The 144,179-nt window shown below is 46.1% G+C and overlaps 2 pseudogenes; both read right to left on the bottom strand.

Moving 5' to 3' along the window:
- Positions 1–47,097: 47,097 nt before the first annotated feature.
- Positions 47,098–102,477, bottom strand: LOC140904800 (up-regulator of cell proliferation-like; annotated as a pseudogene).
- A 22,964-nt stretch (positions 102,478–125,441) lies between these two features.
- LOC140904799 (up-regulator of cell proliferation-like) lies at positions 125,442–133,826 on the bottom strand (annotated as a pseudogene).
- Between the last annotated feature and the right edge of the window lie 10,353 nt (positions 133,827–144,179).

Below are 144,179 nucleotides of genomic sequence, written 5' to 3'. Positions count from 1 at the left end.
GTAGCATATCCTGGATCTTCCATTCTATAGCAGTTTTAGCTTGAGGAGACACCCGGTAAGGTCGGGCTCTAATTGGGTGAGCATTACCTGTGTCAATGGAGTTGTATGCCCGTTCAGTCAGTCCTGGGTGGCTGAGAACGTCGGCGTGTAGCTAGTGCACAGCTCCTTGATTTGCTGTCGCTGCATATGCCCAAGGGTCATGGAGAGGTTTACCTTTTCCACACCACCAGCACTTTTTCCTTTGTAGTAGACACCTTTAGGCCACTCAGCGTTATCTCCTCCCTGGGCTGTAAACTGACAAATCTTTAATTCTTTGGAATAAAAGGGCTTTAGAGAATTAATATGGTACACCTTAGGCTTTCGGTTGGAGGTGGGGAATGCTATGAGAAAATTAACAGCTCCCAGGAGCTCTTGGACCATTAATGGCCCTTCCCACAACGCTTTTATTCTGTGGGCCTAGAGTGCCTTCAAGACCATGACCTGGTCCCCTACACTGAAGGAATGCTTTCTGGCATGTTTATCATACCAGGCTTTTGGCTCTTTTTGAGCATCCTGTAGGTTTTCTTTGGCAAGGGCTAAAGAGGTTTGGCAGGTGTTTTGCAGGTTAGTTACAAAGTTCAGAATGTTAGTTCCTGGAGAAGGTGTAAACCCCTCCCATTGCTGCTTTACCAACTGTAATGGCCCCTTAACCTTGTGGCCATATACAAGTTCAAATGGTGAAAACCCTAAACTGGGATGTGGTACAGCTTTTTAGTCAAAAAGCAACTGCTGCAACACTAGGTCCCAATTATTGGAGTGCTTATTTACAAATGTACATATTATGGCTTCCAAAGTTTCATTAAACTTCTCCACCAGGCCATTTGTTTGATGGTGGTAAGGAGTGGCAACCAAGTGGTTCACCCCATGAGCTTCCCAAAGGCATTCCATAGTTCCTGCCAGGAAATTAGTTCCTGCATCTGTAAGGATGTCGGAGGGCCAACTTACACTGGCAAAAATGTCTGCTAGTGCCTGGCACACACTTTTAGCCCTGGTGTTGCTTACAGCTACTGCTTCTGGCCATGGGGTGGCAAAATCCATGAAAGTCAGTATGTACTGCTTTCCTCTGGCTGTCTTTTTTGGAAAAGGAGCCAGAATATTTACAGCTACTTGCTGAAATGGAACCTCAATGATGGGGAGTGGCTGGAGAGGGGCTTTGACCTGGTCTTGGGGTTTTCCCACTCTGTGGCACACCTCACAAGGCCGGACATAGGTAGAAACATTCTTGCCCATTCCCTCCCAGTGGAACGACTTTCCCAAATGGTTTTTGGTTCTGTTCACCCCAGCATGGCCACTAGGATGATCATGGGCTAAGCTTAATAGCATTACCCGGTACTTAGTTGGAACTACCAACTGTCTCTGAGGATGCCAGTTTTCCTCGTATCCACCAGAAAGAGTTTGCTTGTATAAAAGTCCTTTTTTTACAACAAACCTGGATTGATTCGAAGAGCTGAGAGGCGGTGGGTTGTTCCGTGCCGCCGTCCAAGCTCTCTGGAGGCTTTGATCTGCTTTCTGTTCGGTCTGGAACTGTTCCCTTGATGCTGGAGACATCAATTCCTGATTGGATTGTGGACCTGGGCTTGGTCCCTCTGGAAGCGATGCAGGTGATGGGGCTGTTTTAGTTGACTGTGAACCGCTCTTGGCTGGTGCACTATGTTGGGGTTTAGGCTCTGGCTGAGCCTCTTGTGTGGGGTTATCTGCTGCTGCCAGTGCAGGTTGGGTGGGGCCCTCTGGTGTTGGGGTTGCAAGTACTGGATTCAGTGCTGGCAATGGGTCTGGTGCTGTTTTTTTTTGCCGGTTCCAGTTCTGGGACTGGCTCTGTCTGGGTCTCTGTGACTGGATTCACTACTGCTGTTGCAGACGTTTGTATGGGGTCTGGTTCCAATATCTTTGAGTGCGTCCTGGTAGAAGTCTCCGAAATAGAGCTAGGTGTGACAGCTTGCTTAGCCTGTCTGCGGGTGACCATTCCCAACTTCTTGGCTAGCTTCACATGATTGGCCAAGTCTTCCCTCAACAGCATGGGGATGGGATAATTATCATAGACTGCAAAAGTCCACGTTCCTGACAAGCCCTTGTAGCGAACAGACAACTTGTCTGTAAGCAAGTCAAAACAGTTGGCCTTGAAGGGTTGAATTGTCACTTGGACCTCTGGGTCAATTAAATTGGGGTCCACTAAGGAAGCCTGGATAGCCAATACTCCGGTGTCCCTCCATTTTGTGACCTTCTTCCTGCCCACACTCACAGTTTCCCTCCACTCTGAGGGTGTCTGGGAGGCGATCTGGGCCTGAGGACCTCTGGTGTGATTTCGGTGCAATGAACTATAATTTCCAGGGGTTCTTGGGGCAGTTGGGCTTGACATGTCCCGGCTTGTTACATTTAAAACTTTGCCCAGCTGACTGGTCACTGGGGCGAGGTGGGTTGCTGGAGAACGGTGTGGTGGGACAACAAGGTGTCTGGAGTGTTCCTTGGGGTGTAGTTGGGGCCTTGGGCTGCCCCGGGTAGTAGGATGTGGTCTGAGGGTGTCCCTTCTGGTATCCGCTCCAACTGTGACCAGGGTTGTTCCTCTCTCCTCCCTCCACCCGTTTTGTTCCGGTTTGCCCCGCCTCTCTGGCAGTCTGGGACTGCTTGTATAGATCAGCATAAAAAGCAAGACTTCCTGCTGAGTCCATTTTTTTATCCCATAAACACTGCTTTCTATCATCCTTGGACATATTCAGGAATTGCTCCTGTATTATCAAATCCCGTATTCCTCCAAAGCTAGTTACATGCTGTCCATTGAGCCATTTCTCAAACAGATCTGTTCTCTGGTTTACATAAGCCACATTACTTAGTCCAGGTCCTCTCTTAAGGGCTTTCACTTTTACTCTGTAAGTTTCAGGTGTAACTTGAAAGTGTTTTAAAACCAAACCCTTGGATTTATTATAGTTCGAAGCCTCCTCAATCACCATCTTATTGAATATGTCCAGAGCTCTTCCAGGCAATCTTGCGGCCGATCTGGTCATCTTGTGAGCTTCAGGGATTTGATGGAGTGTGCAAAGTCTCTCAAAGGTGAGAAAATATTCAGCAATATCACTGGATTCATTATACTGTGGACATAGTGTAATGGATTGTTGGGGAAGGATTTGTGGATTGTTGGGGAAGGATTGTTCGGGTTATTTGGTATATTCTGCCGAGCCTTTGCCTTCTCCATCTCCACTGTATGCTTCCTCTCTTTTTCCTTCTTCTCCTCTGCATGCTTCTTTTCTTTTTTCCTCTCCTCCATTTCTTTTTCCTTTGCCTCCATTTCTTTTTTTGCCTTCATTTTCTCTGCCTGAGTTCGACCCATCTTTTATGTTCCTTTTGTTTTTCCTCAGCCTCAAATCTGGCTAATTGCAGCTTCTGTTGAACATGGCATTCTGTCCTCCTAGCCTCTCTGTTTTTAACTCACTTTACACCCAAGAGTTAGAAATAAAGCAAAAAACCCAAAAACCCTGACTTGTAAAATTTTGCTGTGCTGTAACCCGATACCTTTTTTCTTTGATAGCTGTTCTCAGCCGACAGAAAACTCCTTTTGTTATGCCTGCTGCTCTGTCCCCCAGACAGAGAGACAAAATCTACAGCTGCAATCACCTTTTACAAAACCTTTTAAAATCCTGCTGTGCTTCTGGTCCAAAATGATCCCACCACTGCCACCATGTCAAGGTTCCTTCCCCACTCTGAACTTTAGGGTACAGATGTGGGGACCTGCATGAAAGACCCCCTAAGCTTGTTTTTACCAGTTTAGGTTAGAAACTTCCCCAAGGTACAAACTTTGCCTTGTCCTTGAACAGTATGCTGCCACCACCAAGCATTTTAAACAAAGAACAGGGAAAGAGACCACTTGGAGACATCTTCCCTCAAAATATCCCCCAAGGCTCTACACCCCCTTTCCTGCAAAGGCTTAATAATAATCCTCACCAATTGGTACAGGTGAACCGAGACCCAAGCCCTTGGTTCTTAAGAACAATGAAAAATTAGTTAGTTTTTTAAAAGAAGATTTTAATAAAAGTAAAGGTAAAAGAATTATCTCTGTAAAATCAGGATGGTAAATACCTTACAGGATCATCAGATTTATAACACAGAGAATCCCTCTAGGCAAAACCTTAAGATACAAAAAGACACAAAAACAGGAATATACATTCCCTCCAACACAGCTTATTTTACCAGCCATTAAACAAAAGCAAATCTAACACATTTGCTAGTTAGATTACTTACTAACTTAACAGGAGTTGGAAGGCTTGCATTTCTGATTTGTCCCCAGCAAAAGCATTACACAGACAGACAAAACCCTTGATTAGTCCCCCGCCCCCCTCCAGATTTGAAAGTATTTTGTTCCCTCATTGGTCATTTTGGGTCAGGTGCTAGCGAGGTTATCTTAGCTTCTTAACCCTTTAGAGGTGAAAGGGTTTTGCCTCTGGCCAGGAGGGATTTTATAGCACTGTATACACAAAGGTGGTTACCCTTCCCTTGATCTTTATGACACACCCTGTGCCCATTGGCTCACCAAGGCGCCAGGACTGAGCCACGGGAGCCCCACTGACACCAGTGGGAGTGGCCCAGCCACACTCCATGGCAGGAGATGCTGGGCAGAGTTGGGGGAACTCCAGCCTCCCCTGATAATGTTGGGTGGGGACTGATGGCCACGGGGCCCTGAGGCTGATGGGGCTGAGGTCATCTCTGGGAAGGGCAGGGTGGGGACCTTGATGCCATGGGGTTCCTTGTTGAGGATGGGGGACATTGAGCCATTTCTCTACCCTGCATTCTCACAGCAGTAGCATAAATGATGCTTTTCTCCTTCTCTCCCTGGTGCAGAGACCCTCAGTGCCCAGCTGGAGGAGGAGGAGGAGGAGGAGGATGATGTGTCCCCTGAACAAGACACCATCAGGGTCATCCAGCAGCACCTCCAGGGCAGAGTTGAGGTACAAAAATCTTCCAGCTGCACTGCCCCCAAGTCTGTCCTGCCCCTTGTTCCATCCCCACCCACATTCGGGGTCTTGTCCCAGAGAATCCATCACCCGCAATGGGGGGCACTTCTCCCCTGTTACCTGGCACCCCAAAGTGGGGGTGTTCATCTCATGCAGGCCAAGGTGTCCGCTCCCCGCAGACACTGCCCCAGTTACAACCCTAGTCTGTGCAGGGTGACACTGGTTTTGGGAAGAGGGGCGGCTTTCCCTGTCCAACTCCAGGGAGGTCCTGAGACCTGGAGCTTCTGTAGGTGGGGTGGGGAGGTCCCTACCTGACCATCTCTCTCTCTCTCTCCCACAACCCCATTCTTAGTGGGTGGAGGACAGGGCCAAACAGCTCCGCTTCCTCCACGCTGTCCCACGTCTGTGCTTGTCGGCACAGCAGCAGGGGTGGGACACTCTGGAGCCGCACTTCTCCAAAGCGGCCCTCGTGGAGAGCATTGCGGTGAGTGGGACCCCGTGCTCGGCTCCTGGGGTGAGGGAGCCCAACATGGGAGGAAGAGTTAGTGGGGCTGGAGGGGGAAGCAGAGGACAGGGCTTCCTGGGGATGAGGACTGGGGAGCAGGGAAAGAGGAAATTCTGACACTGATGGGGAACTGGCAGTGGGGAAACTGTAAGGCCGGAGGGGCAGCTGAGGCTGAGGGGAGGGAAGAATTGGGTGGGAGAGGAGGAAGGAAAGAGTAAGTTTGATGGATGGGAGGAATGGGGAGGCCAGCTGGTTGGGGGTGGGGGTGACACTTACTGTTTCTGCAGAGCACTTTGGCCTCCTCCCTGGGAAGCGCCTGTGGGTCTACAGGGCCTGAATCTCACATGCAATTTTATCTCCTTGGGGTCTCTCAGGAGCTGATTGAAGATCTGCCCATGGTGTCTGAGCCGAGTTCCATCGTCTCCAGCTCCATGGCCGCAGTTTGCAGCCTCAGGTACCAGGACCCTCCCATCCAGCTGCTCTAACCCTGGTGCAGATCCTCTCAGGCCTAGATTAACCCCAGCCGTGTCTGTTTGCATCCCCCAGCAGAGGAGTTGGGAACATCCCCTCTTTCCTGGCTGGGGGTGATTTCACTCCCATAACGTTACAGTGGCCATAGGGAGGGATCATTGCAGGGGAGGAGGGTCATGTGCATGACACTGCCAGCGCCACTCCGGTGCTGCCAAGAACAACACGGGCTCCTCTTTCCCTCCAGCAAACTGAAGCCACCACTTGCCCTGGAGCTGGAGTCACGCCTCCTGCGGGCTCTACAATACACCATTTTCACCATGGGCACGGGGCAGGACACCACCCACTTCCAGGTAGGTCATGATCCTACTTCTCTGTCCCAGGAGCAGGAGCGGCCTCTGGTCCCTGCCCCCTCGGTTTGATGGAGCTGCTGAGAATAGGGGAGGGGTGAGCAGAGCGGGGGGCAAGCCCGGGCAGGGCGTGTGGGGTGGGGGGGATGACACAAACTTGAAGGGAGGGCCCCTTCCCGCCAGTGAGGATTGCGTTACCCCTCTGTGGCTGATCCCAGCCTTCCCTCTTCTCCTCATTGTGTGCTCTGCTGCCTGGACTTTCCCAGGGATCCTACCTCCCACCCATTGCGGTTTGGCTTTTCCATATTCTGCTGGGTACCAGGCCCTGCGCAGAGAACTGCTAAGGGCAAGGATTGAAGAGCCAGCAGGCATCCAGCCATGAACTCTTTTTAAGTGTCCCTGCAGTGATGTGAATGGCAGAGGCCAGGATGTACCTTTTGGGTCTGGCCAGGGCTCCCCAGAGAACCCTCCTGGTCCCCTGAGAGGGGTAGCCCCATGTCCCATGACTGACGGGCGCTCCCTCTTCTTGCAGGCTGTCAAGGTTCCTTCCCCACTCTGAACTCTAGGGTACAGTTGTGGGGACCTGCATGAAAACCTCCTAAGCTTACTTTTACCAGCTGAGGTTAAAACTTCCCCAAGGTACAAATTATTTCACCCTTTGCCCTTGGATTTCCACTACCACCACCAAACTTTATCTGGGTTTACTGGGAAAACAAAGTTTGGACACGCCTTTCCACCCAAAATCCTCCCAACCCTTGCACCCCACTTCCTGGGGAAGGTTTGGTAAAAATCCTCACCAATGTGCATAGGTGACCACAGACCCAAGCCCTTGGATCTTAGAAGAATGAAAAAGTATTCAGTTTCCTTACAAGAAGACTTTTAATAGAAGTAAAAAGAAAAGAATTACCTCTGTAAAATCAGGATGGTAAATACCTTACAGGTTAATTAGATTCAAAACATAGAGAATCCCTCTAGGTAAAACCTTAAGTTACAAAAAAGACACACAGACAGGAATATTCTTTCTATTCAGCAAAGCTCTTTTCTCAGCCATTTCAAGAAATCATAATCTAACACCCACCTAGCTAGATTACTTACTAAGTTCTAAGACTCCATTCCTGTTCTGTCTCCGGCAAAAGCATCACACAGACAGACACAGACCCTTTGTTTTTCTCCCTCCTCCCAGCTTTTGAAAGTATCTTGTCTCCTCATTGGTCATTTTGGTCAGGTGCCAGAGAGGTTACCTTTAGCTTCTGAACCCTTTACAGGTGAGAGGATTTTTCCTCTGGCCAGGAGGGATTTTAAAGGGGTTTACCCTTGCCTTTATATTTATGACACAGGCTCTGCACAACACCTACTTAGAGAGCCTGGACACCATGCTCGGGGGCCTGCTGGCAGAGACCCCCACCACGGACAAGCTGCAGCACCTCTTGGAGGTGAGCAGAATGGGAGAGTCTGGGGGGGAATTTCCCATGAACCCCGTGGGAGGGCTGCAAAGAGGAGACTAGAAGAACCATGTTTCCATTGTGTCCTCCCATCTTGGACCCAGATGGCCACGCTTTCCCAGAGCCATCAGTGCAGTTGAATGCTGGGACCCTTCCGCCATCCGGGGTAGTGGTGGCGGGGAAGGGGCGGGGGCAGAGGGAAGGAGCTGGGACTGTCAGCCAGAGCTCTGCATGGTTCCATTGAGCACTAACAGTGAGCACCAGGCCTGGCTGGGGACTGACAGACTGAAACCCCTGTGCGATATGGGACACAGGCCTCTGAGAAAAGTTACTGGCTCCTTTCTAGGGAGACCCTGAGATACAGGAGAAGACTGAGGGAATCAGCTCTTCTGTCATAGAACGCGGCAGTTCCTGGAGTGATTGTCCCCACGGCCCGTCCATCCATCCTACCAAGGCCTGTGGAGCTGGGGTCTGGGGGCACAGGGCATGTGCCTCGATCCTGATGGGCTGTTGATGGATCAGGGGTTCAGAGCAAATAGACCAGCCCCAAGGCTGAGCTTTGTCCCAGGCTGGAGAGACAGTGACAGCTTGTGCCCAGCAAGATGTGGGCAGTGTCATGAACCCCCACATGAGGAGTCAGATATTCCACCCTGAGCACAAGTTCTCTGCCCCATGTGGAGCGGGAGAGGCTCATTTGTAGAGCATGTAAGCCTGCCGGCTGACTGTCCCCTGCCTTCTTCTCCCGCAGCACCTCCATTTCTGGCTCGACTCCAGAAACACCCAGGAGAGAGCTAGGGCCATACGGAGCAGCGCTGCCCTGCTCCGATTTGCCACCTCCCTCTCCGGATTTGACGTAAGTGACCTTTGACCCCAGCATCCTGCAGAGCCAGGGCTTGAGTCAAATTCCTCATCCCCTGGTTAAGTGGTCCCCCCTGGCTCCGTAAGGGACTGCGACATTCCATAGGCCACTGGCTGGCAGGGTCGTGCCTGGCCTCAGTGCCCTTGTTACTCTGGAGAAGCCTGGCAGCTAGTGCTCATAGAGGGCCCAGGCCGTGGGTCCCTTTGCTCCAAGCTCCCTTGGGGGCAGAGAGAAAGAGGGCTCTAGTTCCTCTCCCTCAGTGCCTCCTACAGATGGATGGGAGCAGAGCTCGAGCCCCGGGGAGCTGGGGAGCTGAAGGCAGAATGTTGATGGATTCCCCCCTTCTCCTCCTCCACCAGACCTCCTCCGATTTCCCCAAGGCGGGCAACTTTGTGCTGCGGCTGGGTCTCTACCTCTCTGACCCAGCCGATGACATCAGCCGGCAAGCCAGGGCTGGGATCTATTGGCTGCAGAGGCTCCTGCTGCAGAGGAGGGGTAAGAAACTCAGCTGGGCAATGGGACCCCATAGAAATGAGTCCCTTGGAGACTAGCTCCAGCTGGCCATTGGGACACCAATAGAACTAAGGCCTCTGCTCTTAGACCAACTGCAGGAGGGCAGAGGGACCCCAATGGAAAGAAGGCCCCTGTTTTGGGCCCCCCACTTACTGGCCAAGGGACCCTACAGAAAGAAGCTCCCTCCTCTGAGACTGACCCCAGCTTAGCTGATGACTCACACTCATCTCCCTAATTCAGGGAGAGAGGAAGGGGACGAAGATGCCAGGGAAATTGGCTGCTTTACCTCATAGCCTGGCTCTGTCCCCCAGTCCAGAGAAATCAGTCCCCCCAGGGGGCTGCCAGCTGGTGAGGGGACAGGAACGGACCTATTGAGACACATGGAGGGAAAGAGCCCATCATGAAGGCAGGGGCAGGGACCACAGGGGATGGACACAAAGCTTGTAGAGTGTCACCAGTTGGGTAGCTAGGGCCAGATCCTGAAGTCAGTGGCTGTGGGGCGTTTTCAGCATTAGCAGCCACCATTAACAGGCACCCATGCCCAGAGCACAAGGACCGTAAGGGTCACCTGATTACTGTGATGAATGAGACAAATCCCCCTTCAGGTACTAAAGCACCTGGTGGGGACCCTGCCAGTCCATTGGGCCGTGGATGCCATGAGAACCCCAGCCAGTGTTCACCCAGCAAAGGGAAGAGAAGGAAACAGGCATTAAAGCCAGATGCCAAACCTCCCCAATGGGTGTGTCTTTCTCCCCCAGGGCTGAACATCAGAGAGGAGAGCGATCTGTGGTGTCAGGACGGGCTCCAAGACACCGAGCGCCTGGCGTACAGAAACATGGCCAGGGTGGGGGAGGTAAGGACTCTCCGCCAGGGCATTGCAGTAGCTCAGGTGTGGAGCTGTCTCCCCCTGCAGTGAGTGTGTTCTGTAGGGGGAGGGATAGCTCAGTGGTTTGAGCATTGGCCTGCTAAACCTAGGGTTATGAGTTCAATCCTTGAGGGGGCCATTTAGGGACCTGGGACAAAAATCTGTTGGATGATTTAGTTGGGGATTGGTCCTGCTTTGAGCAGGGGGTTGGACTAGATGAACTCCTGAGGTCCCATCCAAACCTGATATTCTGTGATACTTATTTCCAGCAGACAGTGTTTGGCTGCAAGAGGCCGAGGAGCCTGGGCTGGACCCTTGCTAACGATCCAGGCTTGTGTGTGTTGCATGGATCCATGGTTACATGGCATAAAAGGGATCCTCTGGTGGGTTGAGTTAATGAAGGATTGTATCTCCAGGAATCTGGCTCTGCTCACTGTCTCCCTGGCTGACACCCTGGTGTCTGAGAGGTGAGCCCCTGGGTCAGTGAGTTGGGAAGCTCACACCAGCAATTGCTGGACCAGATCCTTGTTGGATTCCCTGCACCTCTGGAAGCACAGGCAGGGTGTGGGGTTTGCCGAGCACCAGGGCGAGCCAGGAAGCAGAACCTGCCCCTGCCCTGGGCCTTGTGTGAGGGACACTGAGCTCCTTTCCTGGGCTGAGTCACTGCAGCATATGTGATGCTCGTGGGATTGTTGGTGGGATGGGGAGCAGGAACAGAAGCAGATCGAAAAGGTCCCTAACCTCTAGCGGGTGAGCTGCAGAAAATAGCACTGCTGGGAGCAGTAGCGGGTCCTTTGTTGTCTTTGTGAGCTGGGTTCCAGACTGCGCCGACACGTTCCCAGCCTGTCATGGCACCTGTGGTGACTCCCGCTCCAGAAAGAGCTATTCCTCAGTGCCTGCAACCTCTTCCTGAAGGGGGCTCCTTGGTCCATGGGACCCCAAAAGTTGGCTGCACAAGGAGGACTCTTGTCCACCTTGTGAGATACTAGAGGGATTTGGAGCCTGGTTCTGGACAATTGACAAGGGCTCTGGTGCTGTTGGTTTTAGGTCTTTGGAGAGATCTTCACAGAAGGCCAGAAAAGATCTTTCCTCCAGGCAGCGCTTCTGGCCATACATGACCCCCAGCTCCGTGTCAGCCAGGCTGGGCTTGTGCTGACATATTCTATCCTGGGGGAAGCCGGCCAGCTGATCGGGAATGAGGTAACCAAAGAAGGATCAATTGGGGAGGGACACCCAGGGCCTTTCACCTCCAGGCCATTGACAGTCACTCCCATCCCATCCCCTTGCACTGACCCGGGCAGGTGCCATTGGTAGGTGTCAGCTTCTCCCCTGAGCAGCTCAAAGCAGAGCAGACCCAGCTTGGCTATTTCCTAACAGGTGTCACATCAACATGACACGCTGCTATTGCTCATGCTAGGGGCTGCCAACTCCCCCTGTGAGAGTTTCATACCCCTCCAGGCCTCAGGCTGGTTCCTAGGGCCCTAGTATTATGTTATCCCAGCCACCACCTGCTCTGGGAGAACTGGAGGAGTCAGTCAGCAGAGGCTGCTGAAGTGCCCCATTCCCCAGAGCTACTGTCCATGGCATCATCTTAATAACAGGGGGGGGGTCCCCTTGGGAAAGGTTTCCACCTCCTCTCACCCCACAGCACTGCTGTCCAGAGCCTTCCAGCCCCTCAGCTGGAGGGGGAGAGGGTGGATAAGGGGATTCTGGGGAGTGGAGCTTAATCCCTGGCTGGGTTGGGAGGTAGAATAGCTCTCACAGGGGGACTGAGAGGAAGGGGACAGGAGTTCATTCCACAGTGGTGGGAGTGGGGTTGGAGGTCACTCGAGAGGAGAAAAGAGTTCGTCTCGGAGGGTTGGGTGCGGGAATCTGTCCCTTGGATGTGGGGAGGGTTGGGGTGGAAATTTTGCTGGCTCCCAGTGCCGTTCATGCCCTTCATTGCCATGGGTGTCGGAGGCTCTGACCGATCCTTGTTCCCTTGCAGCAGGAGGACGTGACAGCAGCGATCATGGCGCACCTGTTCTACATCCGGTGCTTGCGCCAGGTGCCCAAAGCGCTGCAGGGGCTGTGCTCCGTGGGACAGCCTTGAAGGGCCCCCCCTTCCCATGCCCAGAAGCTCCCACTCCCTGCTGCAGGTACTGCTCTTTCCTGCTGGGCCTGGGGGAGAAGGGCTAGGGGGAGGGGCCATAAACCCCACAGCACTGAGAGAAACCCAGGCTGAGCATCTCGCTCTCACCACCCTGCCCCACCCTGACCCCTGGAGCTGGGGCCAGGCCAGATACGGTCCCTGCCCCCATGCCCAGAGGCCAGTTTCAGAAGCATCAGGCTTTCAGGGCCATGGGACTGGCCCAGAAATGGGAGCATCCGCAGAGCCAGGGTTTATCCTCAGTAATCATTGCATTCTGGGAGGGGTGGCCCGATGTGGAGCCCTCCCCTGTCGTCACTGCTCAGACCTCCCCATTGCCCATGTTACCCCGTCGCAGTGAATGTCTGACCATCCCCCACCTGGAGCCCAAGCCACACACATGGTATCTGAACCCTTCCCAGACAGGAATGAAACTCCCCCCTAACACCTTGGGGCAAGGAAGGATCCTCCCCATCTGGCAGGTGGGGACTGAGACACAGAAGAAGGGCTGCGATCCTGGTCACACACTCCTGGGGGTAGATCTGGGAACTGGAGTGGATCCCAGGCTAGTCCCTTTCCCCAAGAGGCAACTTCACTTTCTGCCCTTTATTCTCCCCTCCTGCTGGGGGGGCGGGTCTCTGAGTGTGAAATGAACCAGGAGGGGGATGGGGTCCTGGCACAATGCTTGGGTGGGAGCTCCCCTTGGCTTGGACCCCAGGGTCAGAGACATCTTTGTCATCTTGCTCTCCTTCTTTTATTCCTAGGAAGGGAGTCCCCCGATTAGGGGTCTCTAGGGATCCAGCTGGGCAGTGCCTAGGAGAACCTGTCAGTCATCCTGGTTCCCGCCTGCATGCACCACCCTGTCCTGCCCTGCCCTCCGGTTCTTCATTGTTGACTCTGCTTTGACCCTTGGCTCCGGTCTCTGATTATGACTTTGGCGTGACCCTTCTTGGCTCCAGATGTTGCCTGCCCACCTTGATTCCATATCTCCTTGCCCTTCTTTAGCCCCACTCCAGGCCCTCCACTGACCCGCTCCAGCATTGCCTTCTCCTCCTGATCTTCCCCAACCACTCGGACGTTGACTACCCGGCTTTGACCCTCGGCCTGTATCTGGACTCTGGCTTGACACTGACTTGGCTGATCTTTGCTCTCTGACTACCGGGCTATGACCTTTGGCATGGATTTAGACTCTGGCCCTGGTTCTGCTTCTGCTTTGTCGATGGACTCTGATCTCGGTTTTGACCCTGCTGTGTCCCTGGACCTTGATTCTAGGACCACTCTTAGCCTCGGCACAATCCTGCACCTTGCTGCGACCTGTGCTCCCACCCCTGGGCATCATTATCAGATGCAATACGTGACATTAGGTGGTGCAACTTTTTGGAGAAAAGCAGGATCTCCGCAAGTCAGTGGCCTGTATGCAACAGGGACACACCACACCAGGTGTGAACCAGGGCCTCACTACATGAGCCTGGCCCGATGATGTCCCTGCTGGAGCTGCACAATGGAAATGATTGAAAATGTCGGGGTTCCTTGAACCAGCCTCTGCCTCTGGACCTACTCCACCTTCTTGACTCGGACACCCGGCATCCCTGATCAATACCCGGATTACATGGATACCTTTGAAAGAAATGGGGACTTGTTGCCTCTGCACCAGGACTATGACTGCCCCCTTGACCTGCAACCTTGGTTGAAAGTTGCCTTCACCAGTATTTACACATTGGTGGAACCAGAATTAGTGGCTCTCCCTGCGTACAGGCTTGAAAACTGGTCCTAAGAGTTTATGAGCAAATTAGCGTTTCCCACGGGTGCCCAGGCCCTTTTGGGGAAGAAGAAATGTGGGACTCTACTATGTCTCTCTTTAGACAATCAGCCCCTGAAAAAAAGGATCATTTGGAACCATAACCCCCAGTTAGGAATCCCACAATTGTTTGCTCGCAGGAAATCTGCAAAGTTGTTCATCAAACTTCATCTGTGAGGATTTCCAATCTAACACTCATTTGGGCAGGGGACAAATGGAAGGCAGATTTCAATGCACACTATGGACATTTTAACTGTCAGACATGCCATTTGAGCTAACTAACGGTCCCCTGCCCTTGCAACACTTCATCAGTGATGTATTTGGGGCCATTGTGGATCTGCACAGTGTCATCTATTCAGGTGACAGACTTCTTTTTTTTGGAGAACCAAGAGCAGCATGCGCACCATACCTGAACCTGGAGAGGTTTCGGCAGCATGGTCTCAGCACAGAATTGGAAAAGCGTAACTCCGGCCAACTCTCCACAGAGTTTTTGGGCTACATCCTCTCCCCGGAAAATGTTACGATTGATCCAAATAAGGTGGAAGCCATTCATAGATGGGACACCCGCTTTACTGCCGCTTTACTGCTGCTTCGGCCCACGGTTCTCAGAGCCAATAACCCCCACGAGAGCTCTCCTCCACATAATGGCCACGTTTGTTTGGTCACCCAAGTTCCAAAAAGCCCACAAATAGCTCACAACTGCCTTCACTACTGCACCTATTTGGAGGCTCAGTGCTCATCCTGCAAATAGATGCATCTACTATGACCACCAGGGCCTGCTTCATTAGCTGGTGCCAGATGTGGGCTGAAATTCAGACTTAGCTTGACTGATGTGACTTCTGCGCTTTCAGCAAGGCACCACGCACCAAACTCCTTGGCATTTCAGGCCTCTGGAGACCCTGCCCTGGCCATGGGCAGTCATTGCCAGGAATTTTACCGAATCAAATGGCCACATGATGGAACTGACTCTCATAGATCACCTGACCACGATGGCGTGCTTCATCCTCTTCTGAACATGTACCGTCGATTGATAGGACAGATCAGTTCCAAATTTGCAAAGGCCATTGAAACCTTTATTTTGCTAAATGTAGATTTCCCACTGATTTCATGTCATGCTACAAATGACCTCTCCGAAATTCCCAGCTATCGACCTGGGTCAACAAATCCATCACCTGCAAGAAGAATGAAGGGAGCCCCTTCAGGACACTTGGAAGGAGTTCAGATACTGTATGGACTGCTGATGACAAGAGGGAAGCCATTTGCTGAAGGGAGGTACAAAGTCCCTGGCACTGACCAAATCCCTAAGCTCTGTCCATGGCAGCAGTTCCTGGCCCATCCCCTTTGCTGACCTTCTGATAACATCTTCCTCCCCTGGGTCTAGGGAGCAAACTCTGGGTCCCTTCCCTCACTCTGGCACAATCTGTGCCCAGAGTGTCTGAGTCCCTCACCGAAAATGGGTCTCTCCTCCCTTCTCCTCCCTGTGGGGCGGGGGAGACTTGTACCCCCATTTTAAGGACAGGGAATGAAGGTGAGGAAGTGACCTCTCCAAGGTCACACCGAGCAATGTCGGGGAGAGCTGGGAACTGACTGGGTTCTACAGGAGTGCCCTCCCCAGAGGGGCAGCTTCACTTTCTGCCCTTCCTCCTCTCCTTCCCTCTTGACCCGTCTTTGAAGGGGGCTCTGAATGGGAAATGAGCAAGGGTTTCCTCCCTGCTCTGTCTTCCAGGTTCTGGGATCTGTCCATGTCGCCAACAGCAATGCAGCCTGCAGCTGGCCCGGCTTGGGGAGCCATGGCCTCATCCTGTGAAATCGAGAAGTACTGGCTCTCAGGGATGCTTAGATGGAAAACCACACACCCCACCCGGAGGTAGGAGCCACCCATTCCCAGGTTGTCCTGAGGAGCCGCAATTCCTCCAGGAGCTGGGGAAGGGCACAGTGATCAGTTTATCAAAAGGTAGGGAAGGATCGTGTAAGAAGAAGGTCTAAGAGAGAAGGAGCATGAGCTACTCTCTGTATTTGGGCGTGGCAGGGATCAAGAGAAGGGACAGGGGCTGTTAGAGAGCAATGGTGAGGTACAAGGGGTGTCAGAGGTGGGGGCAAGGCCTGAAAAGTTCAGATACATTAGAACAATTGTGCCAGAGACTCACCGGTTGACGTGACTGAAAGCTCTGAACTTGGGTTGGCCAAAATCATCCTCCTCAGATGGGAACATCCCAAAAGTCTGTAGAAGCTTAGCCTCTGAGGTGAACGTTGTGGCCCCAACCTCTCTGCTCTGTACCTCACAGGATTCCCACTGGCTGTTCCAATCCAGGATGAAAATTATGCCACCGAAGTCTCACAGCACCTGGGCAGTGAAGTGGCCACTTAAACCCACTGTGATGCACAGACCTTGCCCTGGCTGTCTCCACAGGGCTGAATTTCACCCATTCAGAGTGTAAGGAAATAATTGGCTGAAGGCCTTTTTCTGGTCGGATGTGGTTCTAGGGGGAAAGAACCATGGAGATTTTTAACCCGTATTGCTCCCGGGACTGGTGCTGCAGTGATGCAGAGAAGTGCTGATGCACTGGATTTTTTTGGATCCCCCCCCCCACTATTAATCCATTCTCTTCCTCTCTTTTAACTGGTAGTCTAAGGGCACCCCATGCTTCATGTGGGTATTCTTGGGTGGGCAGATTGCATCAGACCTGCACCACAATAAATACTTGTGAACGACATATGCAGACACTAAAGTTCTGCAGCTTAATTCTCAGAAACTTTTCTCTTCAATGTAGAATCAGGATTTTGTTTTTAATTTATTTTTTGAAGGTGCTAAGCAGATGCTATCCTGTAATAAGAGGAAACAGAAGCAAAAACGGAAAGAATGTTACTTAAACCAATGAACAGATGCAGAGAGTGGAAACACAGGAAAGCAAACGAATGAATCCTGTGAGTAAATAACCTGGAAGCAAATGGGGGAGAAAACCTCATCTGGGTAATTGTGGTTCTTGGGATAAAGATCAGGTTCCTGGTGCGTAGCCTGGCTGAGATTCTGCCTTTTCCCTGGATCCCAGACCTGGGCTTCACATGTCATTCTCCTTATTTTATTCTTAGGGAAAAAGGATCCCCAAAGGAGGTGTGAGGATCTTCGACTAATGTCTGCAAGAAGCTTCAGCCACCTTTACAGGTAGAAGTCACTGTCTTTCCTACAACGCCACTAGTGCCCTTTCTGCTCTCCAGACCTGCTCCCTGCAGCAGGACAGAGACACCCCTTAACTCCCCGAGTCCTGATTTCCTGCCATTCAAGGGGCTGGGGGCTTGCATTGCCCCCACCCCCACCATCAGTTACTTTTCCGATGGGAATCTCCCTAGAGCAGGGGAGAAATCTGTTCTTCCCTTAGAACCAGTCTGCTCAGTAAATCAACCCACACTGACCTCATCTTGGCTGCTTTGTTTATCCATGATTAGTGGTGTTGCCGGCACCCAGCGCCGAGAGGCTGAACAACAGCTTGAGTTGGTTCGTTACCCGGTGTGCTGCACCCAATAATCACAACGGGGTGGAGAAACAGAAAAGTTTATTTGCAGCTGCAAAAAGGTACAGGGAGAATAAAATCTCAAATCCTGCACACAGAGCAGGAAGTTACACAGGCTTTTATACATTCTTTTTTCCAGCATACTTATCCAATAGCAAGCTGCCCCAAGTATCCATATAGCCAGCCAATCCAGTTCCCAGCTAGTTCCCTGATTTTCTGTATCATTTGTTAAACTATACATAAAGCTGCTTTATTTAGCATTGTTCTTCCATCTTTCCCCTGTTTGGCCTTGTTTAGTTGCAGGCAGTCTGACTCTGCAACATATTGTTGCAGATTCTTAGCATAACTGCTGTGTGTGCCTCCAGGCGGGGGGTGGGGGGGGGCAAGGACACTTGGGCCTAGTACGCAGAGCTGCTGCGAGTGCCTCCAGGCAGGAGGGGGGGCCAAGGACACCTGGGCCTAGTGCGAGGGGGTTTATCGACAGTCGTGGTCTTCCATCCCCTCGAGTTACCTAGTGGCCATGCCCCAGTGTCCCCAACAGTGGTATCTTTGGAAATTCCTTCGCGTGTGGGGGAGAGAGCTGGAGCGGGGGATACGGGAGCTCCAGCAGATTCCCCTGAAGAACACCACCCTGTCTTTCTCTGGTCAGGGTCAGACTAGCCGTCCATTGCAGAGGTGAAGACCAGATGGGAGCTGCTGGATTGACCTTGATATGCCATGTCCTTGTGTGGATGAAGGACCTACATCTCAGGGATGGCCAGCAGCAGATGTATCATGTGTCCAGGAATAGTCTGAACAACCTACACTGACAGGTAAGTAAAGTCGTGGCCACATGCAGTGGTGAGCTGGAGCCGGTTCGCATGAACCGGTTGTTACATTTTGAAGCCATTTTAGAACCAGTTGTTAACCCGCTTCCCTGCAGGGGGCGCTGAGGCTTTGATGGGCTCCGGCCGGGAAGTGATGTAATTCCTCCTCCGGCCGCCGGGGGCGCTGCACTGTGGGAGCCACGTGGGCTGCCGCCTGGCCCTGAGCATGAGCCCTGGGGCTGCTGCTGCTCCCCTGGCCCTGGGGCTCCCACTACTGCCTGCTGGGTCCCTGGCTGCTCTGCTGGGCCTGGGCTGCGTCCTGCTGCTCTCCCCGTGAGCACCCACCACCCTGCCTGCAGCCACCCCCTGCCGCACCCCCTGCCCGCAGCCAGCCCCTGTCTCCAGCCACCCCCTGCTGCTCCCACCCCCACATCCACTCGTGCCCTGCTGTTCCCAGGGCAGTAACCCTGCACACCTGCTTCAATGGGGGGGGGAGGGAGCAGCTGGGACCTACACATGTGCACACCCTAGGGTGACCAGACAGCAAGTGTGAAAAATCAGGACATGGGGTGGGGGGTAATAGGAGCCGGGGGGTAATAGGAGCCTATATAAGAAAGACCCCAAAATCAGGACTGTCCCTATAAAATCAGGACATCTGGTCACCCTAGCACACCCCCAGGGAGTGGCAGGGACCCACACATGTGAAACGGAGCTCATTTCTAGTACAGGCCCATCTTTTTAAAAAAGAACTTTAGGCAGGATTAATATACATCCATATTTTCCCAGACAGGTCAGGCTTTTTGGTTCTTAAATCACCGTCCAGGAATACAGACGTATGCTGATCCTGTTTGTACAAAAAATACATACTGGGGCACATCCCTTAAATCAGAACTTTTTATAGGGAACCGGTTGTTAAGATTTTGGCAGCTCATCACTGGCCACATGTAGACACCACAGGAATTGGGGGGATTGAACCAGGGTCCTTCAGCACAAGCTCCGCTCACTCATTGTCAACCAATCCAGCTCCACCCACTAGATCTCACCCCCTTTCACAGTCACAGAATCCAGGAGCCCTAAGTCTCAGATCCATGCCTCACATCACAAGGCCAAACCTCCTCCCAAAATGGGTGCTGTAGAAGGGACCATCTGCACAGACCCCTCTACATTACCCATCAGAGACTGCAGCCACGGGTGACCAGTGAATGAGCAGAGATCTCCCCTGTGGGAATCAGAGGGGATGCACATTTGGGGTTTCACAGGGAAGGCGTCTGGCAGCCATTAACAGAGTGACCCTGTGAAGAGATTTTCCATCTCTAACGAAGGGTTTCTGTTCCCCCAGATCTCAGCCGCTCAGCAGAATGCAGGAGAGCCGAGTGCTGATGGGCTAGAGGGGTCACAGGAGTCACCGTTCAGCAGCTGTGGTGTCTACAGTCAGCATGGGCCAAACCCTGTGCTCCAGGCTGTTTCTCTGGATTGCGAAGGGGAGTTTGGCTTGGGGAATCGGTTGCTGGTGCCTGTGTCCACAACTGGGATGTTTTCAGGTGGCTACTCAATGGTCCATGAAGCGCCATCCAAGCAAGTGGAGAGTGGACATTAAAGAGCGAGGCTGGGACCTCCGCAGAGCTGCTGCAGTCCAGCATCCACAGCCAGAAGAGAGACAATGGGAAAGGTACGGAGATGGCTGGCCACAGCAGCAGCCGCCATCTCATAAACCTCTGCTCATGCTCTACACAACAGAGGCAGGACAAAGAGCCACACAGTGAGAGCTTGGGTTGCAATGAGCAATACACGGTTTTTCAGTAGATTATGCTGCCCTGACAGTCTACTGCCTGTAATGTGCACATCCAGCCTCCCAGGCTGACCTCAGTGGGAGTTAGGTGCTCTGTGCCCACAGGACACGGCTGGCCTTACTAGGAGGTGAACTGAGGTGGCCGCCTCAGGTGCCAGACTGTGGGGGGCGCCACTAGGACCCAGAGTGTAGAAAACTGTGTCTGCTGCTGGTGCATGTGGATTCTCTCTGCTCGAGATGCACAGAGAGGGTGGAGTGCTGTGCTGGAGGAAGGAGGGCACAAGAGACATAACAGGCAGGCAGGAGAAAAGGTGAGAGAGAATCACAGAAAGCAGCAGGAGCTGCAGGGAGAGAGAGGAGGAGGAGCCTCTTATGTACCTCTCTAGCATCCCCAGGAGCCTGGACTGATTAACCCCAGCTTCTCAGGGAGCTTCCTGTTTCCTGCTGCTTCCCTGAACCCACGTGAGGAGAACAGGAAGTCAGCTGAGGTAGTAGGAGCCAGTTAGGCCCTTAAGACGCTGATTTCTTCCCTCACTCAGGCCCTGCTACCAGCCTGCTTATTTGTCCCCTTCAACTGAGTGTTGAGAGCCACTATAGCTGGCACAGAACAGCAGTCATGAGTGAAAGAAGAAAACGTCCCTCTGAGGCAGCATTCAGAAAAAGAGAAATGCTTCTTTTGCTTTCTTTATCTAAGCAGGAAGGAGCTCTCCTGAGATACGTAGACACAAATGTTCACAGTGAGCCTTCCAGCCCCAGTGAGGATGTGAGTGGTGAGGAGATACCTGATCTTCCAGTTCATCAGAGTGCAGGTGACCTGGCAGCTACTGCAGCGTCCCTATCTGCATCTCCAATGGATGTAACCATGCACGTTCCTGAAGAAAAGTGTAGATCAGAGAAGAGTGTGGTGGAGGCGCAAGAAACTGCTGCTGCTGAGTTGAATTCCTTGAGTCTAGATGATCTAGGACTGTGGACCCACTTGAGCAGTAGCCTGAGGGACTTCCTTGTACTGCACGGGCCACAGCAAGTGAAAAACTTCATGTTCCCCAAAGACAATGAAAATAGTAGTTCCCATCCAACACATTACTGGCATGAAATCCCCAATGGTGAGAAAGTGGAGAGGCCACGGCTTATGTATTCAAAAATCGAGAATACTGCATTCTAATGTTCCAGCCTCTTGGGGCTCTACAGAAACAAAGGACTGGAGAAATCTGGCATGCCATGAGAAGGCAGCAAATCACCAGAGAGCATTCCATAGGTGGAAAGAGCTTGAGATGAGACTAAGGTTAAAGGCCTCCATAGATGATCAGCCTCAAGAGAAGATTGCATCAGAGTCTCTTTCCTGGCAAAATGTTCGGAAAAGGCTCCTTGCCATTGTGAGAATGCTTGCTACCCAAAACCTAGCACTGCGTGGCATGTCAGATCAGCTGTATGTGCCAAACAATGAAAACTTCCTTAAAATTGTGGAGCTGATGGCTGAGTTTGGTGCTGTACTCCAGGAGCTTCTAAGAAGTGTCATCACCCAAGAAATGTACACACACTACTACCTTGGAAAACCATTCAAAACGGGATCATTCAGTTACTGGCAACAAAAGTCAAATGGATGATTGTGGGAGATCTTAAGTCAGCAAGATATTACCCTTTTATTCTGGACTGCACACCTGACATCAGCCATACGAACACATGCCTTTAATGGTGAGTGTTGTGTGCAGGCCACAGAATCTCACCCACCCACTCCTAAAATAAACCTCTCACCTGCATCTGAGCCATTGAAGTCCTCAAATCATAGTTTAAAGACTTCAAGGTGCAGAGAATCCTCCAGCAAGTGACCCGTGCCCTATGCTGCAGAGGAAGGCAAAAGAACCCCAGGGCTTCTGCCAGTCTGCGCTGGGGGAAAATTCCTTCCTGACCCCAAATATGGCAATCAGCTGAACCCTGAGCATGTGGGCAAGATTCACCAGCCAGATACTACAGAGAATTCTTTTCTGGGTAACTCAGATCCCATTCCATCCAACATCCTGTCCCAGGCCACTAGGCCCCATCTACCACAAATAGTCAAAGATCAATTAATTGCCAAAATCATGTTAACCCATCATACTATCTCCTCCATAAATTTATCAAGCTTAATCTTGAAACCAGCTAGGTCTTTTGCCCCCACTGCTTCCCTTGGAAGGCTGTTCCAGAACTTCACTCCTCTGATGGTACTCTCCTCTAATTTCAAGTCTAAACTTCCTGTGGAAGTAACAAAAAGGGATTTAAGTTCAGCCATCTTAGTTCTGTTGAAAAGAAAGCAAAAGTCAGGCTAACTCTAATGCAAAACTTGTAAAGGCAAAACTGGTAAGCGTATAAAAATTGCAAAGCAAAGCTGGTTTTAACCTTGCCTTACAATAACAATAAAATGTAATTGTTTAACATTTTTGCTACAAATAAAATATAAACAAGTATAAACAAAACAAAGCTTTATTATTACATAAATAATAAAAAGGTATAAATACTTGCTTTACATTTTTTATACTTTAAAAATTTGCGTAAGGACACTCTGTCCAAATGGACATCTTCCTTCTTGCAATTGCCCAAAAATAAAACTGTCTCTAACTTGTTGCATCCAAACTAAAAGTAAGAACTTGTTTTCTTCCACAATTTGGTGCCGTGACTCGGATAACGATGCCCGGCTAAAACAGCAGCAACTACTACAAACCTTTCCCCTTCAAAGCCCAAAGCACCAAACAAAAGGTAAAAAAAAACCTATAAAAATCGATACTGGGGTATCAAAAAAAAATCCTAACCATGGGACTGTCTGTCCCTTTGGGCTCGCGCCATGCAAACTTATTTATTATGCAACAAGGCCAAATGCAAAGTGGTGCTGAAAAACTTTTTTCCGCACCCCCAATATGAGGTTGAGGTCAAACCTAATCAAAGCTAAAAATTTTTGCTGCCTCAATAAGGGTGTATTACGTCCAAACATAAAACATTAAGGTTATAGATTAAAAAAATGCATCTAAATATAAAAGTAAATAAAATAAAAGTAAATAATAAATGTGTAAAAAGTAAGTGCTGTTATCAAGGTCTGGGACTTAAGCTAACCTCAGGCACACCAGGGCCCTCACTCTCTAAGTAAAAAAGTTCTAAACATAAGGGGGGAGGGGTCAGCCAAACCTCATGACCCAGCAAACAGTGCAAAAAAGTAAAAGCCCTTCCTACTTATAAGCTGCTACCACGCAAACCCTTTCCCTAAAGTATGTAAAAATCTTTTTAGCTTTTAAGCAGCTAACACAGCAAACAAAATAAACTGGGGAAACTATTTTATAAGCCGCTAAGTGAACAAAATACTCCCTTGTGTAATTAAAAGTTTTACATAATAATCCCTCTAAACAATTCCCACTAAAAGGTACCTTCAATTTAAATAAAATCATACACATTAAAAAAAAAAGCTACAAAAACCTCCATAAGTCTCAAGTGCAAAAGCCAAAAAACTCCCTCCCCAAATTAAAAACTCAAGTACAAAATGTAAAAACTAAATGTAATGCAACCAAATGCCTCCCTACCCAAACTATATTGTTAACCCTCTCAGCTCTTTCATATCCCCAATTAGTTAAAGCTAAATGAAAAAAAAAAAAAAATAAAGGGGGGGGGGAGGGTTAATTTAAAAGTCAGTTTGGCCTAAAAATAAAAAAAGCTGCCCTGCATTCAAAAATCAAAAAACAGAGACCAAGCCAAGTAGAAAAAAACTGCTTTCACACCCAGCTGGCTGTAAAAAAAATATAAACACACATAAAACAAAAAGCAAATAAGTTGCAAAACTAAAATTACATTTGCAAAGATTGGCTGCCCGGTAAAACCCAACAGTCTGCCTTTGCAACCCTAAAGCCAGAATGGTTTGAAAACGCTAAAAAGGCCACAAACAGCCCGTGTAAACTAAAATACCAAGCAAAGATCCCTAAAAGGAACGCCCCAAAAAACCCAGGGCATAAAAATCCCTCCGAAAAGGAAAAGCAAGTTTCAAAATTTTGCAGCGTACCTCTAAACAATCTATACACAAAACAACCTACCATCCACCTCTCTCTCTCTATCTCTCTCTCCTACCCCCAGGGCTGGCTAGCCCAGGCAGCGTGTGTACATGTATAAAAGTGGGTCAAGGTTTAAGTATTAACATTTTTTCTTCCTTTAAGTAACGTAAAAGCAGTTCCTACACTCACCACTGTGTTAGTTTATTAATAAAGATTTAAAATTCAGTCACATGGTGGGTGCTCTTCATCTCCGCCCCTGCGATCCTGTGGTCTTAGCCTAATTAACTAAGGCACAGGCAAATTGGTAACAAAAAATCTGAGACAGTTGAAGAAAAAATTGCAAAGGGAAAAAGCCCTGAACAGTGCACCCCATCTATCTGTTTTATCCTTGTTATTTTACGCTTGCTTTGTTTGGCACTGTTGGTATTATAGGTTAAAAATTGCATAATTAAAAATAAGCCCCACTCTCCATTGTAGTATGCCTAAAAACCAAAAAAAAAAAAAAAAAAAAGTTTAGCATTCTGCTCTCCACCCCGGGCTGCAAACAAAGGGTGCAGGTGAGTCTACCCCAAGTCATAGCAAAACTAAGCAATAAAAAAAAATTAAAAAAATATGTGTACCCAACAGCTCAAGAAAATGAAGCAACTAAAAGCATAAATCACTATCCAAGCAGAAACTCAAACCTCCACCCCAAACAAGTTGCAAGCCTTAAAACTAAACTTCCAGGCAAAAAAAGCGGAATGCACACTCCTGAAGCCCTGGCTAAGCAAGTACCAGCCTTTCAGGAACATGTGAAAATGTAACCATGTGGGCTCAGCATATGCCGCAATGGCTGTGTGTCTGCCGTAAAAAAACATGAAACAGTGACAACGCCAATTGGCCATGCATTCTGCCCAGGTGGCCAGCCTCACACGCCACCACCCGGGTAGCCCTTGGAAATAAAAATGTTTCCAAAAAATAACCCAAAGGGGTGGGGGCTAGTTCAAAAGCCCACCCTCCTTGCTAAAGTGGTAATAAAACAAGGCTTGTACCCATAAAAAGGAACGGTTCCGCAAAAAAAGCAAAATCGGGCCCAAGCAAGCAACACAACATTTTTTTTTCAAGTTAAAAACTTTAAAAGCATAGCTAATTACAAGCATCAAAAATTTAAATCCCTAGAACAATTAATTAACTTAGATTTTACTATTTTAAGTGTCATTTTAAAAAATAAGTAATTTAAAAAAACTAAAGTTAACTCTATAATTGTTAAAAAAATTAAGCAGATAAATTTTACAAAATGCTGGAAAAAAAAAGAAATTCTTGGTTTTTTTGCAGCCAGTCGGAAAAAAAAGGGGCCCTTTTCCAAAAAAAGGTCTGCAAATAAATCCAGGCAAAAAAATGATTTAATTAAAATCATTTGGCCATAAACATTTTAGTCAAATGAGCTAAAAATACATAAGGGGTTTTATTAAAACCTAACTGCCCCAAGAAAAAAACGGGGGCTTAAAATGGGTCCAAGCAGCCGTAAAATCTGCAGAACACGGCCAGGCATTAATAAAATGTGTTAGGTCTCTGTATTCACAGGTAAGAAAAGTCCTGCTCCAAGAAACCTCAACCAATCTGCTATTGGTTAAAAAACAGGTAACTGGGTCTATGTACAGGTCCATCAACACAAAACTGCTCTGGCCCCACGCTAAAAAGGCCCTTAGCAAGTCCTGCTAACTACCAACACTGCTGTAAAGTGTCAAGAGCTCACTGCCTGAACCCATGCTTCTTTCTGCAAAAAAGTCCCTCGGCCTCAAAATAACTCCACTTCAACTACTAATCAGCCGCTCCCTCCTTCTCGTATTGCTTTTCCTCCTTCTGGACAGCAAAACTAACAAACAAACAAACAAATTGAAGTGCTAGTAACCGCTCACATGTCCAGTAATGAAATTACCACACAGCCAGCATTTGCCAAAAAAACCCAGACCACTGCAGGGTAACGTGCTGGTCACTTCTCCCCTGCATGGTACTAAACCACAACTGCTTCAAGCAAAAAAACCCGCTCTCTCTGCTAAAACTGCCAACGTCCAAAAATTCCTAACTACAAAAAATATTAAAAACTAACCCTGGTAAAAAAACAAAAAATTATACACTGGCCAAAAAAGCCTTGTAAAACCCATGCTTAACAAAGTGGTATTAATTAAATGTGGGGCTTTATTCAACAGGCTGTGCCCTATGTTTTTAAATAAGTATCTTCAGCATATATTGTCCTTTCTGATTGGCTGTTAAATAACAACTACCAGAAACGCCTTGTTTCCACTGCCCCCGCCATTTTCTCCACTATACTATCCCCCTGTAACACATCCAAGTACAGACAATACCATATAGTCTAATAACACCCAATAGCCAAGGCCTTCCCACTTTAGTAATTTATTTAAATATTGTTTAAAAATATTTTTAACGTTCAAAATATCCCATATAAGCAAACAATTAAGTAATACAAACCGGTCAGTAAAAGTAAAGGTATATCACATGACTACAAATAAGCCTAAAAAATTTAAAATGTAAATTAGTGGGTTTTATAATGGGGTTAATATAATGGCCATTCCAGGGGTCTGTAGTATATATATATATATATAAAAAATGGGTCCTTATTGATTTTGGTGACCCAATTAGAAAATAATTAAATTCATATTTAAAAAAGGTGTGTTCTGCCACCAAAAAATTACCTGTACTAAAATAGTCCCAGTAATTAATAACCTAATCTGTACCATATTGCAATATACCCCTTCCTATGCTATTCATGTCAATGCTTCTTAAAGGTACATAAAAATTTTAAACAAATGTGGTACCGTATTTATTGAAAAAAAAGTTTTAAAATACTAATTTACAGTAATTTATGTTACATTAAAAAATGTAAAATTTGTTTGGCCCTATCTCATTTCAGGTCAATTTTATATATCCAAACGGCTCCAAGGGGGCTGCTGTTCTGTTGGCACAACAAAGGCCGTGGGTCTCCTCTAGAAAAAGGAAATCTGGTAAAACACCTATAAAATGGTGCCAGGAGTGCAGCAGCAATTTAAAACATTTCAAGGCCAACAGCATAATAAAAAATTAAAACAGCTAAAAAAGGCCACTGGTCTTATTACTAAAGGACAGTTAACCCAGGTACAGGCTAAAGTTGGTAAATTACATGTTATCTCCACCCTTAGTTCAAGGACCCAAAAGCGGTTAACAAAAATGGTATTAAATATCACTAAGGCAAAAAAAAAAAAATGCAGTAAAATCTGGCATGTTCAAACATGCAGAATTTCCCAGATAACCAGCTAACGGCCATTCAAAGTAACCTTAAGCATCAGGCTTGGTCCACTGCCCTTACTAGTGCTTCAAAAGTGCCATCTGATCTGTGGCCGTAAAAACAAACTTAAATGTTTTCAGGGTAAAGTTTCAGGCACTCGCAGTGCTCCTTCCAAGCCTACGGGCCGGTTAAAGGGGTGTGGGCTCCCACATACCAAATCCTGCCAGGTCCATAAAAAAATGCAGGTAAAGTTAAATAATTCACTGTAATATTTAAAAAATTAAACCACCTTGTATGCCTAGCCAATTTGTTGTCAGTGCTCCTAAAATAACACCTAATGTTTAAATAAAAATAAAAAATTAATAAACACTTTGGCCTTTAAAGCCCCCACAGCTTCAGTGCGTACAAAAGCTAAATCCAAAAAAAGTCGTCACTGTTTATAACAATGGTTGTTAAAAAGGTAGCAAACAGAAAACGACCCGAACAAAACACCTAATTTCCAGTTAGTAACAGCCGTGTAAATGTTGAGGCCACCACTTTGTAAAATATACATTTTAATCTCATCACTGCTGCCAACAATTCCATTATTGGCCTGCAAATAAAGTCCTACAATTAAATCTTAGGTTTCAAATACCTTTGAATTAAACTACCTTCATACCAAACCAATTCCAAAACCTACACTCACTCCTACCAAAGGTTCAAAAAATCTCTAAATTACAAGGTCAAATTTATGTACTTCAAGTTATATTGTATTTATGTACTTCATTGATGTACATATATATTTATGTACTTCAAAGTATATTATATTATACTTCAAATTATATATTCAATTAAAAACCATGCATTCCACAATTTATAAAGTGTCTATCATAATGTAATGTGTTATGTAACTAAGGCTATAAATCAACCCCAGCAGATTGTTACAATAAAAACAGTAATGTTTATATTGTTTTTGTGTAGTTTAAAAATATGTTGTTGTAAAAAATGTAATAACAAAAATACCTTTCATGTTCAAACAGGTTTCAGAGGAACAGCCGTGTTAGTCTGTATTCGCAAAAAGAAAAGGAGGACTTGTGGCACCTTAGTTAGTCTCTAAGGTGCCACAAGTCCTCCTTTTCTTCATGTTCAAACAGCGTGCTTTGTTGTTATATCCAGTCACAGTTGATAAGGCTAACCATTTAATCTAAAATCAAAAATACAAAATCTAATAAAAATAAAAAATTTAAAATGGTAGTTGTGCTAAAAAATGCACAAAAGGCGGGGGGGGGTGTAAAAACAAAATTAAAAAACATTAAATGTCGGCCTCTCAGTTGATTTAAAAACAAAGCAACAGTCAGGCTAATGCAGAACCATAATAACACAAAATTTGTAAAGGCAGACCTGCTTAAGCGTATAAAAAACTGCAAACAAAGCTGTTTAACCTTGCCTTAAAATAAAAATAAAATGTAATTGTTAGCAAAAAATTTTAAAAACAAATAAAATATCAAAAAAGTATAAACAAAGACACCATCTTATATAATCAAAGGGTATAAATACTGCTTTATATTGTTTATACTTTAAAAAACTACTAAGGCAAAGGTATTCTTCATCCATTGCATTTCTTCCCTTGCAATTGCTTAAAAATAAACTCTTTTTGGCTTGTTGCATTCAAACTAATATATTATGTGTATATATTTATTTTCTTCCACAGTACTAAACCACAATTGCTCCAAAACAAACAAACAAACAAACAAAGCCGCTCACTCTGCTAAAACCGCCAAAGTCCAAAAATTCCTAACTACAAAGGACATTAAAAACTGGCCCTGGTAAACAAGGCGAAGCGTTATACACTGGCAAAAAAAAAAACCCTTGTAAAATCCATGCTTAATAGTGTGGTATTAATTGGGTTTGGGGGTTTATTCCAAGGCTGCGCCCTGTGTTTTTCAATAAGTACCTTCAGCATGTATTGCCCTCCCTACTTCGCTTTCAAATAACAAATACCAAAGGTGCCTTGTTGCCACTGCCCCTGCCATTCCCTCCATGATACTTCTACCCCCGTAACACATCCAAATACAAACAACACCATATATTCTAATAAAACCCAATGGCCAAGGCCTTCACATTTTAATAATGTAATTAAATATTGTTTAAAAAATTAGGTTAAAGGTTCAAAATATCCTATCTAAGAAAACAATTAAATAAAAAACAAACTAGTCCATAAAAAGAAAAGTATACAATATCACTACAAATAAGCCTCAAAAATCTAAAATTAAAATTCGTGGATTTTATAGCGGGGTTAATATAAAAGCCATCTTAGGGGTCTATAATATGTCATAAAAAAGGTCCTTATTGGTTTTGGTTGCCCAATTAGTAAATAATCAAATTCATATTTAAAAAAGGGTGTGTTCTGCCACCAAAAATTTACCTGTACTAAAATAGTCCCAGTAATTAATAACCTAATCTGTACCATATTGCAAAATACCCCTCCTATGCTATTCATGTCAATGCTTCTTAAAAGTATTTTAAATTATATAAACAACAAATGTGGTATGGTACTTTACTAAAAGAAATGTGTTAAAGTAAGAGTAATTAATGCTATATTAAAAACTATAAAATTTACTCTTCCCCTATTTAGCTTTCAGGTCACGTATATCTATCCCAACTGCTCCAAAAAAGCTGCCATTCGGTTAGCAGAGCAAAGCGCCCGTGTCTCCTCTAAAAAAATATTTGGTCAAACACCTGTCAAGTGGGGCCAATAGTGCAGCAGCAATTGAAAACATTTATAAAAGCCAACAACATAATAAAAAATCAGGGCAGCTAAAAAAGGCCACTAGTCTTATGACTGAAGCACAGTTAACCCAAGTACAAGCCGAAATGGATAAATTACATGTTATCTCCGCCCTTAGGTTAATAACCCAAAAGCTATTAATAAAAATGGTATTAAATATCACTAAGGCAAAAAAAATTGCAATAAAATCTGGCATGTTCCAAATTTCCTAAATAACCAGCTAGCGGCCATTCACAGTGACTTTAAGCACCAGGCCTGGCCCACTGCCCTTACTCGTGCTTCAAAAGTGCCATCTGATCTGTGGCCGTAAAAACAAACTTAAACGTTTTAAGGGTAAAGTTGCAGGCACTCGCAGTGCTCCTGCCAAGCCTACGGGCCGGTGAAAGGGGTGTGGGCTCCCACATACCAAATCCTGCCGGGTCCGTAAAAACAATGCATAGAACATGAAACAATTCACGGTAATATTAAAAAAATTAATTCCCCTGGTATGCCGAGCCAATTTGTTGTCAGTGCTCCTAAAATAACACCCAATGTTTACATAAAAATAAAAAGCCAATAAACATTTTTGGCCTTTAAAGCCCCCACAGCCTCAGTGCGTACAAAAGCTAAAGCCAAAAAAAATTTGTCACTGTTTCTAACAGCGTTTGTTAAAAAAGTAGAAAACAAACACCGACCCTAACAAAACACCGGCTCTTCCAAGCTAGTTACAGCTGTGTAAACGTTAAGGTCACCATTTGCAAAACATACATTTTAATTTCACCATTGCTGCAAAAAATCCTTATCTATTGGCCTGCAAATAAAATCCTATAATTAAATCTTAGGCTTCAAATACCCTTTCATTAAACCACCTTAATACCCGAACAATTCCAAAACCTACACTCACTCCTACCAAAGGTTCAAAAACTCTCTAAATTACAAGGCCAAATCTATGTGCTTCAAAATATATATCAAATTAAAAAACATGCCTTTCATACCATCTATAAAGCATTTATCTTATGGACTAATTATAATATATTGTGCTATGCAACTAAGGCTACAAAATAACTCCAGCATATTATTACACTAAACACATTAATGTTTGTATTGTTTTTGTTTAATTAAAAAATATGTTATTGTTGTTATAAAAAACAGAATAACAAAAATACTTTTCATGTTCATACTAATTATGCATTATCGTTACATCCAACCAAAAGTTATGGAGCCGATCCTTTTAATCTAATATCAAAAATACAAGGTCTAATAACAATAAAAGTTTAAAAATGATGGTTGGGCTAAAAGCACTGAAGAGGGGAGTGTGAAAGTAAAAAAGGGCATTTAAGTGCAGCCATCTTAGTTCTGTTTAAAAAAAAAAAAAAAAAAGCAAAAGTCAGGGTAACTCTAACCCCTAAGAATTCAAAACTTCTAAAGTCAAAACTGGTGTAAGCGTACAAAAATTGCAAAGCAAAAACCTTGCCTTAAAAGAACAATAAAATGTAATTGTAGCAAAAACATGTTAAAAACAAATACAATATAAAAAATGTATAGACAAAGCAGATTTTTATGTAATAAAAAGGTATAAATACTTGCTTTACATTGTTTATACTTTAAAAATTTGCATAAAAACAGACACCCTGTCCAAACGGCTGTCTTCCTTCTTGCAATTGCCTAAAAATAAAACTGTCTGTAACTTGTTGCATGCAAACTAAAAGTAAGAACTTGTCTTCTTCCACAGTATCCATTTGTTCTTGTGTCCACATTGGTACTGAGCTTAAAGAATTCCTCTCCCTCCATGGTATTTATCCCTCCGATGTATTTACAGAGAGCAATCACATGTTCCCTCAGCCTTCTTTTGGTTAGGCTAAAGCAGCCAAGCTCCTTGAGTCTCCTTTCATAAGACAGGTTTTCCATTTCTCGGATCATCCTAGTAGCTCTTCTCTGTACCTGTTCCTGTATCCTTCTTAAACATGGGAGATCAGAACTGCACACAGTCTTCCAGATGAGGTCTCACCAGTGCCTTGTAGAACGGTACTAACACCTCCTTATCTCTACTGGAAATACCTCACCTGATGCATGCCAAAACCGCATTAGCTTTCTTCACGGCCATATCACATTGGTGGCTCATAGTCATCCTGCGGTCAACCAATCCTCCAAGGGCCTTCTCCTCCTCTGTTACTTCCAATTGATGCATCTCCAGCTTATAACTAAAATTCTTGTTATTAATCCCTAAATGCATGACCTTACACTTCTCACTATTAATTTTCATCCTATGACTATTACTCCAGTTTACAAGGTCATTCAGGTCTTCCTGTATGATATCCCGGTCCTTCTCTGAATTGGCAATACCTCCCAGCTTTGTGTCATACACAAACATTATTAGCATATACTCACTTTTTGTGCCGAGGTCAGTAATAAAAAGATTAAATAAGATTGGCCCCAAAACCGATCCCTGAGGAACTCCACTGGTAACCTCCCTCCAGCCTGACAGTTCACCTTTCAGTAGGACCCTCTGTAATAATTTGTATTCTTGAACTAATAATTCCCCATGTGGCACCGTAACAAACGCCTTACTGAAATCTAGCTAAATTAGATCCACTGTGTTTCCTTTGTCTAAAAAATCTGTTACTGTCTCAAGGAAGGAGATCAGGTTGGTCTGGCACCATCTAACTTTTGTTAAACCATGTTGTATTTTGTCCCATTTACCATTGACCTCAATGTCCTTAACTACTTTCTCCTTCAAAATTTTTTCTATACTACAGATGTCAAACTAACAGGCCTGTAGTTACCCGGATCACTTGTTTTCCTTTCTTAAAAATAGGAACTATGTTAGCAATTCTCCAGTCATGTGGTACAACCCTTGCGTTTACAAATTCATTAAACATTCTTGCTCATGGGCTTGCAAGTTCATGTGCCAATTCCTTTAATATTCTTGGATGAAGATTATCTGGGCCCCCCATTTAGTCCCATTCAGCTGTACAAGTTTGGCTTCTATCTCGGATATGGTAATCTCTACCTCCATAGCCTCATTCCCATTTGTCATGCTACCATTACCCTAAGATCCTCATTAGCCTCATTAAAGACAAAGGCAAAGTACTTGTTTAGCTATTGGGCCATGCCTAGATATTCTATGATTCTATGATTATCCTTAACTTCCATTCAGTCCTCAGTGTTTAACTGTCCCACTTCTTCTTTCTTTGTTTTCTTCTTATTTATATGGCTATAGCACCTTTTACTATTTGTTTTAATTCCCTTTGCAAGCTCCAACTCTACATGGCTTTTAGCCTTTCTCACTTTATCCCGACATGTTCTAACCTCAATAAGGTAGCTTTCCTTGCTGATCCCTCCCATCTTCCACACCCTGTATACTTTCTGCTTTGTCCTAATCACCTCTCTGAGATGCTTGCTTATCCAGCTTGGTCTACAAGTCCTGCCTATGAATTTTTTCCCCTTTCTTGGGATGCAGGCTTCTGACAGCTTCTGCAACTTTGACTTGCAGGAATCCCAGGCCTCCTCTGCCTTTAGATCCATAAGTTCTTCAGTCCAATCCACTTCCCTAACTAATGTCCTTCATTTTTTTAAAGTTAGCCCTTTTGAAATCAAAAACCCTACTCACAGATCTCTTTTTTGTTATCCTTCCCTTCAGGTTAAGGTGAATTAGCTCATGATCACTGGAACCAAGGGTGTCCCCTACAACCATTTCTTCTAGGAGGTTCTCACAACTTACCAAAACCAAATCTAAAATGACATCCCCAGTTGTTGGTTCAGCAACTACTTGATGAAGGAATTCATCAGCTATCGCATCTATTAAAATCTGAGCCCTATTATTATTATTACTAGCACTTGTCCTCCAGTCTATATCTGGGAAGTTAAAGTCTCCCATGAGCTCACAGTTCCCATGAGTATTTACTTCATTAAAAACATTAAAGAGGGCAACAGTGGAAGAAAACATGAGTTTTTCATTGTGTCCCCCACCGCTTGGGTCACCACCACTGCTGCCTCTGTGTCTGCCTTTGCCTTCTCACCTCAGTCCTTCTCCTCCAGCAGAACTCCCCCTCAACCTCCCCTGTCTCCAGCTCTGGTGGCTGGCTCCTCTGCCGCTGCAGCCACCTACACTCCTTCCGGCCAGATGAGGGATTTCAAAACGTTCTGAAGAGTGCGCAGAAATGGGTAGAGGAGCTTCACACTGAAGCTATTTCCCCACCCATTCAAGAATACAAGAGTCACCAAAGAAGACGACATTTTGTATATGAGGCACGGGAGAATCTCATAAGAGACCCCAAACAACAATTCAAAGCTGAATTCTTTAACCGGGTGCTAGACTGTGCGATACAATCAGTTGCAGAATGTTTCATGCAGCTCAAGGATCACAGCAGCATATTTGGGATGTTGTAGGATGTTCCCAAACTCCTCACTGTACCTGAAGAAGACCTAAACCAGCAATGCAGGGCACTAGAGACCCTGTTGACACATGATGACATGTGCGATATTGATGCAAGTGATATAGGTGATGAACTGAAAGCCCTTTTCAGATACATTCAACAGGATCAACTCCAAAGGCTGTTCTGGAATATGCATGCACAAATAAGATGACCACCATCTTTCCAAATTATTTTGTTGCTCTGTGCATACTTCTAACACTTCCTGTAACAGCTGCCAGTGGAGAACACAGCTTCTCCAAGCTGAAATTAGTAAAAACACATCTATGCTCCACAATGACCCAGGAGAGGCTAGTCAGCCTTGCAACCATCTCAATAGAGTATGAGTTGGCCCAGACTGTGGACCTTCAGGAAGCAGAAGCAGTTCAAATCTCTGCAACCAAGAAGGCACGGAAGCACCACTTTGATTATTCAAACATCAAAATGCCAGTGTTAACTTTCAAATGCCTGAACAGCATATGTAACTTTTCTTGTCTGCATAATAAAGTGTACTGACAATTTTTGAACAAGGCATTTAAAGTTGTTAGTTCTCCTTTATTGGGGTAGGTAGCAGAGCAGTACCATGGGCGGAGTAGAACAGAAAGTAGGCAGAATTGAGACCTTTCAAAGTTTTGGCCCAAGCAAGGGGGCATGGGGTGTCATTTGAGCTCCCCGCCTGATAGGGTGACCAGACAGCAAATGTGAAAAATCAGGAGAGGGGGTGGGGGGTAATAGGAACCCATATAAGAAAAAGACCCAAAAGTCGGCACTGGCCCTATAAAGTTGGGACATCTGGTCACCCTAATGCCTGAGGTGCCAAAATGTTGTGGGCCGGCCCTGCCGGCAGGTGCAGTGTATTGAATAAAACAAACACATACAAAACAGGATGTGATTGAAGAGAATTAGTCATTAAATTACTTATTTCTTTTCTGTTTATCTTGATGGAGGTATTAAATCAGGAATCACAGACTCTGCAAGCCCCAAAGCCCCAAAGGGAGAAAGGTGGCATAAATCCCGAGTTGGAATTAGACTTTCAACAAACCAGAGAGCCGGAGGAGACAGACCTTCCCCAAGACAATGTCCTCTTATCGCCCTTTGTTCTGTAGTGGCAGTGAACATGGTTAGAAGAGATTGGCACTGCCAGGTGTGAATGGGGCTTGTGAGAGTGAAGTATTTTCATTGTATTCTGCAGATAATATTGCTCAGATTCAAAAGGAGATGCCGAGTTAACTCAAGCTACACCTTATGCATTGCCCTAACTCGACTCCTGTCCACATAGAAAAACCCTAAAGATGTGCTGCTTATAACTCAAGTGAGCTGGCCCCTCGGGGCACAGGCTAAAGCCTAAGTTAGCACAACTCACCAGCTAACATGATCTTTCTGTAGTATGGATGCAAGCTAGCTGCACTTGAGTGCTTCTAATTCGCCAATGCCTTCCCACTCTTCCCCCTGTGTCCCAAGAAAGGACAGACAAGTTCTCCCACCATCCACTGGGGAAGAATCCATACAGTGGCTCAGCTCACTGCTGTGCAAAGAGCCTTAGGATGAGCTCCTAAAAGTCTGAGTGCCCCACCTGAGTGAGTGCAGTGCCAGTCTGGACACAGCAGGACCTTTGTTTATTCACAGTGTGGCTCTTCTCATGTGAGAGAGGCTGATTCAAGCCCAGTAATTGAGTGTAGAAAACTCAAGTTAACTCTGCAGTGAAGACAAAGCCTCAGCTCTTTCGGCTGACAGGGATCTATTCTACCACAGTGGTTCTCAACTGGGGGGGTCTGTGGCCCTGTGGGTGACGGGTGTCACAAGCAGGCTTAAGAAGATCTGCCCAAATAAACCAGAGAGCATGGCTGGCCTTAGACTCGGAGGCTTCTCTATCAAGCCTTAAAACCCACAGATTGTGTTAATCACTCCTATTTATGGACCAGGCGATTCCACAGGCTACTGCCCACTACCTCCAACTGTAACACAAACTTTAACTGTGACATCAGCAACATTAACATGAGCTTTCTAGAAACGTGAAGATACATGATCTATTCTTTTTGTGTGGGGGAAGTATGAATTCAGAGTTAAGGTTTTGTGTTGCAGTTCAAGCTAAAGGCATTTTTTTGTGTGTACTGTATTTCTTTATAGGGTTGCCTCTCGGTCCAAGTGCTTAGCAGTATTTGGGGCCTCTCCAGGTTGTTTCCATTAAGAGGAGAAATTGATTATAAATGTCCCATATTTCTTGGTACAATCTTGTTTACTTAAGAAGAAGGTGCACACAGTTCTGTTTCCCTGAACACAGTAGAAATGCAAACTTGCTTATAGCCAGTCCTGCGCCCTAACAAAGGGCTTTTTCTTGGCTTCCTCCACAGCCACATTACCAAGGCTTCTCTGGGTTTCTGCTGGCTTCCTTATTCCTTTCGATAGTTATCTGCAACATAAATCCATTCCCCAGCCCCTGCATTTTTGCAATCAGTCCTAGGGTTCTCCTCAGCCTGCTTGTCTCACCTACTACTCAGGCCTTGCCATGCTGGTCCATGCCTTGGGTGGTGGGTTCTGTTGTTTTTGCTCCCACTAAACCATGGGGTATTTAATTGCTCCCATATTTAGCCTAACTGAAAGGGTGCGTTGTCCACACCTGAACTTCAAAGGTGGCTATCAATGGACGGGATATATTTGACCTCCTTGTAGGAGGTGGAAAGAAGAAGAAACTGCAGTCGTAGGTGGGGAGGGAGAAAGAGCACAGATCCTAGCTCAGCTGCAAAGGCCTCCTTTGCCTTTCACAAAGATCATCAGTGCTGGGATCCCCAGTGATTGAACTAAGGATCTCTTGTACCATGGGCCAATCATCAGGGAGAGAACTCCTGACTAAGGATGCATGACATTAATGGGGGGGGGGACATTTACAGAGGTTATAGCTGCCCCCACCATTCCTTCTCTCCCATGTTCCTCCCAGATATTCCTGCTCCCCCAGTCCTTCCATAGCATAGGCCAGAAGGGCCTCTCCTTGCCCCCCAGTAACCTCCCTTTGCAGCTGGGGAAGTGTCCCATCAGCACTGGCCCCTCAGAGCAGGACATCCTTTCCCGCAAGCCGCAGGAGAAGCTCTCGGAGAGCAGAACTGGCACCTGAGCTCTGGAAACCGCTTCAGGGACAAGTTTCCTCTCTCTCAATTTGACAAGGGGCAGGAAGAAGAGGCATAAATCCCTGGAGCTGTGTCGAGAGCTGGAGGAAAGGACTGTGTGTCCATGGCTGAAGGTGGGAGGGGAATGGATGGAGATGTGGTTCTCTGCTCTCTCACACGGAACGTGTCAGCCAGCACAGCTGAGCCATCGTGGGGTTCTGTTAATTTTCTGCTGTTAGATGCCTGCCCTAAATTACTGTCTCCCATCTGAATGAAGGCAAAGCAAGAGGGGCACTGTGCCCTCACCCTTGTCTGGACTTAGGGGATGTCTTCACCACCAAGCGTGGCAACGCTTTAATGTGGCTGTGTAGTCGCAGCACCAGCGCTGGGAAAGAGCTCTCCCAGTACTGTAAAAAAACCCACCCTGACCAGGGGAGTAGCTGCCAGTGCTGGGAGCATTTCCCCACCCCCGTGTCCCACCCAGCTACCAAGTGGCGGGAACTTTTACCAGCAGCGGAGGGTGGGGAACCCTGGTGGGCCAGCTTATATTCCATCTTAGTTCTGTTGAAGACTTGCCACTTTTAGGTCTGTAATCGAGTGACCAGAGAGATTGAAGTGTTCTCCAACCAGTTTTTGAATGTTATAATTCTTAACATCTGATTTGTGTCCATTTATTCTTTTACCTAGAGACTGTCCAGTTTGGCCAATGTACATGGCAGAGGGGCATTGCTGGCACATATCACATTGGTAGATGTGCAGATAAACGAGCCTCTGATAGTGTGGCTGATGTGATTAGGCCCTATGATGGTGTCCCCTGAATAGATATGTGGACACAGTTGGCAACGGGCTTTGTTGCAAGGATAGGTTCCTGGGTTAGTGGTTCTGTGGTGTGGTGTGTGGTTGCTGGTGAGTATTTGCCTCAGGTTGGGGGGCTGTCTGTAGGCAAGGACTGGCCTGTCTCCCAAGATTTGTGAGAGTGATAGGTCGTCCCTCAGGATAGGTTGTAGATCCTTTCTGATGCGTTGGAGAGGTTTTAGTTGGGGGCTGAAGATGATGGCTAGTGGCGTTCTGTTATTTCCTCATTGGGCCTGTCCTGTAGTAGGTGAATTCTGGGTACTCTTCTGTCTCTGTCAATTTGTTTCTTCGCTTCAGCAGGTGGGTATTGTAGTTGTAAGAATGCTTGATAGAGATCTTGTAGGTGTTTGTCCCTGTCTGAGGGGTTGGAGCAAATGCAGTTGTATCGTAGAGCTTGGCTATAGACAATGGATCGTGTGGTATGGTCTGGGTGAAAGCTGGAGGCATGTAGGTAGGAGCGGTCAGTAGGTTTCCGGTATAGGGTGGTGTTTATGTGACCATCGCTTATTAGCACCGTAGTGTCCAGGAAGTGGATCTCTTGTGTGGACTGGTCCAGGCTGAGGTTGATGGTGGGATGGAAATTGTTGAAATCATGGTGGAATTCCTCAAGGGCTACTTTCCCATGGGTCCAGATGATGAAGATGTCATCAATATAGCGCAAGTAGAGTAGGGGCAATAGGGGACGAGAGCTGAGGAAGCATTGTTCTAAGTCAGCCATAAAAATGTTTGCATACTGAGGGGCCATGCGGGTACCCATAGCAGTGCCGCTGATCTGAAGGTATACATTGTCCCCAAATGTGAAATAGTTATGGGTGAGGACAAAGTCACAAAGTTCAGCCACCAGGTTGGCCGTGACATTATTGGGGATAATGTTCCTGACAGCTTGTAGTCCATCTTTGTGTGGAATGTTGGTGTTGAGGGCTTCTACATCCATAGTGGCCAGGATGGTGTTATCAGGAAGATCACCGATGGATTGTAGTTTCCTCAGGAAGTCAGTGGTGTCTCGAAGATAGCTGGGAGTGCTGGTAGCGTAGGGCCTGAGGAGGGAGTCTACATAGCCAGACAATCCTGCTGTCAGGGTGCCAATGACTCAGATGATGGGGCATCCAGGATTTCCAGGTTTATGGATCTTGGGTAGCAAATAGAATAGCCCTGGTCGGAGTTCCAGGGGTGTGTCTATGCGGATTTGTTCTTGTGCTTATTCAGGGAGTTTCTTGAGCAAATGGTGTAGTTTCTTTTGGTAACTCTCAGTGGGATCAGAGGGTAATGGCTCGTAGAAAGTGGTGTTGGAGAGCTGCCGGGCAGCCTCTTGTTCATATGCTGACCTATTCATGATGACAACAGCACCTCCTTTGTCAGCCTTTTTGACTATGCTGTCAGAGTTGTTTCTGAGGCTGTGGATGGCATTGTGTTCTGCACAGCTGAGGTTATGGGGCAAGTGATGCTGCTTTTCAACAATTTCAGCCCATGCACGTCAGCGGAAGCACTCTATGTAGAAGTCCAGTCTCTTGTTTCGACCTTCAGGAGGAGTCCACCTAGAATCCTTCTTTTTGTAGTGTTGGTAGGAAGGTCTCTGTGGATTAGTATGTTGTTCAGAGGTGTGTTGGAAATATTCCTTGAGTCGGAGACGTTGAAAATAGGATTCTAGGTCACCGCAGAACTGTATGATGTTCGTGGGGGTGGAGGGGCAGAAGGAGAGGCCCCGAGATAGGACAGAGTCTTCTGCTGGGCTAAGAGTATAATTGGATAGATTAACAATATTGCTGGGTGGGTTAAGGGAACCATTGCTGTGGCCCCTTGTGGCATGTAGTAGTTTAGATAGTTTAGTGTCCTTTTTCTTTTGTAGAGAAGCAAAGTGTGTGTTGTAAATGGCTTGTCTAGTTTTTGTAAATTCCAGCCACGAGGAAGTTTGTGTGGAGGGTTGTTTTTTTATGCGAGTATCCAGTTCTGAGAGCTCATTCTTAATCTTTCCCTGTTTGCTGTAGAGGATGTTGATCAGGTGCTTCCGCAGTTTCTTTGAGAGCGTGTGGCACAAGCTGTCCGCATAGTCTGTGTGGTATGTAGATTGTAATGGATTTTTTACCTTCAGTCCTTTTGGTATGATGTCCATCTGTCTGCATTTGGAAAGGAAGATGATGCCTGTCTGTATCTGTATGAGTTTTTTCATGAATTTCCGATCTTCCAGTTTTGGACAGTTAAGATAGCGACCCTCATGTCTGTGATTGCGTGACCAGAGAGATGGAAGTGTTCTCCGACTGGTTTATGAATGTTATAATTCTTGACATCTGATTTGTGTCCATTTATTCTTTTACGTAGAGACTGTCCGGTTTGGCCAATGTACATGGCAGAGGGGCATTGCTGGCACATGATGGCATATATCACATTGGTGGATGTGCAGGTGAACGAGCCTCTGATAGTGTGGCTGATGTGATTAGGCCCTTTGATGGTGTTCCCTGAATAGATATGTGGTAGATTGCGTGACCAGAGATCAGATATCACCATCGGCCCTTTACATGCTCCTCCTCCCACTGTCCTGTCCCTGCTTTGCCCCTTCACCCCCACAAGTCCTGCTGCTCCTCCATATCACCACCACCACCCCCCCGCACACACACACACAGCAGGACATATCCCACTCCCAGCGCTGTGCGGAGAACCAGCTCCTGTTTGGAGCCCTGCACTTATTAACAGTCTGGCCGGCAGACTCCTTCCTTCCCCCACTGCCTCTGGCTGGGCCAGCACCCTGGGAAAGCCCAAGACCCTCCGGCCCGGGACACTGGCCAGGAGGAGCCGAGCCCTGCGTGTGTCAAAGCCCTGTGCAATCCATGCATGGGGAAGCCGCTAAGCTCTGGACTGGGGTGGGAAACAATTTCCAGCCTGTTCCCAACCTGACCCTGCAGGCTTCACAGCAGCCCCCGGACAGGGGTTTAGTGCCCTCTTTGCCCTGCGGTCCAGCCCCCAAGGAGCGTGGGGCTGCTCTGTCCCCTAGGCACCCTCCCCTGCTGAGCTACCTCTCTGGCCGGGTTCTCTGAAGCCTCTGCAATCAGGTTACCTGGGCCCTGGTGCACAGTGCATTCTTAAGGCTTAACCCCTTCCTTCCCACGCTGTAGCCGGGGGGGACAGAAGGCATCTAGGTTATGTTGGTGGCCAGCAGAAGCATGGAGTCTTAGCTGCTTTATGATACTGTGTGGGCAGGAAGGGACAAGCTGCTTCCAGCCACGGTGGGGGTGGGGGGAACAAGATGAGAATAGCTCTGCAAAGACGAGGGCCAGGTCATCATTTCCTCTCTACTCCTCCCCTGTGGCTGGAAGCAGCTCCTATCCCTTCCCTCCTGCACAGTGCCAATAGGCTGCTGGTGGCCACATGCCACATTTTGGTATAAGCCCTGGCAGAAATGGGGGGAGGCATGTGACCCTGCGTGCCCCCATCCATGTGTTGCCTTGGTAAGATGTGGCACCAGGTACCAGGAGAGGCAGGTCTGACCCGGGGGCCCAGCAAGGCATGGAGGGCAAAGAGCACCAGGCAGGGAAAGGGTCGAGTCCGTCAGTCACACACACATACACCCGTGTGAGAGAGGTGTATGGGCGTGTGTGTGCGTCACCTCACCCTGCAGGCGTGGGAAGGTGTGTGTGGGGGGGTGTCACACACCCCTAAATGTGAACCCTAAAGCCTTAAAGATAAGAAGATAAATAAAAAGAATCCAACTAGGCAGTATTTCTTTTTAATGGAGGCTCAGTCAACTTGATGCTAATTTGAATGTTTGTACTGCATAGTTCTGACTGATTGCCAGTGAACTCACGAGTAATTTTACGAGGTGTTCATATCCAGCATAGGGAAATATGGTCACCCTAATTATAAAACACACCACCATGTTGGGCTCTCTGCCCTATTTTCTGACAGTCTGCCCTGAGATTGGCACTCACAGTTGTGAGCCACTCCAGACAGCATGAAATTAGGAGAACCTGGTATAGGGGGAAGGGGGCACATAGCACCCCTAGCATGGAGGGAAGTTGGGAATGGGGGGCAGACAGAGCTCCTGGCCTGAGAGTGAAGGGAGGCCCTGGTTTAGAGGGAGGGAGTAATAGGGGGCACACAGAGCTCCTGGTGGGGGGAAGATTAGGGAACTCCGGTATGGAGGGAGTGAAGAAGAATGCGTGGGGGGGTAGGGGAATGGGAGCACATTCAGAACCCCTGCTATTGGGGGAGGAATGGGGGGAGTGAGGAATGGGGTACACAAAGCCCCTGGTATGGGGGGAATGGGAGTCACACAGAGCTGCTGTCATTGGAGGGGGAAACGGGGGGTAGTATGGGAGGAGGAGGGACTTTGGGGGGCACAGAGAGCCCCTGAAATAGAGGGGCATGGGAGCGTGGCATGCAGGAAGCTTGTGCGAGGGATGTGAGGGAATGGAGGGATGTGAGGATCCTCTGGGGTGTGAAATAAGTTCACCCGACAGTAGCAACTTAGTGTGTGACCCCCTTCGACACATACACTAAACCCAGAACATAAAGTTTGCAACATCAGCCTTATCCACAGGCCTGTGTCAGGGTACTGATATGGCAGGATGTAAGAGGCTGCACAGGGTGACTGTTGAAAAAAATGAGAAAACTGAATGAGATGATGGGGCTGGCTGCCTAGACAGGGAAAGGTACTTGGACAGAGCAGTGCTGGGGAAGGTCAGGGGGAGCTAGGGTAGCTCTGGCCTGACCAACTCCCAGGCTGAGGGCCTGATACAGGGCCTGGAGGAGGTATTAGGGCTGCAGAGGGGCAGCCAGGGGAGGAAGAGGCAGCAGATCCACCCCCTTACTGATGATGAGTGGCCAGTTCAGACTGCAGTTTGCCCCTGAGGGAAGGGGGCTAGGTGAAGAACGGCAGTGGGTCACTGAGGCGAGTGGTGGGATTAGGGGTAGCCAGTTCCCTGGAGGGGCAGCACCCAGAGAGTGGGGCACCGCCAGAGGGCGGTACCCCAGGAAAGTGCACCATGGTCTGGGAGGGATGCAGGGCCTAATGTGGTGGAGCTTGGAAAAGGGCAGGTAATTGTGGGCAAGACACCACCTGCAGAGGATGCTCCTGAGTGGCGAGAGCTAATGCCCTAGCCTGGCCAGCCTCGTATCTACCTCACAGTCTGTGTGAGAATCTAAAGAGATCCCCTCCCCCAACGAAGCGTCTGTGTTATGCAGTGGACGCTTATGGTAAGTCAGACATTTCAATAAGTATTCTGGGGAGAGCCGCTGGCCGGTGTCCCTCTGGGTTGACAGAAAATTGGCAGAAGAGAAGAAGTCACATCCCTAAAGAGCGCACATCATCCCCCTCTCCTGTGACCCTTGGCACCATCACAGGCTCTATTTGTATCCAGTCGTGAACCAAGAAGAAACTGAAAGGGTTTGAGCTCAGGTTCAGACTGTCCTTCATCAGAGAGCATGACTCGCAGGGCAAGAGCAGCTGCTTCGGGACACCGATATCTTTCTGCTCTCCTCCAGCTCCCAGGGACGTGCTCCCAGCCAGGAAGCTGGTATGGCAGGGCCAGGTCACTACTGAGCTGTGACTGAGAAAGGCCAAGAAACAAAACAGATCATAGCTAGAGACATAAAGGGTGACAAGAAAACATTCTACAACTACGTTAGAAGCAAGAGGAAGATCAAGGACAGGGTAGGCCCATTACTCAATGAAGAGGAAAAAAACAATAACAGAAAATGTGGAAATGGCAGCGGTGCTTAATGACTTCTTTGTTTCAGTGTTCAAGAAGAGGGTTAGTGGTAATTGGACATCTAGTATACTGAATGCCAGTGAAAGTGAGGTGGGATCCGAGGATAAAATAGGAAAAGAACAAGTAAAAAATTATTTAGACCAATTAGATGTCTTCAGGTCACCAGGGCCTGATGAAATGCATCCTAGAATACTCAAGAAGCTGACTGAGGAGATATCTGAGCCATAAGTGATTATCTTTGAAAAGTCATGGAAAACGGGAGAGATTTCAGAAGACTTGAAAAGGGCATCTATAAAAAGGGAAATAAGGACAACCTGGGGAAATACAGACCAGTCAGCTTAACTTCTGTACCTGGAAAGATAATGGAGCAAATAATTAAGCTCTAAATTTGCAAACATCTGGAAGATAATAAGGTGATAAGTAATAGTCAGCATGGATTTGTCAAGAACAAATCCTGTCAAACCAACCTGATAGCTTTCTTTGACAGGGTAACGAGCCTTGTGGATGGGGAGAAGCTGTAGATGTGGTATATGTTGACGGTAGTAAGGCTTTTGATGCAGTCTCACCTGACCTTCCCATAAACAAACTAGGGAAAGACAACTTAGATGGAGCTACTATAAGATGCGTGCAAAACTGGTGGAAAACCATTTCCAGAGAGTAGCTATCAATGGCTAACTTCCTGTCAGGGTGGTTAAGCACTGAAATAAATTGCCTGTGGGGTTCCGGAATCTCCATCAGTGGAGATTTTTTAGAGTAGGTTAAACAAACACCTGTCTGGGATGATCTAGATAATGCTTAGTCATGCCATGAGTGCAGGGGACTGGATTAGATCAGTGGTTCTCAGCCGGGGGTCAGTGAGCCCTTTCAGGGGGGCCGCAGAGCCCCACGGCTGAAACCTGGAGCCCCAGTGCTGAAGCCTGGGGGCCCCCCTTCCTCCTAAGCCAGGAGCAGTGCAGGTCTGAAGCCAGTGGGCCCCCTGCCCTAGTTAGGAGCAGCGCGGGGCTGAAGCCTGTGGTGCCCTCCCCATGCCCCCCAAGCCGTGAGTGTCGCAGCCAGAAGCTAGGTGAGGCTGAAGCTGGCAGGGTCCCCACATCCCCTCCAAGCCAGGAGCAACGCGGCGCTCGAGCCAGCAAACCTCCCCTCCCCCACAAGCCAGGAGCAGCAGGGAGGCTGAAGCCGGGAGTCCCAGTGCCTTGCCCCTGAAGCTGGGCATTGCACTGGAAGCCCCCCTGCATGCATACAGCCCATAGCTACCCCCTGCCCATACACAGCCCTTAGCTATTCCCTTCCTGCACCGTGAGCTACTCCCCTCATTTCACACAGCCCCTAAATAACCTCCTGCCCGCACCTGAGCGGTTTTCAAACTTTTTGAACTGAGTCCCCCCTTTCAGTTATATTTTTGGTTGCATCCCCCCAGAGCCCAGACTAGCTGGGTGACCTCCTGAGTGAGACAGGGGGTGGAGATGGCACATCCTTCCTGCACCCTGCTGTGTGGAGCTGGAATGAGCCCTGCCAGGCCTTCCTCCCCCCAACCCCCCCAAAAATAGAAGTAAAACTATGCCTATGCCCAAGTGTGTCCCCCTGGCCTGGAGCCCATGTTTCCCCGCTGCTGGGCGCTGTTGTTTTTATAGGATGTTGAATGGGGCCTCAGCAAGAAAAAGGTTGAGAACCCCTGGATTTGATGATCTCTCAAGGTCCCTTCCAGTCCTATGATTCTATGTGGAAAGGAAAAATTTCTGGAGGCCGATCAGAGTGCAGTAATGCAACACCTCGTTCACACTGACGCTGGGGCGTTTCAGCCGAGACGCACCAAGCGTTATGCTTCTGGTGGAGGTGGATTAGCAGGGGCACTCCCGCTACAAAGTCCAGGTGCTCTACGTGCCTTGCCAGTGTGGATGCATCGTGAGTTAGGGTGCCTGGGGCTGTTTTAATGCACTCTAACTCACAAGTGTAGCCAAGTCCTTAGTGATTTTCAGCTATTAGGCTGGGCAGAAATGCTGTCCTGCCACAAGTAATTGTCAGCTCTTTTGAGCACTTAAAATAACAAAAGGCCCTATCTTCTGAACAGTGGGGAGAAACAGGTTAAACCTGACCAGGGACCCTTAGGGAGAGTTCACTCCTCCTGGCAGAGATACCTCTCCTCACCCCTCTTACCTTCACAGGAGTCAGGCATTCGAGCACCTGGCTTAATGAGTCCTTTCAGCTGTGGGTGACCCCTCATTTGAGACAGGTTAAGCACAGTTCTGCTCCCCTTTACTCATACAATAAATACAACAACACTGACAACAGCATTTCACTACCCCTTCATTCAGTACTAAAGTGATTTGTAACCCAACACAAGTCAATATTGATCACTTTGAGCAACACCTCTATATCTGATGGATATCTAGGCAGAGTAGGTGAGTTCATGTAAATACAATTTCCTCCTAAAGTCTCTCCCGCTAACAGCTAGCTGTCATGGGAGAACTCATTCGGACCCTGTTTACATAGTTACGTTAGGAAGAAGCTTCTCCTCTAAAAACGTTTCTATACAATTTCCATTAGATGGTTTCTTGCACCTCCCACTGAGACATTTTGTAATGGCCACTGTCAGAGACAGGATGGATCACTGGTTTGATCCAGTACAGCAGGGAGATGAGATACCGAGCTAGATGGCCTTTAGGTCTGATCCAATACAGCAAGGATGTGGGATACTAGGCTATATGGGTGATTGGTCTGATCCAGTACTGCAGAGAGGTGGGGATACCAGGCTAGATGGGCTGTTATTCTGGTTCAGCAAGGACACAGGGATACACGGACTATCAGTTTGCTTTGGTATGGCTGTTCCTGTGCAGCAGCCTTGCACTAACTGGAAGATGTGACCTGCAATTGATTTTTTGTTTTTAGTTTTCAATTTAAAAAATGGTACAGGCTGTCAGATTTGTTCATATTCCGTTTTTTTTTTTAATTAAGGGTTTTGTTTTGTTGAAGTGTATCCTATTTAAAGAGACTCTTGGCATGTCTATTATTTCATGTAAAATGCTTCCTTTAGGCTCTTCAGCGCCTGCTCTTTCATTATATTTTTCCAGTCTCCTGGAAGTTCTGCTGCTTTAGCACCATACGCTCTAGCTAACTGGTCATTGAATGATTTGAAAACAAATTTCCGGAAATCAGAAGCATCAATGCTGGGATCAGGCTGAATGCGCCAGTCTGGGTAGTAATGGCGGTAATCTTTGTAGGGATGAAATTTCCCATCTGCGGCTGCAGTTCGGAATTCACGATTGGAAACCACATCAGAGGAGCATATGGAATGCTCAAGCTTTTGTGAATCACAATCCCTGAAGTTCCCTAACCCTTTGGGTCGATGGACAGATACAAAATGCTCTTTATGGTCAGTGCCTCCTGCTTCACAGGGGGCTTCACAGAACGGACACTGCTTCCCACAGCCAAACACTCGCTTGAAGATCTCATCCTGGGGTTTCACTGGCAGGCTGGAGAGTTTGGTCTCAAGTTCCAAATGATTAAACTGGGTTAAGATTTGTTGTTCCAGCTCCAGAAGGAAGATTTCAATGTTACCAGAAAGCTGCTCAATTTTTGCTGTGGTTTTAAACTGTACTCCAACTAAGCTATTGCTGGAAATGGCCAGGTCCTGCTGCAGCTCTTTGCAAAAGCTGTCTAAAAAGGCAGAAACTGTGTTATTGTTTTTATTTATGGAGTTTTTCAGAACTCCCTTGATTTTATTTATTATTCCGGATAGAATCCCTTTCTCCAAATCTCTCAAACTTGCCTTCCCTCCATAGTGGTCTATCAGACATCTCTGTATCCAGGATTTGACAAACTCTTCATAGTTACTTATGTATTTCACATAGTTGCCAAAGTTCATCTCTTCCAGCAGCTTCTTTAGCAAAAAGAACTGAAAGAAGCTTCGGCTGGCGTATTCAAGGGCCTGTTCACTGCTGAGAATATTGTCAACTATTTCTAGTCCGAGCCTTTTGTTGACATAACCCACCAGGGCAGGTTTGAGACACTGATCACAGAAATTCCTCACCCTTGTTTGGCTCTCTTTCTTTTCCAAATAGAGATCAGTAAATATGGAGAAATAATGAGGTTTCAGCTTCTCCAGACGTTGCTGAGGATCGTTTTCTTTGATAAAATCTTCATGCATCTTCTGAAATGCCCAAGCTGCTTCCCCCAAACGTGACGCTTCAGGTCAACTTCAAACAAAGGAGAAGTGTGAAGTTTCTCAATCTCCTCCTCTTTTAACCTCTCATTAACCATATGCAGCAGTTCTCCACAATAGGTTTCATCATAGTCTGTTTTGGATTTAACTTTTTCTTCAATGTATTTCTTGCATTCAGTCATTAAAGATAGAGCAAGCTCTTCAGTTTTACAGTAACATTCCTGTGAGAAGTATTCTACAACTGCTCTGGTCCATTTTAGGTTTAAGTATTCCTTCTTCATTGTGAAAGACTTCATTCTATAATCCAGCAGGCTTTTTGCATGTTGCAGTATCTGTCTGACAGCACCCGCTCTGTGCTTCAGATCCTTTCTCAGCTGGAGATCCATATCTTGAACAACTTGACATTTCTGTAAAGTACAGAGCGTTAACTCTGACAAGGTTTCTCGTCACATCGTTTCAAATTCTTTCTTCAGTTTCTCATGGTCGAGTTTATCTTCTCTGTTTCGGCATTCAGCCAAGAGTCTGGCAACTTCCCCTTCAATTTTCTGCTTGTACCCAGACTGGATATTGTCTATCTTGCGCTGTCCTCTTCGTATTCGAATTGCTTCCTCACAGTTACTGGTTGAATAATTTTCAAGTTCTCTTTTGAGGCTATTCGTGCTCCTTTTGAAATCTTCTCTGTACTTTTCTATCAGGTTCAAATTTGGAGCTTCACCTTTCAAATACTGTTCTAAGTTATTCAAGAGCTTCTGTTCTCCCTGCTGTAGTTTCCCTTGTGCTTCCATTTTTAAGCTGTGAAAGAGATCACCCTCTAGTGTCTCTGGCAGCTGATTCTAGATAAAAGTTTCTTTTTCAGATATCCAGAGATACATCTCCTTGCGGAAACCCCATTGCCATTCAGAATACTTCACAGACAGCAGGTTATAGGCTTCAGCTACAAGGCTGTTTCTAAAGCTAAAGATGAAGTTCTCATGTTTCACTGACTTCCACAAGCTCTTCAACCATACAATAAAATCAGGAATATCCTTTCCAGCTCTTTTCCATGAACGGTTCTCTATGAATTCAAACAGGTATTTCTTTAGCTTTCACACCCTCTCACTGTATCCAGTGTTTACGGGAGCCATGGGAGGGACTTCATGCCACAAGCCAGGTATGTACCAATTGTGTTTTTCTGGGTCATACTCCATAATATCAGAAAATGTCATTTCCCTGCTTTGCTTTTCCATCCTTGCTGCAGCTTTGGTCATTTCATTCAGCTGCTCCAGGAGGTGTTTCCTGTCCCTCATATTTTGAACATGAGCAGACACATCACTGACGTTCTGGTGCACAAACTGGCAGTTTGGCTGTTTTCCTATTTCCTCCATTCTGAGAAATGCCTGGACCACAATTTGCAGAACATCCTTCATTTCTGTGGCATTCTCCATGGCCATGTTAACGATGGTGACGTCACTCAGTCCAATCACCAGGGTGGCCAGCTCATTGTCATGTTGATAACTGTCTTCCAGTGCTGTTAGTTCAGGGGCCTTCAGACCTTCAGTGTCTATCACCAGGATGAAATCACAGCCAAGCGGCTCCTGAACAGCTTCTGTAACTTTAATGAGCGTCATGAAGGCTCCTCGCGCACTTCGACCGCTACTCACTGCAAACTGCAGGCCGAACATGGTGTTGAGAGGATGGATTTCCCAGTGCTCTGCACTCTCAGCACTGTTATAACCACCATTCTGGATCTATCCCCTAGCCTGATATGGAGATGAGTTAGAACCTCTACTACCAAGTTCATGGGGATATTGGAGGCATCTCCATCGGTCAGCTAAACAGGAAACCCTTCCAGCATCAGGTCAGCTGCTATGCATGGGAGACGGGTGAAATGTCTTTGGCTTTCTTCCATTTTCCCTTCTTTAACCATTGAGCATTCAGCTTCATAGAACTGCCCCAACTCACGCATGAAATACTCCACCCCCAAGGAACTATCAGATATTAATTCATCTAATTCCTCCAGCTGTTTTTGGTCCACTCCTGGAGTTTCACATTTCTCTTTATAGTCCGCCCGCATTTTAGAAAGATTCGCCTCGCAATATTATCCAGGATAAATTTCATCCATTTCAGAAAGTAATGTTTCTCCACTGGCTTCAGCTGTACTATTCCCTTGATGAACTTAGTCAAACCATTAGTACGGTCACACTGATTCTGCTGTCTGCGTATCTCTAACCATTTCTGTTTCAGCGCAGATTTATAGTCTTCAATGGCCATGACCCCTTGCCTTTTCATTCGGCACATCTCTTCTTCCACTTTAGCCAAGTTTTTCCATAGGTCTCCTTGCAGGCTCAACATTTCCCTTTTGTATTTTGCCCCATCTCTTATTTCTGCAGTGATTTCTTCAGTATATTTGCTCACACATTGACATGCCTGACAGTCCTCATTCACCAGGATTCCTAGGTCAGGTGCCGTCACAGCCATGGCTTCCAAACTCACTGTCTTCAGAGATGAATTCACTATGGTTCCTATGGTGGACTGCACCTTTTTCACAAATCCTGCATTATTCATGGTACGATCTTTCACCAGTAGCTGTGATTTGCTCAGCTTCAACACTGAGGACAGCTTATTAAGGAATCCCAGAGTTTCTTTGGGTTTCTTATTCTTGTAGTTGAGGATGAAGTAATATTTAGAGCTGGATTCTTTCCAAGATGATATCAGTGCCTATTCTCTCTCACCGATGCTCTCGGTAACTATGAACACTGCGGAGGAGACCTCTGTTCAAAAGCTAAACTGTAGCCAGTGGGACTCAATGTCTCCACGCAGATTTGTAACTGCAATGGGTTCTGGGAAAAGATCAGAATTTTCCATCCCCCCAGGGAAATACCAGGCAATCTCAACCAGCCCATCTGCGATTTTCCGAAGGAAGTTCCCAGACTCCATGTCCCGCACTGATAAAGAAATCGTGGTGCTGCTGGGAGGGGCTGAGAACCTCATTGAGGAGGTGGGACTTGGAGAAGCTGCAGCTCCCCATCCACACAAAAGAAATGGTTGGCATTGACGTGAGCATCAAGCTCTCCTCTCTGAACCCTCTGTTCTCTGCCAGGGAGTGCGGCCTCCACTTCCGCACAATGTCCCTCATGGCCCACAGTATTAGGGTGCACTTGGGGGTGTCAAGGGTGAGTAGCAGCAGAGGAAAGGCAAACTGGCACATGGACATTTTGGACAGGATCTCCTGCTTTAGGAAGCTGTCTGAGCAAAGCAGAACAGCACAGAGAACATCAAGAGGTTGCAGAGAAATTTTCATCTCAGTGTCACTAAAACAGAAAGTGCCATCAATATGCAGCTTCTCCTCATAATCACCCATTTCTTCTGCAGGAGCCTTGTGCCCAATGCTTGTATTTCTGGCCGTCCCATTCAGAGCCATGACCTTCCTCAGGAAATGCCAAGGTAAATCATCTAATGCCTCTGGAATCTTGTTCTTGATGCTTTCTGGGCAAATCTCCAGGACATCCCTCAGCCTGATCTTGATGCTTCTGTGCTTCTCCAGGTTTAATCTGGACAGAACATCTTGAAATGCTTTACTTCTTTCTGCAGAAGGAAGTTAAAACAAACCAAAATTTCAGAGTAGAAAATGGTGACTTTATATACAGTTTACTCATTCCATAGACAGCCTGATGTTTGTAATTTAAAGAAAAGCAGTACCCAGTAAGTAACAGATGACTTATACATCCTGGGTTCAATTCTTCTCTTACTTATATTGATATAACAAAAATGAAGCCAATGGGATTACTTCTATACAAATAAAACATAGTTCTGGCCCACTTTGAACTCCGCTAATGTGAGGTTGGTTTGCATTTTTTGATCCCAATCCTTATCCTCAGTGCAGTGCAGAGTCCACTTTAAAATGGCTTAAGTGGCCAACTGAGAATTTCCTAGAAAATCTTCCAGTATAAACAGCTCTATGACATCGCAGCTCACAGCTACTGGAGGAGGGGGCATAGACTCAGGACCCTGTCTCTGTGGTGATCCCAGAAGCTGGAATGATCCCTTGGCTGCTCTAAGCTGCTGCTCAGGATCAGACTGGTGCCTGGCAGTCTGAGGATCAGGTGGCTGTGATGGTAGCCTTCACCCCTCACCCTGAGCTGTGCTGGGCATCAATGGCTCATCCGGAGGATCTGACCCTTTATTTCCCTTTCAGCAGTCAGTGCAGATTACACCTTCTGGGTTACGCCTTCATTTTTGATTTTCTTCATATCTTCCTCCATCTCTTTGCTGGGACATGTCTTTTACAGGTGTAGCTAACAGCACTGTGGCTTTGCTTACCTCCCAGCGACCAAATCAGTCCCTTCACTCACGCTACTTCCTCTCTCCTTTTGGGGAGCTGTGAGGACTGTCATTACTTACAAAGCAAATTTACCCACATTGCAACCTGGGGAGCTAATGCTAAGACACCTCCAGGCCAGTCCTGGTACGGTAATGTCTCCGGTGCAGTGTTAGGGTATTTGGACCTGATAAACGATTAACCCATTTATTATGTGTTATAGAGACATTATTAAGGTCACAAGAGCAAACTATTCCACTGCACAGGAAAGATAGGAAGAATGGCAAGAGACCACCCTGGCTTAACCAGGAGATCTTCCATGATCTAAAAATAAAAAAAAGAGTCCTACAAAAAGTGGAAACTAGGTCAGATGACAAAGGACGAATACAAACAAACAACACAAGTATGTAGGGGCAAAATTAGAAAGGCCAAGGCACAAAAGGAAATCAAACAAGCTAGGGACATAAAGGGTAACAAGAAAACATTCTACAAATACATTAGAAGCAAGAGGAAGACCAAGGACAGAGTAGGCCCATTACTCAAAGAAGACAAAAAACCAATAACAGAAAATGTGGAAATGGCAGACGTGCTTAATGACTTCTTTGTTTCGGTTTTCACCAAGAAGGTTGGTGGCGATTGGACACCTAACATAGTGAACACCAGTGAAAATGGGGTAGGTTCAAAACAGGAAAGAGCAAGGTGAAAATTACTTAGACAAGTGAGATGTCTTCAAGTCACTAGAGCCCAATGAAGTGCATCCTAGAATACACAAGGAGCTGACTGAGGAGATATCTGAGCCATTAGCTATTATCTTTGAAAAGTCATGGAAGACGGGTGATATTCCAGAAGACTGGAAAAGGGCACATATAGTGCCTATCTATAAAAAGGGAAATAAGGACAACCCAGGGAATTACAGACCAGTCAGCTTAACTTCTGGACCCGGAAAGATAATGGAGCAAATAATGAAGGAATCAATTTGCAAACATCTAGAAGATAATAAGGCAATATGTAATAGTCAGCATGGATTTGTCAAGAACAAATCATATCAAACTGACTCGATAGTTTTCTTTGACAGGGTGACGGCCGTGTGGATGGGGGGAAGCGGTAGATGTGGTATATCGAGACTTTAGTAAGGCATCTGATATAGTCTCAAATGACCTTCTCATTAAAAAACTAGGGAAATACAACCTAGATGGAGCTATTATAAGGTTGGTGCATAACTGGTTGGATAACCATTCCCAGAGTAGTTATCAATGGCTCACAGTCATGCTGGAAGGGCACAACGAGTCGGCTTCTGCAAGGATCAGTTCTGGGTCTAGTTCTGTTCAATATAGTCATCAATGATTTAGATAATGGCATAGAGAGTACACTTATAAAATTTGCAGACGATACCAAGGTGGGAGGAGTTGCAAGTGCTTTGGAGGATAGGATTATAATTGAAAAAGAGCTGGACAAACTGGAGAAATGGTCTGAGGTAACTAGGACGAAATTCAATAAGAACAAATGCAAAGTATTCCACTTAGGAAGGAACAATCAGTTGTACATGTACAAAATGGAAAATGACTGCCTGGGAAGGATTACTGCAAAAAAGGGATCAAGAGGTCAGAGTGGACCACAAGCTAAATATGAGTTAACAGTGTAAGACTGTTGCAAAAAAAACCAAACATCATTCTGGGATGTATTAGCAGGAGTGTTGTAAGCAAGACATGCAAAGTAATTCTTCTGCTCCAGTCCACGTTGATTATGCCTCAGCTGGAGTATTGTGTCCAGTTCTGGGTGCCACATTTCAGTAAAGATGTGGACAAACTGGAAAAAGTCCAGAGAAGAGCAACAAAAATGATTCAAGATCTAGAAAGCATGACCTATGAGGGAAGATTGAAAAAATTGGGTTTGTTTAGTCTGGAAAAGAGAAGACTGAGAAGGGACATGATAACAGTTTTCAAGTACCTAAAAGGTTGTTTTAAGGAGGAGGAAGAAAAATTATTTTCCTATCCTCTGATGATTGGACAAGAAGCAATTGGCTTAAATTGCAGCAAGGGAAGTTTTGAGAGGAAATTTTTCCTAATGTCCGAACTGTCAGGGTGGTTAAGCACTGGAATAAATTGGCTAGGGAGGTTGTGGAATCTCCGTCATTGGAGATTTTTAAGAGCAGGTTAGACAAACACCTGTCAGGGGTGGTCTATATGGTGCTTGGTCCTGCCTTGAGGGCAGGGGACTGGACTTGATGACCTCTCAATGTCACTTCCAGGCCTATGATTGTATAATGAAGCACCAGCTCTGCTTTAGTTTAGGTTGAGAAGCCCTTTCTACTTAAATGTTATTTCTTCTTAGTGCTGTAAGATCTGTATGCTTACTTGGACTGTCTTGAAATTTGTTGTCTCATGGGGGAACAGGATAGGGTTAGTGACCCAAATTTTGGGGTCATTTGAGCAAGGAGTTCCCTAGGCACAGCTCGTCAAAAACACAGCATTTTGCAAAATCAGCAGTCTTATAATGGAGGGGATTGTGCACCACACAGCTCAAGATCCCCTACTTGATCTCAGTCACTCAGCATTTATTTCAGCCAGTGTGTGGCACTGACTGCCCGTTTGAGGAAGCAAAACTGAAAACATCTATTAAAGGAAACCTTTGTCTTTCTAGAACACTGCATGCAAACACTCATGAGCCAAAGAGATTGAAACGTGCATGGGCTGTGAGCCTAGGCAAGAGTCTTTCCAGACAGTCCACTCTCACAGTAGCTGGATGGCTCAAGTACATTTGAGCCCTACTCTACTCCACAGTATTAACAACCTTCCTCAGAATACCATCCTTGCCACCATGGATGTCACTTTCCTATACACCAATATCCCTCACAATGACAGGATAGCTGCCTGCCCCAAATATTTAAAAGACAATGGACAACCATCAATTATCCATCCCAAACACATAGCCAAACTCATCCAGTTCATCCTCGCCTGTCATAGATTTACCTTCAGCAATAAACATTTTGTCCAAAGCATGAGAACAGCCAGGGGTACTAGGATGGCTCCCCAATATGCTAACCTCTTCATGGGTCATCCTGAAGAAGAATTTCTGGAGAAGTGCATCATGAAACCAGTGATATACCTGAGAAATTTTCATCCTATGGGAAGACAGCTTAAACTCCCTCAGACTTCCACCACAACTTCAACAACCACCACCCATCCATTAAACTCTCTCTGGAGCTTTCCCACACTAGCATCAACTTCTGGACACCACAATCAGCTTCAGCAATGGAACCCTACAGACAACCATATGCAAGAAACCCATGGATCACCACACCTACCTTCATAGATCTAGTAACCACCCCAACCATACCAAGAAATATGTTATTGACAGCCAGGCACTCAGATACCACAGAATGTGCTCTGAGGAGAAAGTAAGTGATATATACCTTAATGAAGGGATAGCCTATTTTTGTCAAGGTCCAAATTTCTTGGTCAAGGTACAGTCAAGGTCCAGAATCCAAGAAAAAAATGTTTAAAACCCCATAATGATAATAAAGAAATAAAAACATTGTGGGGTCCATTCAAAAGCATCTCGCATTCCGGATTTGGCCCACGGTCCACCTATTGACTATTCCTGGCTTAACACACTTGTTGTCGATATTGTGAAGGCCAAAACTATAACCGTGGTCAAAAAAGACCTAGGTAAATTGATGGAAGATAGGTCCATCAATGACTATTAGCCAGGATGGGCAGGGATGGTGTCCCTAGCCTCTCTTTGCCAGAAGTTGGGAATGGGTGACAGGGGATGGATCACTTGATGATTACCTTTTTTATTCATTCCTTCTGAAGCACCTGGCATTGGCCTCTGTCAGAAGACAGAACACTGAGCTAGATGGACTTTGGTCTGACCCAGTATGGCTGTTCTTATGTTCACTTAAAACCACCTTCACCAAACAAGGACACTTCATCAGAGAAGTAGATTGCATCATGCAACAGGCCACCCAAATACCCCAGGAGAATCTGCTTCAATACAGAAATAAACCCCCTTCTGACTGCATACCCCTATTTGTCACCTACCACCCCACACTGGAACCCATACAGTAAAGCTAGTGTAACCACCAATGGGTGTAAACAACTACACCCCATACTTGATGGGTACCCCATCATGAAAGAAATATTTCAAGAACCATCTCTTCTGGTCTTCGAACAATCTCTTGAAACTCATTGTTGCCCTGGTTTGAGGGATGTGTATACCCCATTATGTGATCAAACTAATTGCAACCATATTATGTGCATTCTGCCAATAGAAATTAATGAAATAGAACACCACATAGTTAAGGGTTAATTTGGAGACAGGCTTTTAGAAGCGAGGTCATATCTAGCTGATAGTTTTTTGCTAATCAGAATGGGAGGAGGGGACAGACAAGTAAACAACTGAGACTGAAAACCTTGGTGGTTGGAAAACTTTGAATCTAGGCACCTCTGATATGAAAAGTTGACTGAAAGTTAGAAAAGAGATGATCCAGTTGGGGTCATTATGACCTATGTGTTTTGTAGAAGTTAGTTATAAAAGATTAGCTAATAGAGTATATTGTGGAGCAGTCCTCTGAAGCCATCTTGAGACACTTTTTTCTGACACCCTTTCTCCCTGGTGGGTGAGCAGCTGGCCACTGCAAACCTGCTGTTAATTACACAATACCATTCCAGATCTTAGGAAAAAGATCTGGGATGTTCTAAACCTATTGCTTATGTCTCTGTATGCTTAAATCTAATAAACTGCAGTGTTAGATAAGAGCATACTTACTTGCATTTAATCCTTGATCAGACAGAAGTGCTGTGTTCCTATTGATTGATTCCTGACACTGCATGGAGTGAAATAGTTAAGTTGCCCCTGCTGTGGGTTCTCAAAACCCCAGGTAACCCTCGTCATCAAGAGCAAGCTCCCCACAGACCAGGACACACCCACTCAAAGCAGCACCAGACTCTGCCAGAACTATAGATGCAAAACTTGCAGACATATCTCCATTACTATAATGATCAACATTCCACACAAAACACCTTTCAAGATCCCAGGATCTTATACATGCCTATCACATGTAGCACACTTCATCCAGTGCACTAAATGCCTGAATAATGATTATATGGATGAAACAGATAAGCATTATAAACTCAAATGAATATACACAGGAAAATGATAAAAGACAAAAACACCCTATCACCTGTGGGTGAACACTTTTCATAAAGTAATCACTCTATATCTGACCTATCAGACCCAATCCTCAAAGGCAACTTGCACAGCATTTTCAAAAGAAGAACCAGGGAGCTTACATTCATTAGTCTGCTGGACACCAAATCATGGATTATGGACATCATGGATTGAACAGAGACACTAGATTTATGGTTTATTAAAACAATCTGTAATCCACTAACCCCTTCTTTTTTTCCTATGTTTGCAGAGGTGCTAATGGCCCATTCTACTTTGAATGGTCCCTTACAATATTTGCTAACTACTTATGCTAAATAATCTGTTCCATCTTGCATTTTGCTCTGACATTGGGAGTAATGTTCCCAGACCTGAAGAAGAGCTCTTTGTGGCTCAAAAGCTTGTCACTCTCACCAACAGAAGTTGGTCTAAGAAAAGATATTACCTCACCCACATTGGCTTTCCAATATCCTGGGATCTACCCAGCTACATCTACACTGCAGACAACCCTATGCTTGTCAGAAATCTGAGAATCATCTCTAGGAATATTGACAGGTTTCAGAGTAGCAGCCGTGTTAGTCTGTATTCGCAAAAAGAAAAGGAGTCCTTCTGGCACCTTAGAGACTAACCAATTTATTTGAGAATAAGCTTTCGTGAGCTACAGCTCACTTCATTGGATGCATTCAGTGGAAAATACAGTGAGGAGATTTATGTACACACAGAACATGAAAAAAATGGGTGTTATCATACACACTCACTTAAGATGAGCTATTACCAGCAGGAGAGTGGGGGCGGAGGGTGTGGGGAAGAAAACCATTCTTGATAACTTCTGGAAATGGCCCGCCTTGCTTATCACTACAAAAGGTTTTCTCCCGTGCCCCCCCCGGTGGTAATTATTATTTTCTGCGAGTATCTGCTGCTGTTCTTGTGACACAGTGCCCTCTGGTGGGCAAAAGGTGGAATGCAGCAACATTTTGGCAGAAGCTTTTTTTTTCTACACAAAAAAATTAAAGATATGCATGGCTCATTAATTATGCATGCCTACAGTAGTACAGAATTCCTCCAGGAGTAACGTTTGGTGAAAACCTGATTTCACAACAGCTGTTCCTTTGTAGAAGATTTTCTTCTTTGATGAAACACAAATGCCTCGTGATTAAAAAAATCCCATTCCCCATGCACCAAGTGAACACTCCAAGGGTTGAAATGCAGGACTATTCAAGTTCAAAATCTTGGTCTTTATCTTCAAGGTGCTCAATGGCCTTGGCCTAGTGTATCTAAAAAATCAACTAACGCTACAGGACAAAGACTGTGGTCAACATTTACTCTTGTCTGCCACAATGAAATGGAATTCTTTACAAGGTAAAGCTCGTCTAGGTAGGAGACAGAGTTTCCTTGAAAAGGTGACCAATAATTTAAATCTGATTGAATATCAGATGAGGAGTGAGCAGAGGGATTCAAAGAGGAAAGTGATGGGTTCAAATCAACAGGTAGAGAACATGCTTTTAGCAGCTCAACCTCAATACATTATTTCTTTAAAAAAATGCTTATGGATACACTGGACACAGAAATATTTTGGATTGCTTTTTCCCAAAATTGGCATTTCTGAATTGTTTGGGATATATACTCAATGTGTGTCCACCTCAGATACCCATCCTACCTGACCTTCAATGAAATTGAGGAGTTCAACATTAAAAATTAAACGTTGTTTTAAAACTAAGTATTTTAAATACTTGTGGCACCTTAGAGACTAACAAATTTATTTATATGCTCAAATACATTTGTTCGTCTCTAAGGTGACACAAGTCCTCCTTTTCTTTTTGCGAATACAGACTAACACGGCTGCTACTCTGAAACCTATTTTACATACATTATTCTTCCTCTATAATGTGGTCATGGCCTTTCCAGTGTGCAGTAAATCAGTTACTGAAATTGCGAACTGATGGTAGTTGGCTTATTTAGGCACATTATGGTACCTTTCCTCAGTCCTCAAGTCCATGCAGTTCCATCCCCCCTCTTGAGTCACATGAGCTTGGGGAGGAGAGAAACTATGGAGACAACCCAGAAACTCAGCTGAGGGGGACTGGGGCATGCAGCTCTAACGAGGACCTGCAGATTCTGATGGTGTCATCAATCACACGTTCATAGAATCATAGAATCATAGAATATCAGGGTTGGAAGGGACCTCAGGAGGTCATCTAGTCCAACCCCCTGCTCAAAGCAGGACCAATCCCCAATTAAATCATCCCAGCCAGGGCTTTGTCAAGCCTGACCGTGAAAACTTCTAAGGAAGGAGATTCTACCACCTCCAAAGGGAACGCATTCCAGTGTTTCACCACCCTCCGAGTGAAAAAGTTTTTCCTAATATCCAACCTAAACCTCCCCCACTGCAACTTGAGACCATTACTCCTTCTCCTGTCCTCTTCTACCACTGAGAATAGTCTAGAACCATCCTCTCTGGAACCACCTCTCAGGTAGTTGAAAGCACCTATCAAATCCCCCCTCATTCTTCTCTTCTGCAGACTAAACAATCCCAGTTCCCTCAGCCTCTCCTCATAGGTCATGTGTTCCAGACTCCTAATCATTTTTGTTGCCCTTCGCTGGACTCTCTCCAATTTATCCACATCCTTCTTGTAGTGTGGGGCCCAAAACTGGACACAGTACTTCAGATGAGGCCTCACCAATGTCAAATAGAGGGGGACGATCACGTCCCTCGATCTGCTCGCTATGCCCCTACTTATACATCCCAAAATGCCACTGGCCTTCTTGGCAACAAGGGCACACTGCTGACTCATATCCAGCTTCTCGTCCACTGTCACCCCTAGGTCCTTTTCCGCAGAACTGCTGCCTAGCCATTCGGTCCCTAGTCTGTAGCTGTGCATTGGGTTTTTCCGTCCTAAGTGCAGGACCCTGCACTTATCCTTATTAAACCTCATCAGATTTCTTTTGGCCCAATCCTCCAATTTGTCTAGGTCCCTCTGTATCCTATCCCTGCCCTCCAGCGTATCAACCACTCCACCCAGTTTAGTATCATCCGCAAATTTGATGAGACTGCAATCCACACCATCCTCCAGATCATTTATGAAGATATTGAACAAAACCGGCCCCAGGACTGACCCCTGGGGCATTCCACTTGACACCGGCTGCCAACTAGACATGGAGCCATTGATCACTACCCGTTGAGCCCGACAATCTAGCCAACTTTCTACCCACCTTATAGTGCATTCATCCAGCCCATACTTCTTTAACTTGCTGACAAGAATACTGTGGGAGACCATGTCAAAACCTTTGCTAAAGTCAAGAAACAACACATCCACTGCTTTCCCTTCATCCACAGAACCAGTAATCTCATCATAGAAGGCGATTAGATTAGTCAGGCATGACCTTCCCTTGGTGAATCCATGCTGACTGTTCCTGATCACTTTCCTCTCATGCAAGTGCTTCAAGATTGAATCTTTGAGGACCTGCTCCATGATTTTTCCGGGGACTGAGGTGAAAACCCGTTGTGGGTTTTTTATATATTTTCACTCTAGACATTAGTAGTATACAGCTCAATAGGATTCATCAATATATATATTTTTACAGGTTTCCACACCCTCTTTTGTCCTCCAGTTTCATATGTTGACACATACACATTTGGCACTGTTGACCATTTTTGAAGGAAAAAAAAGTATTTTTTCCTTTTCACAAGGCATATTTATTAGAGATGACTTGAAGAAGTCTTCTTCTGAAAGCAGTGAAATTGAGAAAGCCTTTACAAAATACATACACCACAGGAAGCTGAGTATTTTGTACATTGTGCAAAATGTGTTTTGCCAGGGGAAAAAAGACAAATGATTATTTTAAAAACAAAGTATATGGTTCTCTTTAAAACCATGGAGATAAACTGCAAGTTACAACCCAGGCATGGCAAACGTACCCTGGGAAAACACAATTCTTTTGGGAGGCTTTTGAGGATGCTATCAAAAAGCCCAGAAGTTTCTGCTGGTGGATTTAAATGTTTTAGCACCCGAAGCCTACAGGTTAAGAACAAGCATTTCTCCCCCAGACTGGCCCTATGTATACACCTTGAAAAAAACAGAAAAGTAGTAATTTTTTTAACAATCCTTAGCCATTTTAAAAAAAAAGAGCATCCCCCTGATAAGCATGTCTAGCCATGTACACAGAAACCTAGCTCTTTTGAAACTCCTCATCAAAGCCAGACCGCATCAAAGGAAGGTTATTCTGTGCTCAGCCTCTGACAACCTGGTAGTGGCCAGCTCTGAAATAGCACTCAACTCTGTAAAAGGAAAAGTCCCCCAGAAACCCTAACAAGTAAGCATGCTAAAAAGAAAATGGGGGATTAGTAAAACACTGAGCGATTACAAAAACCTGTTCCTCAAAAGAATAAAAGATGATTGTAAAACAGATCAGGGGTTTTATCAAACATTTGTTGAGTTTTGCTGTCAGGCATTTTAAATAAAATGGTTGAAAAATTGTACCTCGTTCCTAGCCATCAGCTAGAACAAACACGCCTCTAGTGATGAAACATGCCTCTAGTGATGAAGAAAATATCAGAACCACACCTCCTCACCAATTGGATTCAGAGATGAAAGACGTTCTTGAAAGATCCAGTTTATCAGACTCTGAAAAGGCTAAACTTTACGAGAGGGTCCTACAAAGGTATCTGGTATTGGCCAAGAAGGGTGAAGAGAAAAGACTAAAAGAAGTCTCTTTCTCCCAGAGTAAGAGGAGCAGGGGGCTGGGCCCATGGCAAAAAGGCGGAGGGTCATGGCCCCTTGGCCTCCCCATCTTCCAGCATCCCTGTCACCATGTGGTCATTTTCTGGCAGGGGCATGCCTATGGACAGAACTCTAAGGCTTTCAAGCCATGTGTAGGGCAGCTTGTGTTTGGAACAAAGGAAGCACAGGCTGCATGACAAAAGACTATAAAAGGCAGCTGCATCTTCTCCATTTTGTCTTCAGTCCTGCTTCTTATCTCTGGATGAACTTTGCTACAAAATGAAGCTCTGAACAAAGGACTGAATGACCCATCCTAGCTGGGGTTGTGTTCCAGAGGGACATTCAAGCCAGCAAACTCACAAGTACTGATAGGAGCCTGATATATGGACTTTCAAATCTTTGTATATATGTAACTGCTTTACCATTTAACATCTATCTTCTTGTTCTTTCTTTTTTCTTTATAATAAACCTGGCTGGCAGAGTGGTATTTTGGGTAGTATCCAAACCTATACTGGCCTGGTGACATGGCTGACCCTTTGGGGTCAGAAGAACATTTTGTATATGTGAGCAGAGTTTTTAGATAACTTCTCACTGTACTGGACGTAGGTGTTGATTGGGAGCCAGAGACTGGAATGCAATTAAGGGGCTGTGTGATTTCATTTTTGCTTCTTGATAACCAGTGTGGGGGATTGGAAGCACAGTTTGTGACTGGTTGGGGAGTTTAACTTCAGTGTTACCCACCAGTCTGGGGAGTATCTGCTCTCCCCTTTGCAGCCTGCCCTGACATTGGCATTTCCAGTGAGGGCTTCCCCTCGCACTGCTGGTCACACCCCGTTTGGACTGTATCAGTTAGTCACCATGCCTTTTGGTTTCTGTGCGGCCGCAGCCACATTTCAGTGACTTACGGACAGGCTGCTGCAATCTCACCACCTATATGCAGCAGCCTACATAGACAATATAGTTGTAGACAGCCTCATGTGGGAAGAACATCTCCAACACCTCACAACCATCTTGCAAGCTATAGGGGAAGCCGGGCACACCATCAACCTAGTCAAGTGCCATCTTGGGCAGCGAGAGGTAACATAGTTGGGGTACAGTGTGGGCCAAGGTACCCTACACCCCCAGTTGGATAAAGTACAAGCCTTAGGGGACTGCCCGGCCCCTATGACAAAAAGGCCGGTAAGCCAAGTCTTGGGCCTAGCAGGATACTATTGCTACTTTCTGCCAAACCTTGCAACGCTCATGTCACCCTTACCCGACCTAAAAAAGAGCTTCCAGCTTCACAAGATACAGTAGTCAGCAGAGTGTGAGAGAGCTTTCCTGGAACTGAAGGATCGACTAACTAGGGATCCCATCCTATTCCACCCAGACTTTTACAGAGCCTTCATATTACAGACTGACGTGTCAGAAATGGGATTGGGAGCAGTGTTTTCTCAAGAAGCTGAGGGAGAGGAGCGTCCAGTTCTTTATTTGAGCAGGAAGTTGTTTCTCTGAGAGCAGAAGTATTCAACGATAGAAAAGGAGGTGTTGGTGGTGAAGTAGGCAATCAATGCACTTAGGTATCATCTACTGGGGAACCCCTTCCATTTGGTCACTGACCACATGCAACTTCGATTGCTTAACATTATGAAGGACATCAATGCCTGGGTCATGAGGTGGTAACTTTCACTGCAGCCCTACGATTTTCAAGTTGGCCACCGACCCGGTAAGGCCCATGCAAATGGCAGACTTCTTTTCCCGAGTGGGCAGTAAAAACCCAGAAGAGAGACCACAACCAGATTCCCTCTTAAAGAGAGGTGTGCATGACGGGGCGCAGTGGTTGCCCTTGTAAGAACCATGACAAGTGCTATGTAAGTGAACTTAGACAGTATGCCATGTTACCAACTCTTATTGTGAATTTAGAGTTACATGGTGTCTTTGTAAAGTCCAATAGGATCTCCTTATTCCTGGCTTTAAAATCCTGAAATTTCCCATAGTAGAAATAATCGCTGTCTCCCATTATTTGAAATGAGATTGATGCCAAACTGCCCTGGGATGAGACGACTATCATTCACTACAGGCTTTGCATGTGAAAGTAAGGCTGCCCCAAATAGAGATGGCTGCCATCTCCCACAGTTTTCCATTATACTGAAGCCAGGGTGCCCTCAGAGACAATGGCCACTTTCTGGACTCTGTGGTTAATGGCTGGACAAGTAACTCTGAGGAACTGGGAGGAACGTGGGAAGCAGGAGACATCCTCATGAGGAGAAGAGGCTATTCAGAGAGGTGGGGGGGAGGACTGAGGAGATCTCAGGGAAATAGGGGGTGAAAGAGGGAAAATGTGAGGGGTAAGATATTATAAGGGCAGGGGAGAGGGTGGGAAAATGTGGGGGCAAGCGAATGCAAGGTGGCACTGGGGACAGAAGCCTCTGGGGGGCAATGGGAGGAGTGTGGAGTGGAGGAGGGGACTTAGTGGGGCAGGGAGGGGAAGGGGATAGGATAGGGGTAAAGGAGAGAGATGAAGAGGCACAAAATGGCAGCTCCACCCTTGCAGGGGTTAGGAGTAGATAAGGGGAGTCATCTTCAAGCAGATGGGGGGGAAGTCTGCAGTTTGCATATTTGTTTAGTGTTGAATTTGACCCTAAGGCACTCCACAGACTAAAGCAGGAGGCAGCTTTCCCCTAAAGGCTCACAAACCAGACAAGAAATTTACAAACCGTGAAGTATAGTATAATTATCGTTTTACTCTTGTGATATTTAGGCCAATCTCATGTGTATTTGGTTTTTGAAGGTCCTAATGGATCATTTTTGTAAACTTAAGTGAAGCATGTTGGGTGAAATTCTGGCTCCACTGAAGTCAGTGACAAATTCCTGTTGGAGGAGAGAGGTTCTTCAACAGCCACCCAATAGGAGAAGTGGGGGGAAACAACCTAACTAGTTTGAAGATGGAGCTTGAAAAGTTTATGAATGAAATGATGGCATGGGGTTGCCTATGACAGCAGGGACTGAATTCGATGACCGAGGAGATTCCTTCAAGTCCTATGTTCTATTGACTTCAAAGGCACCAGAATTTCACCCACTGAATTTAGGTACAGTGCAAAAATTATGAGAGGAAATACCGTTAAGTCCTTCTGTCTCCTCCAGCTCCAGGACCGGCTCAATGTACCCTTCTTGCTCCAGCTTTAAGACATCTTTCTGCCTTGACTTTGGAGCTCTCTGTGTCGCTGAATCTTGCTCCTGATTTAAACCATCTGATTGTGAAATTAAAGAAAATAAATTATCGGTACTTCATCAATAATTGACTTTCTCACTAGACACAAACACATGTATTTTCTTCCCCGTTTGTGTGAATACAAACAAACTGAAAATGTGGAAGGATCACTGCTAATTTCCTTGTAATAATCTGAGAAGTGCAATGTATAAGATGGAGTCCTCAGCTATTTGTAGGGAATTTTACTATGAAATCCTGGGCCATATCTGAAATAGATGAAGATGCAAAAATGCAACCTTTACTTCTGCAAAAATATATTAAGTGTTGGGTTTGTTTGTGGGGGTTTTATTATTGTTTTGGTTTCACTCAAATAATTTTAAAAGCAGCTGAAGGTTGCAGGTGAAAATTTCTTAGGAGGCTTTTCTATTCCTCACTGAGGCCCAATACCCAGGTTAATTTAGAAAAAAGAGGTGTTAAATAATAACAGTTATAACCAAAAGAAAAAAAATGTTTTTGTCATACGGTAGAATGAAATGTCTTCTAAATTCAGAGGTGCTTTCCTATTTATAGGACTACTGAATGTCACACAGGTTACACATTGCTATTTTACTGGGACGTTCTGCAAGCTTCATACACTTTTGATTTTGTGCAACTGTACAAGTACATAGTGAAATCAGGATAGACCGTTTTGTTTGTTTTTTGCTTGAGTTTATTTTATTTCTTTTTTCCCTGGGGAAAAAAAAAGCACTGGGTGATATTTTCATTCCTGCTCTGGACCCTTTATGCTGGGTAAAAGGACCAGAGGAATGGTTCCAGCGGAGGGAGAATCCCCTCTATACAGGAAGTGATGCTTTGCCACTGTTAAAAAAAAATTACAACTGTTTCTTTGAGAAGGTCTAACAGCTCCATACTTTAGAACAGGGATTTGACATTTGGAGCAAGGGGGCCTTTTGCTGTCTCTCAGAAAATTCTTCCAGAACTACCCAATTTATACGCCTCTGAAAATAACTCTTGGCACATGCTCAGTAGAGGCTTGTTAGAAGCTGGCAGCCAAAATCTAAGATTCCATCCTCACTGAGCATGATCCATCCCCACACAGCTCCAAGTTAACCTTAGTGAATGCCCTCCATCCCTGAAATTCTCTGTGCCAACCTCACTGAGCATGATCTGCCTGCAAAGAACTCACAGAGTATGCTCTCGCCCAGGGCTTGAGGCTGACAAAAAACTTTCCCTGCAATTGCTCCTTGCAGTTGCTGGTGGCCACCGTGGCATCGGGCATTGAACTGCTAGCAGGGTGAGTGTCTGCTGTGGTCTCAAAGCTCCCCCTGCTGGCACCCTGGCAGTGAGGATGAAAGCCTGATTCCACTGTAGATGGGGTGAGAAGCAGAACAGGGACTGGGGCAGCTGGAGGATATTAATGGAATGTGGCAGAACGCAGTGTAATGGGAATCAGAGGCAGAATGGTGTAGGCGCCCCAGGTATCCGTCCCTTTTCTACCACCCCACCCAAAAAAACCTCATCCTCTTATACCCACAAGCTGCCTGTGATGGCCCCGATTTCCATGAGTTGCTTCAGGCTCCCAGCATTGCCGATAGTGCACCCGTCACAGTTCCTGGGAGTGAGGAGTAGAGCTCCAAACCAAGTGGGAAGAGTCCCGCTTACCTATAGATCCTTTGCTTTTTCTACAGAATGGGGAACATGGAAAGCATCCTTTTTTCTTCTTCCTTTTCCATTTTTCTTTGGGCTCTAGTGTCTCCTTAGCTAATAAAGAAGAACAGATTAAAAGAGTATTCAGTGGTTACCCTTGTAATAGGCATGATAAGTGAGATGTAAGTGAACTTGGCCAGTATACCATGTTGCCAACTCACATTGTGAATTTAGAGTTACATGGTCTCTTTTAAAAGTCCAATAGGATCTCCTTATTCCTGGCTTAAAAATCCTGAAATTTCCCATATTAGAAATGATTGCTGTCTCCCATTACTTTAAATGAGATTGACACCAAAATGTCCTCAGATGAGACGATTATCATTTACCACAGGCTTTGTGCTGGGTAAAATGTCCAGAGGTGTGTTTCCAGCTGGGATAGAATCCCCTCTACACAAGAACTGATGATAGCCGCAGGACCAAGGGTGCGGTCTGAATCCCTAGGGTAGGAGGCATACCCGGGGTGGAGCTGCAGGCAATCAAAACGTATCAGGGATGGACCCACAAAACGTAGCTCTGCAGAGATAGTGGGAAGTCCTGCTGCTCACAGGCAGTCAGGGACAGGCTGCTTTACTTAGAAAGCCCCTGCCTTGGAAGATGTTTTGGCCCCAGAGTAGCCCACAATCAGGAGTTTGTAAAGGTGGTTTAAAGCCATCTTGTCCTCCTCTTCATGGACTGCAAATAAAGGGCAGCACGGAATCTAAACCCATATGATCAATGTTACTATTTAATATTATTAATCATGTTTATTACATCAGTAAGAAGGGCCTAAGGCAGGGGTAATCAATAGGCAGACCGCAGGCCAAATCCAGACTGCCAGATGCTTTTGAATGGAACCCCAAATCTTTTTATTTTCTTCTTATAATTTTTTTTATTATTATTTCCTCTGGAGTCTGGACCGTGACAAAAAAAAATAATTGACTATCCCTGGCCTAACGTCTAACCGGAAGAAGCCCCATTGTGCTAGCAGACAGTCCCTGCCCTGAAGAGCTTGTAATTTAACTAGTCCGGACATGCCAGCAGAGTGAACAATGTAATGGCAGCAAACATGTTAGTTCCAAGATACATTTTTGAGGGGGTATTTAGGAGGGGACCAATTCAATGTAAAGAAAAGGGCACAGGGTATGGGAGAGGCAGGTAGGAGGCAGGCGTGATACTGTGGTGAACAGACTGGGAGGGAGGGTTGGAACAAACAGCCAATTAAGGGACTGCTGCACTAAGGTGAGGGGATAAAATTGGACCCCATCAAGGCTACCCCTCCCTCCAGTACCTGGACACAGAATGTGCCCTGGAAGTTAAGGTTAATATGAGAAGTTAAGGTTAATATGAGAATCTTAACTTGAGCATTTCTTGACTTTATTAAAAATTGTAACCTTAATATTACATTAATGTAATCTGTGTGTACACATAGTGATGATAATTGTGAGACAAGTTATAGAGGGAGCTAGTAACAAACCCTATATTTAGATTGCCTCACTATAAAAGATTCTCATGATTCCCTCTCCCCGACACACACAATATCTAAGACCTCCATTGTTGGAAGCAGAACAGAAAGATAGTCCCTGCCCCAAACAGCTGACAATCTAAATATAAGACAAGATAGTGCAGTAAGTACTTTAGCTTTCAGCCAAAAACTTTTTCTTTCTAATATGGACACATTTCTTTCTCAAACCTATATACAATTACTGATAGCTCAGAATTATACTGGATGAAGATCATGACAGGCAATGATAGACTTACCCCATTCGTACCTTTTACAAAAGACCAGGTCTAAACTTTTGACTGAAATGTTCCAACTGGAAAGTTTGGTTTGGATAAAATCAAACTTTTTTTTTTTTTTGAAACTCAAAAGCCACTCCTGGAAAACACTATTGAGTAAGGCAACAATTACAAGGGTACTATGAAAGGAGGTTTATTAATTGATGATAGTCCTTTAACTATATCTTAAAAATACCTTTTAATATTTTATTTATATGCTAGTTTATATCATATTTGGGGAGGTGTCAAGGTTCCTTCCCCACTCTGAACTCTAGGGTACAGATGTGGGGACCTGCATGAAAACCTCCTAAGCTTACTTTTACCAGCTTAGGTTAAAACTTCCCCAAGGTACAAAATTATTTTACCCTTGGATTTCCACTGCCACCACCAAACTTTATCTGGGTTTCTGAAAAAATGGAGTTTGGACACGTCTTTCGCCCCGAAATCCTCCCAACCCTTGCACACCACTTCCTGGGGAAGGTTTGGTAAAAATCCTCACCAATGTGCATAGGTGACCACAGACCCAAAGCCTTGGATCTTAGAACAATGAAAAAACATTCAGTTTCCTTACAAGAAGACTTTTCATAGAAGTAAAGGAATCACCTCTGTAAACTCAGGATGGTAGAAATCTTGCAGGGTAATTAGATTCAAAACATAGAGAATCCCTCTAGGCAAAACCTTAAGATACAAAAAAGACACACAGACAGGAATAGTCATTCTATTCAGCACAGCTCTTTTCTCAGCCATTTCAAGAAATCATAATTAACACATACCTAGCTAGATTACTTACTAAAAGTTCTAAGACTCCTTTCCTGTTCTGTCCCCGGCAAAAGCAGCATACAGACAGACACAGACCCTTTGTTTTTCTCCCTCCTCCCAGCTTTTGAAAGTATCTTGTCTCTTCATTGGTCATTTTGGTCAGGTGCCAGCGAGGTTACCTTTAGCTTCTTCACCCTTTACAGGTGAGAGGATTATTCCTCTGGCCAGGAGAGATTTTAAAGAGGTTTACCCTTCCCTTTATATTTGTGACAACTATTAATCGAAAGAAAGAAAGAAATTAGTAGTCCTTACATATCCTGCTTTCTTTGTATGTGTCCGTCTTCCTTAGATCATAAGGTCTTTGTATTGTTAAGGAAAAGTTAGCACATGTGACTCCATTTTGGTTTGGGGCCCACCATTGTCTAAAAGCAAGCACATCATGCACCAGGAGGAGTGTTCCTTAGACACTGCATCCCTGTGAAAATCCTCCTCCTTGTCTCCAGCCTGTCTTGACTCCCAGTATCTGGTTTTTGTCAGTCTCTAACTCCCTATCTCCTGGCCTGTGATGTGAGGCCTCCCATCCTGATAAAAAAAGTTCCTGATGCATGGCTTTTGGACCATGCTGTGTAATTAACATACTGGTTTAGCAGGAGGAATGCACCAAGCAGGGATAGGTGGTAGATAAGAAAAGGGTTTGTTTATTGGCTAAGGTTTCTGATGCACGAGGGCAATATGCTTTGCTAAAAAGTATATAACCTTTGTATAATCTGTATTTGGGGTCCCCTCCTGGCTAGCAGGGGGGCACCACGCTCGAGCGTAATAAACTTGGTGTTTCGTGGGAACTCTGCAGTTGTGGACTTTGTTTATGTGCCTCAGCCTAGATTCGAACTGTGCGTGACCTATCAGGTATAATTCGTAACAGCATTTGTGTGCGTGTCCTACAAGGTGTAATTCGCAGCATTTGTGTGCGTGTCCTACCAGGTGTAATTCGCAGCATTTGTGTGCATGTCCTACCAGGTATAATTCGCAGCAGTTGTGTGCGTGTCCTATCAGGTATAATTCGTAACAGTTTTAAGGAGTGTCCTTACTCTTTCTGTTTTGTAAAGCACACACGATTGGTACTGAACAGATAAATAATGGATACATCACCAAAAAACAAACAAAAAACAAAACAAAACCCACCTTTGTCATAAAGGTTTGTCTCCTCAGTAAAGTAAGCCATAAAAATTAGGACCAAGGCTACGAAGTCAAGTACTCTCAAGTTAGGAAATACCAGAATGAGTATTGCCCATGAAACATTAACTCTGCAATAAATGAGGCAGGGATCCTGCAGACAACAGACTCCTTCAATACAGAGCCACAGAGCAAAGAATTCTGTGCACTGAATAAGGCAGGGGTCGCGAGGGAAAAAAATAACATGGGATCATGTAATTAACGTCTGCATCATCGGGCAAAGGCACAAGAGGACTGAATTAAGGGTGCCACGGCAACACTTATTTGGACATTTGCTAACCTGAGAATGCTAAACTTCTTAACCTTTTAATCCTTTTTAAAACCTTGACTTTGTATTTCCTAATTATTTGATGGTTTAATTTATTGATGAAAGCTAAGCTAAGAAGCATTAAATGAAGGGTTTTTGGTTTCTTAATTTCCTTCGTTTTTGAATAGAAAGAACATCTATTATATATGTGCTGTTTAAACAATGAAGCTCTTACTCATCTGTTGTTTTCAGTATATATTTTATTGCCATTCTTATCTTTGTGAAGGTCCCTTTTCACCACTCAGTGCTGTGTTGATCAGAGTATAGAAAGTAATTAAATTAAACTGTATTAACATAAAATTCATTTTATGCAACTTCAGTATCAGTGAAAGTTCTAAGCTCTAATCCTCAATTTATAAGAAGCAGATAAACAATATCCAAGTAAAAGAGCAGGAATTTTGCATCTTATTTTCACTGAGCCTTTACTAAGGAAAGTAGCAAACAATTGCTCTTTGAAAAGAAACACTGTACTGTACCACAGTACAAACCCAAATGAGCCCAGCAGGAGACTGTCCTGCTTATCCAAATCTGGTCCTGTTTCATTATAAACTTCCTATCTGTGATGATGTTCTGGTAAGAAGGGGGCAATCAGTTGTCAAAGGTAGCTGTTGCCATGGCAGCCAGGGGCTAGTCATTCTCCCCAGGTGTGACAAGGAGCTGGAGGCAGGGAGCGCTGAGTGGTGGATTATCTCTGATGTCACAATGCTACTGCTCAGGCAGCACCAGTGGGCAGCAAATGTGCACTGTGGGGGGGGGGGGGGGGGGAATAGGCTTTCCCAGTGCTCTCGTTTCCCCAGATTTCCTAAAGAAACCTACAACATAACACCGAATGCACATTAGTGATTGTTCCACACACATGCTAATTAGTAGCTGAAATTTGATTCAAATTCCCGATGGCATGTTTAGAAACCAGTGTTCCAAAACAAGGAGAGACCTTGTAAAACAGAAAATTTGGATGCTCTGGTGTATTTGTGGTTGTGTTAAAATTGAATACTGCGATTTTAAATTTTGGGCACGGTTCCTGGACCTACTTGCATGCTAAGCAGCTCAGTGGGGGTGTAGCAGCAGTCAGTCAGCAGGTACCCAGTGAATTGTGCCTCTCTCCGTTATAGGCAGAAGCTTACATTCTCTCCTTCTGATTTTGGGGTTCTTATGTGTTTTTGTTCTGGTCTTAAGAAACAAATTAGCGAGACATTGCAAACTTCCAGCAAGAATCATTTATGTTTTTCTCTAACTTCTCTGCTTGTGTGCCAGAAAACCTAAAAGAAACCTAAAACCTAATCTCATAAAAACTGAAATAAAATTCTGCAGCCAAAAGTCCTAACTTCCCCCATACTAATTTCCCCCTACTCTTACTGACATCTTCTGGTCAACTGTTTGAAATGGGCCACCCTCATTGCCACGACAAAAGTGATTTTTCCTCCTCTGGTATCCTACTCTTAATTGAATTGTCTCGTTGGAACATGTCCATCTCCATGATATTTCGTTTGCTGGGAGTCCCAATGAAAATGGGATAGTGGGGGAGTTCAGAGGTTGTTGTAGGGGTGTTACAGCATTGCCACGCTCACTTCTGTGCTGCCTTCAGACCTGGGCTCTGAGGGCAGCAGCCAAGAAACTTTCTGAAGTGAGAGGAGGTTCTAAGATGTGCGGAGGGGTCCCTGCTGCTGAGAGCACCTCAGCTGGGGGCTCCTACCTACTAGTCCCCTGGCAAATTAACGCAAGGACCAATTTGGGGGCATCCAGAAAAATGGACCCCTGAGCCCCAGAAGGAACTGCAAGGGAAGCCCTGAGCCCCAGCTGCGGATGCCGGGAAGACACCCAGAGTGCCGAGAGCAGTGGGGAGGGGCATGAAAGTCCTGAGCTCAGCACCCCAGCCTTGGCTGCAGCCACGGGGGTCAGAAGCCCCTAGCCCAGACACCCAGAGATGTGGCTGGAGCAGAAGTTGCCAAGGCCAAACCCCTGAGCCCAACGCTGGGCTGATGCAGTGCACTCACTTCTGCATGCCTCTGGTGCATCTGATATCCCCAGCCCAGCAGACAAACAGCTAGGAGGCCCCTACTGGGTTCTCCTGGCTGGAGGGATCCCAGCAGGACAGGGAGATCGGATTTCATGGGGCAGGGCTAATTCGATCTTGCCAAGAAAGGCACAACAAGAACCAACAGCTGTCAGTTGAAGCCAGAGAAATTCAGATGAGAAGTAAGGCACACATTTTTGACAGTGAGGGAGACTAACCACTGGAACAAACAGAAAAGGAGGACTTGTGGCACCTTAGAGACTAACACATTTATTTGAGCATAAGCATTCGTGAACTACAGCTCACTTCATCAGATGCATGCAGTGGAAAATACAGTGGGGAGATTTCATATACACAGAGAACATGAAACAATGGGTGTTAGCATACACACTGTAATGAGAGTGATCAGGTAAGGTGAGCTATTACCAGCAGGAGAGAGGGAAAAAAACAAAAAATAAAAAATCTTTTGTTGTGATAATCAAGGTGGGCCATTTCCAGCAGTTGACAAGACCGTCTGAGGAACAGCGGGTGCTGGCGGGGGGATAAACATGGGGAAATAGTTTTATTTTCTGTAATGACCCATCCACTCCCAGGCTATATTCAAGCCTAAATTAATTGTATCCAGTTTGCAAATTAATTCCAATTCAGCAGTCTCTCACTGGAGTCTGTTTTTGAAGTTTTTTTTTGTTGAAGACTTGCCACTTTTAGGTCTGTAATCGAGTGACCAAAGAGATTGAAGTGTTCTCCAACCCAGTTTTTGAATGTTATAATTCTTGACATCTGATTTGTGTCCATTTATTCTTTTACATAGAGACTGTCCAGTTTGGCCAATGTACATGGCAGAGGGGCATTGCTGGCACATGATGGCATATATCACGTTGGTAGATGTGCAGCTGAACGAGCCTCTGATAGTGTGGCTGATGTGATTAGGCCCTATGATGGTGTCCCCTGGATAGATATGTGGACACAGTTGGCAACGGGCTTTGTTGCAAGGATAGGTTCCTGGGTTAGTGGTTCTGTGGTGTGGTGTGTAGTTGCTGGTGAGTATTTGCTTCAGGTTGTGGGCCTGTCTGTAAGCAAGGACTGGCCTGTCTCCCAAGATCTGTGAGAGTGATGGGTCATTCTTAAAGATAGGTTGTAGATCCTTGATGATGCGTTGGAGAGGTTTTAGTTGGGGGCTGAAGGTGATGGCTAGTGGCGTTCTGTTATTTTCTTTGTTGGGCCTGTCCTGTAGTAGGTAACTTCTGGGTACTCTTCTGGCTCTGTCAATCTGTTTCTTCCCTTCAGCAGGTTGGTATTGTAGTTGTAAGAATACTTGATAGAGATCTTGAAGGTGTTTGTCTCTGTGTGAGGGGTTGGAGGAAATGCAGTTGTATCGTAGAGCTTGGCTGTAGACAATGGATTGTGTGGTGTGGTCTGGATGAAAGCTGGAGGCATGTAGGTAAACATGGCGGGCAGTAGGTTTCCGGTATAGGGTGGTGTTTATGTGACCATCCCTTCTTAGCACCATAGTGTCCAGGAAGTAGATCCATTGTGCGGACTGGTCCAGACTGAGGTTGATGGTGGGATGGAAATTGTTGAAATCATGGTGGAATTCCTCAAGGGCTTCTTTTCCATGGGTCCAGATGTTGAAGATGTCATCAATGTAGCGCAAGTAGAGTAGGGGCATTAGGGGACGAGAGCTGAGGAAGCATTGTTCTAAGTCAGCCATAAAAATGTCGGCATACTGTCAGGCCATGCGGATACCCATGGCAGTGCCGCTGATTTGAAGGTATACATTGTCCCAAATGTGAAATAGTTATAGGTGAGGACAAAGTCACAAAGTTCAGCCACCAGGTTTGCCATGACATTATCGGTGATACTGTTCCTGATGGCTTGTAGTCCATCTTTGTGTGGAATGTTGGTGTAGAGGGCTTCTACATCCATGGTGGCCAGGATGGCCTTTTCTGGAAGATCACCGATGGATTGTAGTTTCCCCAGGATGTTGGTGGTGTCTCGAAGATAGCTGGGAGTGCTGGTAGCGTAGGACCTGGGGAAGAGGTGGATTCTCTGTTTCCTGGTATCCTCCCATCACAACTGGTTATCATTCTGGAAGGTGCCATGGCACCTTTTTGTGAATTACAAGCAATTGGGCTTAATATGGTGGTAAGTGTGTGAAATGTCATAGCCAGTGAAATAGAGGCCGGATTAGGAGATCAAATAGTTTCACAATCTATGTCTGTGTGGAAAACCCAGTGTGGGGTGAGGAATAGACTCTGCTGTTTTACTGGGTGGCCTGCTCGCTCCCCAGAATCAATAATGAGCAAGCGGGGAGATCCAGGGTGCAGCTCAAACATCCAGCTGGGCTGGCCAGGGGCAGACATCAGGCCTGCAAGGGAAAGGTGAGTGTGGCAGTGACTTCACAAAGGCCTTTGTCAGGAACTCAGCCTATTGGGCAAAGATGATGAGGCGGGTGTGACCCCACAGAGCTCCCTTGACAACAGCCCGGCAGGACAGGGGTGTGGGGCAGGGGGAACCTCGGAGACCCCTGTAGCCTTGCTGCAGCAAGCCTCCATCTCGCGGTCTCTCAGTGGGGACCAAGAGACGGTTGGTGTGGAGGAGATTCTCGGGATTATTTTTATGACTGTATTGATTGTGTGGAAAGAAATCGTCATCTGTGTAGAAGGTAAGAAAAAATATAGGCTCTAAGTAGAAGATGGGGGACCCTATCCTAGCAGATTCAAAGGCATCCCCACCCTCCCAGTGAAAAAGTTTTTCCTAATATCCAAGCCTTCCACACTGCAACTTGAGATCATTGCTCCTTGTTCTGTCATCCACCAGCTCTGTGAATTTCATGAGAATCAATCTTTCATTAGGAAAATAATTCAAAAATACAAAGACAAAAAATGTGAATTGAAATCTATCCATCCTGATCTTCAGTGTCTGGGGGGTGTGGGCCTCGGAGGCCAGACTGAGACCCTCATTGGCTAGGGACACCCAGGAAGCCAGTAAAAAAATTCCAGTCCTCTTTGCAACCAAGCCTCCATAATCCAAGGAACACCTGAGGGCTGCGGGAGATAGAGGAGTGCTGAGAATGTCTAACTCATGATTGAAAATACAGAGATGTGTTATTGGCTTTGGATGGGGGACAAGTATCAAATCTGTTGGGGTTCTTGCCCCAAACAACAATCACCCATTGTCCTTTAGAGCACAAGGGCTCTAACACGCCTGACGTGCTCAAATCTCTTGCCTGCTAGGACTTAGAGAATTTTCTCCATCTCCATGATAGAGAGGGAAAGAGAAAAGAAGTGACCTCTCTTTGGTCACAAACCACGGTCATGCTGGAGCTAGAAAGAGAAGCATAAGAAAAACGTTGCATGAAAATGTTTTGCATTTAAAACTGATTTCTTAAACAAAGGAAATTTGAAGTGTGGTTAGTGAACTAAAATGATACGTTCTGGTTTTCACGTGTTTCTAGATTTATGAACTAGTATATCCATTCCCTCACACCTAGTTTTTATCCATAGATTGAGGGAGGAAAAGAAGTTGCCTGTTTTGTGAACTCTCAATGGCTTTCTTGAATTTCAACGAACGAGTCATTGAACTGAACTCTTTGAATAAACTGAAAAGAAGACAATAGTTTCTGCACCTTCCAAGGAAGCTATTGCTGTCCAAAGCTGGCTTAGCATTTCAGCTAACTTTGCTTCCAGGGCTTTAGCTATCATGTCAGTGGTGTGACTCTCTCAAAAACTTGGCAGTGAACATGTTCGATTTCATGTTATTTTTTCCTCTTCTCTTTAAATTATTGAAGAGATTTTCATAAATTTTGCCCTTAATTTAAAATAGATGATTTTTTTGGTCAAGCTGGGCCTTACAAATCTCTAAGGATGAAGATTCCACCACCTCCATAGGTCACACTCAGGGCCAGGGAGACTGGGAATAGAAGAAAATCACCAGTGAAAGCCAGGAGTCCAGATTCCCACCCCCCTGCCTCAGTCACAACAACAAGTCACACTCAGAGCCAGGGAGACTGGGAATCGAGTCCCGCTGGCACTTCCCAGCTCTGGAAGGGACTGTTCCTCTCGTGGTTAGTGCGGGAGCCTGGACAAAGGCTCCATCCCCGGCTCTATCCCTGACTCCCTCAACGACCCTGAGGCAGTGGCTTCTCCTGCCCAGGCCTCTGTTTCCCTCACTGGGGCTGGGGACACTCCCCTACAGCCCTTGGGTCATCACGCTTCAGGAATGTGCGTGAGGTACGAGGAGACCTGGAGATGGGAGGTGTGCTGCTGGCCATAGGTCAGTGTTGTGAACCCCCGGTTGCTAGGCTGAGTTTATCCATCCCCTGGCAGTAAAACATCATCTTGTTTTCACAGCCACTTTCGATCTGCAGGCTTCTACTCCCTGCTCTGCTGGCAGGGCATTGGGCAGCACCCTTACCAGCCCACCTGGGTGCAGGAGATCAAGGAGGAGGGCAAGAGACTAGGCCTCGGTGAGTATCTGCCACCCAGCGCTTTCCCATCTAGAGCAAGTGAGTGGAGTTCTCCAGAGCCATCCCCAGTGTGGTGGGAATGGGCCAGCAAGAGGGCTCCCAGCCCTTCCCTTGCAGGAGATTGTTCCCCACGTCGAGAGTCTTTGGGGAGGGCAGAACCTGCCAGGTGCTGAACACCCACAACCGCAATCAGTGGGAACTGAGGGCGACTCCTCCCTCCCAGCATTGGCACCTTGTGAACTTTCGCTGAGGACTGTCCGGGTGCTGCTCTTTCCCTGGCCTGGGAGGGAGCGGGACCTTCTGGGGTGGAGGGAGCTGCTTGTCCAAACTAACAGAGAGCCCCACTGCTCTGAAAGGACGAGACTCCCCTGGTGTCACAGGGCCCCAGGGCTGAGGGGGAACGTTGGGAGCAGCCTGTGCTGTGAGCTGCTGCCAGTGGGTGTGGACGGCAGCCCCCATGCTCTGGGGTGGGGTGTGTGGTGAGGAGAAATTGCCTCAGCGGAGGGGAGGTGGATGGAGGAACAGGCAGGCACATTAATGAGAGGCTGCCTTGAACCCAGACTCATGGCTGCTCCCCACTCATTCCCAGGATGCAGCGGCTGAGGCGGATGCTGAGGAGGAAGGCCGGGCTGGTGGCTCCGGAGCCGGTAGGGAGCAGCAGCCGGCTTTCCCAGGAGGAGAGCGGCCCCTGTGTCCCCGCGGGCGGGGAAGAGGCCAGTGGCCAGGCGAGGAGGAGGAGCTCCCTGGCTTTCTGGAGGAGGAGGAAGACATTGGCTCCCTTAGCATGCCCTGAGGCCCCTTCTGGTCCCAAATGGAGGTGGCCCAGGGTGATGCTATGTAGGAGGGACCCAAGAGAGGGTGGGAGCCTGGGAAGGTGGCTCTGCAGCTTCCTTCACAGGAAGCGGAGGAGCCAGGAGCCGCACCCCAGTGCCCAACCGGAGCCATCCACCAGCCTGGCCACCGAGGAGTCCCCAGCCAGCCCAGAGCAGGAGCTGGGCGACTCTGGCACGGGGACCAGCAGCTCCTCCTTCTCCCGAGGGGCCAGCAGCCCCTCCGTGGGTTCTGAGAGCCCTGAGGCTGAAGGCTCCCTCTGTGCAGGTGAGGGGAGACCCACGGGACAGGGGGGAGGACAGGGGCAGCGGGGGACTAGTAACACCCTGTCAAGGTTTCTTCCCTACTCTGAACTTTACGGTACAGAGGTAGGGACCTGCATGAAAGACCCCTAAGCTTATTTTTACCAGCTTAGGTTAAAAAAACTTTCCCAAGGTATAAACTTTGCCTTGTCCTTGAACAGTCTGCTGCCACCACGAAGCATTTTAAACAAAGAACAGGGAAAGAGACCACTTGGAGACGTTTTCCCCCAAAATATTTCCCCCAGCCCTACACCCCCTTTCCTGGGGAAGGCTTCATAATAATTTTTACCAATTGGTAAAGGTGAACACAGACCCAAAGTCTTGGATTTTAAGAACAATGAAAAATTAATTAGGTGTTTAAAAGACGAATTTTAATTAAAGAAAAGAGAAAAGAGTCACCTATATAAAGTTAGGATGGTAAATACCTTATAGGGTAATTAGATTTAAAACAGAGAATTTCTTGAGGCAAAACCTTAAGTTACAAAAAGACACAAAAACAGGAATATACATTTCCTTCAAAGTTAGTAACAGCCCGTTTGTTGAGCCATTTATGAAACAGATTTGTTATTTGGTTTACATAAGCCACATTAGTTCAGGCCTTTTTTAAGGGTTTGAAATTTAACTTTGTAAGTTTTAGGTGTAACTTGAAATTGGCAATTTGGCTGTATTGCGCAACAAATGGCCTGTAATATCTGGCCAAGCCTAAGAAGGATTGGACCAGTTTTTTGTTTTTTTTTTTACTTTGGGACAGGCCATTTTTGGATAGCATTCACTTTGGCCTGTAGGGGGTTGATAGTTTCTTGACCCACCTGATGTTCAAGGTAAGCTACTCTGTTTAGGCCTATTTGACACTTTTTAGTCTTAACAGTTAGTTTTGCCTCCCTTATGCTCTTGAAGACTTTTTGTAGGTGTTCCAGGTGTTTTGCCCAGGATTCCAAAAATATGGCCACATCATCAAGGTCTGTGACTGCACATTTTTCCAATTCCGCTAGGAGACCATCTACAACTTTTTGGAAGGTGGCGGGTGCATTCTGCAGCCTGAAAGAGAGCACATTAAATGCATACAGCCCGACATGTGTGATGAAGGCGGACATTTTCTTGGCGGATTTATTTAGCGGTACCTGCCAGTACCCCTGGGTTAAGTCCAAGATAGGGATGAACTGGGCCCGTCCCAGTTTCTTCACTAGTTTATTTGTTTGTGGCATTGGATAGTTGTTTGGGAGCGTTACAGCATTCAGCTTATGGTAGTCCATGCAAAAACGTATTTCCCCATTTGGGTTGGGAACTAGAACCACTGGAGATGCCCATGCACTGCCAGAGGGGCAGATTACACCCATTTGTAGCATATCCTGGATCTTCCATTCTATAGCAGTTTTAGCTTGAGGAGACACCCGGTAAGGGCGGGCTCTAATTGGGTGAGCATTACCTGTGTCAATGGAGTTGTATGCCCGTTCAGTCAGTCCTGGGTGGCTGAGAACGTCGGCGTGTAGCTAGTGCACAGCTCCTTGATTTGCTGTCGCTGCATATGCCCAAGGGTCATGGAGAGGTTTACCTTTTCCACACCACCAGCACTTTTTCCTTTGTAGTAGACACCTTTAGGCCACTCAGCGTTATCTCCTCCCTGGGCTGTAAACTGACAAATCTTTAATTCTTTGGAATAAAAGGGCTTTAGAGAATTAATATGGTACACCTTAGGCTTTCAGTTGGAGGTGGGGAATGCTATGAGAAAATTAACAGCTCCCAGGAGCTCTTGGACCATTAATGGCCCTTCCCACAATGCTTTTATTCTGTGGGCCTAGAGTGCCTTCAAGACCATGACCTGGTCCCCTACACTGAAGGAATGCTTTCTGGCATGTTTATCATACCAGGCTTTTGGCTCTTTTTGAGCATCCTGTAGGTTTTCTTTGGCAAGGGCTAAAGAGGTTTGGCAGGTGTTTTGCAGGTTAGTTACAAAGTTCAGAATGTTAGTTCCTGGAGAAGGTGTAAACCCCTCCCATTGCTGCTTTACCAACTGTAATGGCCCCTTAACCTCGTGGCCATATACAAGTTCAAATGGTGAAAACCCTAAACTGGGATGTGGTACAGCTTTGTAGTCAAAAAGCAACTGCTGCAACACTAGGTCCCAATTATTGGAGTGCTTATTTACAAATTTACATATTATGGCCCCCAAAGTTTCATTAAAATTCTCCACCAGGCCATTTGTTTGATGGTGGTAAGGAGTGGCAACCAAGTGGTTCACCCCATGAGCTTCCCAAAGGCATTCCATAGTTCCTGCCAGGAAATTAGTTCCTGCATCTGTAAGGATGTCGGAGGGCCAACTTACACTGGCAAAAATGTCTGCTAGTTCCTGGCACACACTTTTAGCCCTGGTGTTGCTTACAGCTACTGCTTCTGGCCATCGGGTGGCAAAATCCATGAAAGTCAGTATGTACTGCTTTCCTCTGGCTGTCTTTTTTGGAAAAGGAGCCAGAATATTTACAGCTACTTGCTGAAATGGAACCTCAATGATGGGGAGTGGCTGGAGAGGGGCTTTGACCTGGTCTTGGGGTTTTCCCACTCTGTGGCACACCTCACAAGACCGGACATAGGTAGAAACATTCTTGCCCATTCCCTCCCAGTGGAACGACTTTCCCAAATGGTTTTTGGTTCTGTTCACCCCAGCATGGCCACTAGGATGATCATGGGCTAAGCTTAATAGCATTACCCGATACTTAGTTGGAACTACCAACTGTCTCTGAGGATGCCAGTTTTCCTCGTATCCACCAGAAAGAGTTTGCTTGTATAAAAGTCCTTTTTTTACAACAAACCTGGATTGATTCGAAGAGCTGAGAGGCGGTGGGTTGTTCCGTGCCGCCGTCCAAGCTCTCTGGAGGCTTTGATCTGCTTTCTGTTCGGTCTGGAACTGTTCCCTTGATGCTGGAGACATCAATTCCTGATTGGATTGTGGACCTGGGCTTGGTCCCTCTGGAAGCGATGCAGGTGATGGGGCTGTTTTAGTTGACTGTGAACCGCTCTTGGCTGGTGCACTATGTTGGGGTTTAGGCTCTGGCTGAGCCTCTTGTGTAGGGTTATCTGCTGCTGCCAGTGCAGGTTGGGTGGGGCCCTCTGGTGTTGGGGTTGCAAGTACTGGATTCAGTGCTGGCAATGGGTCTGGTGCTGTTTTTTTTGCTGGTTCCAGTTCTGGGACTGGCTCTGTCTGGGTCTCTGTGACTGGATTCACTCCTGCTGTTGCAGACGTTTGTATGGGGTCGGGTTCCAATATCTTTGAGTGCGTCCTGGTAGAAGTCTCCGAAATAGAGCTAGGTGTGACAGCTTGCTTAGCCTGTCTGCGGGTGACCATTCCCAACTTCTTGGCTAGCTTCACATGATTGGCCAAGTCTTCCCTCAACAGCATGGGGATGGGATAATTATCATAGACTGCAAAAGTCCACGTTCCTGACAAGCCCTTGTAGCGAACAGACAACTTGTCTGTAGGCAAGTCAAAACAGTTGGCCTTGAAGGGTTGAATTGTCACTTGGACCTCTGGGTCAATTAAATTGGGGTCCACTAAGGAAGCCTGGATAGCCAATACTCCGGTGTCCCTCCATTTTGTGACCTTCTTCCTGCCCACACTCACAGTTTCCCTCCACTCTGAGGGTGTCTGGGAGGCATCTGGGCCTGAGGACCTCTGGTGTGATTTTGGTGCAATGAACTATAATTTCCAGGGGTTCTTGGGGCAGTTGGGCTTGACATGTCCCGGCTTGTTACATTTAAAACTTTGCCCAGCTGACTGGTCACTGGGGCGAGGTGGGTTGCTGGAGAACGGTGTGGTGGGACAACAAGGTGTCTGGAGTGTTCCTTGGGGTGTAGTTGGGGCCTTGGGCTGCCCCGGGTGGTAGGATGTGGTCTGAGGGTGTCCCTTCTGGTATCCGCTCCAACTGTGACCAGGGTTGTTCCTCTCTCCTCCCTCCACCCGTTTTGTTCCGGTTTGCCCCGCCTCTCTGGCACTCTGGGACTGCTTGTATAGATCAGCATAAAAAGCAAGACTTCCTGCTGAGTCCATTTTTTTATCCCATAAACACTGCTATCTATCATCCTTGGACATATTCAGGAATTGCTCCTGTATTATCAAATCCCGTATTCCTCCAAAGCTAGTTACATCCTGTCCATTGAGCCATTTCTCAAACAGATCTGTTCTCTGGTTTACATAAGCCACATTACTTAGTCCAGGTCCTCTCTTAAGGGCTTTCACTTTTACTCTGTAAGTTTCAGGTGTAACTTGAAATTGTTTTAAAACCAAACCCTTGGATTTATTATAGTTCGAAGCCTCCTCAATCACCATCTTATTGAATATGTCCAGAGCTCTTCCAGGCAATCTTGCAGCCGATCTGGTCATCTTGTGAGCTTCAGGGATTTGATGGAGTGTGCAAAGTCTCTCAAAGGTGAGAAAATATTCAGCAATATCACTGGATTCATTATACTGTGGACATAGTGTAATGGATTGTTGGGGAAGGATTTGTGGATTGTTGGGGAAGGATTGTTAGGGTTATTTAGTATATTCTGCCGAGCCTTTGCCTTCTCCATCTCCACTGTATGCTTCCTCTCTTTTTCCTTCTTCTCCTCTGCATGCTTCTTTTCTTGTTCCCTCTCCTCCATTTCTTTTTCCTTTGCCTCCATTTCTTTTTCCTTTGCCTCCATTTCTTTTTTTGCCTTCATTTTCTCTGCCTCAGTTCGACCCATCTTTTATGTTCCTTTTGTTTTTCCTCAGCCTCAAATCTGGCTAATTGCAGCTTCTGTTGAACATGGCATTCTGTCCTCCTAACCTCTCTGTTTTTAACTCACTTTACACCCAAGAGTTAGAAATAAAGCAAAAAACCCAAAAACCCTGACTTGTAAAATTTTGCTGTGCTGTAACCCGATACCTTTTTTCTTTGATAGCTGTTCTCAGCCGACAGAAAACTCCTTTTGTTATGCCTGCTGCTCTGTCCCCCTGACAGAGAGACAAAATCTACAGCTGCAATCACCTTTTACAAAACCTTTTAAAATCCTGCTGTGCTTCTGGTCCAAAATGATCCCACCACTGCCACCATGTCAAGGTTCCTTCCCCACTCTGAACTTTAGGGTACAGATGTGGGGACCTGCATGAAAGACCCCCTAAGCTTGTTTTTACCAGTTTAGGTTAGAAACTTCCCCAAGGTACAAACTTTGCCTTGTCCTTGAACAGTATGCTGCCACCACCAAGCATTTTAAACAAAGAACAGGGAAAGAGACCACTTGGAGACATCTTCCCTCAAAATATCCCCCAAGGCTCTACACCCCCTTTCCTGCAAAGGCTTAATAATAATCCTCACCAATTGGTACAGGTGAACCGAGACCCAAGCCCTTGGTTCTTAAGAACAATGAAAAATTAGTTAGTTTTTTAAAAGAAGAATTTTAATAAAAGTAAAGGTAAAAGAATTATCTCTGTAAAATCAGGATGGTAAATACCTTACAGGATCATCAGATTTATAACACAGAGAATCCCTCTAGGCAAAACCTTAAGATACAAAAAGACACAAAAACAGGAATAGACATTCCCTCCAACACAGCTTATTTTACCAGCCATTAAACAAAAGAAAATCTAACACATTTGCTTGTTAGATTACTTACTAACTTAACAGGAGTTGGAAGGCTTGCATTTCTGATTTGTCCCCAGCAAAAGCATTACACAGACAGACAAAACCCTTGATTAGTCCCCCGCCCCCCTCCAGATTTGAAAGTATTTTGTTCCCTCATTGGTCATTTTGGGTCAGGTGCTAGCGAGGTTATCTTAGCTTCTTAACCCTTTAGAGGTGAAAGGGTTTTGCCTCTGGCCAGGAGGGATTTTATAGCACTGTATACACAAAGGTGGTTACCCTTCCCTTGATATTTATGACACACCCTGTGGCCATTGGCTCACCAAGGCGCCAGGACGGAGCCACGGGAGCCCCACTGACACCTGTGGGAGTGGCCCAGCCACACTCCATGGCAGGAGATGCTGGGCAGAGTTGGGGGAACTCCAGCCTCCCCTGATAATGTTGGGTGGGGGCTGATGGCTACGGGGCCCTGAGGCTGATGGGGCTGAGGTCATCTCTGGGAAGGGCAGGGTGGGGACCTTGATGCCATGGGGTTCCTTGTTGAGGATGGGGGACATTGAGCCATTTCTCTACCCTGCATTCTCACAGCAGTAGCATAAATGATGCTTTTCTCCTTCTCTCCCTGGTGCAGAGACCCTCAGTGCCCAGCTGGAGGAGGAGGAGGAGGAGGAGGATGTGTCCCCTGAACAAGACACCATCAGGGTCATCCAGCAGCACCTCCAGGGCAGAGTTGAGGTACAAAAATCTTCCAGCTGCACTGCCCCCAAGTCTGTCCTGCCCCTTGTTCCATCCCCACCCACATTCGGGGTCTTGTCCCAGAGAATCCATCACCCGCAATGGGGGGCACTTCTCCCCTGTTACCTGGCACCCCAAAGTGGGGGTGTTCATCTCATGCAGGCCAAGGTGTCCGCTCCCCGCAGACACTGCCCCAGTTACAACCCTAGTCTGTGCAGGGTGACACTGGTTTTGGGAAGAGGGGCGGCTTTCCCTGTCCAACTCCAGGGAGGTCCTGAGACCTGGAGCTTTTGTAGGTGGGGTGGGGAGGTCCCTACCTGACCGTCTCTCTCTCTCTCTCTCTCTCTCCCACAACCCCACTCTTAGTGGGTGGAGGACAGGGCCAAACAGCTCCGCTTCCTCCACGCTGTCCCACGTCTGTGCTTGTCGGCACAGCAGCAGGGGTGGGACACTCTGGAGCCGCACTTCTCCAAAGCGGCCCTTGTGGAGAGCATTGCGGTGAGTGGGACCCCGTGCCCGGCTCCTGGGGTGAGGGAGCCCAACATGGCAGGAAGAGTTAGTGGGGCTGGAGGGGGAAGCAGAGGACAGGGCTTCCTGGGGATGAGGACTGGGGAGCAGGGAAAGAGGAAATTCTGACACTGATGGGGAACTGGCAGTGGGGAAACTGTAAGGCCGGAGGGGCAGCTGAGGCTGAGGGGAGGGAAGAATTGGGTGGGAGAGGAGGAAGGAAAGAGTAAGTTTGATGGATGGGAGGAATGGGGAGGCCAGCTGGTTGGGGGTGGGGGTGACACTGACTGTTTCTGCAGAGCACTTTGGCCTCCTCCCTGGGAAGCGCCTGTGGGTCTACAGGGCCTGAATCTCACATGCAATTTTATCTCCTTGGGGTCTCTCAGGAGCTGATTGAAGATCTGCCCATGGTGTCTGAGCCGAGTTCCATCGTCTCCAGCTCCATGGCCGCGGTTTGCAGCCTCAGGTACCAGGACCCTCCCATCCAGCTGCTCTAACCCTGGTGCAGATCCTCTCAGGCCTAGATTAACCCCAGCCGTGTCTGTTTGCATCCCCCAGCAGAGGAGGTGGGGACATCCCCTCTTTCCTGGCTGGGGGTGATTTCACTCCCGTAACGTGACAGTGGCCACAGGGAGGGATCATTGCAGGGGAGGAGGGTCATGTGCATGACACTGCCAGCGCCACTCCGGTGCTGCCAAGCATAACACGGGCTCCTCTTTCCCTCCAGCAAACTGAAGCCACCACTTGCCCTGGAGCTGGAGTCACGCCTCCTGCGGGCTCTACAATACACCATTTTCACTATGGGCACGGGGCAGGACACCACCCACTTCCGGGTAGGTCATGATCCTACTTCTCTGTCCCAGGAGCAGGAGCGGCCTCTGGTCCCTGCCCCCTCGGTTTGATGGAGCTGCTGAGAATAGGGGAGGGGTGAGCAGAGCGGGGGGCAAGCCCGGGCAGGGCGTGTGGGGTCGGGGGGATGACACAAACTGCAAGGGAGGGCCCCTTCCCGCCAGTGAGGATTGCGTTACCCCTCTGTGGCTGATCCCAGCCTTCCCTCTTCTCCTCATTGTGTGCTCTGCTGCCTGGACTTTCCCAGGGATCCTACCTCCCACCCATTGCGGTTTGGCTTTTCCATATTCTGCTGGGTACCAGGCCCTGCGCAGAGAACTGCTAAGGGCAAGGATTGAAGAGCCAGCAGGCATCCAGCCATGAACTCTTTTTAAGTGTCCCTGCAGTGATGTGAATGGCAGAGGCCAGGATGTACCTTTTGGGTCTGGCCAGAGCTCCCCAGAGAACCCTCCTGGTCCCCTGAGAGGGGTAGCCCCATGTCCCATGACTGACGGGTGCTCCCTCTTCTTGCAGGCTGTCAAGGTTCCTTCCCCACTCTGAACTCTAGGGTACAGTTGTGGGGACCTGCATGAAAACCTCCTAAGCTTACTTTTACCAGCTTAGGTTAAAACTTCCCCAAGGTACAAACTATTTTACCCTTTGCCCTTGGATTTCCACTACCAAACTTTATCTGGGTTTACTGGGAAAACAAAGTTTGGACACGCCTTTCCACCCAAAATCCTCCCAACCCTTGCACACCACTTCCTGGGGAAGGTTTAGTAAAAATCCTCACCAATGTGCATAGGTGACCACAGACCCAAGCCCTTGGATCTTAGAAGAATGAAAAAGTATTCAGTTTCCTTACAAGAAGACTTTTAATAGAAGTAAAAAGAAAAGAATTACCTCTGTAAAATCAGGATGGTAAATACCTTACAGGGTAATTAGATTCAAAACATAGAGAATCCCTCTAGGTAAAACCTTAAGTTACAAAAAAGACACAGAGACAGGAATATTCATTCTATTCAGCAAAGCTCTTTTCTCAGCCATTTCAAGAAATCATAATCTAACACCCACCTAGCTAGATTACTTACTAAGTTCTAAGACTCCATTCCTGTTCTGTCTCCGGCAAAAGCATCACACAGACAGACACAGACCCTTTGTTTTTCTCCCTCTTCCCAGCTTTTGAAAGTATCTTGTCTCCTCATTGGTCATTTTGGTCAGGTGCCAGAGAGGTTACCTTTAGCTTCTGAACCCTTTACAGGTGAGAGGATTTTTCCTCTGGCCAGGAGGGATTTTAAAGGGGTTTACCCTTGCCTTTATATTTATGACACAGGCTCTGCACAACACCTACTTAGAGAGCCTGGACACCATGCTCGGGGGCCTGCTGGCAGAGACCCCCACCACGGACAAGCTGCAGCACCTCTTGGAGGTGAGCAGAATGGGAGGGTCTGGGGGGGAATTTACCATGAACCCCGTGGGAGGGCTGCAACGGAGAGACTAGAAGAACCATGTTTCCATTGTGTCCTCCCAGCTTGGACCCAGATGGCCACGCTTTCCCAGAGCCATCAGTGCAGTTGAATGCTGGGACCCTTCCGCCATCCGGGGTAGTGGTGGCGGGGAAGGGGCGGGGGCAGAGGGAAGGAGCTGGGACTGTCAGCCAGAGCTCTGCATGGTTCCATTGAGCACTAAAAGTGAGCACCAGACCTGGCTGGGGACTGACAGATTGAAACCCCTGTGCGACCTGGGACACAGGCCTCTGAGAAAAGTTACTGGCTCCTTTCTAGGGAGACCCTGAGATACAGGAGAAGACTGAGGGAATCAGCTCTTCTGTCCTAGGGACACGGCAGTTCCTGGAGTGATTGTCCCCACGGCCCCTCCATCCATCCTACCAAGGCCTCTGGAGCTGGGGTCTGGGGGCACAGGGCATGTGCCTCGATCCTGATGGGCTGTTGATGGATCAGGGGTTCAGAGCAAATAGACCAGCCCCAAGGCTGAGCTTTGTCCCAGGCTGGAGAGACAGTGACAGCTTGTGCCCAGCAAGATGTGGGCAGTGTCATGAACCCCCACATGAGGAGTCAGATATTGCACCCTGAGCACAAGTTCTCTGCCCCATGTGGAGTGGGAGAGGCTCGTTTGTAGAGCATGTAAGCCTGCCGGCTGACCCTCCCCTGCCTTCTTGTCCCGCAGCACCTCCATTTCTGGCTCGACTCCAGAAACACCCAGGAGAGAGCTAGGGCCATACGGAGCAGCGCTGCCCTGCTCCGATTTGCCACCTCCCTCTCCGGATTTGACGTAAGTGACCTTTGACCCCAGCATCCTGCAGAGCCAGGGCTTGAGTCAAATTCCTCATCCCCTGGTTAAGTGGTCCCCCCTGGCTCCGTAAGGGACTGCGCCATTCCATAGGCCACTGGCTGGCAGGGTCGTGCCTGGCCTCAGTGCCCTTGTTAATCTGGAGAAGCCTGGCAGCTAGTGCTCACAGAGGGCCCAGGCCGTGGGTCCCTTTGCTCCAAGCTCCCTTTGGGGCAGAGAGAAAGAGGGCTCTAGTTCCTCTCCCCCAGTGCCTCCTACAGATGCATGGGAGCAGAGCTCTGGCCCCGGGGAGCTGGGGAGCTGAAGGTAGAATGTTGATGGATTCCCCCCTTCTCCTCCTCCACCAGACCTCCTCCGATTTCCCCAAGGCGGGCAACTTTGTGCTGCGTCTGGGTCTCTACCTCTCTGACCCAGCCGATGACATCAGCCGGCAAGCCAGGGCTGGGATCTATTGGCTGCAGAGGCTCCTGCTGCAGAGGAGGGGTAAGAAACTCAGCTGGGCAATGGGACCCCATAGAAATGAGTCCCTTGGAGACTAGCTCCAGCTGGCCATTGGGACACCAATAGAACTAAGGCCTCTGCTCTTAGACTAACTGCAGCAGGGCAGAGGGACCCCAATGGAAAGAAGGCCCCTGTTTTGGGCCCCCCACTTACTGGCCAAGGGACCCTACACAAAGAAGCTCCCTCCTCTGAGACTGACCCCAGCTTAGATGATGACTCACACTCATCTCCCTAATTCAGGGAGTGAGGAAGGGGACGAAGATGCCAGGGAAATTAGCTGCTTTACCTCATAGCCTGGCTCTGTCCCCCAGTCCAGAGAAATCAGCCCCCCCAGGGGGCTGCCAGCTGGTGAGGGGACAGGAACGGACCTATTGAGACACATGGAGGGAAAGAGCCCATCATGAAGGCAGGGGCAGGGACCACAGGGGATGGACACAAAGCTTGTAGAATGTCACCAGTTGGGTAGCTAGGGCCAGATCCTGAAGTCAGTGGCTGTGGGGCGTTTTCAGCATTAGCAGCCACCATTAACAGGCACCCATGCCCAGAGCACAATGACCGTAAGGGTCACCTGATTACTGTGATGAATGAGACAAATCCCCCTTCAGGTACTAAAGCACCTGGTGGGGACCCTGCCAGTCCATTGGGCCGTGGATGCCATGAGAACCCCAGCCAGTGTTCACCCAGCAAAGGGAAGAGAAGGAAACAGGCATTAAAGCCAGATGCCAAACCTCCCCAATGGGTGTGTCTTTCTCCCCCAGGGCTGAACATCAGAGAGGAGAGCGATCTGTGGTGTCGGGACGGGCTCCAAGACACCGAGCGCCTGGCGTACAGAAACATGGCCAGGGTGGGGGAGGTAAGGACTCTCGGCCAGGGTATTGCAGTAGCTCAGGTGTGGAGCTGTCTCCCCCTGCAGTGAGTGTGTTCTGTAGGGGGAGGGATAGCTCAGTGGTTTGAGCATTGGCCTGCTAAACCTAGGGTTATGAGTTCAATCCTTGAGGAGGCCATTTAGGGACCTGGGACAAAAATCTGTTGGATGATTTAGTTGTGGATTGGTCCTGCTTTGAGCAGGGGGTTGGACTAGATGAACTCCTGAGGTCCCATCCAAACCTGATATTCTATGATACTTATTTCCAGCAGACAGTGTTTGGCTGCAAGAGGCCGAGGAGCCTGGGCTGGACCCTTGCTAACGGTCCAGGCTTGTGTGTGTTGCATGCATCCATGGTTACATGGCATAAAAGGGATCCTCTGGTGGGTTGAGTTAATGAAGGATTGTATATCCAGGAATCTGGCTCTGCTCACTGCCTCCCTGGCTGACACCCTGGTGTCTGAGAGGTGAGCCCCTGGGTCAGTGAGTTGGGAAGCTCACACCAGCAATTGCTGGACCAGATCCTTGTTGGATTCCCTGCACCTCTGGAAGCACAGGCAGGGTGTGGGGTTTGCCGAGCACCAGGGCGAGTCAGGAAGCAGAACCTGCCCCTGCCCTGGGCGTTGTGTGAGGGACACTGAGCTCCTTTCCTGGGCTGAGTCACTGCAGCATATGTGACACTCGTGGGATTGTCGGTGGAATGGGGAGCAGGAACGGAAGCAGATCGAAAAGGCCCCTAACCTCTAGCGGGTGAGCTGCAGGAAATAGCGCTGCTGGGAGCAGTAGCGGGTCCTTTGTTGTCTTTGTGAGCTGGGTTCCAGACTGCGCAGACACGTTCCCAGCATGTCATGGCACCTGTGGTGACTCCCGCTCCAGAAAGAGCTATTCCTCAGTGCCTGCAACCTCTTACTTAAGGGGGTTCCTTGGTCCATGGGACCCCAAAAGTTGGCTGCACAAGGAGGACTCTTGTCCACCTTGTGAGATAGTAGAGGGATTTGGAGCCTGGTTCTGGACAATTGACAAGGGCTCTGGTGCTGTTGGTTTTAGGTCTTTGGAGAGATCTTCACGGAAGGCCAGAAAAGATCTTTCCTCCAGGCAGCGCTTCTGGCCATACATGACCCCCAGCTCCGTGTCAGCCAGGCTGGGCTTGTGCTGACATATTCTATCCTGGGGGAAGCCGGCCAGCTGATCGGGAATGAGGTAACCAAAGAAGGATCAATTGGGGAGGGACACCCAGGGCCTTTCACCTCCAGGCCATTGACAGTCACTCCCATCCCATCCCCTTGCACTGACCTGGGAGCAAGGAGAGGATGAACCCGGGCAGGTGCCATTGGTAGGTGTCAGCTTCTCCCCTGAACAGCTCAAAGCAGAGCAGACCCAGCTCGGCTATTTACAAACATGTGTCACATCAACATGACACGCTGCTATTGCTCATGCTAGGGGCTGCCAACTCCCCCTGTGAGAGTTTCATACCCCTCCCGGCCTCAGGCTGGTTCCTAGGGCCCTAGTATCATGTTATCCCAGCCACCACCTGCTCTGGGAGAACTGGAGGAGTCAGTCAGCAGAGGCTGCTGAAGTGCCCCATTCCCCAGAGCTACTGTCCATGGCATCATCTTAATAACGGGGGGCGGAGGGGGTCCCTTGGGAAAGGTGTCCACAACCTCTCACCCCACAGCACTACTGTCCAGAGCCTTCCAGCCCCTCAGCTGGAGGGGGAGAGGGTGGATAAGGGGATTCTGGGGAGTGGAGCTTAATCCCTGGCTGGGTTGGGAGGTAGAATAGCTCTCACAGGGGGACTGAGAGGAAGGGGACAGGAGTTCATTCCACAGTGGTGGGAGTGGGGTTGGAGGTCATTTGAGAGGAGACAAGATTTCGTCTCGGAGGGTTGGGTGCGGGAATCTGTCCCTTGGATGTGGGGAGGGTTGGGGTGGAAATTTTGCTGGCTCCCAGTGCCGTTCATGCCCTTCGTTGCCATGGGTGTCGGAGGCTCTGACCGATCCTTGTTCCCTTGCAGCAGGAGGACGTGACAGCAGCGATCATGGCGCACCTGTTCTACATCCGGTGCTTGCGCCAGGTGCCCAAAGCGCTGCAGGGGCTGTGCTCCGTGGGACAGCCTTGAAGGGCCCCCCCTTCCCATGCCCAGAAGCTCCCACTCCCTGCTGCAGGTACTGCTCTTTCCTGCTGGGCCTGGGGGAGAAGGGCTAGTGGGAGGGGCCATAAACACCACAGCACTGAGAGAAACCCAGACCGAGCACCTCGCTCTCACCACCCTGCCCCACCCTGACTCCTGGAGCTGGGGCCAGGCCAGATACGGTCCCTGCCCCCATGCCCAGAGGCCAGTTTCAGAAGCATCAGGCTTTCAGGGCCATGGGACTGGCCCAGAAATGGGAGCATCCGCAGAGCCAGGGTTTATACTCAGTAATCATTGCATTCTGGGAGGGGTGGCCCGATGTGGAGCCCTCCCCTGTCGTCACTGCTCAGACCTCCCCATTGCCCATGTTACTCCGTCGCAGTGAATGTCTGACCATCCCCCACCTGGAGCCCAAGCCACACACATGGTATCTGAACCCTTCCCAGACAGGAATGAAACTCCCCCCTAACACCTTGGGGCAAAGAAGGATCCTCCCCATCTGGCAGGTGGGGACTGAGACACAGAAGAAGGGCTGCAATCCTGGTCACACACTCCTGGGGGTAGATCTGGGAACTGGAGTGGATCCCAGGCTAGTCCCTTTCCCCGAGAGGCAACTTCACTTTCTGCCCTTTATTCTCCCCTCCTGCTGCGGAGGCGGGTCTCTGAGTGTGAAATGAACCAGGAGAGGGATGGGGTCCTGGCACAATGCTTGGGTGGGAGCTCCCCTTGGCTTGGACCCCAGGGTCAGAGACATCTTTGTCATCTTGCTCTCCTTCTTTTATTCCTAGGAAGGGAGTCCCCCGATTAGGGGTCTCTAGGGATCCAGCTGGGCAGTGCCTAGGAGAACCTATAAGTCATCCTGGTTCCCGCCTGCATGCACCACCCTGTCCTGCACTGCCCTCCGGTTCTTCATTGTTGACTCTGCTTTGACCCTTGGCTCCGGTCTCTGATTATGACTTTGGCGTGACCCTTCTTGGCTCCAGATGTTGCCTGCCCACCTTGATTCCATATCTCCTTGCCCTTCTTTAGCCCCACTCCAGGCCCTCCACTGACCCGCTCCAGCATTGCCTTCTCCTCCTGATCTTCCCCAACCACTCGGACGTTGACTACCCGGTTTTGACCCTCGGCCTGTATCTGGACTCTGGCTTGACATTGACTTGGCTGATCTTTGCTCTCTGACTACCGGGCTATGACCTTTGGCATGGATTTAGACTCTGGCCCTGGTTCTGCTTCTGCTTTGGCGATGGACTCTGATCTCGGTTTTGATCCTGCTGTGTCCCTGGACCTTGATTCTAGTACCACTCTTAGCCTCGGCACAATCCTGCACCTTGCTGCGACCTGTGCTCCCACCCCTGGGCATCATGATCAGATGCAATACATGACATTAGGTGGTGCAACTTTTTGGAGAAAAGCAGGATCTCCGCAAGTCAGTGGCCTGTATGCAACAGGGACACACCACACCAGGTGTGAACCAGGGCCTCACTACATGAGCCTGGCCCGATGATGTCCCTGCTGGAGCTGCACAATGGAAATGATTGAAAATGTCGGGGTTCCTTGAACCAGCCTCTGCCTCTGGACCTACTCCACCTTCTTGACTCGGACACCCGGCATTCCTGATCAATACCCGGATTACATGGATACCTTTGAAAGAAATGGGGACTCGTTGCCTCTGCACCAGGACTATGACTGCCCCCTTGACCTGCAACCTTGGTTGAAAGTTGCCTTCATCAGTATTTACACATTGGTGGAACCAGAATTAGTGGCTCTCCCTGCGTACAGGCTTGAAAACCGGTCCTAAGAGTTTATGAGCAAATTAGCGTTTCCCACGGGTGCCCAGGCCCTTTTGGGGAAGAAGAAATGTGGGACTCTACTATGTCTCTCTTTAGACAATCAGCCCCTGAAAAAAAGGATCATTTGGAACCATAACCCCCAGTTAGGAATCCCACAATTGTTTGCTCGCAGGAAATCTGCAAAGTTGTTCATCAAACTTCATCTGTGAGGATTTCCAATCTAACACTCATTTGGGCAGGGGACAAATGGAAGGCAGATTTCAAAGCACACTATGGACATTTTAACTGTCAGACATGCCATTTGAGCTAACTAACGGTCCCCTGCCCTTGCAACACTTCATCAGTGATGTATTTGGGGCCATTTTGGATCTGCACAGTGTCATCTATTCAGGTGACAGACTTCTTTTTTTTGGAGAACCGAGAGCAGCATGCGCACCAGACCTGAACCTGGAGAGGTTTCGGCAGCATGGTCTCAGCACAGAATTCGAAAAGCGTACCTCCGGCTAACTCTCCACAGAGTTTTTGGGCTACATCCTCTCCCCGGAAAATGTTACGATTGATCCAAATAAGGTGGAAGCCATTCATAGATGGGATGAAGTTTGAAGTCCTCAAGAAGACCAGTGCTTCCTAGACTTCACCCGCTTTACTGCTGCTTCGGCCCAGGGTTCTCAGAGCCAATAACCCCCACGAGAGCTCTCCTCCACATAATGGCCATGTTTGTTTGGTCACCCAAGTTCCAAAAAGCCCACAAACAGTTCACAACTGCCTTCACTACTGCACCTATTTGGAGACTCAGTGCTCATCCTGGAAGTAGATTCATCTACTATGACCACCAGGGCCTGCTTCATTAGCTGGTGCCAGATGTGGGCTGAAATTCAGACTTAGCTTGACTGATGTGACTTCTGCGCTTTCAGCAAGGCACCACGCACCAAACTCCTTGGCATTTCAGGCCTCTGGAGACCCTGCCCTGGCCATGGGCAGCCATTGCCAGGAATTTTACCGAATCAAATGGCCACATGATGGGACTGACTCTCATAGATCACCTGACCACGATGGCATGCTTCATCCTCTTCTGAACATGTACCGTCGATTGATAGGACAGATCAGTTCCAAATTTGCAAAGGCCAATGAAACCTTTATTTTGCTAAATGTAGATTTCCCACTGATTTCATGTCATGCTACAAATGACCTCTCCAAAATTCCCAGCTATCGACCTGGGTGAACGAATCCATCACCTGCAAGAAGAATGAAGGGAGCCCCTTCAGGACACTTGGAAGGAGTTCAGATACTGTATGGACTGCTGATGACAAGAGGGAAGCCATTTGCTGAAGGGAGGTACAAAGTCCCTGGCACTGACCAAATCCCTAAGCTCTGTCCATGGCAGCAGTTCCTGGCCCATCCCCTTTGCTGACCTTCTGATAACATCTTCCTCCCCTGGGTCTAGGGAGCAAACTCTGGGTCCCTTCCCTCACTCTGGCACAATCTGTGCCCAGAGTGTCTGAGTCCCTCACCGAAAATGGGTCTCTCCTCCCTTCTCCTCCCTGTGGGGTGGGGGAGACTTGTACCCCCATTTTACAGACAGGGAATGAAGGTGAGGAAGTGACGTCTCCAAGGTCACACCGAGCAATGTCGGGGAGAGCTGGGAACTGACTGGGTTCTACAGGAGTGCCCTCCCCAGAGGGGCAGCTTCACTTTCTGCCCTTCCTCCTCTCCTTCCCTCTTGACCCGTCTTTGAAGGGGGCTCTGAAAGGGAAATGAGCAAGGGTTTCCTCCCCGCTCTGTCTTCCAGGTTCTGGGATCTGTCCATGTCGCCAACAGCAATGCAGCCTGCAGCTGGCCCGGCTTGGGGAGCCATGGTCTCATCCTGTGAAATCGAGAAGTACTGGCTCTCAGGGATGCTTAGATGGAAAACCACACACCCCACCCGGAGGTAGGAGCCACCCATTCCCAGGTTGTCCTGAGGAGCCGCAATTCCTCCAGGAGCTGGGGAAGGGCACAGTGATCAGTTTATCAAAAGGTAGGGAAGGATCGTGTAAGAAGAAGGTCTAAGAGAGAAGGAGCATGAGCTACTCTCTGTATTTGGGCGTGGCAGGGATCAAGAGAAGGGACAGGGGCTGTTAGAGGGCAATGGTGAGGTACAAGGGGTGTCAGAGGTGGGGGCAAGGCCTGAAAAGTTCAGATACATTAGAACAATTGTGCCAGAGACTCACCGGTTGAGGTGCTGAAAGCTCTGAACTAGGGTTGGCCAAAATCATCCTCCTCAGATGGGAACATCCCAAAAGTCTGTAGAAGCTCAGCCTCTGAGGTGAACGTTGTGGCCCCAACCTCTCTGCTCTGTACCTCACAGGATTCCCACTGGCTGTTCCAATCCAGGATGAAAACTATGCCACCGAAGTCTCACAGCACCTGGGCAGTGAAGTGGCCACTTAAACCCACTGTGATGCACAGACCTTGCCCTGGCTGTCTGCACAGGGCTGAATTTCACCCATTCAGAGTGTAAGGAAATAATTGGCTGAAGGCCTTTTTCTGCTCGGATGTGGTTCTAGGGGGAAAGAACCACGGAGATTTTTAACCTGTATTGCTCCCGGGACTGGTGCTGCAGTGATGCAGAGAAGTGCTGATGCACTGGATTTTTTTGGATTCCCCCCCCTCCCGCTATTAATCCACTCTCTTCCTCTCTTTTAACTGGTATTCTAAGGGCACCCCATGCTTCATGTGGGTATTCTTGGGTGGGCAGATTGCATCAGACCTGCACCACAATAAATACTAGTGAATGACATATGCAGACACTAAAGTTCTGCAGCCTAATTCTCAGAAACTTTCCTCTTCAATGTAGAATCAGGATTTTGTTTTTAATTTATTTTTTGAAGGTGCTAAGCAGATGCTACCCTGTAATAAGAGGAAACAGAAGCAAAAACTGAAAGAATGTTACTTAAACCAATGAACAGATGCAGAGAGTGGAAACACAGCAAAGCAAGCGAATGTATCCTGTGAGTAAATAACCTGGAAGCAAATGGGGGAGAAAACCTCATCTGGGTAATTGTGGTTCTTGGGATAAAGATCAGGTTCCTGGTGTGTAGCCTGGCTGAGATTCTGCCTTTTCCCTGGATCCCAGACCTGGGCTTCACACGTCATTCTCCTTATTTTATTCCTAGGGAAAAAGGATCCCCAAAGGAGGTGTGAGGATCTTCGACTAATGTCTGCAAGAAGCTTCAGCCACCTTCACTGGTAGAAGTCACTTTCTTTCCTACAACGCCACTAGTGCCCTTTCTGCTCTCCAGGCCTGCTCCCTGCAGCAGGACAGAGACACCCCTTAACTCCCCGAGTCCTGATTTCCTGCCATTCAAGGGGCTGGGGGCTTGCATTGCCCCCACCCCCACCATCAGATACTTTTCCGATGGGAATCTCCCTAGAGCAGGGGAGAAATCTGTTCTTCCTTTAGAACCAGTCTGCTCAGTAAATCAACCCACACTGACCTCATCTTGGCTGCTTTGTTTATCCATGATTAGTGGTGTTGCCGGCACCCAGCGCCGAGAGGCTGAACAACAGCTTGAGTTGGTTCGTTACCCGGTGTGCTGCACCCAATAATCACAACGGGGTGGAGAAACAGAAAAGTTTATTTGCAGCTGCAAAAAGGTACAGGGAGAATAAAATCTCAAATCCTGCACACAGAGCAGGAAGTTACACAGGCTTTTATGCATTCTTTTTTCCAGCATACTTATCCAATAGCAAGCTGCCCCAAGTATCCATATAGCCAGCCAATCCAGTTCCCAGCTAGTTCCCTGATTTTCTGTATCATTTGTTAAACTATACATAAAGCTGCTTTATTTAGCATTGTTCTTCCATCTTTCCCCTGTTTGGCCTTGCTTAGTTGCAGGCAGTCTGACTCTGCAACATATTGTTGCAGATTCTTAGCATAACTGCTGTGTGTGCCTCCAGGCTGGGGCCGGGGGGGGCAAGGACACGTGGGCCTAGTACGCAGAGCTGCTGCGAGTGCCTCCAGGCAGGATGGGGGGCCAAGAACACCTGGGCCTAGTGCGAGGGGGCTTTATCGACACTCGTGGTCTTCCATCCCCTCGAGTTACCTAGTGGCCATGCCCCAGTGTCCCCAACAGTGGTATCTTTGGAAATTCCTTCGCGTTTGGGGGAGTGTGGTGGAGCGGGGGATACGGGAGCTCCAGCAGATTCCCCTGAAGAACACCACCCTGTCTTTCTCTGGTCAGGGTCAGACTAGCCGTCCATTGCAGAGGTGAAGACCAGATGGGAGCTGCTGGATTGACCTTGATATGCCATGTCCTTGTGTGGATGAAGGACCTACATCTCAGGGATGGCCAGCAGCAGATGTACCATGTATCCAGGAATGGTCTGAACAACCTACACTGACAGGTAAGTAAAGTCGTGGCCACATGCAGTGGTGAGCTGGAGCCGGTTCGCGCGAACCGGTTGTTACATTTTGAAGCCATTTTAGAACCAGTTGTTAACCCGCTTCCCTGCAGGGGGCGCTGAGGCTTTGATGGGCTCCGGCCGGGAAGTGATGTAATTCCTCCTCTGGCCGCCGGGGGCGCTGCGCTGTGGAAGCCACGTGGGCTGCCGCCTGGCCCTGGGCATGAGCCCTGGGGCTGCTGCTGCTCCCCTGGCCCTGGGGCTCCCACTACTGCCTGCTGGGTCCCCGGCTGCTCTGCTGGGCCTGGGCTGCATCCTGCTGCTCTCCCCGTGAGCACCCACCACCCTGCCCGCAGCCAGCCCCCGTCTCCAGCCACCCCCCACCCCCTGCCCGCAGCCAGCCCCTGCCGCACCCCCTGCCCGCAGCCAGCCCCTGCCCACAGCCAGCCCCTGTCTCCAGCCACTGCCTCTCCCCCTGCCTGCAGCCAGCCCCTGGTGCTGCTGCTGCTCCCCTGGCCCTGGGGCTCCCACTACTGCCTGCTGGGTCCCTGGCTGCTCTGCTGGGCCTGGGCTACGTCCTGCTGCTCTTCCCGTGAGCACCCACCACCCTGCCCACAGCCAGCCCCTGTCTCCAGCCACCCTCTTCCGCTCCCCCTGCCTGCAGCCAGCCCCTGCCGCACCCCCTGCCCGCAGCCAGCCCCTGTCTCCAGCCACCCCCTGCTGCTCCCACCCCCACATCCACTGGTGCCCTGCTGTTCCCAGGGCAGTAACCCTGCACACCTGCTTCAATGATGGGGAGAGGGAGCAGCTGGGACCTACACATGTGCACACCCTAGGGTGACCAGACAGCAAGTGTGAAAAATCAGGATACGGGGTGGGGGGTAATAGGAGCCGGGGGGTAATAGGAGCCTATATAAGAAAAAGACCCCAAAATCAGGACTGTCCCTATAAAATCAGGACATCTGGTCACCCTAGCACACCCCCAGGGTGTGGCGGGGACCTACACATGTGAGCTCCTTTTTAGTATAGGCCCATCTTTTTAAAAAAGAACTTTAGGCAGGATTAATATACATCCATATTTTCCCAGGCAGGTCAGGCTTTTTGGTTCTTAAATCGCCGTCCAGGAGGAATTTTTAAATTTTAAAAATTCCTCCCGGGAAAATACAGACTTATGCTAACTCTGTTTGTACAAAAAATACATACTGGGGCACATCCCTTAAATCAGAACTTTTTATAGGGAACCGGTTGTTAAGATTTTGGCAGCTCATCACTGGCCACATGTAGACACCACAGGAATTGGGGGGATTGAACCAGGGTCCTTCAGCACAAGCTCCGCTCACTCATTGTCAACCAATCCAGCTCCACCCACTAGACCTCACCCCCTTTCACAGTCACAGAATCCAGGAGCCCTAAGTCTCAGATCCATGCCTCACATCACAAGGCCAAATATCCTCCCTTTATGGGTGCTGTAGAAGGGACCATCTGCACAGACCCCTCTACATTCCCCCCATCAGAGACTGCAGCCACGGGTGACCAGTGAATGAGCAGAGATCTCCCCTGTGGGAATCAGAGGGGCTGCACATTTGGGGTTTCACAGGGAAGGCGTCTGGCAGCCATTAACAGACTGACCCTGTGAAGAGATTTTCCATCTCTAACAAAGGGTTTCTGTTCCCCCAGACCTCAGCCGCTCAGCAGAATGCAGGAGAGCCGAGTGCTGATGGGCTAGAGGGGTCACAGGAGTCACCGTGCAGCAGCTGTGGTGTCTACAGTCAGCATGGGCCAAACCCTGTGCTCCAGGCTGTTTCTCTGGATTGCGAAGGGGAGTTTGGCTTGGGGAATCGGTTGCTGGTGCCTGTGTCCACAACTGGGATGTTTTCAGGAGACTACTCAATGGTCCATGAAGCGCCATCCAAGCAAGTGGAGAGTGGACATTAAAGAGCGAGGCTGGGACCTCCACGGAGCTGCTGCAGTCCAGCATCCACAGCCAGAAGAGAGACAATGGGAAAGGTACGGAGATGGCTGGCCACAGCAGCAGCCGCCATCTCATAAACCTCTGCTCTTGCTCTACACAACAGAGGCAGGACAAAGAGCCACACAGTGAGAGCTTGGGTTGCAATGAGCAATACACGGTTTTTCAGTACATTATGCTGCCCTGACAGTCTACTGCCTGTAATGTGCACATCCAGCCTCCCAGGCTGACCTCAGTGGGAGTTAGGTGCCCTGTGCCCACAGGACACGGCTGGCCTTACTAGGAGGTGAACTGAGGTGGTCGACTCAGGTGCCAGACTGTGGGGGGCACCAGTAGGACCCAGAGTGTAGAAAACTGTGTCTGCTGCTGGTGCATGTGGATTCTCTCTGCTCGAGATGCACAGAGAGGGTGGAGTGCTGTGCTGGAGGAAGGAGGGCACAAGAGACATAACAGGCAGGCAGGAGAAAAGGTGAGAGAGAATCACAGAAAGCAGCAGGAGCTGCAGGGAGAGAGAGGAGGAGGAGCCTCTTATGTACCTCTCTAGCATCCCCAGGAGCCTGGACTGATTAACCCCAGCTTCTCAGGGAGCTTCCTGTTTCCTGCTGCTTCCCTGAACCCACGTGAGGAGAACAGGAAGTCAGCTGAGGTAGTAGGAGCCAGTTAGGCCCTTAAGACGCTGATTTCTTCCCTCACTCAGGCCCTGCTACCAGCCTGCTTATTTGTCCCCTTCAACTGAGCGTTGAGAGCCACTATAGCTGGCACAGAACAGCAGTCATGAGTGAAAGAAGAAAACGTCCCTCTGAGGCAGCATTCAGAAAAAGAGAAATGCTTCTTTTGCTTTCTTTATCTAAGCAGGAAGGAGCTCTCCTGTGATACGTAGACACAAATGTTCACGGTGAGCCTTCCGGCCCCAGTAAGGGTGTGAGTGGTGAGGAGATACCTCATCTTCCAGTTAGTCAGAGTGCAGGTGACCTGGCAGCTACTGCAGCATCCATATCTGCATCTCCAATGGATGTAACCATGCACGATCCTGAAGAAAAGTGTAGCTCAGAGAAGAGTGTGGTGGAGGCGCAAGAAACTGCTGCTGCTGAGTTGAATTCCTTGAGTCTAGATGATCCAGGACTGTGGACCCACTTGAGCAGTAGCCTGAGGGACTTCCTTGTACTGCACGGGCCACAGCAAGTGAAAAACTTCATGTTCCCCAAAGACAATGAAAATAGTAGTTCCCATCCAACACATTACTGGCATGAAATCCCCAATGGTGAGAAAGTGGAGAGGCCACGGCTTATGTATTCAAAAATCGAAAATACTGAATTCTAATGTTCCAGCCTCTTTGGGCTCTACAGAAACAAAGGACTGGAAAAATCTGGCTAGAAATCTGGCATGCCATGAGAAGGCAGCAAATCACCAGAGAGCATTTTATAGGTGAAAAATCTTGAGATGAGACTAAGGTTAAAGGCCTCCATAGATGATCAGCATCAAGAGAAGATTGCATCAGAGTCTCTTTCCTGGCAAAATGTTCGGAAAAGGCTCCTTGCCATTGTGAGAATGCTTGCTACCCAAAAACCTAGCACTGCGTGGCATGTCAGATCAGCTGTATGTGCCAAACAATGGAAACTTCCTTAAAATTGTGGAGCTGATGGCTGAGTTTGGTGCTGTACTCCAGGAGCTTCTAAGAAGTGTCATCACCCAAGAAATGTACACACACTACTACCTTGGAAAACCATTTAAAATGAGATCATTCAGTTACTGGCAACAAAAGTCAAATGGATGATTGTGGGAGATCTTAAGTCAGCAAGATATTACCCTGTTATTCTGGACTGCACACCTGACATCAGCCATACGGAACACACGCCTTTCATGGCGAGTGTTGTGTGCAGGCCACAGAATCTCACCCACCCACTCCTACAATAAACCTCTCACCTGCGTCTGAGCTATTGAAGTCCTCAAATCATGGTTTAAAGACTTCAAGGTGCAGAGAATCTTCCAGCAAGTGACCCGTGCCCTATGCTGCAGAGGAAGGCAAAAGAACCCCAGGGCTTCTGCCAGTCTGCCCTGGGGGAAAATTCCTTCCTGACCCCAAATATGGCAATCAGCTGAACCCTGAGCATGTGGGCAAGATTCACCAGCCAGATACTACAGAGAATTCTTTTCTGGGTAACTCACATCCCATTCCATCCAACATCCCGTCCCAGGCCACTAGGCCCCATCTACCACAAATAGTCAAAGATCAATTAATTGCCAAAATCATGTTAACCCATCATACTATCTCCTCCACAAATTTATCAAGCTTAATCTTGAAACCAGCTAGGTCTTTTGCCCCCACTGCTTCCCTTGGAAGGCTGTTCCAGAACTTCACTCCTCTGATGGTACTCTCCTCTAATTTCAAGTCTAAACTTCCTGTGGAAGTAACAAAAAGGGATTTAAGTTCAGCCATCTTAGTTCTGTTGAAAAGAAAGCAAAAGTCAGGCTAACTCTAATGCAAAACTTGTAAAGGCAAAACTGGTAAGCGTATAAAAATTGCAAAGCAAAGTTGGTTTTAACCTTGCCTTACAATAACAATAAAATGTAATTGTTTAACATTTTTTGCTACAAATAAAATATAAACAAGTATAAACAAAACAAAGCTTTATTATTACATAAATAATAAAACGCTATAAATACTTGCTTTACATTTTTTATACTTTAAAAATTTGCGTAAGGACACTCTGTCCAAACGGACGTCTTCCTTCTTGCAATTGCCTAAAAATAAAACTGTCTCTAACTTGTTGCATCCAAACTAAAAGTAAGAACTTGTTTTCTTCCACAATTTGGTGCCGTGACTCAGATAACGATTCCCGGCTAAAACAGCAGCAACTACTACAAACCTTTCCCCTTCAAAGTCCAAAGCACCAAACAAAAGGTAAAAAAAACCTATAAAAATCGATACTGGGGTATCAAAAAAAATATCCTAACCATGGGACTGTCTGTCCCTTTGGGCTCACGCCATGCAAACTTATTTATTATGCAACAAGGCCAAATGCACAGTGGTGCTGAAAAACTTTTTTCCGCACCCCCAATATGAGGTTGAGGTCAAACCTAATCAAAGCTAAAAAATTTTGCTGCCTCAATAAGGGTGTATTACGTCCAAACATAAAACATTAAGGTTATAGATTAAAAAAATGCATCTAAATATAAAAGTAAATAAAATAAAAGTAAATAATAAATGTGTAAAAAGTAAGTGCCGTTATCGAGGTCTGGGACTTAAGCTAACTTCAGGCACACCAGGGCCCTCACTCTCTAAGTAAAAAAGTTCTAAACATAAGGGGGGAGGGGTCAGCCAAACCACATGACCCAGCAAACAGTGCAAAAAAGTAAAAGCCCTTCCTACTTATAAACTGCTACCCCGCAAACCCTTTCCCTAAAGTATATAAAAATCTTTTTAGCTTTTAAGCAGCTAACACAGCAAACAAAATAAATAAATAAAATCATACACGTCAAAAAAAAAGCTACAAAAACCTCCATAAGTCTCAAGTGCAAAAGCCAAAAAACTCCCTCCCCAAATTAAAAACTCAAGTACAAAATGTAAAAACTAAATGTAATGCAACCAAATGCCTCCCTACCCAAACTATATTGTTAACCCTCTCAGCTCTTTCATATCCCCAATTAGTTAAAGCTAAATGAAAAAAACAATAAGGGGGGGGGAGGGTTAATTTAAAAGTCAGTTTGGCCTAAAAATAAAAAAAGCTGCCCTGCATTCAAAAATCAAAAAACAGAGACCAAGCCAAGTAGAAAAAAAACTGCTTTCACACCCAGCTGGCTGAAAAAAAAATATAAACACACATAAAACAAAAAGCAAATAAGTTGCAAAACTAAAATTACATTTGCAAAGATTGGCTGCCTGGTAAAACCCAACAGTCTGCCTTTGCAACCCTAAAGCCAGAATGGTTTGAAAACGCTAAAAAGGCCACAAACAGCCGGCGTAAACTAAAATACCAAGCAAAGATCCCTAAAAGGAATGCCCCCAAAAACCCAGGGCATAAAAATCGCTCCGAAAAGGAAAAGCAAGTTACAAAATTTTGCAGCGTACCTCTAAACAATCTATACACAAAACAACCTACCATCCACCTCTCTCTCTCAATCTCTCTCTCCTACCCCCAGGGCTGGCTAGCCCGGGCAGCGTGTGTACATGTATAAAAGTGGGTCAAGGTTTAAGTATTAACATTTTTTCTTCCTTTAAGTGACGTAAAAGCAGTTCCTACACTCACCACTGTGTTAGTTTATTAATAAAGATTTAAAATTCAGTCACATGGTGTGTGCTCTTCATCTCCGCCCCTGCGATCCTGTGGTCTTAGCCTAATTAACTAAGGCACAGACAAATTGGTAACAAAAAATCTGAGACAGTTGAAGAAAAAATTGCAAAGGGAAAAAGCCCTGAACAGTGCACACCATCTATCTGTTTTATCCTTGTTATTTTACGCTTGCTTTGTTTGGCACTGTTGGTATTATAGGTTAAAAATTGCATAATTAAAAATAAGCCCCACTCTCCATTGTAGTATGCCTAAAAACCAAAAAAACGGTTTAGCATTCCGCTCTCCACCCCGGGCTGCAAACAAAGGGTGCAGGTGGGTCTACCCCAAGTCATAGCAAAACTAAGCAATAAAAAAAAATTAAAAAAATATGTGTACCCAACAGCTCAAAAAAATGAAGCAACTAAAAGCATAAATCACTATCCAAGCAGCAACTCAAACCTCCGCCCAAAACAAGTTGCAAGCCTTAAAACAAAACTTCCAGGCAAAAAAAGCGGAACGCACATGCCTGAAGCCCTGGCTAAGCAAGTACCAGCCCTTCAGGAACATGTGAAAATGTAACCATGTGTGCTCAGCATATGCCGCAATGGCCGTGTGTCTGCCGTAAAAAAACATGAAACAGTGAGAATGCCAATTGGCCATGCATTCTGCCCAGGTGGCCAGCCTCACACACCACCACCCGGGTAGCCCTTGGAAATAAAAATGTTTCCAAAAAAATAACCCAAAGGGGTGGGGGCTAGTTCAAAAGCCCACCCTCCTTGCTAAAGTGGTAATAAAACAAGGCTTGTACCCATAAAAAGGAACGGTTCTGCAAAAAAAGCAAAATCGGGCCCAAGCAAGCAACACAAATTTTTTTTTTAAAAGTTAAAAACTTTAAAAGCATAGCTAATAACAAGCATCAAAAATTTAAATCCCTAAAACAATTAATTAACTTAGATTTTACTATTTTAAGTGTCATTTTAAAAAATAAGTAATTTTAAAAAACTAAAGTTAACTCTATAATTGCTAAAAAAATTAAGTAGTTAAATTTTACAAAATGCTGGGAAGAAAAAAGAAATTCTTGGTTTCTTTGCAGCCAGTTGAAAGAAAAAAAAAGGGCCCTTTTCAAAAAAAGGTCTGCAAATAAATCCAGGCAAAAAAAAAATGATTTAATTAAAATCATTTGGCCATAAACATTTTAGTCAAATGAGCTAAAAATACATAAGGGGTTTTATTAAAACCTAACTGCCCCAAGAAAAAAACGGGGGCTTAAAATGGGTTCAAGCAGCCGTAAAATCTGCAGAACAATGCCAGGCATTAATAAAATGTGTTAGGTCTCTGTATTCACAGGTAAGACAAGTCCTGCTCCAAGAAACTTCACCCAGCCTGCCATTGGTTAAAAAACAGGTAACTGGGTCTACGTACAGGTCCATCAACACAAAACTGCTCTGGCCCCACGCTAAAAAGGCCCTTAGCAAGTCCTGCTAACTACCAACACGGCTGTAAAGTGCCAAGAGCTCACTGCCTGAACCCATGCTTCTTTCTGCAAAAAAGTCCCTCGGCCTCAAAATAACTCCACTTCAACTACTAATCAGCCTGTCCCTCCTTCTGGTATTGCTTTTCCTCCTTCTGGACAGCAAAACTAACAAACAAACAAACAAACTGAAGTGCTAGTAACCGCTCACTTGTCCAGTAATGAAATTACCACACAGCCAGCATTTGCCAAAAAAACCCAGACCACTGCAGGGTAACGTGCTGGTCATTCTCCCCTGCATGGTACTAAACCACAACTGCTTCAAACAAAAAAAACCCGCTCTCTCTGCTAAAACTGCCAACGTCCAAAAATTCCTAACTACAAAAAATATTAAAAACTAACCCTGGTAAAAAACCAAAAAATTATACACCGGCCAAAAAAGCCTTGTAAAACCCATGCTTAACAAAGTGGTATTAATTAAATGTGGGGCTTTATTCAACAGGCTGCGCCCTATGTTTTTAAATAAGTATCTTCAGCATGTATTGTCCTTTCTGATTGGCTGTTAAATAACAAATACCAGAAACGCCTTGTTGACACTGCCCCCGCCATTTTGTCCACTATACTATCCCCCGTAACACATCCAAGTACAGACAATACCATAGAGTCTAATAACACCCAATAGCCAAGGCCTTCCCACTTTAGTAATTTATTTAAATATTGTTTAAAAATATTTTTAACGTTCAAAATATCCCATATAAGCAAACAATTAAGTAATACAAACTGGTCAGTAAAAGTAAAGGTATATCACATGACTACAAATAAGCCTAAAAAATTTAAAATGTAAATTAGTGGGTTTTATAATGGGGTTAATATAATGGCCATTCCAGGGGTCTGTAGTATATATATAAAAAATGGGTCCTTATTGATTTTGGTGACCCAATTAGAAAATAATTAAATTCATATTTAAAAAAGGTGTGTTCTGCCACCAAAAAATTACCTGTACTTAAATAGTCCCAGTAATTAATAACCTAATCTGTACCGTATTGCAATATACCCCTTCCTATGCTATTCATGTCAATGCTTCTTAAAGGTACATAAAAAAATTTAAACAAATGTGGTACCGTATTTATTGAAAAAAAAGTTTTAAAATACTAATTTACAGTAATTTATGTTCCATTAAAAATTGTACAATTTGTTTGGCCCTATCTCATTTCAGGTCAATTTTATATATCCAAACTGCTCCAGGGGGGCTGCTGTTCTGTTGGCACAACAAAGGCCCTGGGTCTCCTCTAGAAAAAAGAAATCTGGTAAAACACCTGTAAAATGGTGTCAGGAGTGCAGCAGCAATTTAAAACATTTCAAGGCCAACAGCATAATAAAAAATTAAAACAGCTAAAAAAGGCCACTGGTCTTATTACTAAAGGACAGTCAACCCAGGTACAGGCTAAAGTTGGTAAATTACATGTTATCTCCACCCTTAGTTCAAGGACCCAAAAGCGGTTAACAAAAATGGTATTAAATATCACTAAGGCAAAAAAAAAAATGCAGTAAAATCTGGCATGTTCAAACATGCAGAATTTCCCAGATAACCAGCTAACGGCCATTCAAAGTGACCTTAAGCATCAGGCTTGGTCCATTGCCCTTACTAGTGCTTCAAAAGTGCCATCTCATCTGTGGCCGTAAAAACAAACTTAAATGTTTTCAGGGTAAAGTTTCAGGCACTCTCAGTGCTCCTTCCAAGCCTATGGGCCGGTTAAAGGGGTGTGGGCTCCCACATACCAAATCCTGCCAGGTCCATAAAAAAAATGCAGGTAAAGTTAAATAATTCACCGTAATATTTAAAAAATTAAACCACCTTGTATGCCTAGCCAATTTGTTGTCAGTGCTCCTAAAATAACACCTAATGTTTAAATAAAAATAAAAAATTAATAAACACTTTGGCCTTTAAAGCCCCCACAGCTTCAGTGCGTACAAAAGCTAAAGCCAAAAAAAGTCATCACTGTTTATAACAATGGTTGTTAAAAAGGTAGCAAACAGAAAACGACCCGAACAAAACACCGAATTTCCCAGTTAGTAACAGCTGTGTAAATGTTGAGGCCACCACTTTGTAAAATATACATTTTAATCTCATCACTGCTGCCAACAATTCCATTATTGTCCTGCAAATAAAGTCCTACAATTAAATCTTAGGTTTCAAATACCTTTGAATTAAACTACCTTCATACCAAACCAATTCCAAAACCTACACTCACTCCTACCAAAGGTTCAAAAAAATTCTAAATTACAAGGTCAAATTTATGCACTTCAAGTTATATTGTATTTATGTACTTCATTGATGTACATATATATTTATGTACTTCAAAGTATATTATATTATACTTCGAATTATATATTCAATTAAAAAACATGCATTCCACAGTTTATAAAGTGTCTATCATAATGTAGTGTGTTATGTAACTAAGGCTATAAATCAACCCCAGCAGATTGTTACAATAAAAACAGTAATGTTTATACTGTTTTCATGTAGTTTAAAAATATGTTGTTGTAAAAAATGTAATAACAAAAATACCTTTCATGTTCAAACAGTATGCTTTGTTGTTATATCCAGTCACAGTTGATAAGGCTAACCATTTAATCTAAAATCAAAAATACAAAATCTAATAAAAATAAAAAATATAAAATGGTAGTTGTGCTAAAAAATGCACAAAAGGCGGGGGGAGAGTATAAAAACAAAATTAAAAAACATTAAATGTCGGCCTCTCAGTTGATTTAAAAACAAAGCAACAGTCAGGCTAATGCAGAACCATAATAACGCAAAATATGTAAAGGCAGACCTGCTTAAGCGTATAAAAAACTGCAAACAAAGCTGTTTAACCTTGCCTTAAAATAAAAATAAAATGTAATTGTTAGCAAAAAATTTTTAAAACAAATAAAATATCAAAAAAGTATAAACAAAGACACCATCTTATATAATCAAAGGGTATAAATACCGCTTTATATTGTTTATACTTTAAAAAACTACTAAGGCAAAGGTATTCTTCATCCATTGCATTTCTTCCCTTGCAATTGCTTAAAAATAAACTCTTTTTGGCTTGTTGCATTCAAACTAATATATATATATATATATATATATATATATATATATATATATATATATATATATATATATATTTTCTTCCACAGTACTAAACCACAATTGCTCCAAAACAAACAAACAAACAAAACAAACAAACAAAGCCGCTCACTCTGCTAAAACCGCCAAAGTCCAAAAATTCCTAACTACAAAGAACATTAAAAACTGGCCCTGGTAAACAAGGCGAAGCGTTATACACTGGCAAAAAAAAAAAAACCCTTGTAAAATCCATGCTTAATAGTGTGGTATTAATTGGGTTTGGGGGTTTATTCCAAGGCTGCGCCCTGTGTTTTTCAATAAGTACCTTCAGCATGTATTGCCCTCCCTAATTCGCTTTCAAATAACAAATACCAAAGGTGCCTTGTTGCCACTGCCCCTGCCATTCCCTCCGTGATACTTCTACCCCCGTAACACATCCAAATACAAACAACATCAGATATTCTAATAAAACCCAATGGCCAAGGCCTTCACATTTTAATAATGTAATTAAATATTGTTTAAAAAATTAGGTTAAAGGTTCAAAATATCCTATCTAAGAAAACAATTAAATAAAAAACAAACTAGTCCATAAAAAGAAAAGTATACAATATCACTACAAATAAGCCTCAAAAATCTAAAATTAAAATTCGTGGATTTTATAGCAGGGTTAATATAAAAGCCATCTTAGGGGTCTATAATATGTCATAAAAAAGGTCCTTATTGTTTTTGGTTGCCCAATTAGTAAAGAACCAAATTCATATTTAAAAAAGGGTGTGTTCTGCCACCAAAAATTTACCTGTACTAAAATAGTCCCAGTAATTAATAACCTAATCTGTACCATGTTGCAAAATACCCCTCCTATGCTATTCATGTCAATGCTTCTTAAAAGTATTTTAAATTATATAAACAACAAATGTGGTATGGTACTTTACTAAAATAAATGTGTTAAAGTAATAGTAATTAATGCTATATTAAAAACTATAAAATTTACCCTTGCCCTATTTAGCTTTCAGGTCACATATATCTATCCCAACTGCTCCAAAAAAGCTGCCATTTGGTGAGCAGAGCAAAGCGCCCGTGTCTCCTCTAAAAAAAATATTGGGTCAAACACCTGTCAAGTGGGGCCAATAGTGCAGCAGCAATTGAAAACATTTATAGAAGCCAACAACATAATAAAAAATCAGGGCAGCTAAAAAAGGCCACTAGTCTTATGACTGAAGCACAGTTAACCAAAGTGCAAGCTGAAATGGGTAAATTACATGTTATCTCCGCCCTTAGGTTAATAACCCAAAAGCTGTTAATAAAAATGGTATTAAATATCACTAAGGCAAAAAAAATTGCAATAAAATCTGGCATGTTCAAAATTTCCTAAATAACCAGCTAACGGCCATTCACAGTGACTTTAAGCACCAGGCCTGGCCCACTGCCCTTACTCGTGCTTCAAAAGTGCCATCTGATCTGTGGCCGTAAAAACAAACTTAAACGTTTTAAGGGTAAAGTTGCAGGCACTCGCAGTGCTCCTGCCAAGCCTACGGGCCGGTGAAAGGGGTGTGGGCTCCCACATACCAAATCCTGCCGGGTCTGTAAAAACAATGCATAGAACATGAAACAATTCACGGTAATATTAAAAAAAATAATTCCCCTGGTATGCCGAGCCAATTTGTTGTCAGTGCTCCTAAAATAACACCCAATGTTTACATAAAAATAAAAAGCCAATAAACATTTTTGGCCTTTAAAGCCCCCACAGCCTCAGTGCGTACAAAAGCTAAAGCCAAAAAAAAAAAATTGTCACTGTTTCTAACAGCGTTTGTTAAAAAAGTAGAAAACAAAAACCGACCCTAACAAAACACCTGCTCTTCCAAGCTAGTTACAGCTGTGTAAACGTTAAGGTCACCATTTGCAAAACAAACATTTTAATTTCACCATTGCTGCAAAAAATCCTTATCTATTGGTCTGCAAATAAAATCCTATCATTAAATCTTAGGCTTCAAATACCCTTTCATTAAACCACCTTAATACCTGACCAATTCCAAAACCTACACTCACTCCTACCAAAGGTTCAAAAAATCTCTAAATTACAAGGCCAAATCTATGTGCTTCAAAATATATATCAAATTAAAAAACATGCCTTTCATACCATCTATAAAGCATTTATCTTATGGACTAATTATAATATATTGTGCTATGCAACTAAGGCTACAAAATAACTCCAGCATATTATTACACTAAACACATTAATGTTTGTATTGTTTTTGTTTAATTAAAAATATGTTATTGTTGTTATAAAAAACAGAATAACAAAAATACTTTTCATGTTCATACTAATTATGCATTATTGTTACATCCAACCAAAAGTTATGGAGCCGATCCTTTTAATCTAATATCAAAAATACAAGGTCTAACAAAATAAAAGTTTTAAAATGATGGTTGGGCTAAAAGCACTGAAGAGGGGAGTGTGAAAGTAAAAAAGGGCATTTAAGTGCAGCCATCTTAGTTCTGTTAAAAAAAAAAAAAAAAAAGCAAAAGTCAGGGTAACTCTAACCCCTAAGAATTCAAAACTTCTAAAGTCAAAACTGGTGTAAGCGTACAAAAATTGCAAAGCAAAAACCTTGCCTTAAAAGAACAATAAAATGTAATTGTAGCAAAAACATGTTAAAAACAAATACAATATAAAAAATGTATAGACAAAGCAGAGCTTTATGTAATAAAAAGGTATAAATACTTGCTTTACATTGTTTATACTTTAAAAATTTGCATAAAAACAGACACCCTGTCCAAACGGCTGTCTTCCTTCTTGCAATTGCCTAAAAATAAAACTGTCTCTAACTTGTTGCATGCAAACTAAAAGTAAGAACTTGTCTTCTTCCACAGTATCCATTTGTTCTTGTGTCCACATTGGTACTGAGCTTAAAGAATTCCTCTCCCTCCATGGTATTTATCCCTCCGATGTATTTACAGAGAGCAATCACATGTTCCCTCAGCCTTCTTTTGGTTATGCTAAAGCAGCCAAGCTCCTTGAGTCTCCTTTCATAAGACAGGTTTTCCATTTCTCGGATCATCCTAGTAGCTCTTCTCTGTACCTGTTCCTGTATCCTTCTTAAACATGGGAGACCAGAACTGCATACAGTCTTCCAGATGAGGTCTCACCAGTGCCTTGTAGAACGGTACTAACACCTCCTTATCTCTACTGGAAATACCTCACCTGATGCATGCCAAAACCGCATTAGCTTTCTTCACGGCCATATCACATTGGTGGCCCATAGTCATCCTGCGGTCAACCAATCCTCCAAGGGCCTTCTCCTCCTCTGTTACTTCCAATTGATGCATCTCCAGCTTATAACTAAAATTCTTGTTATTAATCCCTAAATGCATGACCTTACACTTCTCACTATTAATTTTCATCCTATGACTATTACTCCAGTTTACAAGGTCATTCAGGTCTTCCTGTATGATATCCCGGTCCTTCTCTGAATTGGCAATACCTTCCAGCTTTGTGTCACACACAAACATTATTAGTGTACACTCACTTTTTGTGCCAAGGTCAGTCATAAAAAGATTAAATAAGATTGGTCCCAAAACCGATCCCTGAGGAACTCCACTGGTAACCTCCCTCCAGCCTGACAGTTCACCTTTCAGTAGGACCCTCTGTAATAATTAGTATTCTTGAACTAATAATTCCCCATGTAGCACCATAACAAACGCCTTACTGAAATCTAGCTAAATTAGATCCACTGTGTTTCCTTTGTCTAAAAAATCTGTTACTGTCTCAAGGAAGGAGATCAGGTTGGTCTGGCACGATCTACCTTTTGTAAAACCATGTTGTATTTTGTCCCATTTACCATTGACCTCAATGTCCTTAACTACTTTCTCCTTCAATTTTTTTTCTATACTACAGATGTCAAACTAACAGGCCTGTAGTTACCCGGATCACTTGTTTTCCTTTCTTAAAAATAGGAACTATGTTAGCAATTCTCCAGTCATGTGGTACAACCCCTGCGTTTACAAATTCATTAAAAATTCTTGCTAATGGACTTGCAATTTCATGTGCCAATTCCTTTAATATTCTTGGATGAAGATTATCTGGGCCCCCCATTTAGTCCCATTCAGCTGTTCAAGTTTGGGTTCTACCTCGGATATGGTTATCTCTACCTCCATAGCCTCATTCCCATTTGTCATGCTACCATTACCCTAAGATCCTCATTAGCCTCATTAAAGACAAAGGCAAAGTACTTGTTTAGATATTGGGCCATGCCTAGATATCCTATGATTCTATGATTATCCTTAACTTCCACTCAGTCCTCAGTGTTTAACTGTCCCACTTCTTCTTTCTTTGTTTTCTTCTTATTTATATGGCTATAGAACCTTTTACTATTTGTTTTAATTCCCTTTGCAAGGTCCAACTCTATATGGCTTTTAGCCTTTCTCACTTTATCCCGACATGTTCTAACCTCAATAAGGTAGCTTTCCTTGCTGATCCCTCCCATCTTCCATGCCCTGTATACTTTCTGCTTTGTCTTAATCACCTCTCTGAGATGCTTGCTCATCCAGCTTGGTCTACAAGTGCTGCCTATGAATTTTTTACCCTTTCTTGGGATGCAGGCTTCTGACAGCTTCTGCAACTTTGACTTGCAGGAATCCCAGGCCTCCTCTGCCTTTAGATCCATAAGTTCTTCAGTCCAATCCACTTCCCTAACTAATGTCCTTCATTTTTTTAAAGTTAGCCCTTTTGAAATCAAAAACCCTACTCACAGATCTATTTTTTGTTATCCTTCCCTTCAGGTTAAGGTGAATTGGCTCATGATCACTGGAACCAAGGGTGTCCCCTACAACCATTTCTTCTAGGAGGTTCTCACAACTTACCAAAACCAAATCTAAAATGACATCCCCAGTTGTTGGTTCAGCAACTACTTGATGAAGGAATTCATCAGCTATCGCATCTATTAAAATCTGAGCCCTATTATTATTACTAGCACTTGTCCTCCAGTCTATATCTGGGAAGTTAAAGTCTCCCATGAGCGCACAGTTCCCATGAGTATTTACTTCATTAAAAACATTAAAGAGGTCTCTATCCATAGTGTGGAAGAAAACATGAGTTTTTCATTGTGTCCTCCACCGCTTGGGTCACCACCACTGCTGCCTCTGTGTCTGTCTTTCCCTTCTCACCTCAGTCCTTCTCCTCCAGCAGAACTCCCCCTCAACCTCCCCTGTCTCCAGCTCTGGTGGCTGGCTCCTCTGCCGCTGCAGCCACCTACACTCCTTCCGGCCAGATGAGGGATTTCAAAACGTTCTGAAGAGTGCGCAGAAATGGGTAGAGCAGCTTCACACTGAAGCTATTTCCCCACCCATTCAAGAATACAAGAGTCACCAAAGAAGACGACATTTTGTATATGAGGCACGGGAGAATCTCATAAGAGACCCCAAACAACAATTCAAAGCTGAATTCTTTAACCGGGTGCTAGACTGTGCGATACAATCCGTTGCAGAACGTTTCATGCAGCTCAAGGATCACAGCAGCATATTTGGGATGTTGTAGGATGTTCCCTCCTCACTGTACTGTACTCCTCACTGTACCTGAAGAAGACCTAAACCAGCAATGCAGGGCACTAGAGACCGTGTTGACACATGACGACATGTGCGATATTGATGCAAGTGATATAGGTGATGAACTGAAAGCCCTTTTCAGATACATTCAACAGGATCAACTCCAAAGGCTGTTCTGGAATATACGTGCACAAATAAGATGACCACCATCTTTCCAAATTATTTTGTGGCTCTGTGCATACTTCTAACACTTCCTGTAACAGCTGCCAGTGGAGAACACAGCTTCTCCAAGCTGAAATTAGTAAAATCACATCTACGCTCCACAATGACCCAGGAGAGGCTAGTCGGCCTTGCAACCATCTCAATAGAGTATGAGTTGGCCCAGACTGTGGACCTTCAGGAAGCAGAAGCAGTTCAAATCTCTGCAACTAAGAAGGCACGGAAGCACCACTTTGATTATTCAAACATCAAAATGCCAGTGTTAACTTTCAAATGCCTGAACAGCAAATGTAACTTTTCTTGTCTGCATAGTAAAGTGTACTGACAATTTTTGAACAAGACATTTAAAGTTGTTAGTTCTCCTTTATTGGGGTAGGTAGCAGAGCAGTACCACGGGCGGAGTAGAACAGAAAGAAGGCAGAATTGAGACCTTTCAAAGTTTTGTCCCAAGCAAGGGGGCATGGGGGTGTCATTTGAGCTCCCCGCCTGATAGGGTGACCAGACAGCAAATGTGAAAAATCAGGAGAGGGGGTAGGGGGGTAATAGGAACCCATATAAGAAAAAGACCCAAAAGTCGGCACTGGCCCTATAAAGTTGGGACATCTGGTCACCCTAATGCCTGAGGTGCCAAAATGTTGTGGGCCGGCCCTGCCGGCAGGTGCAGTGTATTGAATAAAACAAACACATACAAAACAGGATGTGATTGAAGAGAATTAGTCATTAAATAACTTATTTCTCTTCTGTTTATCTTGATGGAGGTATTAAATCAGGAATCACAGACTCTGCGAGCCCCAAAGCTGTGGGAGAAAGGTGGCATAAATCCCGAGTTGGAATTAGACTTTCAACAAACCAGAGAGCCGGAGGAGACAGACCTTCCCCAAGACAATGTCCTCTTATCGCCCTTTGTTCTGTAGTGGCAGTGAACATGGTTAGAAGAGATTGGCACTGCCAGGTGTGAATGGGGCTTGTGAGAGTGAACTATTTTCATTGTATTCTGCAGATAATATCGCTCAGATTCAAAAGGAGATGCCGAGTTAACTCGAGCTACACCTTATGCATTGCCCTAACTCGACTCCTGTCCACACAGAAAAACCCTTAAGATGTGCTGCTAATAACTCAAGTGAGCTGGCCCCTCGGGGCACAGGCTAAAGCCTAAGTTAGCACAACTCACCAGCTAACATGATCTTTCTGTAGTATGGATGCATGCTAGCTGCACTTGAGTGCTTCTAATTCTCCATTGCCTTCCCACTCTTCCCCCTGTGTCCCAAGAAAGGACAGACAAGTTCTCCCACCATCCACTGGGAAAGAATCCATACAGTGGCTCAGCTCACTGCTGGGCAAAGAGCCTTGGGATGAGCTCCTAAAAGTCTCAGTGCCCCACCTGAGTGAGTGCAGTGCCAGTCTGGAAACAGCAGGACCTTTGTTTATTCACAGTGCGGCTCTTCTCATGTGAGAGAGGCTGACTCAAGCCCAGTAACTGAGTGTAGAAAACTCAGGTTAACTCTGCAGTGAAGACAAAGCCTCAGATCTTTCAGCTGACAGGGATCTATTCTACCACAGTGGTTCTCAACTGGGGGGTCTGTGGCCCTGTTGGAGGGGGGGGGGGTGTCACAACAATAAAGAGAGACTGGGAGTGGCTACGTCATTATGGAAGGTAGCCTATTTCCCCTTGTTTTTTCCTGCCCACCCCCCCGACGTTCTGGTTTAACTTGGATTTAAACTTGGAGAGCGGTCAGTTTGGATGAGCTATTGCCAGCAGGAGAGTGAGTTTGTGTGTGTGGTTTTTGGAGGGGGGTGAGGGGATGAGAGAACCTGGATTTGTGCAGAAAATGGCCCACCTTGATTATCATGCACATTGTGAAGAGAGTTGTCACTTTGGATGGGCTATTACCAGCAGGAGAGTGAGTTTGTGTGGGGGGGTGGAGGGTGAGAAAACCTGGATTTGTGCTGGAAATGGCCCAACTTGATGATCACTTTAGATAAGCTATTTCCAGCAGGACAGTGGGGTGGGAGGAGGTATTGTTTCATGATCTCTGTGTGTATATAAAGTCTGCTGCAGTTTCCACGGTATGCATCCGATGAAGTGAGCTGTAGCTCAGGAAAGCTGATGCTCAAATAAATTGGTTAGTCTCTAAGGTGCCATAAGTCCTCCTTTTCTTTCTCCCTACACATTTACTGTAATAACTCTAACTTCCCTTTTAACTAGAAATCCCCCTGCATTCAGCTTCCCTCAGTGCTGTTACAGCCTCTCCCACCCCAGCAGTTACCGAGCTGTGGCCCGTTGTGCCTGGGCACCCCAGCAGGAGCCACCGAGGTTCAGGGCTCCCTGGAGCCTTTTTACTGCCCCAGCGCCCCCATCCCCTGTGCTGAGCTGCTCGGAGAGTGCAAACCTTTCTTCTAGACTGGATGGATGTTCTTCAAACTGTTATTAACATGAAAGATCAGTGAACTGAGGGTGTGTCTGTGTCTCTCCAGCCTCTCGCTCTCCAAAACAGAGGACTGTATGTTTCTGAGCGTGTCTTCTCTCAGTTCGGAGACGTTCCTTCACATTCCCAGGCCAGGCCGTGTCGGTAGCAGTCAGAGAGACGGGGGTCAATGGCAGCAGGAGGGGACGGCTCTCTTTCACTGAATGAGAATGTGGGAGGCTTGCAACCCATGAAACAAAGAGCTAAAAATAATGAGGTGTTTTATGAAAGGGGCCCCCGCTGTTACCCCAGCATTATGACTGAGACTGGGGTATGAATGAAGCCCAGTTTGTCCTCCCTTACAGGGGGGATCCCAAGCGTGTGACAAATGCTCCAGACCTCTCCCCTGGAGCCCCACAGAGGGGGAGCTGCAGTGACTGGGGCCTCTTGTACCCAGCTCTTGCCCCACCCTGCGCAGCACCAGAGCCTCCCGCTTCCCCTGCCGGCTCTGGGGCTGGGCCCAGACCCCTCCCTGACCCTGCAGCCCGGGCTCCCAGCACAGCCACAGCCCTGCCCAGGGGTCTGCAAGCCCTGAGGAGCCCTTTATAGCCCCCCCGGCACCCAGGCCAGCCCCTGATTGGCTGCTCCATTATCCTCTGTGCAAATTAGCTCCCACCCCCGAGGCTAATGAGGGCCCAGGTGGCTGTAAGGGGGGAGGGGAGCTTGGCATGTCCTGGGGTGACAGTTAAACCGACACAGCAGAGTCACCCTGTGGAGCTGGGGGTCACTAGGGAAGGGAGGGGGCAGTTCAGGGGGGCTGAGGTGCAGGAGGGGCTGCAGGGGTCAGGAGGTGGGTTCAGGGGAGCAGAGGGGGTTGGGGGTTCATACAGGGCTCATTAGGGGGACTGAGGAGGGGGCCAGAATGGGGGAGGGGCAGAGTCCAGGCACGGGGTAGATTTGGGGGGCAGAGTTGAGGGGATTGTTGAGGAGGGGGAAGTTCAGGGGCAGTTTACAGGGGTCAGTGTTGGGGAGGGGGAGAAGTTCAGGCTGATCCCCTCCCTCCCCAAGGCAGGGCTGTGGGGCACAAACTGGCTTTATTAGCAGGCAAGGACTTTCTCCTCCTCCCAGCCCCATGCGGTTTGGGGCTGGGGGCACAGAGGTTGGAGCAGGGGAGGGGTGTTATCAAGCCAAAGGGCGGGGGATTGTTTGCTTCAGGGCAGGGAGCAGAATGGGGCGGGTGCCGTCCAAAGGGCAAGCGAAGGAGATGGAAGCAGGAGGCGGCAGGTGGCAGTTCAGGGGGCATGAGGGGCAGGAGGGGGAAAAGGCTTTTTGGGGGTGATTGAAGGGCAGGAGGTGCAGGGCGAGGCAGGGTGTCAGGAGGCGGATTCAGGGGAGCAGAGAGGATTTGGGGGGGTTAGTAGAAGACCCATGGGGAGATTTGTGGGGGGAGGGTGTGGGAAAGGTCAGATTACAGGAACTGTTGCTGCTTCCCCCTGCCCCCCCTCCCCCCAAATCAGCCCAGCTGGGCCCCTCTGCCCTGGGGTGGGGAACTCGCACGATGGGGCTGCTTGCACTGCAGCCCCAGCCCCTGCTAGGGTGCCCAGATAGCAAGTTTGAAAAATCGGGACAGAGTGTGTGTGGGGGGTAATAGGCACCTATAGAAGAAAAAGCCCTGAATATTGGGACATCTGGTCACCCTAGCCCCTGCAGCGTCCCTGCCCCAGGAGACCTGTTGCCCCATCACCCCCAGGCCGAGCTGTGGGAAGGGAGACCTGAGCCGCCCCAAGGAGGGAGGCCGGAGAGCCTCAGTGCAGCAGCAGGGGAGAAGAGCCCAGTGCTGGGAGCAGCGGAGAGACAGAGCCCATATGTGAGGTGTAAGAATTGGATGGGGAGAGGTGGGAATTAATGATCACCTGGAGAGTGGGAGGCCCTGAGTGGCAACACTAGGATTGGTCGTGTTCTGTGTGTTTATTATTGACCTGGAATAATGGACTAAAAACTTGAGATAGGAAAACTTGCCCGGGCCACCGAATTCTTTTGTTTGGGTGGATTGTGAGGAATTTCAAAAAGAGCTTGATAATGTCAGGCAACATTCAATGTGTCTGTGCAAGGTGCTGCCTTTCAAGAAGGCTGACTTAAGAAAATTCAGGGAGTTGGTAGGTAAGATCCCTGGGTAGCAAGTCTAAAGGGAAAAACAGTTCAAGAGTTGGCAGTTTTTCAGAGACATTATTATGTGCCTGTAGCAAGGCGAAGGCTCACCGGCATAGCGCCTCCTGCTGGTCATCTTGGAAGTTAGCTCTTCAGCACTGGGAGCCCCCTCTGCAGGCTGGTGTCTTGCCTGCCTTAGGGCCCCCATATCCCTCCTGGACCGCAGTGCCCTTTTACCTTGGGGTGCTGCCCCCTAGCTGTACCCCCACACTCTGGGTCTCCCCTCCCAGGGGAACCCCCAACCCTCTAAACCCACCTTGCCTCAGTGGCTACTGCCAGTCATCATCTAGCCCCTGCTCACTGGGGCAGACTGCAGTCTGTAATAGCTACTCATCATTGGCGAGGGGGTAGGACCTGCTGCCTTTGCCTATCCCCAGGCTGCCCCTCTGCCTCCCCAGTACCTTTCTTAGGCCTTCAACAAGGCCTCAGCCTGGGGATTTAACCAGGCTGCTGCTCCCCAGCTCCCTTTGCCCTTCCCCAGCACTGCTCCACTTCAGGTACATTGCTCCCAGGCAGCTAGCCCTTCTCCCTCCAGGGCTAGAGTGACACTCCTCTCACTTCTGGCCCCAAGCCCTCTTATAAGGGCCAGCTGGACCCTGATTGAGCTGGCCACAGCTGTGGCTGCTTCCCGAATCAGCCTAGCCCAGCTACAGCCCTCTCCAGGGATGCTTTTAACCCCTCTTTTACTGGAGTGGGGCAGTTGCCCCACAACAAGGCCTAAAAGAAAACTATTCCACTGCATAGGAAAGATAGGAAGTATAGCCAGAGACCATGCTGGCTTAACCAGGAGATCCTCAATGATCTAAAAATCAAAAAATTGTTGTACGTAAAGTGGAAACTAGGTCAAATTACGACAAAGGATGAACATAAATAACACAAGTCTGTAGGGACAAAACGAGAAAGGCCAAGGAAAAAAACAGATCATAGCTAGAGACATAAAGGGTGACAAGAAAACATTCTACAAATACGTTAGAAGAAAAAGGAAGATCAAGGACAGGGTAGGCCCATTACTCAATGAAGAGGGAAAAAACAATAACCGAAAATGTGGAAATGGCAGAGGTGCTTAATGACTTCTTTGTTTCAGTGTTCAAGAAGAGGGTTAGTGGTAATTGGACATCTAGCATACTGAATGCCAGTGAAAATGAGGTGAGATCCGAGGATAAAATAGAAAAAGAACAAGTAAAAAATTATTTAGACCAATTAGATGTCTTCAGGTCACCAGGGCCTGATGAAATGCATCCTAGAATACTCAAGAAGCTGACTGAGGAGATATCTGAGCCATTAGTGATTATCTTTGAAAAGTCATGGAAAACGGAAGAGATTCCAGAAGACTGGAAAAGGGCATCTAAAAAAAGGGAAATAAGGACAACCTGGGGAAATACAGACCAGTCAGCTTAACTTCTGTACCTGGAAAGATAATGGAGCAAATAATTAAGCTCTAAATTTGCAAACATCTGGAAGATAATAAAGTGATAAGTAATAGTCAGCATTGATTTGTCAAGAACAAATCGTGTCAAACCAACCTGATAGCTTTCTTTGACAGGGTAACGAGCCTTGTGGATGGGGAGAAGCTGTAGATGTGGTATATGTTGACGATAGTAAGGCTTTTGATGCAGTCTCACCTGACCTTCCCATAAACAAACTAGGGAAAGACAACTTAGATGGAGCTACTATAAGATGCGTGCAAAACTGGTGGAAAACCATTTCCAGAGAGTAGCTATCAATGGCTAACTTCCTGTCAGGGTGGTTAAGCACTGAAATAAATTGCCTGAGGGGTTCCGGAATCTCCATCAGTGGAGATTTTTAAGAGAAGGTTAGACAAACACCTGTCCGGGATGATCTAGATAATGCTTAGTCATGCCATGAGTGCAGGGGACTGGATTAGATCAGTGGTTCTCAGCGGGGGAGTCAGTGAGCCCTTTCCGGGGGGCCGTGGAGCCCCACGGCTGAAACCTGGAGCCCCAGTGCTGAAGCCTGGGGGCCCCCCCTTCCTCCTAAGCCAGGAGCAGTGCGGGTCTGAAGCCAGTGGGCCCCCTGCCCTAGTTAGGAGCAGCGCGGGGCTGAAGCCTGCGGTGCCCTCCCCATCCCCCCCAAGCCGGGAGTGGCACAGCCAGAAGCTAGGTGGGGCTGAAGCTGGCAGGGTCCCCACATCCCCTCCAAGCCAGGAGCAATGCGGTGCTCGAGCCGTCAAACCTCCCCTCCCCCACAAGCCAGGAGCAGCAGGCAGGCTGAAGCCGGGAGTCCCAGTGCCTTGCCCCTGAAGCTGGGCATTGCACTGGAAGCCCCCCTGCCTGCATACAGCCCATAGATACCCCCTGCCTGCACCCTGAGCTACCCCCTGCCCATACACAGTCCTTAGCTATCCCCTCCCTGTACCCTGAGCTACTCCCCTCATTTCACAGAGCCCCTAACTAACCTCCTGCCCGCACCTGAGCGGTTTTCAAACTTTTTGAACTGAGTCCCCCCTTTCAGTTATATTTTTGGTTGCATCCTCCCAGAGCCCAGAAAGCTGGGTGCCCTCCTGAGTGAGTCAGGGGGTGGAGATGGCACATCCTTCCTGGACCCTGCTGTGTGGAGCTGGGATGAGCCATGCCAGGCCTTCCTTACCCCCCCACCACCAAAAAAAAAATAGAAGTAAAACTATGCCTATGCCCAAGTGTGTCCCCCTGGCCTGGAACCCACACTTCCCCCCTGCCGGCCCCTGTTGTTTTTATAGGATGTTTTTATAGGGGCCTCAGCAGGAAAAAGGTTGAGAACCCCTGGATTTGATGATCTCTCAAGGTCCCTTCCAGTCCTATGATTCTATGTGGAAAGGAACAATTGAAACCGGGTGACATGGGCAAATCCACTGAGCAGCTGGGCTGACAGATAGAGTACGGCAACTGCATGGCATGTGGCAATGAAGAGAAGAGATTCCCCCGTGGGACAGTAGAGGGAGCCACTGCCCAATCCAGCTACACTCACAGCCCCACTGTCGAGAAGGGACACAGAGAGGGAGTGTCATGAGTTGGGGTCACTGCAGAGAGTTTGGGCCATCAATGTTGTTACTGGGGATTTCTAACCCTACATATTTCAGTCTGTGTGTGTGTGTGTGTGTATAGTTATCTAATTTCCCTTGTAACTGTGGAAAATCCAGTCTTTGGGTTGTGGTTTAACTGCTTCACCTGGGGGTTGCTCCATTGACTCCACAGGTGGCCCTGCCTATCCCACCACAGCGGTTACTAACTTGTGCCACATTGGGTCTCCACCTGAGTGAGAGCTCAGGGCTCCATGAAATTTTCTCACTGTTTAAGTGAGAAAACAAAGCCCATTTTTCATGAGGTCAGTCATTCTTATCAGCATCAGGCCTCTCAGAAGGGCTCATTTAAATGTTAAGGGGTCCTGTATCGCTTGGGATCTTGGGTTTGTACTTTGGAAGCATCACATCTCCTGAAATGTTTGCTGACCTCACCCACTATCCTTCCTCTCAGGGCTAAATAAAACAAAAAGTTTCAAGGCAACATTTCAAAATAAATAAGCCACCACAAAAAAGTCCGTTCCCAAGTTTATTTTGTTTAACTGTAAATGGTTTTCTGTTGCTTCTTATGCGTGATTACATTAAAACAAGAATACTAATTTCTTATTGCACAATAGGGAGAGTAAATGATAGTCATGCTCTAAATATAGCAGTTTAATTGTCTTCAACGGATTCTTATTTGGGGGGAGAGACTCAGTTTAAAAACTCAACATACATGCCAATCATTTATCTGTGTTTACAGCCTATTCTAAAGTAATTACTTCCTACTATGTAATACTCAGGTCCTGAATCTGCCCTTGTGTTGAATAAAGAAAGTTTCACTGATGTAACTTAGGCTATGTCTACACTGTCAGATGTACAGCGCCAGGAGCTGCAGTGCCCCTCAGAGAGCGCTGCAGGGAAAGCGCTGCTGTGTGTTCACAATGCCAGCACAACGGCAACTCTTGCAATGGCCACAGAGAGCAGTGTATTGTGGTAGCTATCCCAGCATGCAAGTGGCTGCAACATGCTTTTCAAATGGGGTGGGGTTGGGTGGAGTGTGACAGGGAGTGTGTTGTGTGTATGTGGGCGGAGAGAGAGTGGGTTTTGGGGGGGCTGAGAGCATGTCAGCATGCTGTCTTGTAAGTTCAGACAGCAGCAGACTCCCCTCCTCCTGCCTCTCAAGCAGCATTCCACAGTAATGGTTTGCTTTGTCCCAGAGCAGATAAGCATGCCAGCTGTCAGAAACGGAGCTTGGAAAGGACATATCCGCATTCCTACAGCCGATTCCAAACAATGACAAGAGTGGCCACTTGACTTAAGTGGATTAGGGGACGTTTCCGGAGGCCGATCAGAGCGCAGTAATGCAACACCTCGTTCACACTGACGCTGGGGCATTTCAGCCGAGACGCACCAAGCGTTATGCTTCTGGTGGAGGTGGATTAGCAGGGGCACTCCCGCTGCTGAGTCCGGGCGCTCTATGTGCCTTGCCAGTGTGGATGGGTCGTGAGTTAGGGTGCCCGGGGCTGCTTTTAATGCACTCTAACTCACAAGTGTAGCCAAGTCCTTAGTGATTTTCAGCTATTAGGCTGGGCAGAAATGCTGTCCTGCCACAAGTAATTGTCAGCTCTTTTGAGCACTTAAAATAACAAAAGGCCCTATCTTCTGAACAGTGGGGAAGAACAGGTTAAACCAGACCAGGGACCCTTAGGGAGAGTTCATTCCTCCTGGCAGAGATACCTCTCCTCACCCCTCTTACTTTCACAGGAGTCAGGCATTCCAGCACCTGGCTTAATGAGTCCTTTCAGCTGAGGGTGACCCCTCATTTGAGACAGGTTAAGCACAATTCTGCTCCCCTTTACTTATACAATAAATGCAACAACACTGACAACAACATTTCACTACCCCTTCATTCCGTACTAAAGTGATCTGTAACCCAACACAAGTCAATATTGATCACTTTGAGCAACACCTCTATATCTGATGGATATCTAGGCAGAGTAGGTGAGTTCATGTAAATACAATTTGCTCCTAAAGTCTCTCCCGCTCCCAGCTAGCTGTCATGGGAGAACTCATTCGGACCCTGTTTACATAGTTATGTTAGGAAGAAGCTTCTCCTCTAAACATGTTTCTATACAATTTCCATTAGATGGTTTCTTGCACCTCCCACTGAGACATCTTGTAATAGCCACTGTCAGAGACAGGATGGATCACTGGTTTGATCCAGTACAGCAGGGAGATGAGATACAGAGCTAGATGGCCTTTAGGTCTGATCCAATACAGCAAGGATGTGGGATACTAGGCTATATGGGTGATTGGTCTGATCCAGTACTGCAGAGAGGTGGGGTTACCAGGCTAGATGGGCTGTTATTCTGGTTCAGCAAGGACACAGGGATACACGGACTATCAGTTTGCTTTGGTATGGCTGTTCCTGTGCAGCAGCCTTGCACTAACTGGAAGATGTGACCTGCAATTGATTTTTTTTTAGTTTTCAATTTTAAAAAACGGTACAGGCTGTCAGATTTGTTCATATTCCGTTTTTTAAAATTAAGGGTTTTGTTTTGTTGAAGTGTATCCTATTTAAAGACACTCTTGGCATGTCTATTATTTCATGTAAAACGCTTCCTTTAGGCTCTTCAGTGCCTGCTCTTTAGTTATATTTTTCCAGTCTCCTGGAAGTTCTGCTGCTTTAGCACCATACGCTCTAGCTAACTGGTCATTGAATGATTTGAAAACAAATTTCCAGAAATCGGAAGCATCAATACTGGGATCAGGCTGAATGTGCCAGTCTGGGTAGTAATGGCGGTTATCTTTGTAGGAATGAAATTTCCCATCTGCGGCTGCAGTTCGGAATTCACGATTGGAGACCACATCAGAGGAGCATATGGAATGCTCAAGCTTTTGTGAATCACAATCCCTGAAGTTCCCTAACACTTTGGGTCGATGGACTGATACAAAATGCTCTTTATGGTCAGTGCCTCCTGCTTCACAGGGGGCTTCACAGAACGGACACTGCTTCCCACAGCCAAACACTCGCTTGAAGATCTCATCCTGAGGTTTCACTGACAGGCTGGAGAGTTTGGTCTCAAGTTCCAAATGATTAAACTGGGTTAAGATTTGTTGTTCCAGCTCCAGAAGGAAGATTTCAATATTACCAGAAAGCTGCTCAATTTTTGCTGTGTTTTTAAACTGGACTCCAACTAAGATATTGCTGGAAATGACCAGGTCCTGCTGCAGCTCTTTGCAAAAGCTGTCTAAAAAGGCAGAAACTGTGTTATTGTTTTTATTTATGGAGTTTTTCAGAACTCCCTTGATTTTATTTATTATTCTGGATAGAATCCCTTTCTCCAAATCTCTCAAACTTGCCTTCCCTCCATAGTGGTCTATCAGACATCTCTGTATCCAGGATTTGACAAACTCTTCATAGTTACTTATCTATTTCACATAGTTGTCAAAGTTCATCTCTTCCAGCAGCTTCTTTAGCAAAAAGAACTGAAAGAAGCTTTGGCTGGCGTATTCAAGGGCCTGTTCACTGCTGAGAATATTGTCAACTATTTCTAGTCCGAGCCTTTTGTTGACATAACCCACCAGGGCAGGTTTGAGAAACTGATCACAGAAATTCCTCGCCCTCGTTTGGCTTTCCTTCTTTTCCAAATAGAGATCAGTAAATATGGAGAAATAATGAGGTTTCAGCTTCTCCAGACGTTGCTGAGGATCGTTTTCTTTGATAAAATCTTCATGCATCTTCTGAAATGCCCAAGCCGCTTCCACCAAAACGTGACGCTTCAGGTCAACTTCAAACAAAGGAGAAGTGTGAAGTTGCTCAATATCCTCCTCTTTTAACCTCTCATTAACGATATGCAGCAGTTCTCTGCAATAGGTTTCATCATAGTCTGTTTTGGATTTAACTTTTTCTTCAATGTATTTCTTGCATTCAGTCATTAAAGATAGAGCAAGCTCTTCAGTTTTACAGTAACATTCCTGTGAGAAGTTTTCTACAACTGCTCTGGTCCATTTTAGGTTTAAGTATTCCTTCTTCATTGGGAAAGACTTCATTCTATAATCCAGCAGGCTTTTTCCTTGTTGCAGTATCTGTCTGACAGCACCCCCTCTGTGTTTCAGATCCTTTCTCAGCTGGAGATCCATATCTTGAACAACTTGACGTTTCTGTAAAGTACAGAGCGTTAACTCTGACAAGGTTTCTCGCCACATCGTTTCAAATTCTTTTTTCAGTTTCTCATGGTCTAATTTATCTTCTCTGTTTCGGTATTCAGACAAGAGTTTGTCAACTTCCCCTTCAATTTTCTGCTTGTACTCAGACTGGATATTGTCTATCTTGTGCTGTCCTCTTCGTATTCGAATTGCTTCCTTACAGTTACTGGTTGAAGAATTTTCAAGTTCTCTTTTGAGGCTATTTGCGCTCCTTTTGAAATCTTCTCTGTACTTTTCTATCAGGTTCAAATTTGGAGCTTCACTTTTAAAATACTGTTCTAAGTTATTCAAGAGCTTCTGTTCTCCCTGCTGTAGCTTCCCTTGTGGTTCCATTTTTAAACTGTGAAAGAGATGACCCTCTACTGTATCTGGCAGCTGATTCTGGATAAAAGTTTCTTTTACAGATATCCAGAGATACATCTCCTTGCGGAAACCCCATTCCCATTCAGAATACTTCACAGACAGCTGGTGATAGCTTTAGAAACAGCCGTGTAGCTGAAGCCTAAAGATGAAGTTCTTATGTTTCACTGACTTCCACAGGCTCTTCAACCATACAATAAAATCAGGAATATCCTTTCCAGCTCTTTTCCGTGAACAGTTCTCTATGAATTCAAACAGGTATTTCTTTAGCTCACACACACTCTCACTGTATCCAGTGTTTACGGGAGCCATGGGAGGTACTCCATGCCACAAGCCAGGCATGTACCAATTGTGTTTTTCTGGGTCATACTCCATAATATCAGAAAATGCCATTTCCCTGCTTTGCTTTTCCATCCTTGCTGCAGCTTTGGTCATTTCATTCAGCTGCTCCAGGAGGTGTTTCCTGTCCCTCATGTTTTGATCATGAGCAGACACATCACTGACATTCTGGTGCACAAACTGGCAGTTTGGCTGTTGTCCTATTTCCTCCATTCTGAGAAATGCATGGACCACAATTTGCAGAACATCCTTCATTTCTGTGGCATTCTCCATGGCCATGTTAACGATGGTGATGTCACTCAGTCTAATCACCAGGGTGGCCAGCTCATTGTCATGTTGATAACTGTCTTCCAGTGCTGTTTGTTCAGGGGCCTTCAGACCTTCAGTGTCTATCACCAGGATGAAATCACAGCCAAGCAGCTCCTGAACAGCTTCTGTAACTTTAATGAGTGTCATGAACGCTCCTCGCGTACATCGATCGCTACTCACTGCAAACTGCAGGCCGAACAAGGTGTTGAGAAGAGTGGATTTCCCAGTGCTCTGCACTCCCAGCACTGTTATAACCACCATTCTGGATCTACCCCCTAGTCTGATATGGAGATGAGTTAGAACATCTACTACCCATTTCATGGGGATGTTGGAGGCATCTCCATCGATCAGCTCCACAGGAAACCCTTCCAGCATCAGGTCAGCTGCTATGCATGGGAGATGGGAGAATTGTCTTTGGCCTTCTTCCATTTTCCCTTCTTTAACCATTGAGCATTCAGCGTCATAGAACTGCCCCCAACTCATGCATGAAATGCTCCACCCCCAAGGAACTATCAGATATTAATTTATCTAATTCCTCCAGCTGTTTTCGGTCCACTCCTGGAGTTTCACATTTCTCTTTATAGTCTCCCCGCATTTCAGAAAGATTCCCCCTAGCAATATTATCCAGGCTAAATTTCATCCATTTCAGAAAGTAAGGTTTCTCCACTGGATTTAACGGTACTATTCCATTGATAAACTTAGTCAAACCATTAGTACGGTCACACTGATTCCGCTGTCTACGTATCTCTAACCATTTCTGTTTCAGCGCAGATTTATAGTCTTCAGTGGCCATGTCCCCTTGCCTTTTCATTTGGCACATCTCTTTTTCCAATTTAGCCAAGTTTTTCCATGGGTCTCCTTGCAGGCTCAGCATTTCCCTTTTGAATTTTGCCCCATCTCTTATTTCTGCAGTGATTTCTTCAGTATATTTCCTCGCACACTGACATGCCTGACACTCCTCATCCACCTGGATTCCTAGGTCACGTGCCGTCACAGCCATGGCTTCCAAACTCACTGTCTTCGGAGATGAATTCACTATGGTTCCTATGGTGGACTTCACCTTTTTCACAAATCCTGCATTATTCATGGTACTATCTTTCACCAGTACCTGTGATTTGCTCAGTTTCAACACTGAGAACAGCTTATTAAGAAATCCCAGAGTTTCTTTGGGTTTCTTATTCTTGCAGTTGAGGATGAAGTAATATTTAGAGCTGGATTTTTTCAGAGATGATAACAGCTCGTATTCTCTCTCACCGATGCTCTCGGTAACTATGAACACTGCGGAGGAGACCTCTGTTAAAAAGCTAAACTGTAGCCAGTGGGACTCAATGTCTCCATGCAGATTTGTAACTGCAATGGGTTCAGGGAAAAAGATCAGAATTTTCCGTCCCCCCTGGAGTTCCGTTCCCAGACTCCATGTCCCGATGGATAAAGAAATCGTGGTGCTGCTGGGAGGGGCTGAGAACCTCATTGAGGAGTTGGGACTTGGAGAAGCTGCAGCTCCCCATCCGCAGAAAAGAAATCGTTGGCATTTCTGTGAGCACCAGGCTCTCCTCTCTGAACCCTCTGCTCTCTGCCAGGGAGTGTGGCCTCCACTTCCTCACAATGTCCCTCATGGCCCACAGTAGTAGGGTGCCCTTGGGGGTGTTGAGGGCGGGTAGCAGCAGAGGGAGGGCAACTGGCACATGGACATTTTGGACAGGATCTCCTGCTGTAGGAAAATGAGCAAAGCAGAACAGCACAAAGAACATCAAGAGATTGCAGAGAAACTTTCATCTCAGTGTCACTAAAACAGAAAGTGCCATCAGTATGCAGTTTCTCCTCATAATCATCCATTTCTTCTGCAGGAGCCTTGTGCTCAATGCTTGTATTTCTGGCTGTACCATTCAGAGACATGACCTTCCTCAGGAAATGCCAAGGTAAATCACCTAATGCCTCTGGAATCCTGTTCTTGATGCTTTCTGGGTAGATCTCCAAAACATCCCTCAGCCTGATCTTGATGCTTCTGTGCTTCTCCAGGTTTAATCTGGACAGAACATCTTGAAATGCTTTACTTCTTTCTGCAGAAGGAAGTTAAAACAAACCAAAATTTCAGAGTAGAAAATGGTGACTTTATATACAGTTTACTCATTCCATAGACAGCCTGATGTTTGTAATTTAAAGAAAAGCAGTACCCAGTAAGTAACAGATGACTTATACATCCTGGGTTCAATTCTTCTCTTACTTATATTGGTATAACAAAAATGAAGCCAATGGGATTACTTCCATGCAAATAAAACATAGTTCTGGCCCACTTTGAACTCCACTAGGTTGGTTTGCATGTTTTGATCCCAATCCTTATCCTCAGCGCAGTGCAGAGTCCACTTTAAAATGGCTTAAGTGGCCAACTGAGAATTTCCTAGAAAATCTTCCAGTATAACCAGCTCTATGACATCCCAGCTCACAGCTACTGGAGGAGGGGGCATAGACTCAGGACCCTGTCTCTGTGGTGATCCCAGAAGCTGGAATGATCCCTTGGCTGCTCTAAGCTGCTGCTCAGGATCAGACTGGTGCCTGGCAGTCTGAGGATCAGGCGGCTGTGATGGTAGCCTACACCCGTCACCCTGAGCTGTGCTGGGCATCAATGGCTCATCCGGAGGATCTGACCCTTTATTTCCCTTTCAGCAGTCAGTGCAGATTACGCCTTCTGGGAAGACTTATTTTTGATTTTCTTCATATCTTCCTCCATCTCTTTGCTGGGACATGTCTTTTACAGGTGTAGCTAACAGCACTGTGGCTTTGCTTACGTCCCAGCGACCAAATCAGTCCCTTCACTCACGCTACTTCCTCTGTCCTTTTGGGGAGCTGTGAGGACTGTCATTACTTACAAAGCAAATTTACCCACATTGCAACATAGGGAGCTAATGCTAAGACACCTCCAGGCCAGTCCTGGTATGGTAATGTCTCCAGTGCAGTGTTAGGGTATTTGGACCTGATAAACAATTAACCCATTTATTATGTGTTATAGAGACATTATTAAGGTCACAAGAGCAAACTATTCCACTGCACAGGAAAGATAGGAAGAGTGGCAAGAGACCACCCTGGCTTAACCAGGAGATCTTCCATGATCTAAAAATAAAAAAAAAGAGTCCTACAAAAAGTGGAAAGTAGGTCAGATTACAAAGGATGAATACAAACAAACAACACAAGAATGAAGGGGCAAAATTAGAAAGGACAAGGCACAAAAGGAAATCAAACAAGCTAGGGACATAAAGGGTAACAAGAAAACATTCTACAAATACATTAGAAGCAAGAGGAAGACCAAGGACAGAGTAGGCCCATTACTCAAAGAAGACAAAAAAGCAATAACAGAAAATGTGGAAATGGCAGACGTGCTTAATGACTTCTTTGTTTCGGTTTTCACCAAGAAGGTTGGTGGCGATTGGACGCCTAACATAGTGAACACCAGTGAAAATGGGGTAGGTTCAAAACAGGAAAGAGTAAGTTGAAAATTACTTAGACAAGTGAGATGTCTTCAAGTCACTTGAGCCCAATGAAGTGCATCCTAGAATACACAAGGAGCTGACTGAGGAGATATCTGAGCCATTAGCTATTATCTTTGAAAAGTCATGGAAGACGGGTGATATTCCAGAAGACTGGAAAAGGGCACATATAGTGCCTAACTATAAAAAGGGAAATAAGGACAACCCAGGGAATTACAGACCAGTCAGCTTAACTTCTGGACCCGGAAAGATAATGGAGCAAATAATGAAGGAATCAATTTGCAAACATCTAGAAGATAATAAGGCGATATGTAATAGTCAGCATGGATTTGTCAAGAACAAATCATATCAAACCGACCCGATAGTTTTCTTTGACAGGGTGACGGCCGTGTGGATGGGGGGAAGCAGTAGATGTGGTATATCGAGACTTTAGTAAGGCATCTGATATAGTCTCAAATGACCTTCTCATTAAAAAACTAGGAAAATACAACCAAGATGGAGCTATTATAAGGTAGGTGCATAACTGGTTGGATAACCATTCCCAGAGTAGTTCTCAATGGCTCACAGTCATGCTGGAAGGGCACAACGAGTGGGCTTCTGCAAGGATCAGTTCTGGGTCTAGTTCTGTTCAATATAGTCATCAATGATTTAGATAATGGCATAGAGAGTACACTTATACAATTTGCAGACGATACCAAGGTGGGAGGAGTTGCAAGTGCTTTGGAGGATAGGATTATAATTGAAAAAGAGCTGGACAAACTGGAGAAATGGTCTGAGGTAACTAGGACGAAATTCAATGAGAACAAATGCAAAATATTCCACTTAGGAAGGAACAATCAGTTGGACATGTACAAAATGGAAAATGACTGCCTGGGAAGGATTACTGCAAAAAAGGGATCTAGAGGTCAGAGTGGACCACAAGCTAAATATGAGTTAACAGTGTAAGACTGTTGCAAAAAAACCAAACATCATTCTGGGATGTATTAGCAGCAGTGTTGTAAGCAAGACATGCAAAGTAATTCTTCTGCTCCAGTCCACGTTGATTATGCCTCAGCTGGAGTATTGTGTCCAGTTCTGGGTGCCACATTTCAGTAAAGATGTGGACAAACTGGAAAAAGTCCAGAGAAGAGCAACAAAAATGATTCAAGATCTAGAAAGCATGACCTATGAGGGAAGATTGAAAAACTTGGGTTTGTTTAGTCTGGAAAAGAGAAGACTGAGAAGGGACATGATAACCGTTTTCAAGTACCTAAAAGGTTGTTATAAGAAGGAGGAAGAAACATTATTTTCCTATCCTCTGATGATTGGACAAGAAGCAATTGGCTTAAATTGCAGCAAGGGAAGTTTTGATAGGAATTTTTTCCTAATGCCCGAACTGTCAGGGTGGTTAAGCACTGGAATAAATTGCCTAGGGAGGTTGTGGAATCTCCATCATTGGAGATTTTTAAGAGCAGGTTAGACAAACACCTGTCAGGGGTGGTCTAGATGGTGCTTGGTCCTGCCATGAGGGCAGGGGACTGGACTTGATGACCTCTCAAGGTCCCTTCCAGTCCTATGATTCTATAATGAAGCACCAGCTCTGCTTTAGTTTAGGTTGAGAAGCCCTTTCTACTTAAATGTTATTTCTTCTTAGTGCTGTAAGATCTCTATGCTTACTTGGACTATCTTGAAATTTGTTGTCTCATGGGGGAACAAGATAGGGTTAGTGACCCAAATTTCAGGGTCATTTGAGCAAGGAGTTCCCCAGACACAGCTCGTCAAAAACACAGCATTTTGCAAAATCAGCAGTCTTACAATGGAGGGGATTGTGCACCACAGAGCTCAACATCCCCTACTTGATCTCAGTCACTCAGCATTTATTTCAGCCAGTGTGTGGCACTGACTGCCCGTTTGAGGAAGCAATACTGAAAACATCTATTAAAGGAAACCTTTGGCTTTCTAGAACACTGCGTGCAAACACTCATGAGCCAAAGAGATTGAAACGTGCATGTGCTGTGAGCCTAGGCAAGAGTCTTTCCAGACAGTCCACTCTCACAGTAGCTGGATGGCTCAAGTACATTTGAGCCCTACTCTACTCCACAGTATTAACAACCTTCCTCAGAATACCATCCTTGCCGCCATGGATGTCACTTTCCTATACACCAATATCCCTCACAATGACAGGATAGCTGCCTGCCCCAAATATTTAAAAGACAGTGGACAACCATCAATTATCCATCCCAAACACATAGCCAAACTCATCCAGTTCATCCTCGCCTGTCATAGAATTACCTTCAGCAATAAACATTTTGTCCAAAGCATGAGAACAGCCAGGGGTACTAGGATGGCTCCCCAATATGCTAACCTCTTCATGGGTCATCCTGAAGAAGAATTTCTGGAGAAGTGCATCATGAAACCAGTGATATACCTGAGAAATTTTCATCCTATGGGAAGACAGCTTAAACTCCCTCAGACTTCCACCACAACTTCAACAACCACCACCCATCCATTAAACTCTCTCTGGAGCTTTCCCACACTAGCATCAACTTCTGGACACCACAATCAGCTTCATCAATGGAACCCTACAGACAACCATATAGAAGAAACCCATGGATCACCACACCTACCTTCATAGATCTAGTAACCACCCCAACCATACCAAGAAATATGTTATTGACAGCCAGGCACTCAGATACCACAGAATGTGCTCTGAGGAGAAAGTAAGTGATATATACCTTAATGAAGGGATAGCCTATTTTTGTCAAGGTCCAAATTTCTTGGTCAAGGTATAGTCAAGGTCCAGACTCCAAGAAAAAAAATGTTTAAAAACCTATAATGATAATAAACAAATAAAAACATTGTGGGGTCCATTCAAAAGCATCTCGCATTCCAGATTTGGCCCATGGTCCGCCTATTGACTATCCCTAGCTTAACACACTTGTTGTCGATATTGTGAAGGCCAAAACTATAACAGTGGTCAAAAAAGACCTAGGTAAATTGATGGAAGATAGGTCCATCAATGGCTATTAGCCAGGATGGGCAGGGATGGTGTCCCTAGCCTCTCTTTGCCAGAAGTTGGGAATGGGTGACAGGGGATGGATCACTTGATGATTACCTTTTTTATTCATTCCTTCTGAAGCACCTGGCATTGGCCTCTGTCAGAAGACAGAATACTGAGCTAGATGGACTTTGGCCTGACCCAGTATTGTCACTTAAAACCACCTTCACCAAACAAGGACACTTCATCAGAGAAGTAGATTGCATCATGCAACAGGCCACACAAATACCCCAGGAGAACCTGCTTCAATACAGAAATAAACCCCCTTCTGACTGCATACCCCTATTTGTCACCTACCACCCCACACTGGAACCCATACAGTAAAGCTAGTGTAACCACCAATGGGTGTAAACAACTACACCCCATACGCGATGGGTACCCCATCATGAAAGAAATATTTCAAGAATCATCTCTTCTGGTCTTCGAACAATCTCTTGAAACTCATTGTTGCCCTGGTTTGAGGGATATGTATACCCCATTATGTGATCAAACTAATTGCAACCATATTATGTGCATTCTGCCAATAGGAATTAATGAAATAGAACACCACATAGTTAAGGGTTAATTTGGAGACAGGCTTTTAGAAGCGAGGTCATATCTAGTTGATAGTTTTTTTGCTAATCAGAATGGGAGGAGGGGACAGACAAGTAAACAACTGAGACTGAAAACCTTGGTGGTTGGAAAACTTTGAATCTAGGCACCTCTGATATGAAAAGTTGACTGAAAGTTAGAAAAGAGATGATCCAGTTGGGGTCATTATGACCTATGTGTTTTGTAGAAGTTAGTTATAAACGATTAGCTAATAGAGTATATTGTGGAGCAGTCCTCTGAAGCCATCTTGAGACACTTTTTTCTGACACCCTTTCTCCCTGGTGGGTGAGCAACTGGCCACTGCAAACCTGCTGTTAATTACTCAATACCATTCCAGATCTTAGGGAAAAGATCTGGGATGTTCTAAACCTATTGCTTATGTCTCTGTATGCTTAAATCTAATAAACTGCAGTGTTAGATAAGAACATACTTACTTGCATTTAATCCTTGATCAGACAGAAGTGCTGTGTTCCTATTGATTGATTCCTGACACTGATTGATTCCTGACATTCCACACAAAACACCTTTCAAGATCCCAGGATCTTATACATGCCTATCACATGTAGCACACTTCATCCAGTGCACTAAATGCCTGAATAATGATTATATGGATGAAACAGATAAGCATTATAAACTCAAATGAATATACACAGGAAAATGATAAAAGACAAAAACACCCTATCACCTGTGGGTGAACACTTTTCATAAAGTAATCCTCTATATCTGACCTATCAGACCCAATCCTCAAAGGCAACTTGCACAGCATTTTCAAAAGAAGAACCAGGGAGCTTACATTCATTACTCTGCTGGACACCAAATCATGGATTATGGACATCATGGATTGAACAGAGACACTAGATTTATGGTTTATTAAAACAATCTGTAATCCACTAACCCCTTCTTTTTTTCCTATGTTTGCAGCGGTGCTAATGGCCCATTATACTTTGAATGGTCCCTTACAATATGTGCTAACTAATTATGCTAAATAATCTGTTCCATCTTGCATTTTGCTCTGACATTGGGAGTAATGTTCCCAAACCTGAAGAAGAGCTCTTTGTGGCTCAAAAGCTTGTCACTCTCACCAACAGAAGTTGGTCTAAGAAAAGATATTACCTCACCCACATTGGCTTTCCAATATCCTGGGATCTACCCAGCTACAACTACGCTGCAGACAACCCTACGCTTGTCAGAAATCTGAGAATCATCTCTAGGAATATTGACAGGTTTCAGAGTAGCAGCCGTGTTAGTCTGTATTCGCAAAAAGAAAAGGAGTCCTTCTGGCACCTTAGAGACTAACCAATTTATTTGAGCGTAAGCTTTCGTGAGCTACAGCTCACTTCATTGGATGCATTCAGTGGAAAATACAGTGAGGAGATTTATGTACACACAGAACATGAAAAAAATGGGTGTTATCATACACACTCACTTAAGATGAGCTATTAGCAGCAGGAGAGTGGGGGCGGAGGGTGGGGAGAAGAAAACCTTTCTTGATAACTTCTGGAAATGGCCCACCTTGCTTATCACTAGAAAAGGTTTTCTCCTGTGCCCCCCGCCCCCGCCAGTGGTAATTATTATTTTCTGCGGGTATCTGCTGCTGTTCTTGTGACACAGTGCCCTCTGGTGGGCAAAAGGTGGAATGCAGCAACATTGTGGCAGAAGCTTTTTTTTTCTACACAAAAAATTAAAGATATGCATGGCTCATTAATTATGCATGCCTACAGTAGTACAGAATTCCTCCAGGAGTAACGTTTGGCGAAAACCTGATTTCACAACAGCTGTTCCTTTGTAGAAGATTTTCTTCTTTGATGAAACACAAATGCCTCATGATTAAAAAAATCCCATTCCCCATGCACCAAGTGAACACTCCAAGGGTTGAAATGCAGTAGCATTCAAGTTCAAAATCTTGGTCTTTATCTTCAAGGTGCTCAATGGCCTTGGCCTAGTGTATCTAGAAAATCCACTAATGCTACAGGACAAAGACTGTGGTCAACATTTACTCTTGTCTGCCACAATGAAATGGAATTCTTTACAAGGTAAAGCTCGTCTAGGTAGGAGACAGAGTTTCCTTGAAAAGGTGACCAATAATTTAAATCTGATTGAATATCAGATGAGGAGTGAGCAGAGGGATTCAAAGAGGAAAGTGATGGGTTCAAATCAACAGATGGAGAACATGCTTTTAGCAGCTCAACCTCAATACATTATTTCTGGCCTTTCCAGTGTGCAGTAAATCAGTTACTGAAATTGCGAACTGATGGTAGTTGGCTTATTTAGGCACATTATGGTACCTTTCCTCAGTCCTCAAGTCCATGCAGTTCCATCCCCCCTCTTGAGTCACATGAGCTTGGGGAGGAGAGAAACTATGGAGACAACCCAGAAACTCAGCTGAGGGGGACTGGGCCATGCAGCTCTAATGAGGACCTGCAGATTCTGATGGTGTCATCAATCACACGTTCATAGAATCATAGAATCATAGAATATCAGGGTTGGAAGGGACCTCAGGAGGTCATCTAGTCCAACCCCCTGCTCAAAGCAGGACCAATCCCCAATTAAATCATCCCAGCCAGGGCTTTGTCAAGCCTGACCGTGAAAACTTCTAAGGAAGGAGATTCTACCACCTCCAAAGGGAACGCATTCCAGTGTTTCACCACCCTCCGAGTGAAAAAGTTTTTCCTAATATCCAACCTAAACCTCCCCCACTGCAACTTGAGACCATTACTCCTTGTCCTGTCCTCTTCTACCACTGAGAATAGTCTAGAACCATCCTCTCTGGAACCACCTCTCAGGTAGTTGAAAGCAGCTATCAAATCCCCCCTCATTCTTCTCTTCTGCAGGCTAAACAATCCCAGTTCCCTCAGCCTCTCCTCATAAGTCATGTGTTCCAGACCCCTAATCATTTTTGTTGCCCTTCGCTGGACTCTCTCCAATTTATCCACATCCTTCTTGTAGTGTGGGGCCCAAAACTGGACACAGTACTCCAGATGAGGCCTCACCAATGTCGAATAGAGGGGGACGATCACGTCCCTTGATCTGCTCGCTATGCCCCTACTTATACATCCCAAAATGCCATTGGCCTTCTTGGCAACAAGGGCAAACTGCTGACTCATATCCAGCTTCTCGTCCACTGTCATCCTTAGGTCCTTTTCCGCAGAACTGCTGCCTAGCCATTCGGTCCCTAGTCTGTAGCTGTGCATTGGGTTCTTCCGTCCTAAGTGCAGGACCCTGCACTTATCCTTATTGAACCTCATCAGATTTCTTTTGGCCCAATCCTCCAATTTGTCTAGGTCCCTCTGTATCCTATCCCTGCCCTCCAGCATATCTACCACTCCTCCCAGTTTAGTATCATCCGCAAATTTGCTGAGAGTGCAATCCACACCATCCTCCAGATCATTTATGAAGATATTGAAAAAAACCGGCCCCAGGACTGACCCCTGGGGCACTCCACTTGACACCGGCTGCCAACTAGACATGGAGCCATTGATCACTACCCGTTGAGCCCGACAATCTAGCCAACTTTCTACCCACCTTATAGTGCATTCATCCAGCCCATACTTCTTTAACTTGCTGACAAGAGTACTGTGGGAGACCGTGTAAAAAGCTTTGCTAAAGTCAAGAAACAACACATCCACTGCTTTCCCTTCATCCACAGAACCAGTAATCTCATCATAGAAGGTGATTAGATTAGTCAGGCATGACCTTCCCTTGGTGAATCCATGCTGACTGTTCCTGATCACTTTCCTCTCATGTAAGTGCTTCAGGATTGAATCTTTGAGGACCTGCTCCATGATTTTTCCGGGGACTGAGGTGAAAACCCGTTGTGGGTTTTTTATATATTTTCACTCTAGACATTAGTAGTATACAGCTCAATAGGATTCATCAATACATATATTTTTACAGGTTTCCACACCCTCTTTTGTCCTCCAGTTTCATATGTTGACACATACACATTTGGCACTGTTGACCATTTTTGAAGGAAAAAAAAGTATTTTTTCCTTTTCACAAGGCATATTTATTAGAGATGACCTGAAGAAGTCTTCTTCTGAAAGCAGTGAAATTGAGAAAGTCTTTACAAAGTACATACACCACAGGAAGCTGAGTATTTTGTACATTGTGCAAAATGTGTTTTGCCAGGGGAAAAAAGACAAATGATTATTTTAAATACAAAGTATATGGTTCTCTTTCAAAGCATGGAGATAAACTGCAAGTTACCACCCAGGCATGGCAAACGTACCCTGGGAAAACACAATTCTTTTGGGAGGCTTTTGAGGATGCTATCAAAAAGCCCACAAGTTTCTGCTGGTGGATTTAAATGTTTTAGCACCCGAAGCCTACAGGTTAAGAACAAGCATTTCTCCCCCAGACTGGCCCTATGTATACACCTTGAAAAAAACAGAAAAGTAGTAATTTTTTTAACAATCCTTAGCCATTTTTAAAAAAAAGCATCCCCCTGATAAGCATGTCTAGCCATGTACACAGAAACCTAGCTCTTTTGAAACTCCTCATCAAAGCCAGACCGCATCAAAGGAAGGTTATTCTGTGCTCAGCCTCTGACAACCTGGTAGTGGCCAGCTCAGAAATAGCACTCAACTCTGTAAAAGGAAAAGTCCCCCAGAAACCCTAACAAGTAAGCATGCTAAAAAGAAAATGGGGGATTAGTAAAACACTGAGCAATTACAAAAACCTGTTCCTCAAAAGAATAAAAGATGATTGTAAAACAGATCAGGGGTTTTATCAAACCTTTCTTGAGCTTTGCTGTCAGGCATTTTAAATAACATGGTTGAAAAATTGTACCTCGTTCCTAGCCATCAGCTAGAACAAACACGCCTCCAGTGATGAAACATGCCTCTAGTGATGAAGAAAATATCAGAACCACACCTCCTCACCAATTGGATTCAGAGATGAAAGACATTCTTCAAAGATCCAGTTTATCAGACTCTGAAAAGGCTAAACTTTACGAGAGGGTCCTACAATGGTATCTGGTATTGGCCAAGAAGGGTGAAGAAAAAAGACTAAAAGAAGTCTCTTTCTCCCAGAGTAAGAGGAGCAGGGGGCTGGGCCCATGGCAAAAAGGCGGAGGGTCATGGCCCCTTGGCCTCCCCATCTTCCAGTATCCCTGTCACCATGTGGTCATTTTCTGGCAGGGGCATGCCTATGGACAGAACTCTAAGGCTTTCAAGCCATGTGTAGGGCAGCTTGTGTTTGGAACAAAGGAAGCACAGGCTGCATGACAAAAGACTATAAAAGGCAGCTGCATCTTCTCCATTTTGTCTTCAGTCCTGCTTCTTATCTCTGGATGAACTTTGCTACAAAATGAAGCTCTGAACAAAGGACTGAATGACCCATCCTAGCTGGCGTTGTGTTCCAGAGGGACATTCAAGCCAGCAAATTCACAAGTACTGATAGGAGCCTGATATATGGACTTTCAAATCTTTGTATATATGTAACTGCTTTACCATTTAACATCTATCTTCTTGTTCATTCTTTTTTCTTTATAATAAACCTGGCTGGCAGAGTGGTATTTTGGGTAGTATCCAAACCTATACTGGCCTGGTGACATGGCTGACCCTTTGGGGTCAGAAGAACATTTTGTATATGTGAGCAGAGTTTTTAGATAACTTCTCACTGTACTGGACGTAGGTGTTGATTGGGAGCGAGAGACTGGAAAGCAATTAAGGGGCTGTGTGATTTCATTTTTGCTTCTTGGCAACCAGTGTGGGGGATTAGAAGCACAGTTTGTGACTGGTTGGGGAATTTAACTTCAGTGTTACCCACCAGTCTGGGGAGCATCTGCTCTCCCCTTTGCAGCCTGCCCTGACATTGGCATTTCCAGTGAGGGGTTCCCCTCGCACTGCTGGTCACACCCCGTTTGGACTGTACCAGTTAGTCACCATGCCTTTTGGTTTCTGTGGGGCCGCAGCCACATTTCAGTGACTTACGGACAGGCTGCTGCAATCTCACCACCTATATGCAGCAGCCTACGTACACAATATAGTTGTAGACAGCCTCATGTGGGAAGAACATCTCCAACACCTCACAACCATCTTGCAAGCTATAGGGGAAACCGGGCACAACACCAACCTAGTCAAGTGCCATCTTGGGCAGCGAGAGGTAACATAGTTGGGGTACAGTGTGGGCCAAGGTACCCTACACCCCTAGTTGGATAAAGTACAAGCCATAGGGGACTGCCCGGCCCTTATGACAAAAAGGCCGATAAGCCAAGTCTTGGGCCTAGAAGGATACTATTGCTACTTTGCGCCAAACCTTGCAACGCTCATGTCACCCTTACCCGACCTAAAAAAGAGCTTCCAGCTTCACAAGATACAGTAGTCAGCAGAGTGTGAGAGAGCCTTCCTGGAACTGAAGGATCGACTAACTAGGGAGCCCATCCTATTCCACCCAGACTTTGACAGAGCCTTCATATTACAGACTGACGTGTCAGAAATGGGATTGGGAGCAGTGTTTTCCCAAGAAGCTGAGGGAGAGGAGCGTCCAGTCCTTTATTTGAGCAGGAAGTTGTTTCCCTGAGAGCAGAAGTATTCAACGATAGAAAAGGAGGTGTTGGTGGTGAAGTAGGCGATCAATGCACTTAGGTATCATCTACTGGGGAACCCCTTCCAGTTGGTCACTGACCACATGCAACTTCGATTGCTTAACATTATGAAGGACATCAATGCCTGGGTCATGAGATGGTAACTTTCACTGCAGCCCTACGATTTTCAAGTTGGCCACTGACCCGGAAGGCCCATGCAAATGGCAGACTTATTTTCCCGAGTGGGCAGTAAAAACCCAGAAAAGAGACCACAACCAGATTCCCTCTTAAAGAGAAGTGTGCATGATGGGGCTCAGTGGTTGCCCTTGTAAGAACCATGATAAGTGCAATGTAAGTGAACTTAGCCAGTATGCCATGGTACCAACTCTTATTGTGAATTTAGAGTTACATGGTGTCTTTGTAAAGTCCAATAGGATCTCCTTATTCCTGGCTTTAAAATCCTGAAATTTCCCATAGTAGAAATAATCGCTGTCTCCCATTACTTGAAATGAGATTGATGCCAAACTGCCCTGGGATGAGACGACTATCATTCACTACAGGCTTTGCATGTGGAAGTAAGGCTGCCCCAAATAGAGATGGCTGCCATCTCCCACAGTTTTCCATTACACTGAAGCCAGGGTGCCCTCAGAGACAATGGCCACTTTCTGGACTCTGTGGTTAATGGCTGGACAAGTAACTCTGAGGAACTGGGAGGAACGTGGGAAGCAGGAGACATCCTCATGAGGAGAAGAGGCTATTCAGAGAGGTGCGGGGGAGGACTGAGGAGATCTCAGGGAAATAGGGGGTGAAAGAGGGAAAATGTGAGGGGTAAGATACTGTAAGGGCAGGGGAGAGGGTGGGAAAATGTGGGGGCAAGTGAATGCAAGGTGGCACTGGGGACAGAAGCCTCTGGGGGGCAATGGGAGGATTGTGGAGTGGAGGAGGGGACTTAGTGGGGCAGGGAGGGGAAGGGGATAGGATAGGGGTAAGGGAGAGAGATGAAGAGGCACAAAATGGCAGCTCCACCCTTGCAGGGGTTAGGAGTAGATAAGGGGAGTCATCTTCAAGCAGATAGGGGGGAAGTCTGCAGTTTGCATATTTGTTTAGTGTTGAATTTGACCCTAAGGCACTCCACAGACTAAATCAGGAGGCAGCTTTCCCCTAAAGGCTCACAAACCAGACAAGAAATTTACAAACCGTGAAGTATAGTGTAATTATAGTTTTACTCTTGTGATATTTAGGCCAATCTCATATGTATTTGGTTTTTGAAGGTCCTAATGGATCATTTTTGTAAACTTAAGTAAAGCATGTTGGGTGAAATTCTGGCTCCACTGAAGTCAGTGACAAATTCCTGTTGGAGGAGAGTGGTTCTTCAACAGCCACCCAATAGGAGAAGTGGGGGGAAACAACCTAACTAGTTTGAAGATGGAGCTTGAAAAGTTTATGAATGAAATGATGGCATGGGGTTGCCTATGACAGCAGGGACTGAATTCGATGACCGAGGAGATTCCTTCAAGTCCTATGTTCTATTGACTTCAAAGGCACCAGAATTTCACCCACTGAATTTAGGTACAGTGCAAAAATTATGAGAGGAAATACCGTTAAGTCCTTCTGTCTCCTCCAGCTCCAGGACCGGCTCAATGTACCCTTCTTGCTCCAGCTTTAAGACATCTTTCTGCCTTGACTTTGGAGCTCTCTGTGTCGCTGAATCTTGCTCCTGATTTAAACCATCAGATAGTGAAATGAAAGAAAATAAATTATTGGTACTTCATCAATAATTGACTTTCTCACTAGACACAAACACATGTATTTTCTTCCCCATTTGTGTGAATACAAACAAACTGAAAATGTGGAAGGATCACTGCTAATTTCCTTGTAATAATCTGAGAAGTGCAATGTATAAGATGGAGTCCTCAGCTATTTGTAGGGAATTTTACTATGAAATCCTGGGCCATATCTGAAATAGATGAAGATGCAAAAATGCAACCTTTACTTCTGCAAAAATACGTTAAGTGTTGGGTTTGTTTGTTGGGTTTTTATTATTGTTTTGATTTCACTCAAATAATTTTAAAAGCAGCTGAAGATTGCAGGTGAAAATTTCTTAGGAGGCTTTTCTATTCCTCACTGAGGCCCAATACCCAGGTTAATTTAGAAAAAAGAGGTGTTAAATAATAACAGTTATAACCAAAAGAAAAAAAATGTTTTTGTCGTATGTGTAGAATGAAATGTCTTCTAAATTCAGAGGTGCTTTCGTATTTATAGGACTACTGAATGTCACACAGGTTACACATTGCTATTTTACTGGGACGTTCTGCAAGCTTCATACACTTTTGACTTTGTGCAACTGTACAAGTACATAGTGAAATCAGGATAGACCGTTTTGTTTGTTTTTTGCTTGAGTTTATTTTATTTCTTTTTTCCCTGGGGAAAAAAAAAAGCACTGGGTGATATTTTCATTCCTGCTCTGGACGCTTTATGCTGGGTAA

The sequence above is a fragment of the Lepidochelys kempii genome, unplaced genomic scaffold (assembly GCF_965140265.1).
Source record: "Lepidochelys kempii isolate rLepKem1 unplaced genomic scaffold, rLepKem1.hap2 scaffold_74, whole genome shotgun sequence".
NCBI classification, from domain to species: Eukaryota; Metazoa; Chordata; order Testudines; family Cheloniidae; genus Lepidochelys; species Lepidochelys kempii.
The sequence above is the reverse complement of the archived record's forward strand: the minus strand, read 5'-3'. Positions and strand labels throughout refer to the sequence as shown.